This window comes from Synchiropus splendidus, chromosome 15 (genome assembly GCF_027744825.2).
Source record: "Synchiropus splendidus isolate RoL2022-P1 chromosome 15, RoL_Sspl_1.0, whole genome shotgun sequence".
In the NCBI taxonomy this organism is placed as follows: Eukaryota; Metazoa; Chordata; class Actinopteri; order Syngnathiformes; family Callionymidae; genus Synchiropus; species Synchiropus splendidus.
In genome coordinates this window covers 8,172,341-8,294,236 of record NC_071348.1, presented here as the reverse complement: position 1 = coordinate 8,294,236, position 121,896 = coordinate 8,172,341, and the positions used below count along the sequence as shown (strand labels likewise).

The following is a 121,896-nucleotide window of genomic DNA, read 5'->3' as shown; positions in this document are numbered from 1 at the left end:
TAAAGTTACACATATTATTTTTATTTATTTTATTTGTATTTTATTCAAGTCAAGTTCAAATTGTATATAACTCGACTTAAACACTGGCTATACAGTGTATACAAACCATGAATGAGAAGCAGGGCTACAATTCTATGTGAATAAACCATTTTAGTTATTAAAATTACCCAGATGACTGTACTAATATTAAGCTCATAATTCAGTTAGAAGGTGCTCTACTGACATCTGCTGGCAGCTTTGTGTTTGATCTGAAAATGCGTGCCATGTCCACTTCGTCTTTTAATATTTGTATTACTGGTTACTGGTTATGAATCAGTTTGCTTAAATCGATTTTCTTAGCAAAATGTACACAAAGTACAAATACTTCACGATCACTATAAAACTTTAATTATTGAGGTTTTACCTTAGAAGGTTTCCAATGAATGTATTTTTCATTATTATTTATCCTAGAAATGGGTTATTCTCCCATCGCTCTTGTAAAAGTAAACAGTTATTCATGTTCTGTGGGAAAATACTAAGGTATATATCCTCCAGCTGACAAGAAAATTGAAAGTCATACGGACTCACATTACGTGCGACAGAACCTGAGAAGCGTCAGAGAGCAGCTCAACATCAAATATGGAGTTGAAACATTCTCACCACCAGAGAACAGGGTAGTAGCTGACGTCACTTCAGAAATGCCTGGAGGCTTCTGGTGGATTCTAGAGTCTCTGTTCAGCTGCTCCAGTCAGAAGTCACCCACCACTTGGTGGTCCAAAGTGAGGAGGACAGACCTGCTTCTCCCAACTACCAGAGTGGGAACTTTTGATGGATCCTTGATCCACTAGTGTTCCAGAACACAGCTGCCGCCTGCTGTCCATTGAGCTCTTTGCTATCAATGATATTTCAAATGCAAAAATATGGGATGGCTTGGGGTGTTTTTCTTCTGTTTGTTGCTGCATTTAAACATATAAGTGGAGATTTGAAACAGGTAAGCCTCAGGTCAGTCGAGCAGAGAGGTCCGGTTGCTCTGACTCACTAGATGACATGATGGGTCCGCACAGCAGCGTCGTGGTTTCTCTGATATCAGTATCACCGAACTATTGTCTCACACTGTCAGCAGAGAGAAGCGATCCGTCCAGCACTTGGCAGACACGCCCGTCTTCTCCTGGGTGAAGAATGCAGAATTCTTGCCCTCAGGCGTCGGGGAGACGAACATGCTCACATAACACTCACTTCACACCGCTACAACAACACAATGAGTCATCACTACTTCTTTCAGGGACGGACTGATCAGTGATTTGAGAGCTCCTTTTATTTCCATTCATAAATCATAAATCTTCTTTTGAAGTGCATATGCAATTGTAAGTATGGGTGCATCATTTTCTGGAAGATACAGAACGGTATGAAATTTATCATCATCTCTGACTCAAAATATTTCCTCCACAATAAAATACAAAAGTGAACACTTGTCAAACTTATTCTTCTGATGCAGTGTTCCATACTGGCCCTTGAGAGAAGCCTTTGCGGATTTCCATTCATCTCATTTCATGTTGATGCGGCTGTACTCTGACATCTCACAAATATAATAAATAATGCCGTTATAATGCTCATGGAGAGATGAAAAAAGAAGCAGAATGAAGAAAACATTTTGTTCTTTCAGTGTTATCTTTCCCCAAACAGATGCTTCTGCTCCGTTTCTGGGTTGCCCTCCAAACACGGTGCTGAAGATCCATCTTCAGCCTTCAATGTATTAATACCGTCGAGGTCGACCTAATGGCCTGAAAGCCAAATTATTTTTCACTCAATTTCGTCAACCCATTGCAGAATGATTTTTAAGTGTCTTAAAGATTTGTGGTAATAATGAAAGTGCTCTGTTATCGCTCATGAACGTCTCCTGCTTCTTGGAGAGTCATGACCTTCGATACTCGACTCTATTAAAATGTGGCTGTTAGGAATGAAGATGTATTTCAATGGTTCAGCGACGCAGTCAGTCAATTCAAGCTGTTTATTCACACAGTGGACTGGTAAAATAAGCACCTCTTTTTTTTATATGCACAACTTTTTAAAATCACCTAAGTCACTGAGTCATGTCGGTCAGCTTAGTTTGCCTAAATGAAGGGCCTGTCCAGGTAGATTTATATCCTTGTAATTATACTTAATATTTTGAAAAATAATTCTATAATTAATTCTAATTCTATAAAACAACTAACTAAGAATAATAATTATACCGCGGAGTTTTATTTTATTTTCAAACGAGACGTGCTAGTTCTTCCCCAACTAAGTATTCCTCCGCACACGCCCCGGTGTTTACACTGTCTCCGTGTGGTGATGAGTCCAGGGGGCGGCGGCAGGATACTGCCACTTCCCTGCACTTTCTCCCTGACACAGCGCGCGCTGCTCACACGGACTATTTTACTGGCGTTCCACCTGAGCCGCAGCTTTGCTCCCTGTTTAAGTTAATACAGGTACGTCTTTTACACGTCTAGGTTGCTTGTTTGTGTCAGTGGTTGATATTCGACGCTGAAAAAGTCCATTCAAGCTGTGAAGGGCAGTGGTTTGTTTGTGGAACTCTGCTGACTTGAATGACTGACCCTCGACTTGCTATTCACGGCTGCAATTTATGCCCACAACTCCGATTCTGTTCGTTTGGCATCGAAACGATTTACGAACAAGCAGTCCTCAGCCAGGATATTGGACGGAGAAGTAAGTATTGACATTCAATAATACTTTTATTATCTATCAAGCAAGCCCTGTAAACAATCTGGAAAGCACAATAGCCATCTTTTTTTATCTGTTTTGCTCAATGTCCTTCATAAAATGGGTATTTTATTTTGGTGGCTCACCATTTTCAAGTTGCTCTGTTCTTTCACTTTGGTGTAACTGCTTTTGTTTTCTTGAAAAGCAGCCCAGGAGGCGAGTTGTGCTGAGAACAGACAGAGAGTTTACAGTTCCAGATAGTAACTGTTCGCTTATCTTCCGTCAGAATTGGCTGAAGTGGAAAGAATGAGGTGTACTCTCTGCGTTTCCTCCTTTGTATGTGCCATCCGTATTTTGATATTAGCATAGAAGCATAGAATAGTCAATTCAATTGAATTTCAAATGAGCTCAACAGCAGGTGACGGTATTCTGGAGCAACACACAATAACTAGTGGGTTTGTCTTTTTCCACAACAGAGTGACTAATCCATCCGACAATTTCTAGGTGCAGAGATTCACAATTGTACGCAAACAGTTGAGCATCAGCTTTTCAGCATCCAGGATACTGTAATAGTGTGCCGGGGATAGTGACACATTTCCTGTAGCAGTTTGCAGGTCGATGGCTTAAATCCACAGAATCCTGAAAATTGTAACTCACTAAACATTATTTTTCATATAATAACAGTAAAAAAAAAATGTCAAAAAAAGAAGCAAAATAAAATGACAAACTAACCCAGAATTAAATTTATATTTAAAACTTGGAGTCATAAATGATTGGGATTTTCTGGAATGCAAAGGAGTCTCCCTTAAATCCTCTCCCAAGCCTGGAGCTTAACCCAAGTATGTGGGGTTCAAACTCAGGGTATTTAACAGCGAAATCTTGTTAGCAGATATGAGATTATTGATTAATGCTGATCAGAAATGTATTTCTTGTTCATGAGCTCTGCCATGGAGTTTAATCACCTCATTACCTCCTTGAACTTTATTGTGCCAGGTACGAAGCCTGAAGCACATAATTTCATTTTCTATCCCTCTTGTATTGACCTATTGTGTATTTTGCTAGTGATGTTGGTCCTTTGTTTCAAATAGTTTCTGGTCTTATTCTAGAGGTAGATGCTCTGTAACTCTTAAACAGGCCTCATGCCATCCTCCCTAAGAGCCAGTAAACAAGCGTTGATTTCTCTCATTGTGTAAATATTAGCAGAAATCTAAACCAACCAAAAATGTCAGGAAAGTATGTATTGCTATATGTTTTTCTTTTTTTATTGATAGTAAACCTATTTTCTATATTGTAAGGCAAATGCTAAAGAGTAATTTTTATTACAGCATTGTTGCTAAGAAAAATATTTTTGTTATTGATTTTGAAAATGAATTATATTGCTATTCATTTCATTCAATTCTGGCTAGATGGGACTGAAAGGGGGCAGATTCTGACCTTTTACAATGCAAAACACCCTTCTAATCATCACTTAAATTTAATACTGGATTAAGGAAGACTCATTTAACACAGATAAAAGACCAAACGTGAGACGGATGAACTGTCAGTAGCGGGGAGCGAGGAACATCTTTCATCAAGCTTCTTGAAAACACTTGTAAAACAGCCAAAAGGTCGTGCTGCAATCCCCATTAAATTACTTGTCGTCATGGTAACTTTGCTGGGGATTACTCAAGTCTGAGGCCATTCTCAGTAGTCATGTCCCCCCCCAAAAAAAGAAAAAAAAACAGCTTTCATAAGTGTGATATTCTAACAAATTTAGAAGCAGTAAAATGGATGGTGTTAGAGTCAATAGACTTGGAGATCACATTCTCGCTCACGGTCTCACACACCCACAGTTTAGCCCCAAAATAAGACATGAAACTGTGTGTACGTAAACTGAATCACCACCTGCCTCCCTCTCTGCCCGGGGGGTGTGGGGAATCATTTTAAGTGCTTTATGAAAGAGGGGAGCAGGTGTTTGATGGGACTAATTGGGCTACAAGTGGTGCATGCACAAAGTGGTGACACTCAATGAGGACCATCACTAGATTATCATGTCAGATGGGTAGATGATGGCTGCTGAAAAGCGCTGGTGTGGGCAGCTGTCAGATCAGTAGTTGGATTGTGTGTGTGTCGACAATTGTATGCATGAACTGTCTTCTTAGCTCTTTACAAATCCATGAAAAATATTGATAAATATAGTTGCATAAATGACCTGCGGTAGTGTAACAATGCCTTAAAGCATTATACCAATTATTGGTTGCACTGTGTCTTTAAAAACCCATGCTTCTTTGGTGGCCAGAGAAAGGTGGAGATCATTTAAGTACGCATGCACTGTGGGTGTCTTCCCAAGAAAAAGACGTTTTCTGCTCAGTGCCCCAGGACAATGAAGCTTTAGCTTCCAGATGGGTGAGGGACAATGAACTGTTGGTGTCAAACAGGAGGCTCTGTCTCTGCAGAGTTGGAAAATGTGTGTTATTCTTGAGAAACCAGGCAGATTGTTCTCATTTCAACCCCCATTAACACCTCGTACGAAGTTGAGGGATCCACAGTGTGATATAATCTGTAATAGCATCTAGCATTCCTAGTTTTACATGTGTGCCATCATTCATTTGTTGATCATCTGATGGGATCAGCCTCTTGTTGTGGTTGTGAGTCATGTTTCAAAGACCTCTGCCCTGCTTCTTTAGATGCCCTAACATCTAGTGGAGATTTGTTTGCAGACACAAGCAATGGATTAATTTTCCATGTGTGTAAACTCCCACCTCATTGCTGATGCATTCAGTGGCACGCGGGTGAGAACTCTCTTTTACTCTCTGGGCTTTTTCCAGGCCACAAATGACACATTGTCAGCTGGGTAGATGCGTCAGTCACGGAGCAGCAGTGAGTGATTTCTTGCTGAAACAGATCTGGGGATTAGTTAAAGTATTGTTTTAATCTGATTTGTGCTCTGGGTCTCTGGTACAGGAAAGACAGATGGCAGAGTTTGTAGTAAAATCCAGGCGTGTTGAGAGTGTTTGGTCATTATTTTCGTGCGTTGTGTGCAGGGATTGCTTACAGGGGCTAAGGTCCTCCCGCTGGGAAAAATAGCTGCTATGCTGAGAGCAGTCAAGAGGAAAGAAGCCTCCACTAAGGTCTACTTAAAGATGTCTTTTGTATATATTTACTAAATTTGTTGCAGCAGATGGCTTCCAACTGAAACCATCTGGGAGGTTTACAGAGGAAGTTCAGAGAGACCAATTAAATAAACTTAAATCCGAGCACCAAATCATAAACCTTAAAATGACTCACTCAAAAGTGAACCAAGATCAGACTTAACATTTATTTTAACTGTGTCATGTATGTGGTTGATGTTTTGGGCCTAGATGAAGCCCAAAGAGGCCTTGTACATTTACATAAAATGAGTCTGGGGTATAGTCTTGTGCCCCTTCACAGGAACAGGAAACAAAAACGCTAGAACTGCAGGCAGTTTGGCAACGTTCATGGAGCACAGTCTGTATTGGGCTCATCACTAAATGTATTAAACCTTTGCATGTTTGTTTAATAATCTCTGCTTTACAGGACATTTTTTTACTGGCGTTTTAAACTTCACATTTTAAAATAATATGTAATGAATGTATTAATTGCTGTGAACAGTGTAGCTTAAATGGATGTCGTACGATTTCAGTTGATCATTTAGGCATTTAAAATCCAGCTACAGACTGTTGCTTAAGGCACGTAACTTAACATTGGATTTGTTTGTAGTCTTCCGATGCTCACTTCTTTAATCTACATGCATGAATAACCCACATAAACAAAGAATATGCAGCTGTGCATCTGAAGCATGAATCTGATGTGTTGTTTTTACGCGCTGGTTACCTTGTTTGCTTGTTGTCAGATGGAACTTGATGCGTGTTTGATCTTTGAAAGCTGTGGCCTGTGATTTGGGACTTTTGTGGTCACTGAGCTGATCACCTCTTACAGTGGTTATGCTACAGTATTTTTAGCTTTTTTCCTCATTTCATTTTGAATTGTTTCAATTTGATTGGTTCTCTTGAGGGACCCCTGGCTCATTGACAGCCCTTGAGAAGCACGTTTGATGTCTCATGTCAGAGGATTAGAGTCACCTGTAATGATCGATTTTTCTTGACATGTTCACACTTTGGTGATGGAGAAGTCTCCTGGTTGTTGTTGTAGTTGTGTCACTCCAGTCCCATCTGTTTTGCTAATTGAAGCGCAGCACATGTCCAACAGGACGGAACATGTCAGCTAACCCAAGCGTGACACGATGCTCTCATTCAGCTAACCTTAAAAACATTTGTTCAAACGCACAAAGGCTGCTTTCAGTGTTACAATTCCAGCATGCCTGGTGTGATTTGTCCTTTCAGTTTTTGATATTGGAATCAAAATGCACTGCATCGCTCCACACTTTGAAAGACAAAGATATATATGAAGTAGTTGCCTTCACTTTCAGCGACCTGGGTGTGACCTCCTTGTGCACCCGAGGGTAATGTGATTAAAAGACTCCTAGGTGTGTCAGATGTGCGCCTTTCTCAAGCTTGCATCATCAAGAGTCTCGGAATTATTTGCATTTCCTGTCCAGCCCTGTGTGAGAAGTATCTGAGGATGGTGGTGTTTTCAGCTGCTTCTTGTTTCCTATTTTGATGGACACTTTTGGTGATGATGTTTGCAGATGATATTGTGCTTTTCCTTGATACTAAGGACTTTAAGGAATCATTTTAAAGTTAAGCCTTAACAATTGCATGTAACCTCAGATGAACAAAACTGTCCCTTAAAATTCATAGACTATTAGAGAGCAACATATTCACTCTGCTCCACAGCAGATCTTTTTCTTTAGGGCTTCCGGCTTGAACTGCATAAATAGCATGGGTCTGGCATTTCTTGTTTTTCACTTTGAAAAAGTTAGTACAAAGGCCCTGTTGCCTAGCTGCAGTGGAGGAGCCTCAAGCTGGATGCCAGGGCTGTGTGTGCATGCATGAGAGTTTGGTCTGACTGAGCTGGCTCTTCCATAGGCTTCTCTCGGGCAGGGGGAGACTACCCACCTCATTTAATCTTTTTCACTTTTCAGCCAGCAGGAGGGCGTTACTCAAACGTTGCCATAGCGCATTAGAACCCTTAACTATTCAACAGAATCCCCCTCTGCAAGTAGAAGGAATGTTGGCCTTCAGGGTTGTGCAAGCTTTTATCTCTACGTGCATGTGAATGTGGGCCTTGGAGAGGTTACATCTGGTGCTACCTTTGTGACCTAAAAACTGGCTACATGGAATTGGAAAGGAGGACAGTTGCTATTGTTTTGTTCTCGCCATCTTTCACAAGTGTGGGTGAGAGGGGGAGCAGTCCGAGTGAATTTCCTCTCCCCAGAAAAGGCTTGAGCTCCAGGTCTCCCAGTTGGAGTGCCTCCCCAGGAAGGTGTTCATCCTAAAAGGATTCTCAGTACTGTGCGTCTGGCCTCTTATTTCAGCCAGGTTCAGTCTCTACCCACAATTCTTGATTTTAGGAAAGAGTAAGAGGAACATACTGCTTTACCTTGCAGATTAGAGTTGTCTAGAGCAGTGAACCCCAAACCCCGGGCCGGGGTCAATTGGTACTGTGCTGCACATGAAATAATTATTTCCTTTTTGTGTATTATCTGAGTCTGAAGGATCTTTTATTTTGAAAAATGACCAGATCCTCTCGGTTAAGGCTCGGTCACTTGAGAGCCAAAATTGAACCCACAAGCTTGCAAAATGAGTTGGAAAGAGCCTTTTCTCTGCGAAGGTGAAAAGTCAGGAGAGGAGCTTATGACTTCCAAGAAGTGGAAAGTTTTTTGCAAACAATACCAGGAGTCGTCGTAATATAGATTTATCGCAGCCGTCTATCATCACTCCCAGAGGGGACCGTCTTGTTGCAGAGAAACAAGCTCCGGGCTGCCATTGATTTAATGATATGGTGATTTTAAATTTTCGGTTTTGTGGTTCTGTTTGCTATTTTGAAGGCATGTTTTAACGTTACCATAGCGACCAGAGTCAGAGAGCATTAGGGCACTGGTTGAGAGGAGGAGAGTTTGTGAGTCTTAGTGGGCACACAAACATGCAGAGGCCTTCAAAGTAACAACTTCATACCCCGCGGTCCACGTTCCAATTGTCAAGCGTTGACTGGTCCGCGGTGATAAAAAGGTTGGGGACCACTGATCTAGAGTGCCAGAGAAACTATTACATTTATGTTCTGAAAACTTCCTGGACTATCTGAGTTCTGGTGAAATCATGTGTTTCCTGTTCTCTCCACAGCAGCGGGCAGGATGAAGAGGAAACATGCTGCTGGTGTGTAGCATGACTGTTACCGCGCTGCTAATTCCGTGAGCCATCGTGTGAGTACGGCGGCAAAGCTTGCACTGCTTCATGAGCCAGCAGGATGCGGCAGAGGTCCTCGCATTGTCTGAGCGCCTCCTCATAGCTTCATACAAGGGTCAGGCTGACAATGTGGTGCAACTCATCAACAAGGGGGCGAAGGTGGTGGTCACCAAGGTGAGTTTCCTCAGAGGTCTGACCTTATCTGATGGATGGCTAGGGAGGCTAGAACATCATTTTACAAATACCTGAACTAGTTCCAAGTCGAAAGAGAAGTAGAAATTCCACAGACACCTCTAGGACTTGCTAAGTCAGTGTGCAAAAGTTGTCAGGCTTATATGCTTTTTTGTCAGCTTCCTTTTCCTCAACTGTCTCCTTCACTGAAGGTGATCATTGCTCTAGCGTTTGTTGTTTTTAGCTGAGTAGATTAGTGACGGTATGAGAGTGCAGCTGGTGGGTGTGCTCCAAGTTGTTGTCCAGCATAATCCAATGGAAGTTCGATCGGTGGTCGCCCTTCATTGTGCTGTCCCACTGTGCTTAGTCCTATCTGCTCACCTCACCAACAACACAGTGCTGCTGCTCACTCTCAAGATTTAGTCTTTGACCAGCTCCGTTTGTGTGTCTTGGCAGCGAGCCATCCTGTAATCCAGGATAAAGAGGCCAGAGGTAGGCATGAAAAATTCCTGTGCACAAGAATGGCAGTGCAAACCTGGGAAACTCAAGCGAGAGGCTAGACAGATGTGACATGGAAATAATGAATGTGCTGCTGACTCAGCAAACATACTGGGTGTTTGTAAGAAATAAGTAAACAAAAAGAAAAAAAAAACCTGCTGTTGATTCCAAGTTTATTTGAACACCGGAGGTTAGGAAGTAGCGAGAACAAATGTACTGCTCCTGATATTGCTTCAAGAAGTAATTAAAAGCAATGAATTATAAGTTAGCGAATGCAGCTGAAAACAAGCCCTGCTAACAACAGATAAGTCCTTTGTTTGGCCAAACTTTCCGCATGTGGCATCACTCCAGCCCTGTTCCAGTGTAACTTAATCGCTGCGGGACAAGAATGCCAGGGGAGCCTACCTTGCCTCTGGTAAAGGCAGGGCTTCTGAGCAGTGGTCTAATAACATGGCTATGGAGCGTGGATAACTACAGGCAAAATTATGTAGTGTTGTTCCTCAATGGTGTCCTCGATGGGGGACTCAGCTGCTCTGCTTTTAAGTTGGGTTTGGAAATTTTATGTTTTTTTTTACTGTTTTTTTTTTTAGTCTTTTGAGGTGAGGCTTCATGAAACACTGTTCTTATTTTCAGAGCTCAGTAGGTGGCGCTCTCATTTCATGATGCCTCACAAGCCCATCACTGGCCTTTGGTGCCTCAACATCCTTCCCAAAGATGAACTAGAACTACTCCAGTTTGAAGCGACTGGATTTGTAGAAGGTGTCTGCACCTTGAATGTGCGGTTCTGTGCAGTTTGGCTGTGACAAAGTCATAAACCAAGTAACTTAGCTCTGTCCCAGACTCGCCTCATCCCTGTCCCAGCTCCAGCCCACAACAGGACATCAAACCCTGGAGTGCGCGCTCCAGCCTCGGAGGTGTGAGCGAGCACCTCCCCTGTGACGCTCTACCACGGTCCAGTGTGGAGACAGGAAAGGTTTTACACCTCAATATGAAGAAAAAACAGTCAGTAAATGTAGCTAACGGGACACGTCTGCATACGGAGGCTGCGTTATACACAGTAACAAAGCGTGTCGTGGGTCAGCTGATCGGTCCGTGCACGTTATATTTTTTCCGGCGGCGTTGAAGATTTTCGTTCGAAATCCGAAGCAAAAAAATTTTTTGTTCTTCTGACGGCCCTTCTTCTCTGCACTGCACTGAATGTGGTGGTGTGGCGAAAAGACCACCTTCATCTTTGTGGTTGTCTTCCTGTGCTGCACAGTTGTGTAGCTAGTGCTCCTCACTTGGCTCACGTGGTTTATCCTCCGCTAGATCGACATCTGCAGAGTGTTCTCTCTCAGTTTACAGTTTGTTTTTCATTTGCCTTAAGTCTTTGTTGTATCGTGTCACAGATTGTCAGTTGTGTTTAGCTTTGACCCTGCTTACTAGTCGCCAGTGATTCTCGTTTTTATTCTGTCCTTCTCCTCCTTTTTCTGTGTTTGGCTGGTTAATGCAGTACGGCAGGAGTCCTCTGCACCTCGCTTCATACAAAGGCCACATTGATGTTGTCCGCATCCTGCTAAAAGCTGGCTGTGACCTGGATGTCCAAGATGATGTGAGTATTCCTCAGTTCAAACACAACATTCCTCATTAAAGCAACTCTGGTTTCCACACATGCATGTTTCTACCTCGACATTTAAACCACCAAATGGAGCGGTGGCTTGTTTTCTTCCTTTCTTTGCCAGCTGTTATCAGGTGCCTGCAGGCATCTGAACCAAACACCACCCTGACATGACAGCTGGATTGCTCCGCTTTAGCCTGCAAATGAGATTTGCGTACGCCCCAAAATAATGACTGCATTAAGTGCAGCTGCCTTGTTTTGAAAGGCTTTTGAACTAACTTGGTAAATCCAGGTTAATGGGATGCAACATTTGATGATGGCTTTTTTTTTTCTTTGTTTTCGACTGAAACGCTGCTGGATGCTTTTAATGTTTCCACTTCCTTGTTACGACCAGGGGGAGCAGACGGCTTTGCACCGGGCCTCGATGGTTGGAAACTGTGATGTCATCGGCGCCCTCATCCAGGAAGGCTGTGCCCTGGACAGGCAGGACAAGGTACAGAGGGCTGACTGTGACACACCAGCAGACAAAAGAGAGGCTTTACAGTCAAACCGGGAGATTACTATTCGATTAGATGCAGTGGAGAAGGAGCCAATTGGATCTTAAATATTGACTTAAATGGATATGGCGGTGACAAAATGCAATGTCATTCTTCGGCCCCTCAGGACGGAAACACAGCTCTCCATGAGGTGTCCTGGCATGGCTTCAGTCTCTCTGTCAAGCTGCTAGTGAAGGCCGGAGCCAACGTTCACGCCAAAAACAAGGTAGCAGCGTTTCTGTATTCCTTACTTCCTCCTGTATTTGACACTTGGAAGCTTGAGATTTTCCTGTTGTCACCCAAATATTGCACAACCTAACCATCACTTATTCCTCACCACCTTCAGGCTGGGAACACGGCCCTGCATCTTGCGTGTCAAAACAGTCACACTCAGAGCACCAAGGTGCTGCTGCTCGGAGGCTCCAGACCGGATAGCAAGAACCACGTGAGTGAACGGAAATCCATCAAAATCATGCTGGATTTCCTCCATTTAAGTCAGTCTTTTTATGCAATTTATATGTGTTCAAGAGTATGCACAGTAGTGATGTTCATATGAGGCTTCATGAAACACTGTCCTTGTTTTCAGAGCTCAGTAGGGGGCGCTCTTGGTTTAAAAAATGATTATGGCTTATTATTACATGGCTGTTCAAATCCAGAGATTTAAGAGCAGATAGCACCGTCTAGTGGGCTCTGAAAGTGTTTCATGAAGCCTCATGAGCCCATCAGTATTGTACAGTGAGTGGCATGTCAATAGATGGCAGGGCTGCTGATGATGCTACATCCTGCAGCTTCACACTGAGATTTTTCATTTTTGCATAATTGAAAGGCTTTTAAAAACATTTTTACTGCACATGAGACATTTATTTTCACAAAAAGAAGAGCCCAGCCTGGGAAATGAGACCTGTTGTCCCTTGTTGATGAGGTCATGTACAGCCAATAGGGATGTGTTGACGTCTGAAGCTGAATGGATTGGACTCATACCCATCCTTCCTGTGTCATTGGCACCCTCCTCCCTTTCTTCCTGCCTCCTGGTTCTGTCCCCTCCACCCAAATGTGAAGCTGTTAAACAGCGTTTTAGCTATAACAAGCCCAGATTACTGAGGGGATCTGTCAGATTACAATAGTAGACACCATGGTCATCTGCTTCAGCAGGAGAGCACTTTCATCCTCTCAAGTTCTCAGGAGTCTGGAGACTTTCTGCTCTGACTCTGCCTCTTGTGCCCCCCAGGTGGGCGATACATGTCTACACGTTGCAACTCGGTACAATCACGTGGCTGTGGTCCGCATCCTGCTGGGGGCCTTCTGCTCCGTGTCGGAGAAGAACCTGGTGAGTTGTGTTTGCTTCAGTCGGAGCTCAGCTCTTCTGTTTCGCTTGAGCCTGCAAGTTGTTAACATGCATTTGTGTATGTTTACAAATGTTATTGCCGTTTCTTCGTTGCATGCTTTGGGGGAAGGTTGGAGACACTCCGCTCCACGTTGCAGCAGGTCTCAATCACAAGAAGATGGTGCGCCAGCTGCTGGAGGCAGGAGCCGACAGTCAGACCTGCAACAACGTGAGCACTTCACTGCACGTCACATTCAAACTGCGATTTGAGGCGTTGCATTCTGCGGTGAACATGCAGTGCCTCAAACTCCTCTTCACATTGAAAAAATGTTTTCAGGCAGGTCAGACGGCCTTGGAGCTGGCCAGAGAACGCAACTGCCCAGAGGTGGCTCTTCTCCTGACGAAAGCTCGGCAGGTGAACGCACTTGTTTGAAATGTGTTAACCTTGAATAGTAAGTTGTGTCGTGTGAACATGACAATGTTTCTAACGGGTGCCTTGGGTGTTTAGATTCAGAGCTTTGTGCGTGGCAGGAGCGCGAGGAAGAGGAGGGACAAGCTAAAGGCAGAGGGCAGGGCTCAGTCGGTGCCCAGAGAAGAGCTGATGCCTTGCAAGGTACGACTCTTGTCATGACATCACTCATTCAAAGAGTCTTCACGTCATATCCGAGGAACTGAATTTAGATCCCACGCGGATTTTACATGTACAGTTTTGACCCAGGAGTTCACTCATGGACGTAATGCTAATGTTCGTGTGTCAGCAGTGACCATGCAACATGTTGTTCTTCAGAGTCAGGGCAGTGGGCTGCTTCAGTATTGTGTCCAAGAATGTTTGTTTTTTTTTGCTGTCGGGGCTCATTTCATTGGTAGTTAAAATTATGTTGGACCCTAGTGAGGCTCTGCAGTAAGCGTCTTTTAGTAAAGTACTAATACTATAAATGTCAAATCACGTGCGAGACAAAATAGCAGTCTGGGCTCTGGATTTGCGAGGTATCATGACGTTTCTCTCCACTCTGCCAAAACAAGTTGAATGAGAATTAGATCCAAGTCGCCTGGGTTTACTCTTATTTTTATGGCTGTGGAATTGATTTAAAAAAAATGTGTTGAGACCATTTTCCCTTTTTTTTAAACCTGTATTATTCACCTTTATAACATAACTCATCTGTTCCACGTGTTTACAAAACAAAACTTTCACTCCTGGATGTCTATTATTGAGTTTTTTAGCCAGTTGATCAGAGCAATGTCCAGGTGTTTTTAGCCGGTGTGGTTGGAGCAGCCTAGTAGTCTCACTCTCATTGACATTGATATTTGACCCTCAATATGGATGTAGTTGCTGTACATCACTGGAAAGGTCTTGTTTTCTGCTATTTGAATTATATTAATGGTGTGGATTGTTATTGTGGTGAGAAGCCGGCGTAACTGAGTTGTGTCTTGCAGGACAGTGCTGCTGATGACACAGAGAGCAGTGAGCAGGTGCACTGTACACCTCCACATGTGACCCAGCCAACGGAAAGGAAGTCAAGGAGCAGGAAGCAGAGAGAAAAGGTGAGTTGCATGAGGTTTGGCGAAGGCCACGGCTGGACTGACCTCCATGATCATGACGTCACAGCCTCTATCAGAGCCGCTCCGTCGAAGACAAACCAGACTGAACGAGGGTCTTCACAAAAAGAGTGCGGCGCCCCCTCAGGCCTCCACCCCTCCTCACAACTACAAAGCCTATCAGCTCTACACGCTGTACCGAGGAAAGGACGGCAAGATCATGCAGGTGAAGGGCATCAAAGTAGATTGAGATTTTCCATGACATATTGCGAAACATGAGCGTGTAAAAGGAAGCTTTTAGAAACACTTGTAAGTCAGTAATTACGCCAGGAAACGTGGTCGCTGGAGAGAGTGAGTTCCTGCCATGATGCCTGGCCACTGTGGTGCAGGCGCCTCTGAACGGCTGTCGCTGTGAGCCGCTGATCAGCAAACTGGAGAACCAGCTGGAGGCCACCAAGGAGGAGATGAAGACTGAGATCGACACCGTCCAAGACCTGATGAACAACAAGATGGGCCAGCTGGACCGCAAGAACAAACACCAGGTAACTGAGGCCAGCTCGACTCGAAACTTCATTTTGTGACTCATTTTTATGACTCGCTATCAATGGGAAGTGCAGCCGCACTGCTGAGAAGTCATGCTGTTCCCTCTTGTGGCTTGAAAATAGAGAATGGCAAGTTTTAAAATGCTTAGTTTGAGGTTTGTTCCTCTGTGAGGCGCTTTCTTAAAGTTTATTTTTTTGAGTAAAATTAAAACAGTCATTATTGGAGGCACAATCACAATTTTTTTATTTTTTATTGACTCATGTGACATCAGCAGACCCTGACTCTCACCGTTCAAATCACTTAAAAATGGCGACTCGGACATCAATAGTGTCGTAGTTTTTCATGCGCCTGTGGTGTCTGTCAGATCCGGGCTTTGGACAAGCTGACCGCAGAGCGGGTGTCTGCAGAGAGGAGCGAGTGTCTGCACAGGATCCAGCAGATGGTTCAGCAGGAGAAGCTGGAGACAGAAAAAAGACAGGTGAGACTCGTGACCTGGGCCTCCAAGTGTGGGGTGGATAATAGAAATGGCAACTAAAGTGTGTTGTGTTTGCGCAACGGTCTGATGAAACTAGTTAGCTAAGTTAGCACAGAGACATTTCACGTGTCTGGACTGCAACACAAACTCAGTCACTGAAAGGGACGGTGTCCTGAACCATTAAAATACCCTTTAGAGGGAGATGAAGACCTAGTCTGTGTGAATGTCGAGTTGAAGCGTGCGTCAGTAACAGGTGCGTGTCTGTCTCTCTCTGTGGTCAGGCGTCTCTGGTCAGCGAGCTAAAGAGCTGGTGTTTGTCCAAACTGCAGAACTTGGAGGTGCGCTTCAGTGGAGACAAGCTGCAGCGTTGCCCATCTGGAGTCACGGCTCCGGATGAAGGTGAAGCCATCACCGAGCCACCGGAGCTTCAGGGGGAAGATGGCGCCCACGCTCCTGCAGTGCCAGGCTCCTTCCTCTTAGAGAGCAGCGAGGGAGAGTCAGCGCAGCACTACTTTGTGGTTCACATGAAGAACTCTCCAGGTAGAGAACAGCAGTCCGGGAATGTGAACCTCACTCACAGTCATCATGGCTTGTTTTCACAGGGGTGGAAGTGCTTCGCGACGCAGACATCACCAAAAGTCCCCTCACCTCCCCCCTAGTGGTCCGTCCCAAGGAGCGCCCCCAGATCTCAGAAGGCTTCGCCCGGGAGGACGTTATGGAAGTCCAGTCCAGGGGACGCAGAGCGAACAGCCTCTCGCCGGCCACTGGCCGGCGCTGTAGCAGGACAGCCAGGAAGCAGAAGAAGCAGCAGCTTCAGAGCAGGACTAAGTCCGGAGGGACCACGGAGGTGCTGGGCGTGTTTGGGGAGCAGCCCAGCGAGCCCACCTTCCAGCAAGAGAGGGACAACATGCACGCTCTGGAGGTGACCCAGTACTTCTTCGAGGCCGTGTCCACGCAGATGGAGCGCTGGTACGAGAGGAAGGTGCAGGAGGCCCGCTGGCAGGCGGACCAGAGGGCCCAGGCGGACCGTGCGGCGCTGATGGAGAGGATCGCGTACCTGGAGGACGAGCTGCAGGTGCTGAGGGGCGACACGCACCCGCACTGCTGACACACCACCACACTGACTCGGACGGCGGAGTTCGTCCCAAAGGAAGAAGGAGCCATTGGTGTGTCAGCCCTTACACGCGTGTGTCCTCACAGATGGGCAACTGACCATCACGCTGAATTTAGTCTCACACAAATGATGTCACACCTGGGACCTGTAATGTGGGGACTGTGAACTACTGTGATATATGTTGGTCTTAACTTAGATGTGCAGGACTGAGAGGAACAACTGAGCTGGAGCAGAACCCACGAGCAGACTAACACCTCATGACATCCTGAAACATTCCTAGCTTAACTGCACAGTGCATATCTCATCCATCAATCCTAAACTGTCAAGAGTAAATGTGAAATGAGGCAGCTAAAACACTGATACTTTATTTTTATATAAACCCGTCAATATGAAGACATAGACAGTCTTGTCATTTACGAGAGAAACCCTCATGAATTTACCGTGAGCAGGACGCCCGACGTGTTTTCGTCTTGCCACAAACAGAATCCCTGCCGGCTGTAGATCCCATGTAGCGCTCACCACCAGACGTCCTGTTGCATGACTTGGTATTAAACTGTCTTTTTCAGTCCGTTATCGTGAATCCCTGTCTGCCGCTCTGCACACGCAGGTTCCGGGGGTCAGCTGCTCCTGGCCAGTGCAAGGGACTTCTGCAGCTCCTCCAGATGGTTCTTAGCCTGCGTGATCATCATGCGGACGGCGTCCTGGAGGGACAAAAACAGAGGAAGCTGAAACAGATGTGACAAATACTCCAATGTCAGAATCTCTGCAGGTCATCGACTTACGTAAACTCTAAGCGGTTATGTCAAAAGTGACATGTTGGAATACAAGTCCAGACTTGGACTAAACACTGAGTAGTGTTTTAAATAGCAGAAAAGTGGAAAAGAAGTTACTCTTGTGTCTTAATAGCATACAAAGCTTAAAATCCACGTCACTTCTATAAGACACTGCCAGACTTTTATGACACTGAAATTCTTAAAGATTGGCCACGAACATCTCATTTTTTTCTATGCATATTTAATAATGTCCAGACAACAAAATGATGGTCAGGACACCAAGTTTGTGTCACGTTTACAGGAAGGCCACTACACTCTCAAGTTATTCAAATTGTGGCGACAACAGTAACAGCAGCCATTTCTTTGCTCAATTTAGCAGGGTAACGAAAGAAGACCGGAGTCAAGGCTGCACCAAAATGAAACTACGATGCCGCCGATCGAGACTCAGACTAGTAGAGCCCAGGAAGTCACCTACCTGACAAACATTAGTTCAGTGCTACAAGGTTCAGAAGCTAGGAAATGGAGACCGCGTGGAACCGTTCAGTAATTTAACAGAGCAGCTTTGTGTTATTCTGTAGTTCGAGTCCCATTGTTCCTTGTGTGTTGTCGCAGTCGTTGCTGTTGAATGGAGTTTGTAGTGATATGAATGAAGATACATTGATATATTGCTTTCCCCAGCCTATGCCACTTAAGAAGACCGGCGCCTAAACTTTGTAGTATTTAACTAATATTTGGCAGATGGGTGACTTCCTGGGCTCTGCTAGTTCAAGTCAAGAGCAGTGGGATAGTGGTCAACCCAAGGGATTTTTCACTATATATATATATATATATATATATATATATATATATATATATATATATATACACTTTATTTTTATTTTGCGCAGTTGCTTCATATTGCTGTTTCTATAGTTCACTATTGTTATCATAGTATGCATCCTGTGTGCACACTTCTTTTTCTTTTATTGGATGCAGGGACACAAAGAATTTTACCATGCGTTGTACCGCGTACAACTGTATGTGTGACAAATAAACCACTTGAATCTTGAATATATGTATACAGATCCACATTCAGTATCGTTTTCATAAGGCTTTTACTTTGAAGTGACACGAGATTGAGTTCAAGCTTCCTGGCTGACTTCCAGACGCTCTAGTTCAAGTCTAGAGCAGCAGCATAGTGATCAACCTAAGGGCTTCTCCAAAATATTATAAATAAATAGAAATTCATGTTCCATCGCCATAATTTCTTTAAGCTTTCATTTTGAAATACTGCATGAGACTGAGTTCAAACTTGCTGGGCGTCTTCCACGGGACCAATGAGCTTTTTTTAAAAAGCATACGGTCTTTTACTTTGAAATTTGCATCCTTTTGACCGTGATATTCGCATTACACGAGCACTGTGGAATGCAGAGTTTCATTTTGGTGCAGGCTTGACTTCCGTGGAACGAAGCAGGGAACCAATGACACTAGTTTGTTTGGAGGACGAGAGAGGGTGAGACAGCGCACCTGGTCAGTGGCACCACGGTTCCTCTTGAACTCGTCTCTGGCCCAGTCCCTCAGGTACTTCCGGTCTGCCTCCTCCGGTACCTGCTGGATGGCCCTCAACATGCTTCTATAAATACCCAGAACCTTCTGCCTCTGCAGGAACTGAGAGAAACCTGGGTTATAGCCAGGGTTTATCACAGGTCCAAAAGCAGCCTTTTAAAAACGCTTACCTGTTTCAGTGTGAGCGCAGCTGGAGGCAACCTTGCCGCGACCATGTTTGCCCGTCGTCTTCTTCTTCTTCTACCATTGTAAACAGCGTTTTATTGCATTACCGCCACCTACTGTTAAGGAGTGAGAAGCGTTTCTTTTTTTATAATTCACTTGCTCCAGCTCAAATAAAATACAACTATTAAATAAAATCAAGCATAACAGAACAAATAGCTAGGAATTACTGAATTTTCTAAGATATTAAATTAATACTGTGGTAGAGATTTTTCGCTTGAACATGACTAAGTGACGAGCGCCCTCTGCTGGACACAAAACTCACAACCAGTCGAAGCCCATTTCCACAAAGTCAGAGAAGTCGACAGTTTATTTGCGTTCATTCGTCACATTATTGCGTCATGGACTTCCAGTCGACCTGTCACATGACGTCTACAGGGAGGCCCTTCCCTCGGGCCAGGCACTAGCATGATTTGCACACGCATCTGACAATACAAAGAGGAATCACAGCGATATGAAACACGCAGCTCTCCTTTAAAATGACAGTAAAAGTTAAAAGGCACGAGAGCAGCACAGTCTTGACCCTTGCTTCGGTCAGTGGTCGGTGGCGGTGACCAGTTCAAACCACTGTCTGAGCGCGTCGCTCAGCGTCTCGGGCAGCGTGTTTACGTCACGCAGGATGACGTAGAAAGGGAAGGGGAACTCGTCCATGTAGGAGCGGATCTCCGGCATCTCGCCCGGACCTTTGAAGATCGGCACCTTGATGTCGAGGATGGAATCCTGTGGAACCGACAAGAGTCAGACTGGAGCTGTACCACTGATCTTTGGGGTTTCTAGCACGCGTCTCACCCGGGAGTTCGGGTTGTCGAGCACCACGAAGATAATGAAGACGTTGGCGCTGCGTGCCGCTTGCACCGCTGCCGTCACTCGCTCCTTCCCTTCCAGGAACAAACCTCTGCCGTCTGAGATGACCAGCAGCAGCTGAGCCGTTTCTGTGGAGCGAGCAGCCGGAGTCAGCCCGGACCGGACGTGTGACCGAAGGTTCCTACCTGAGTTTGTGACGCCGAAATTCTGCTGTCGAGCTGCCACAAACATTTTAGTGGACGTCTCTAGGAACTGTAAAATCAGACCATTTTTTCAAACAGTTATTTCAAAGTCGGACTTGGAATTTAAAGGTTCTGGCTCAGACCCACCTGAGCGATCCGAGTCTTCTTTTGCTGGAACTGACACAGACGGAGGATCCGAGCGCCGGACTCATCGTTGAACTGCTGCTGGAACGGATGCAGCAGCTGGACCTGCTCGCCGAAGCTAAAGGCAGACTCCAGTTAGAGCGGCAGAAAAAAAGCGCCACCATGTGGACGCTATCGGAAGTACCTGCACACGGAGACCTGGCCCGATTCCAGCAGGGTCAGAGCGTTGATGATCACCGACAGGGACTCGAACGCCAGCTGAGACACACAAGCGTGAGGTCAGACGCCAGCACGGCACACAGGGATGAGGCCAGGCTGCCTCACCTGCTTGGAGTGGTTGTCCACCATGCTGGACGAGTCGTCCACGGCCAGGCAGATCTGGTAGTCCCTCTTGCTGGGCTTGGTCCTCCTCAGCCATATCTTGTCTTTGCGAAACTGACTGGCGATGTAGGGGATGACCTTCCTCATGTTGAGGCGCTTGCCGGTGCGGTAGTCCCCTCTGAGACACACAGACACCTGAGTTCTCGGGTCCCGAGACATGACATCCGGAGTGTGAGTTCTGACTTGAGCTTGGAGGCCTGCGTGGGCTCCAGGATGAGGCGAAGCTGCTCGCACAGCTGCTGGGACAGAGGCGAGGTCAGGCTCTGGTACTGGTGCCACATGGATGCCGCGGCGCTCTCCTGCAGGACACAGAGAAGGTGTCACGGACCTGGCTCCGGCGTTCCACACACTGGTCTCACCTCCTCCGGAGTTCCCGGTGTGAGTCGGTGCCAGGACTCCAGCTGCTGTTCCATCTCCCTCCTCACCTCCTCCGGGTCTCGGCGCACATCCTGCTCTCACACACACACATGGAAGGTTGTCACTCAGACCCTCGGACACACCGGTGTATGTGTGTGTGTCTGTGTGTGTGTGACTAACCGTTGCAGCGTCCACCAGCAGCTCAGGAACCGTGTGGATGGTGGACTCAGTGCTCCTCTCCGCTCGCACCTTTTCTTCCAGAAGATGAGAGTCCTTCACTTGCTCCTCCTCTTCCTCCTCCTGCTGCTGCTGCACCTCCATCTCTCCAGCATCCAGACCTGCTCAGGACCACCAAAGATGAAGTCCACATGACTCCCAGCAGCGAGTAGACCAGCACCTCTCCGGGAGTTCTTGTTGGAGTCCAGCTGCTCTGGCTTCAGCTCCTGGGCCTCAGAGGCTTGCAGCTCCTCTTGCTCCTCAGTTTCCATGGCGACGTCTTTGTCATCTTCCTCCTGGTCCTCCTGATGTCCGGCTGCTGTCTGCTGCTGGGCGCTGGCCACGTCTGGGATCAGCAACACCGGTGAGCTGTGACCCGACATCTGCGGCCGGCGAGTACTGACCGTAGGTCTGCGCGTCATATGTGTTCTCCCCCTGCTTGATGTGCTCGTACAGGTCCGACTCCTGCCGGGCCTCGCTCTGCCTGGGCTCCTGGTCCCGGTCCGAGCTGCTCTCCACCGTCCTCAGGCGCTTGTTGATCCTCTCGTTGTAGTTCCCAGTGGAGCGCTCATTATCGGCCCGACCCGGCTTCCTCTTGAAGCTCTGGAGGCGAGAAGCTCGCGTGAGAAGGTTCCACGGAGGACCACGTCGGCGAGGAGGGGCCTCACCTGAGTCTGCCTCTGAGGCGCAGACTGAACAGACATGCGGGCGGTCAGCTGAGACTGGTGACCCTCAGACTGGTTGGCATCCGCCGCTCCACTGCCGTGCTCCTGAGCAAGGCACAAGCTGATGAAAACTGCACACCACATCCCCCCCCCCCTCCTCGGCACCGTACCTCCTTGGCCTTGTCCTGCTCCGACGCCTCGCCCGCCAGCTCCACTGCAGTATCACTCTGGACGTTCTGCTCTCCCGTCTGTCCGTCCGTCTCCTGCTCCTTCCTCTCAGCAGACTCCAGCTCCTCCTCATCCTCCTCCTCCTTCCACAGCATTGATACTTATTTAGCGTGTGTGAGGAACAACCAGCCGAGTTATCCACCTTCGGTGTGGGTCCAGACTCAGGAGCTGAGACCTCCTTCCCATCCTCTCCTCTTCTCTCCTCCTCAGCTTCCTCTTTCTCAGCAGGCTCCTTGTCCCCCTCACTTTTGTCTCCTTCTCTCTCCTCCTCCTCCTCCATCCCAGGCTCCTGCTCCTCAGTGTTCTCCTCTCCTGGTAGCTCAGACTGCTCCTCCTCCATTTGGTCCGCTCCATCTTCCATCCCCTCCTCCTCCTTCTCCCCCTCTCCTTCTTCCTGTTCTCCACCAGGAAGTGTGACCTTCTCATCGATGTCAAACGGATTCTCGTCTGAAGGAGGGACAAGAGTTGCTCCGTTCACTCTTCTGAAAACACACACACACACACACTAATATAAATGTCACACACCTTCTCTCTCCCCGTCCTCGTCGTTGTCGCCCCCTTCGCCGTCCTGGTCCAGGTTGAGGTCATCGGGCAGGTCCATAGCCTCTGGTTCTGGTCTCTTGTCCTGCTGACCATGGTACCTGTCCACTTCATTCTCATCAAACTCCCTCTGGTGGTTGGACAGAGAACAACACTGTCATGAAAGCCACAGGTTTCTATCCTGACAGCGGCGCGGTACCTCATCCCCTTGTTCATTGATCTCCTTCTTCTCCTCTGTGTCCATCTGCTCGTCTTTCTCCTGGTCTTTGCTGGGATCTGCTGCGTCCAGGTTGTCGTCTTTAGCCACCAACTGTGACTCTCCCTGGGCAGGTGCAGAGCAGCAGGATCAGTGTGGAGCTGGACGCCGCAGCACGTGCACCACAGCTACAGTACCTGATCCATGCCTTGACCTGACTCTTCCTCCTTCTCTGTGCTTTCTTCCTCTTCATCGTCCTCATCGTCGTCCCCCCACATCCTCTCATCCAGAGTGTCGGTCTGCCCCTCGCCCAAGTCACCCATCTTCTTGTCCAGCTCCTCCTGGTTCTCTTTGTCCGAGTCCTTGTCTTCATCTGGATATAGAGTTTCATCGATCTTCACCTTAGTGTGAATGAAGACGAACAGAACCTACCTTCGTCATTCGCGTCTCCATCATGCATTTGTCCATCAAAGTCTTCAGACATCTCGATAGCATTGTCCTCAGCTTTGATGTTCCCCTTCTCCTGTTGCTCTTCCTTCTCTTGGCCCTCCTGGAAGCTGTCCTCCACCTGAAGAACACCCACAGTCAAGCTCCACTGAAGGACATTCAGCTCTCATCTTCTGTCTCAACCTGGTCTTCGTTCTCGATCTTGTCGCTGACGTCTTTGGCTCCCTCGCCCTCTCCGATGCCACCTCCTTCGTAGTCGTGGAACTCGGTGGCTCCCTCGCCGTCTCCTCCGGGCATCAGCTCCTGAGGCAGGCAGAAGCCCTGCAGAGGAGAACAGGGGTCAGGGACCTTCTCCTGACACTGAGCACTGATGTTTTATTACCTCCATGGGTGTCAAACCCATTCACACTGAAGCCATGCTATATCGCTTCCTCTCTGAGGAAACGTGGATGTGTTTTGAGTTTGTAAATTCATTTAGAGAATTTATTTTGTGCCACATGTTTTTTTTGTGATTTTGAAAAAGTGTCTTTTATTTTGTCTAAATTTCCAAAGCATTCAGTGTTTTTTTTTCTTTTGTGTTTTGAAGAAATTTGTTCTAACGTGTACATTTATGTCAATGGTTTCTAATTTTTTTTTTGTTAATTGTGAAACTTCTAAAACTGTTACTCACATATTTGTGTCACAGGCTTGTGAATGTATTTATTTTTTGCTGTAATTTGTTTTGACGGTTGTATTGTTTGTTTGTTTTATTTATTTGTAAATTTGTTCCAGTGTTTCTGCATTTGTGTCGATGGTTTATAAATTGGATTTTTTAATGCATAAAGTCATTTTTCCTTCATAAATTTATAATAAAAAAATCATTTATTTCTTTATTCAAAAAAAAAAAAAATCACATCTCGACTCACACTGAAAACAACATTTGAGATGCGACCTTGTCAGTGTGTGTTTGTGTGTGTGTTTACCTTCTGAGCGAGCTCAGTGAAGATGCTAGCCAGGACCGACAGCAGCTTCCCAGTGCTCCTGTGAGCTCCCAGCAACACAGCCAGGTAGTACCGGACCAGATCAGAGTAGATGGCCAGCAGAGGCTCCAACCGCACCAGCATCCTGCAAGCCCGGTCTACCTCCTGAACACACAGGTCAGAGAGAGACACCATGCATGACATAACTACTACTACTTATTTCTTTCAACACCCAAGAGGATCACCTGTGTGTCGAGTAACTTGAACTTACCTGCAGCTTCTCCGGTGCACACGTGTCTCTGTAAGTCTTGAGGTCTTTCAGGAGCTTCTCCAGTCGGTGGCTGACACCTCCGACACTCAACGCTTCCACCTCAGCGGTCAGCTGCTCCTCCAGGAGGAGAGTCAGGTGACCAGGCTTCAGCAGATCCTCCGCCTGCTCCTCCTCCTCTCTCTCTTCTGCAGGCTCTGAATTGAATAAGAGGCAGTTTTGGTGTTGAGTGGTGTTCCACAAAAGATGCTTTTATAATAAAGGGCAGAATCTTCTTTGGAAAGAGTCGATGTCTCACCTCTGACCTCCTGCTGCTCTCTCTCTTTACGCTTCACTAGTGTCTGGACAACACAAAGAACTGCGTTGATGTTGCTCTCCAGCTGAGCAGAGAAGTCGGAGCAGAAGGTGGACGGCTCATCTGTGCAGTGAGAGAGACTCATTTTCACACTGAAGCAGCCCAGTTTGTCCTTTGCTGCCCACACTTTGAACTCCAGAACCTTAAAGAGGTCCTATCCTGCTCATGTCTAAGGACAAGCACCTTCATTTTAAATGAAAAAATACATATACGTTCCGCATAAACAAGTCAGAAAAGCTTGGTAAAAAGTCCGAAACACACTGAGTTCACCTGAGTTGTCGTGACTCAGTGAGAGCAGCTGAGTCTTCCAGGCGGTGAATTCCATGAAGTCAGCCTCCATCTTTGAGCGGAGGAACTGAAGGCTCTGAGTGATGGCTGGCTGGCTCCCTCCGTCACCCACACAGATGAGCGGAGTGAAGACGCGCTCAACGCTCAGAATCTCGGCTGCCACCGCCGTCATGTGGTCAAAGGCAGAACAGCATGCGCTGAAGTTGCTCCTAAAAAAGCACCAAGATGAGCACGATAGGGATGGCTGAATAGCTGAAGAGGCGACAGACCTGGTGTGGAGAACTCCCTTGGACGTCTGTTGAGAAACTCCATCCAGCTCTTGCACCGCGCTCTGGCTCTGCTTCAACATGATGCACACGCGCTGATTCAGCTGGGTCCAAGCCGCGTCCCCCTTCCTCATCAGACCGCAAGGGGGCAGTCTCTGGCCAGGCAGGGGAGACATGCACCTCTGGTCAGGCAGCGTGTCGGGACAGCACTGCAGGAACCAGGTGAGCTGCTGCAGGAGCGTGGAGCACTGCGCCGCCAGAGCTCGGCCCCGCTCTAACCAGCTGTGAAGCGAGTCCTGTGGGGGCAGTGAGCAGCCCTGGGCCTGGCAGGAGACCTCAGTCTGGATGTCCTGGACGTTGCTGGCTAGTTGCCTACAAATCAAGGAAAGACGAAAGAAGCTTTTTAATCTCAAAACTTCCAACCAGTGGGAGGCGCTGTATGAAGACCTAAAGACATGTGCGGCGTAAGGAATAAGCATGGAGATCACAGCTCACCTGAAATGGACCCACTGCTCAGTGAGCGTGGTCAGACGCTGTCTTTGTCTCAGGAGCAACTTGAACAGGTGCGAGGAGAAACCTCGACAGCGCTCGATGTTCCCCAGGCCCAGCTCCTGCAACACACGCAACAAATTTCATTTCAAATAATCCCCATAAGAATAAAGCATTTACAGCATCAGGTGAAGTTACAGGGGCCGTGTTCACTAGTCTGCCCGCCACTTTTAGTTAGCAAATGATCATGAGCGGGTCTGTTCTCAGGCAGATGTTCAGCACTCGTACTTTGACAGCCTGCTGGAGAGCAGTCTGCAGGGCGGTCCTCCGGGCCCATGAACGGTAGAAGTACTTCTGACATCCATCCCATGCTGTCAACACCTCCGCCATCAACCTGCAGCAGAACTCCATCACAAATCTGTGGCTTCAAAAATACCCTGCTCCACTCAGGTCTGATGCTCACATGTTCTCCGTCTGCTGGCTCCTGACTGCAGACAGAGCAGTGGCCATCTCCAGCGGCTTCAAGCACAAGGTCTTCTCTGGCTGAGCCGTTCTGCACCAAGTTAGACCCTTGCGGTAGGACAGCCCTACAAACAACACACAGTTTCAGCAGGGTTTCTTTTTTTTTTAAGCGTCAGAGACGGAGATTTACCTATATTAGACAGCATCTTAAAGAGATCGGAGAGAGCTCTCTGCTTCTGCTGAAGGATGTGCTTGACCTCTGATTTCTGCTTCTCTTTCTCTGCAGTCATGTCAATGGTCAGAGCCTGGAGGTCCCGCAGGTGACTGATGACCTCCCCTGATGGCAGGAGAGGGGTGAAAGATGAGAACTCTGTCTTTACCTTTCACAGGGATACTGAAGGTGATGCCGTTCACATGACCCATAGTGTACAAAAACTGTTTCTTGACTGGAAATTGAACCTGGCTGACCAAGGTGAAGGTGTCAGAACCCTCATTTGTTGAAGGATCGGAAAGGAGACGGGTGTTTGTGTTCCATAGGAAGAGAATGTATCTTTTTATTTAAAATGAGAGAAGAATTTGAGCTAAAATTAGCCTAAGATTATCAAAAAATAGGCATTATTTGGCCTGGCCTCTGTGGCACCCCTGCACTAGATGTGTTATTAAATACCAGTGAAGTTGTCCAGATCTTCAGTCAGCTCCGGGGCTGGATGTTTCTTCTGCAGAGTGACACACATCGTCCTCATCTTCCTGGTCAGAGCTGCGAGTCGTCCTTGTAGAGACAGAGGGTCCACTCCGTCTTCGGGATCTTCCACCTGAAATCCAGCTCTCTCTCAGTGACTTCCTCATAGTCTTCATGCGGTTTCATCAAGGAAACCATCGTACCTGCAGAACCCGTTCCTTCCCAGGCAGATTGGACTTCAAGGCCTGGTGGACCCGCTGCAGTGGGCTCTGATCCGGGTTGATGTCCACGCTATCCAAGCTGGGTCCATGCTCCACCAGAGCTGGGAGACACGGGCCATTCAGTGCCTCCTCAAACTTCTTGACAAACTTGAACAAAGTCCTGTAAAAAAGACCAGCATGTCATTAAAAAAAAAAAAGTATGAGGGTCAAACACGAGTGACACTCACCGGTGGGTCTTCTCCACCGACTGCTTGATGGACCAGAAACTTACATCGTTCCATTTGGAGATCTTTACAAAGTCCTAACACAACAAACGGCGTCGCATCAGCCATGACACAGGAGCCTCACAGATCTCAGATGCTCACCTTCAGCTCTTTCTCAATTGGCTGTCGCAGCTGGACGACCTTGCTCTGAACAGAGTCGGAGAACTGGCTGTAGTACTTGTGCAGGTTCCAAAGGAGGCTGGACAGAGACTCTATTGGGAGAATGGGCCGTGTGAGCCAGGTAGATGGACACACATCAGGGTAGGAGATTGGTGAGGACTGACCTTGACTAGGGTCCTGGGACTGAAGCAGGAGGTGGCAGTGGAAGCTCAGCAGCATGTTCAGTCGGGTGTGGAACTCCCCGAGGGTGGAGCCTTCCATGAAGGCCTGCAGGGTGGAGGACACGGAGGACAGAGGGGGGGGCTCCTCCTCCTCTCCTGGAGAGCAAGGTCGACTTATTGTCGTCTCAGAAGTAGCGCACAAATTTACGTCACTAAAGTGCCGAACCTGTGGGAGACTCAGTCCTGTGCTTCTGCAGGTAGCCCTCGATAAGTTGGTAGATGGAAAACCAGTGTTTGGTCGACTTCTCAGTGTGTCGTTTCACAGCGTTGTCCAAGCTACAGGACCAACAGCTGCAAGCACACGGCGGAGAAAGCGATGAATGAGGAGGAACTTGAGGCTCCGCAGTCACTGTTTTGGTCTCTTACTTCAGCTCCAGTTTGCGCCACTGGATAATGAGCTGAGTCACAGGCTCCAGGTGTTTCTGCAGCGACACCGTGCGGCTGGCGTTGTTCTCCCAGTCCTAGAGAGAGCAGCGAGAGCCAAGGATACATATGTGTAACTTGCTTTATGTCCGGTTCCATCCGGAGCTCACCTGGGCTTTACTCAGGAGGATCTCTAGTCCGTTGAGGAACCTTGCCAGGGGACTCGCCAGGCTGAAGGCCATGATCCTCTCCATCACCACAATTAGCTGGAAGACAAATAAAAGAAAGAGAAATCTATTTTTAAATGGGTTTGTGCAGCATGTATTATGAGGCGACGTTGGTCAATGAAAATAAAGTTTGTAGGGGGAAAAACAACCCTGACTCTGAGTCACAAAATATCTGACAAAATGGTCCCAAACATTTTCTAATAAAACTTTAAAAATGTAATTCTTTTCTTTCAAAAGACAAGACGAAAATAGTAGAATATAGCGATGTGCCAGTGATGCTTCATGAAAGATCCTAAGCACAGTAGGGGGCGCTCTGGATTTAAAAATGATGTGAGGTTTCATTGAAATGGTTGTTCAAATCGAGAGAGTTAAGAGCAAATAGCGCCATCTAGTGGGCTCTGACAACAAGTAAAATCAAATAAATTACTAACTTTTCTGACACTCTTATCTTAATAGGTCTGTCACAGTCGGACAGTGAAATGGTCCATTCAACCGACCTGCACGAGCGCAGGGTGCTCAGGCCAGTCGTCCAGCCTCTGCTTCACGGCGCTGCTCAGCTGCTCCAGGACAGGCAGACACAAGCGGCTCTGGCTCATGTTGGGCTGCAGGTAGAAGTCGTACGGCCCCTCTGAGGCGACGGTGAGTTCTTGAGAAGCACCTGAGCCCAGCACTGTGTTCTGAAGGAGGGTGGAGAGCAGCAACCCGGTGCCTACTAACTTCTGGTCCAGTTCAGCGTCTGGAGGGAGCCACAGAGGGAGTGACTCGTATGCGTGAGGCATGTTGAGGATGAGACTCGCTCACCTGTCAGGTGATAGAAGCGTGACATCACAGGGACAGCGATCTGGTACGACAAGACCAGAGCTGTGATGTAGTCCGTGCTGCGATTGGCCGGCGCCTTGCTCTGGTACCACAGTGACCGAGCGTATCCCTGGCACAGCCGCTGATGGATGTTGACCACAGCGGTGAGAGACGCGGGTGATAGAGAGGCACCATCGCCAGCGTGATCCAGCGTTTCCTCATCCTCCGGTCCTGAGGGTGCCGGGGCCTCAAGAGAGGGCTCTGATGTGATGTCACCGAAGTCCTGGAGATACCAGAATCTACTTGAATTCAAGCTCCATGATCGGGTTGTTCAGTAAACGCACATGTTGATGAACACATTCATATATTCAACCCGTGACCCTTCAGTACCTTGTTGAAGTGAGGAAACTGACGCCTGAAGTCTCTTTCCTCCTGCTCGTCCTCAGTCAGTCCGGACCCGTGGAGTCTGCTGCGACTGCGGTACAGGCTGGCCTCCTGCTGCTCCTTCTCCCTCTGCTTTCTCTCCTGCTCGTCCCACTCATTCACCAGAGCCTGCCATGGGACACACACGTGCAAACAGTCCAGGCGAACATTGTAACCAGCAGCTTGAAACTCACCTGGCAAATGTGTCTGAAGAGGTCCTGCGCTTGGCCCGTGAACTCCCTGGTGGTGAGGGCATGGCACTGCACGTAGAGCATGGCATTGAGCAGCAGAGTGGAAGTCTGAGGAACCACCTGCTGGAGGTCCGGCTGAGGCAGCAGCTTCGTCAGGCGAAGCAAGACCTCGATACACTCTCGGGAGCACAAGTAGTCCGCCTGGACCAGATGGGACTGCAGGCTGGGGGTCATGGAAGGGAAGGAGAGCAGGCAGGAGAGCAGCTTGGAAAGACCGGGCACTGAAGTGAGAGCCGCAGCCACCTGGGAGGCCACCAGCCTCATGCCGTGCCGCAGCTGTCGAATCCCGCAGTGTATCGGCCCGACAACATCGGGATACATCGGAAACTCCTCCAGCAGACGCTGACAAAACCGCAGCTGAGAGTTCTGCCACACCGACTCCTCCTTCAGAAGTCCCTGGATGGAGGACCTGGCTTTGGAGGCGGAGGAACCCTGCAGGGCCTTGAGAAGGTTGGAGAGCAGGCCTTCCACGGCTGAGGCCTGGCCGATGGTGTTGAGATAGTGCTGCAACTCCTGGTACAGCCGTTCATACTGAGGCGAGCTGGGGCGGCAGGCCTGCTTCCTGGACAGCTCTGAGATCTGCTCCTTCACCTGCTGCACACGTATCCACAGATACCTGCAAACAGGAGCCCCAAGAGTGGAGGACAAAGTGAACTCATGAATGAAGAACTCAAATAATACAGTACAGTTTCAATTGGCTCTTGTTCCACGTTGCAGGTTCAAACTGCTGCTGACCTGATGCGGGGATGCTGGAAGCCATCAGTGGTGCTGCTCTCCTCCAGTTCCGCTCCAGTCATCAGCTGGGAGGACAGGCTCCGTCCCCTCCACTCATCTTCTAGCAGGGCCAGCTGTCAGTGAATACAGATGTTTGTTCCACCTTATCAACCACATAAATTCAACTTCATGAATCGCAGCTCAGTCAGATATAAACTAAACATGATAAAGGGGTATAAAATGCCTGAAACTTTCTCCCCCTTCTGTCATATTGGGTCCCACTTAACCCACAGAGCGGTGACCGACCTCTTGCTGGGCGTAGCGGAGTTTGTAGGCCCGCTTCACGGCCGGGTCAAAGATGGTCTGCGGGGTCCATACTTTCATCTGCAGCAAGCCCATGTTGACCCAGAAGACACCAGAGCGGGTGAGTGTGTTGCTGCCCTGGACCTTGCTCTGGACATACTGCTGAATGCAAGTGACACACGCCTCCACTAAACCGCACGGCAGCAGGTTGGGAGGCAGGAAGTCCCTGAGGACTTTCTGAATCTCCTGCGAGGCGATCTGTGGGTCTGGGGCTTCCAAAAGCCTGTGGCAACTCTCCATGTAGCCTTCCTGCAAGCTCAATGGAAGCAGTTCCGCCATGCTTTGCAACTGCCGTTGCAACACAGCACCCTGGAGTCGCAGGTCTGTTCCCCTGTGGAGAACCGCAGTGATCAGTGAAGACAAAGTTGAGGAGAAGGTTCTCATTCATACCTGAACTCAGCCAGAGCTGGGAACGCCAAGTTCTCCCACAACACAGTGGAGACGTCCTGCAGCTGGTGGACTCTCTCCTTCCACTCCCCCAGGTTCACATGAGAAATGGACAGAAGGGCATCACAGGATGGTTCCCAGTGACCACCACTCTCACTGTTGCTGAGCACTCCCATCATGCAGCGTGTCCACACCGCTTTGCTCAGCAAGGCAGGGCCCTAAAAACACACACATGTATAGACTCGAACACCTGACAGGTCGACTGATCAGGAAAGTCTATGTACCACGTTCTCTGCTCCCCTCTGCGGCTTCATAGCTGGCTTAATGTCAGGATTCAGAGGGTTCCATTGGAGCCAGGAGTCGGGGTCTGAAGTCACACTGCTGGTCCACAGAGCATTCAAGGCTTCTGAGAGAAGATCGCACCACGCAAACTGCAACGCTTCTGCTGGCTGCAACACACAAGTCTCAAACTCAGTTCACCAGCGACTCACAACACGGGAGAAAATGTTTTTCAATTCTCCATATTAATTCTTGACATTTAAATTTTGATCTCCACTGAATGTTTGTAGCACTTGTGGGCCGCACAAAATGACTTGCCAGGCCAGACTTGCCCCCCGGGCCTGGCGTCTGACACATTAAATAGACTTGAGATGGGGGCGCTCTTACAGTGCATGTGCTTTTAAATACAAATCTTGGCCACCAACTGATCCTCACCTGGTCACTGTGTAGCATGAACCAGAGCGACTGCAGTTGGCTGACGTTCATGGTTGTAGACTGCAGGCAGAAGCGGAGATGCCGGGACAGCTCCTGTCTCAGACCCTCTTTAGTCTCGACGCAGCTACAGATCAATGAATAGTCAGGTGAAGAGCTCACACATGCTGAGGGGAGACTGAGAAGATCAAGTCTCACCTGGGAGCCAGCTGTAGCAGGTCGGCGTTGAGTCGCAGGTGGTTGAGAACCGCCACCCCTTCCATCAGAGGCCAGAGCTGGGCCCGGCGGCTGAGCTGCTGCAGCTCCTCTCGGGTCAGCTGAACCCCAGTCTCATCACTATCAACTGAGGGTGGTGTCTGCATGAGCCCCCGCTCTGACATTTGATGCTGCTGCTGCTCCACCAGGGACAACAACCGGTCCAACACTCCTGACGCAGCAAATAAAAAAAAAAAGCAGTCAAAAACAAAAATCTGAAACAGAGTCTCCTGCCAGAGTTTTACCCGTCATGAGTGGATCCAGCTGGTTGTTGGCCAGGAGAACCAGACCGAGCGCCTCCAGCAGACTCTCCTTGATTTCAGGCCCAAGCCCGGCACTCTGCAGACGGACCAGCTCCTGTTTCCAGGAGCGCTCAGTGTGATCCAGCCTCAGTTCCTTCACATCCAGAGCTTTGCTCATGGTTCTGAGTCGAGACGAAGACTCGGCCACCGACATTACCTGCAGGGATTTTTTATTTAAACTCAGAGTCCAAACTGTCGTTGCAGAGAACCAAACCTTAAATGGCAGAGCTTTCCCCAGCGTTTTCTGAATGCCCTTCAGCGCCGTGGCCACACACACAGGCGCCGACAGGACGGTCTGGATGGCCGATGAGACGGCCTGCAGCTCTTGGAAACCTCTGTGGGGGGATTCAGTGTCAGAAGACGTCACACAATGCTGTGAATTTTAAATTCCATCTGTGCGAGACAACAGTGGCTCAGACTATTGCTTGAATATGGCACAGCACCCCCTAGATTCTCCTCATCAGCCACTACTAGTGCCCTTTTCTAGATGACTGATGGAGTCAACAACTATTTAAGATAAATGTAGCCACTGTAATTATGACATTAAATTTGCGAGAGTTTCATACTCAAAGTCGGCAGCAGAGTCGCCCAGGAGCAACTGTGGCAGGCGAAAGATGAGGTGTTTCTGAACCCACTGCCAGTGAAGCGACAACACAGAAACCCCTGCAGAGTCAGCGGACAGGATGCAGCTCACGTCCCAGAAACGGTCGCGCCACTGAAGCAGTGTTAGAATCTGAAAACGAAAAGCAAAAGTGTGAAACCGACTTGCTTGAGCAAACAAAACAAAGTACAAACCTCAAACATGATGTGGTCAGAGATATAAGGCAATCCATTCTCCACTGCCAGCAGCATGAAGCCATCCCATAGGTCGAAAAAAGTGCACAGGTGGATGAGGACCGGGTGGGGAAGGTGACCCACGTCCACCATCCCTGGGAGAGAGCAGACATGTCAGAAGGCCGTTTACCAAGCCGACGTTTGGGACATACCTTTGCTGAAGGCTGTGGCCAGTCTCAAGGCAGAAGTGGGAGCAGACTTGTTGACAGTATAGGAGCAGACCACCGAGTTCAGTTCTCTGTCCATCATCAGAGCAATCCTACACAAGAGCACATCGCCGTTCAGTTGAAACTAACCAAGAATGAGATCATAACTGATGATGATGAATACAGTTGCCGCCCTACCTGTTCGCAAGAGCGTTCAGTGCATCTAAAAACTCCATGTATCGCTCCTCGTCCTCGAAGTTGCACTTGCTAGCAAGAACATCCAGGTACTGCTTGTTCCAGCGCATGTCCATCAGAATCCGGTACTCATCTGCAGGCAAGACGATGATGGTCATTCTTCAGTATTGCTGTGGTAACATTCAAGCAGCTTACCGGTGTGGTGCGGTTGCAGAAGCTGGGCCAGCGACTTGCCCTTGGCTGCCAGTTTGCTGCCGAAAATGGCGTTCAAAGCTTGGTGGCCCGCTTCCACCTGGACCACGGCGGAGTCTGATACAACACAGAACCACTTCTTAGCTGGTGAAATGTTTCACATTATGTGTTTGCACTGACCGGAGGAGTGCTTGTGAGCCTTCCCGAGGTGAGCCAGCCAACTGCAGCGGAGGAACCAGTCAGCGTGAGAAGCTCTTTCTGTCACCAGCCTCACTGCGGTAGGGATCAGCTGAGCGACGGCGTCTCCTCTGAGGTCAGCTGCGGAGCTCAAGAAGACTGAACCGTCATGGCAGCCGCTGCCTTGTAATGCTCTTCGGAGGTCGCTGAGACTCAGGGGGCAACTTCTATAAGGAGACACGCAAGGCATTACTTAACAACTCTTCTCACAGACCTAGTGCTTTTTATATCAATAATACAACACGTGCTTTGATTTCTTCTCACCGTTTTCCCTGCAAACTAAGTGAGTTCAGGCAGTAGCACAGCAACTGTCCATCTCTGAGGACAGCAGAGAAGCACGAGTCCTCCGAGGAGCGCAACGCAGAGGGGATTCCATCGGGCCAAACACCAGCAGACAGCAGACCACTACCCCAGTCCTCTGTGTCCAGGATGGCCAAGTGTTGCTCTATGAGCCTTTGTGCTTCCTACAGCACGAAGTGTTTAAAAACAGCACAGATTTGCACATCACACTCATTGAATGCATTCTGGAGCCATTTTCTCAACAGACAGATAAGCCACGAAACAAAGCTACCTTCTGAGCGCTGGTGGTCCGCTGACTGAGGGAGTAAACCTCTCTGCAGGCGTGCAGCAATGCACTGGGCAGATCAACTCCTCTGTGCAACTGACACGCCAGCAGGGCGGCGGTGTGGAGCAGCGAGGCCACAGATGAGGCGGGAGAGTCTACCAGGAGCAGCACAGGGTGAGAAAAGAACAACTTTAAACTGGACCTCCTCTGACACTCACCCCAGATGGCAGCTTTCACGCCCTGATGAATCTCCACCAGAAGATTGAACACGCACTCCCCAGTCACTCCGACAGCGTGAAGCAGGGTCTTCAGATCCAGGGAGTCCCAGCACACCCCTTCACTCTCTCCAGGGATGAAGACCTCCACACCTCTGTTCCTCATTGCTCTTGAGAGCTCTCCATTCACCGGATCCATGGCCAGGAACAACCTGCACAGCTCCACTGCTCAGTATGTTTTCCTACGATATACAGGGTGAGATCAGTTACCGAAAGTTGGGATGTGGGGAGATTTTAGGGGTCTGTCCGTCTATGACCCCTCGCTCATTGATGGCCAGGGAACCCCCTGGCTCCAGCAAAGCGTTGAGCCGGTCGAGAACAGAAGCACTGAGAAGAGAATTCAAACATTAGGGCTCTTGGAGCAGCACCTGCATAAGCTTTCAATGAAATAACATGTTCCAAATTCAATTATTTTATGACAGATTCGCTCATAAACAGAGATCATAAATTTAGAATGAAAAACAGGTTATTTTTTGTATTATTTTTTTTATTTTCCTCAACAACATGCTTCTTTAGTGTAAAGCGATGGAAACTAATAACAAAGTTAATCAAGTATTCAATGTTAAAATGTTTTTCGGAGGAAAATAGGAAAATATCAAGGGATAGTCGTTGTATATCAGCTCATATTTTATTAATATATTACTATATTATTATATAGTAATAATAAAAAAAAAAGTCAGTGTGATGAATTTAAAAAAAGAAATGAGATGAATTTAAAGAAAGGTTCCTTCATTACACCTGCAAATAAAGAGGCGGCTCACCTGCAGAAGTTGACGTTGTCCATGAGCAGCCAGTCTCCAGCTTGGAGCGCCTGCACCAACATGCCGTCCCGCCACTCAAAGCCCCCGTTGGTCCCGCCCTCATCCAACTGTTGAAGACTCTTCTTTAACAGCGAGAAGTCCAGCTGAAGCTTGGACATGTCTGCAGGGGAAGCAACAGACGCGTGAGACAGGTGGAGAGCTCAGGAGCGGCCGTCGCATTTTACCTGTGAACACTTTGAGTTTGGTGTTGAGCTTCTGCAGGAGGACGATGATGACTTCCAGTTTATTGACAGCCTCACAGTCCAGGCTTCTTCCCAACCCCTCGACTCCGTTTGCTCTCAGCCAGCGGCAGAAAAGGCCCCAGGTCTGCAGCAGGAACTCTGTGTCGTGGATGCTGACATCCAGGGACATGAGCCCACGTCTGATCACCATGGCGATCATGTAGTCGACGCTTTCCAGCACTTGTTGCCATGGCCGCATGATGTCCACCTGGGACGATAGAGAGAGAGAGAGAGGTGGGTGACCACTGGCACTGCAGGTAACAGAGATGTCTTACCTACCTGTTCAAATCCTCCAAGAAGCTCGGTGGTGTCCATGGCACTGTTCATGGGCATGACCCGGAGACGATGGCCCGTCAGCTGAGACAGCAGTCGCACCAAACTTGTCTTGGCGCTGCCAGTCGGCCCCACTAATATAGTCATCCAGCCCATCTCCACGCACTTGATGATGGACTCCAGGGGTCGCAGGGACTGATGAGTGATCGACAGGGGAGGGTCCAGAACCACAGGGGCCCCACCGCTGCGTTGCAGCACAGAGAAGCCCACCTGCATCATCGGAAGACAGCACCGTAAGTAGCATTCCGCAAGAACGGGATCTAGCGGCAACTTACCTGCAGGTTCAGCGGTGTGATGTGGAATTGCCTGGAACCCAGGTAAGGCTCAAAGTCCTCACCGAAAACCTTCCTGAACACAGTCAGGACCTTTGAGGAAGAAGGTAGAATGAAATGAGGTGGCCGAGAAATGATCCAAAACGGAGTTAAAGACAGTGTTGGCGCTATATAGCCGAGGCAGTAAACAAAGTAAAGTGAAAGCACCTTGGCCTTGTCCATCTCAGTCCTCATCCTGTCTTCATACACCAGGGCCACATGCTGTCCAGGGTTGTAGAAGCCAGGCGACTGGTCAGCTTCCATCAGCTGGCACCAGCGGAACATGTCGCGGAGGTTGAACTCCCAGGGGCTTCCCTTTTGGCCCCACTGTCGATCCACACACACCTCCTGGACCAACTGTTTTTGTGGTGAAAGACAACATTTCTCTCATAAACCAACTGGTCTGGATGGCTGAACTCTCAAGTCTTGTTATATAGAGGTTACGATGACATACTAAGGAAATATAAATAGTTATATGCCACACATATAGGAAGGAATCAATAGTCAATTGAGTTGATATTCATGAATTTGTTTTGAACAATAGGGTGAAAACATTTCAACAGACGCACAGCGCTCAAATTCGCGTCTCGGTTGGGAGTTAGCATGATGTCATGTACCAAATGCAGTAATATACATCAGTTTAAGTTTAAGTAAAGTGGCACTTAAGTTGTTTATAGCTAAGTAAGCACTAACATTTAAATTTTTCTTTTGATGTGAAGCTACTATGAAAGCATGGGGGGCTTTTACAGAGGTCTCAAAACACAAATAAAACACAAAGAAAATATACGAAGAAACCCCTTATATAACAAATGTTGTCTAATGGATTATGAAGGACGTATGCAAATTGATCAAAACAAACAAACATTGGAAATAATACAAATTAATGTTAGAAGCAATGAAATTGAAATAAAATAATGTTTATGATTCAAATGTTTGTGTTGTGTAGGTGTGTGTCAAGTATCAAAGCATGAAAATAATACTGAATATTATTTTCAATGGAGGGCTTCTTTACTCACCGTTTGGCTGAATTCCACCATTTTCGCCACAATTTCTTTCTCAATATTTGGAAAGACTGAGTTTCCAATGAACTCCATGTCTTTACTGCTGAGCTTGTCCACAAACACCTGACAGTAATGAACAGAACAGATTACTAACCCAGAGCGATGCACAGTATATAGAAGGTAAAGCCAAACAAGTAACCTGAGTGAATCTGTTGAGGAAAGATTTGGGGAGACCCTTGCGACCACCTCCCTGAGTGAAAGGGTTTTGGCAGCCAAAAATCCTGGTCTTGTCCTGCTGTACTTGGAAGCTCATGCCGAGTTCAGGAATGTAGATCTCGGCTCGGTGGTCGAAGCATGCGTTCAGACCTTCCAGGACCGACTGAGAGGCCAGATTCAGCTGAGAGCAGCAAGAGAGACACTTAAACATCACACAAAAGCAACAAACCTTCCACTTCATCGTTCCCCACCTCATCCAGGACCACCCAATGGCCTGCCTTGAGGGCAGCTAGAAGTGGACCATCCTGCCAGGCGAACTCTCCTCCCTTTCCTCCCTCCACTGGTAGATCCGTCCCAAACAAGTCGGTCACATCCTACCGGCGACACTCGCCGTCAGCACCTCCTTCACATGGAAATTCTCAAGAAGACGAAGCAGTACTCACGGTTTGCTCAGAGAGATTAATCCGCACCAGGTGGTTTCCGGACGCTTTGGCCAACGCTGACACCAGACTGGTTTTCCCCACACCAGGAGAGCCTTCCAGCAGCACGGGCCTCATCAGCTTGAGGGCCCGCAGTAGCCTCTGGGCGTTCAGTGCTGTGGTTCCAGCTGTGATGGCATAGTCCTGGAGATCCTGGCTTTCTGTCTGAGGTCCTGGATGAAGACATTCAATAAGAAATCACAGTTTAGCATCAATGATCTTGCTGTTAAAAGTTAAATTATCACTGACAATGATATTAAATATCATGATAATGATAGTTTTAGTACTTAATTATAGTGATAACATTTAGTACATTTCCACGCTCTTTGTAAAACACATACCTCAGCGAAAGGAGAAATGAAACTGGAGCACGTTTGACTCACATAGAAGGTTTCAAACCTTCTCCTAAACTCACTATCTGATCACAAAAACTGCAACTTTAAATAGATTTTGTTGTTGAGAAATGGTTCATTTGACAGTTAAAGGGAGTCATCTTCCTACCCAGGGTGATGTAGAAGGGGTCAATGCCGAAGGAGTCTTCCCCCCATTGAGGGTTTCGAGGAAAGCTGCTGTCATAGACTTTCAGAGCATCCAGCATCTCCTGACTGAGATCAGTGATGTTGCTCAGCCTCTTCTGCAGGAAGGTCAAGCACTGCATGCGAGCCAGGAGAGCATTATCTGCACTGGACGAGGTGGTTCCTGCAGGGGCACAAACAAGACTTACTCTCCCAGTGGTGACATTGTGAACAGAGGCGAGAGCGGCAGTCGGACCTGAACCGATCCCATCGATGTAGACCAGGCAGGCAGCATGGATGAAGGCGGTGACAGTGTCCAGTCTGGTGTTCTCTTCTGAACTTTGGTCTTCCATGGTTGTGAGGCCATCTTTGTTGTGCTCACAGACAATGTTGAGGAAGTTCACCCAAGACAGGATATCTCTGACGCTCAGGATGCAGCGGCGGCCGAAGTCTTGGTTGGTGAGCCACTCGATGAAGTCCAGCATCATCTCAGCGATGTCCCCACCTGCACATGACTCAGGAATCAATTACGTTTCATCGAGGTCTTGACCTACAAAAGGCAAAGTCTACATCTCAAGCAGTCAACAAGGAAGTGAGGATGAACTTCTCAGCTGTATTTACCGTCCAGTGAGAGGTTCTGGCTGAGGTTGTGTTGGATGATCTGGACCAGGTCAGCGCGACTGTTGCTCTGGGGGCACCAGATCTCAGTGAAACGGTTCCTCAGTGCTGGAGACAGCTGAACACAAGATATGTCCCCAAGTCAGACTGCTTTAAAAAATATATATTTTAATTTTGATTCAATGTTTTACCTCCTTTTTGCCAAAGTCACCTCCAGGGTTCATGGTGGCAACCAAGCGGAATCCCGGGCTTGCTTGGATCAGCTCCACGTCATCGCTGTCACCACTGCCCTTCTCTGCCAGCACCAGCGACTTCTCCGTCTCAAGAACACTAACAACACAAGCATGACACGTGTCACTCTCAGGGCTTGTGAGGCTACCACTGTCTACGTTTATACCTGTTGAGTCTCTCAAGCACAGAGTCATCAGCAAGAGAGATTTCATCCATAAGAAACACTCCTCCCTCTTTCATGGCAAGGACCAGCGGACCATCATACCACTGGAAGAGACGCCCTTCTTCGCCATCGGCCTGTCAGTAAACAGCGTTTTACACGAAGCTCAAATTTCTCTCACATCATGGTGAATATAATGCTCTGGCTTTGGTTTTCTGAAGCATCACCTGGGTAGTGTGTCTAACAGGGCGTAACCCTCCCAGGAAATCTGATGTCTCCATGTGGAGGTGACAGTTGACAGAGAAATACTTCTGTCCCGCAAGGGCAGCAAAGAGTTGACAGATGGTCGTCTTTCCACACCTGAGGAACATAAAGCAAGCTCATCAAACACAAACAACATGGAGAACCTGAGGAGCATAGAGAAACTCACCCGGTGTCTCCCACCAGCAGCACAGACTCTCCAAACCGAAGCGCTCGACCGACCAGCACCGCCAGCCGCCTCATGCCGTACGTCCACACCACGTGACGGAACTCTTCAGGAACTCCAGCGATGCCATCAACCAAGGCGCCTGTCAATGACAGTGTTATTGGAGGAGGTGGAGGGAGGATGTGACTGTGCCAACTTACTGAACTGGCTTGTGACTTGAGTCTTGGAGAAGAGGTTCTCCGGCGTCACCTTCCTCTTGAAGTGCTTCCCAAGGATGGAGAGAATCGTGGCCTCCTCCTCTGGCTTCCTCACACGCCCGGCCAGTAGCATGTATCCTGGAGAGTGGGAAGGCTGCGGGTTATCATTTCAATGGATGGTAAAATCCACAGAGGCTTACCATCATCAGCCAGATGTTGCAGCCAGTCATGGGACGGCTCGTTCTGCTCCTCCAGCCTGTAGCGTTCGGCCCAGCGGAACAGATCTCTCAGGGTGATGAAGCCGTGTTTACCGGCAAAGACTGATGAGCCCCGGCGGAGGGACTGGAGGGTTTAACACAGGACAGAAGACATTGAGCTTTGAAAGACAAAGACTTGTGTTCCTGTAATAGCGTTTCCCCGGAGTCACCTGGAGGTCCTGCATGATCTTGACTAGCTTGGTGCAGTAGGATGGCGGCAGGCTGCACCTCTGGTGGAGGATGGTCTCCAGTTCCTCACTCGGAAGCTCATCAAAATGCAGCTCCACAAAGCGGTTCCGAAAAGCTCGGGAGAGGACCTGGTGGAGCACATTAGCAAAAGACAAATGAAACAGTGTCCTGAAAAATAAAACTGCACTTGCACTTAACTTACAAATAGTGGTGGGACTTTAACAAGTTAATTCCGATGAATGAATTACAACATTATTATGATGCACAAGACACATGGCAGCTAGGATGATAACAACAACAACAAACATGGAGGAATCCCTGAACAAAAGCAAACAAAAGCATCTGTTTGCTTTGGTTCAGGGAGGTTTTTCGCTACACAATGGACAGAGTTTCCACTACTCTGAATGTACTTGAAATTCTTATGCAAATATTTTCAAGACATTGAAAGAGCTTTTGTTTAAATAAGGTGATATAAAAACTTGAATATAGCCACCATCATGATTTATTGTGCTGTTGTCAAACTGATGCAAAATAAACAATATTTTCTTGTTTAAATGTATGTATGGATCCATCATTTGATTCAGGAATACACCACATTCATTCATTCAATGTGGCTTCTTGTGGCAAATATTCTTATACCATTAAACTGTGATTGAGATTAATCATAATTTTTTTTCTCACCCCTACTTTAAAAATAATAGTAATGAAATTGTTCCATTATGTCTGTAACTTGAACTGAACAGAAGGATTGAGGCAGAAAAACTGAGAGTACCTTTCTTCCGCCATAGAGACCAGGAGGGTTCTGAGTGGCGAACAGCATGAATCGAGGGTGAGCCTGGATAACTTCCTGTGTCTCAGCCACAAACAGCTCCCTGTTGTCATCCAGCAATCTGTTGAGTGCCTCCAGAACATCTGTGGGAGCCAAGTTCAGCTCATCCAGGATGATCCAGTAGCCTTTCCTCATGGCGTCGATCAGAACGCCTGTAGCATCATAGAGCGTCACACTTTGTCACTGGCAGACTGAGCAGAACATTCACAGGCAAACAGTGTCGAGTCAGGTGAGTTAGGTGAACGGTTGAACGACTCGTACCCTCCTTGAACACCAGCTTGCCGCGCTCATCTGAGGAGTAGCAGCCGATATATTCCTGGATGTCCGTGTGCTCGTGGTTGTTGATGCGCACGCACTGGTTTCCTGTAGCGGCAGCTAGCCAGCGGACCAGACTGGTCTTCCCTACAGAGGTCTCTCCTTGGATCAGCACCGGGTGAGTTCTGAGAGGACAAAGCAAGCTCCCTAAATGGTGGTTTTAGCATCACACTCCTTACCAACTAGAAATGTAACCATAAAACTGTGTTAAATAACCAGGCGAGTCACTATTAAGAGCTCTCTTTTTCTATACAACAACTTTGAGTCCACCCATTTGCGGGTCGACCAGGACCCTACTGCAGAGTTGTTTGTTCAGAATAACATGATAGATGAAGTCAAAAACTATATTTAAGTACAGTTACGAGATGTAGTACTTTGTTATTCATATAACAAAAAAATGACACCAAAGGAAAGATGTTTTTAAAGACAGCGTTTCCATGTGTGACTCGTGCATTTTGAACCTTCATTTCTACACACAATCGTGAACACATAGAACATGGAGAAAGAACAGGTGTCATTTACAGATGAAGATTCTGGCAGGAATAAAGTCGGGTTCAGTGAGGGAATAGCTTCTTACCCAGCGGACACAACTCTGGCGAGGTCTCGGAGATTGAGCTTGACGGAAGGAGTGAGGATGTAACTTGGGTCCAGAGCGGGTTCCATCTCCCCCTGAGGCACCCAGTAGCCCTCCACATCAACACATGGTTGACCAGAGGGAGCAGGCAGGGGCTGAAAAACATGTCATGATCAACCTAGCAGATCAGAATCATCTGAACATACGTCTTTATCTTTCATTATTGCCTTTAAAATAGCATAACAAGCTGCTGTTTCTGTTCTGCAAAAAATCTATACATTATTACAGCCATTTTTAATTTGAAATAAAGCAAAAATATTTCATCCTAAATATAATGCACTCCATCTTTTGACCTCAGACGACCCCTGACCTGCTTGAGGCATCTGATGTTGCCGGACAAGATGTGCTGGCCCACTAGTTTCTGCACCTGAGGATGAGAGCTCCTGTCCAGCTGAGTGAGAAAGCTGAGGCAGAAACCCTGCACAAAGAAGGACAGAGGCTGAAGACCTTCATACTAATGTTAGCAGACGCACAACATACACAAGATCAACTATAGATTCTCATTTGTATCTGCCATTCCGCACCTCATAGAGGGAACGCTGCAGACTGTGGCACGGGTCAGCTGCCACATACTTGAGGGCTCGGCACAACGTTCGCAGACTGTAGTGGGGTCTGTGTCCGGTTCCGTCCACCAGGTGTGAGACCGCCTCCTTCCGGACTGCAAGGTAGAAACTGCAGCAGAGACATTGAGAGTTTGAGTTAAAAAAAATCCACCAAAAATGAGGCGCAAGAAATTCCAACTTACCTGATGATGCCACTGATGACTTTCTTTGGTGGATTTAAGTATTTGAGGTAGTCTGACACCAGGACCCTCAGGTCCACTTCATTCTCTAGCTCCTCCACGAACAGCTCAGTGAAGCTATGAGAGAAGAAAGGTTTTACACTCTACACTTGTAGGCAAAGGAGGAACCATGTTGCGCTTCTCACCGATTCCGAAGGCCCAGAGGCAGGTTTCTTTTGCCCACGTCAGTGGCTGGATTCATGCAGGCGAAGAGCTGGAAGTCCGGGTGCCGAACCAGAGGCTCTGACAAAAGCAAAATGAAAAACCATCAGATCTGAACATTTGTTTTACAGCATTTGTGGTGTCACATAGTCTTCTCTCTTCTAAACCAAATCCCTCTTGGGTCCTTACCAGTGTCCCCTCGGTCCAGCAGCACTAGAGACCCAGCACTGCCTTCCAAGAGCCCACTCAGGCACTCCAAGGTCTCAGCAGAGGCAAGGTTTATCTCATCCAGCAAGATCCAGTGACCCTTCTTAACAGCTTGGGCCAAGGTTCCCTACAGACACGACAGTTTTAGCACAAGATGAAGGACACTAGGAGGCATCACTAGCATTTGGATTCACCTCCACAAAGGCAAAGACCATCGCTGTCTCACAGGTTCGGATCTGCTGCTGAGTCTGGCTGAGCTTTACAGCCAATGCCTCCCACTGCTCCTTCAGCACGTCAGCTGTAAGCACAAGAGACTGAGTCCACACGCCAACATCGCCTTTCAATTCCGACTGGTTACCATTGGACTTCTCCTGAAGCTCCTTTGTGAGTGCAGACTTGCAAACGTGATCCATGAGTTTGAGGAGGTCCTGCCACCGCTTGCCCCTGAAGCAGGTCTGCACGTGGCCCAGGAAGGTCAGGTTCTGCTTGCGGGAGTAAGTCTGGGAGAACAGGTCCTCGAAAGCCTCACGGAGTGGAAGCAAAATCTGCTTGTGGTCAACCGGTTTGTACCTGCAGGAGCAGGCGTCGACAGTGACTCTGGTGTGGAGCTCACGCTTACTACTACACGGCCAAGAACACCTTATATTGGGAATATCAATCACCATCAAGATTCGTGGTCACTCACCCTCCCAGCAGGTCAGCAGTGTCACTCTGCTGGTTCATGTTGACCACCCGTAACTTGTGTCCTGGAGACGGATTGACGCCATTAGCCCGAGTCTCCTGACTGTGTCTTTGTCTAAACCAAACTGACCTGTGAGTCTGGCGAGGTGCTGCACTGTTGAGGTCTTCCCAGTTCCAGTCTCTCCAACCAGGAGGACCGGCTCCTTCTTAGCCACACACATGGACAGCTGCTCCAGCAGGACAGCAGAAGGTCTGGTGGCTGCAAATGTATCATTCCCCCTAACCACAAAAAAATAAAGACGTAAAAATGCATCTTTGGTTAACTATTTAAAACAAGGTCCCACCAGTCATCATGTAAAATGAGAATATGCTGACCCACTGTTATAACTGTTATATTCTGGGTGCAATGCAGTGCTCAGTCAGACAACAGGGGGCTGCAGCATTAAGGAGGAACAAACGCACTGTCAGCAGCAGCAATTGAGGAAAGAGGAAGCATCAGTAAATCCACATTTTTGTCACCAGCGACTCAAATTTCATTCAATAATCGATTGGTATTGTGTTTGGAAAAGCGTCACTATTTTTGACTTTCAATCTGGACTGGTCATGTGACCGGAAGCTACCAAAATTTAGAACGTTTTTAGAACGTTAATAAACACAAGTGGATTAGGCTGCAATAAATCAAACAATGAAGGTCAATAAGACAAGTGCCGTGTGAAAGCTATGGTTCCCAGCAGCAGAAAATGATACAGACTTGTCGTGTTTCCAAGTAAAATTCATTTAAAAAACATTGAATGATGCAGTTTTTTTTCTTTTACATTCAGTTATATGGGTGATATCATCACTTATTTATTCCATGATGTTGACTACATTGATACGTTCATGACACTTTAAATGATCAAATCATTTCCCAGCAGCAATAACCGTTACGCTGTGTGTCGCTCCTCTCCTTTTTCAAGTAACTGACAACAGCCCCGATCAGCAGGAGGAATAATCAATGGGAATATTAGTGGCGGCCATTAGACAGCCTTGTTTAAGTACTTCACAATCAATTCAATGTTTATTCAATTTACCAACAGCTCTATTCAGTATTTGCTGACTGTTGGCATGGGGGCCAGTGGGGGGGGGCAGGATGTTCCACTTACACACTGAGCTGCACAGCCTCCGTCTGCTTCCTGACCAGGGTCACTCTCCCCACCGTGGCCTGCAGCTCGCTCACCGAGATGCCCGGCTGGTACATGGAGCAGAAGTGCTGCGCCTGCAGGGAAGAACCAACCAGATCTAAAACCCCATCTCTGCAAGGGCTGCACAGGCTAGTCCATCCTAAGCTGCCGCGGCTAAACAATACTGGAGCAGAGAGCCATATCACCCAGTCAAAACATGGTGTGACTTAAGTAAAGTATACCTTCTCCTTGGAAATATTGAGCTTGCTTCCAATGATTTCCGCCATCCGCCGTCGACTTTCCGAACAAGACAGCATGGCAGTGAAGCAGTCCAGAGCCTGGCAGAGGGGGAAACACTGAAGCACGAGGCGCAGCCAGGAGCTGAACCAATATATTTGCCAACCTCTTGGAAGACGTGCTGCGCCACCACCGCAGAGCTGTTGTCAAAGTTGTCGTTGATTCTTTCACACCATTTCAGCAGGTCCCTGGGGGGCCACATGCAAAGAGAAATAATCAACGAACTGAAAAAATACAAAAAAAAATAACATCATAAACATTGTTAAAGTGTTTATTTATTTTATACATGCTTTCTGGGTTTACTACAATTTTAAGGCTGAATTAGAAACATATACATATACCAGGGATTTTTCCTCTTGATCTTGTCTCAACTGATTTTTTTTTCGAATTATCTCAGTTGAACAGCTCTTTCAGAAGTTACTGTACTGCACTGTTAACTTCCCACAGCAGAGTTACCGTCATTTGAAATATGCATTTCAAATCCAGTGGCTGGCCACTTGTGTCTGCAAAAGGTTATGTTCATCGGTGGTTGAAATATAGTCAATTGTTAGTATTATTTTGTTTCGTAATTTCAGTTCTGTTTTGACCACTAATACAGTCTAAAATAAAATTATAACCCTAACCCCCGAGGTGGAGGCGCTTACTCCAGACCTGGGCAAAGTGCGGCCCGGGGCCATATGCGGCCCGATGCCTGTATTTTCATAGCCCATTAGACGTCAGACTAAAACTATAACTGATATGTCCTGATTTTTCTGCCTTTTTTTGTTCTCTTTTTTTAGTCACCACCACCACTTCAGCAGTAAATATAGCATGTTCTTGTTTTAAGAGTGATTTTCTTCTTTTCACTGGCCATTTTTCTGTTTTTCTTGTTCCTTAAAATACATTGACGTAATACTGAAAATATAGTTTGAAATAAATTGCCTTTTTATCCTGAATGTCTAGTCCATAGTTGACTTATATTCAAATTAAGCGCATATAAAATGAGGATTCATGGCATATTAACACTTTACATTTAATCTTGAGTATATATTTTGGATAGTTTTCCATCATGTTTTGTAGTCATCGCTGTCTTTCTTTTGGCATGATGGCCCCTCACAACTGTCACAGTTTCTAATGTTGCCCTTAAGAACATTGCCCACTTATATCTTACTTACTTAGGCCATAAAAAAAAAAATCACTGTCAAAAACACCTGATATTTTCTCTTTACTGGAGGAAGAGATACCCTCTGCTGGTCTCCAGCGGTAGAGCAGTTAATGCACAGCTGATCAGCTGGGGATCCCCGAATCTACCAGTGAAGGGCCACTGTCTAAGCAGATGGGTAGTGAATATTCAGCAGGCTTATGTCCAGGAGAAGCTCAAGGAAGTTCCCTTTTCACTGGCTACAATGTTACATGAGACAACAGTATCATCTGTATGTCTGACGCCAATATTTATTTTCCATGAGTGAGAGTGCATTGCTCTGAATATATGCTGCTCCACAACAGTGTGATGCTCAGGCAGGGCAAATCAGTAGATGACATTGATCTCTCATAGCATTTCTGTCAGCCAGTCAGTCATTGATTCATTGCTAATCTCTGTTCTTCTGCAGCAGAACGCAGGGAATCACCACAGGTGAAAGTTACCGGCGCGGTGGCAGCAGCTTGTGAGCCTGGTTTTTTAAGCCCTGCCCTGGTGTAACCTGAGAACCGTGCAAGTCCAGTCCCCGTCCCCAGGAAAGTACAATCGATATTTGATCGAAGCCAGCCGCCACTAGTGGAAAGCTCATTAAAGTAGTCGAGGTCGGCGGTGCACTCTGGCTGGTGGTTCGACTGTGAGTCGAGTGGGACGCAACACAGAAGGCAGTTATCCCAGAAACACACATCTAAACATAAAGCAGGGCTTGGAATTTAAACACAATCATTTCGACGACTTAACCACAGAAAACCGATGCAAACATGGCTCGCAAATGTGACCAAAACATAACTGTGCACCGGGGATTAGAATGTATAAGAATTATTACATTTATTCAAGCAAAATGCGCTGAAAGTGGGGCGCTGCTTGGCTAAAACTGAGTTGACTCAGCTTCATTGCAAAATTATTTTTGTTGTTTTCTGCTCACCTGAGTGACAGCGCTCGTCCCTCCAGGTTGGCGGTCGTCTCCTCACACTGCTGGCTGTCGTTGGAGTCCAAGCCTGAGTGTCTGTCTCCAGTCAGCTGGCAGTAGATATCTAGGAGACGGTCGGCCACCACGGTCAGGCCGGGGAACCTCTCTGTGAGCACCTACAGCGAGCCAGGGAGTTAACCTTCCGATGGAGCAGGTGGCCGTAATGTTATGGCCGAGTCACCGCTCTACATACCTTCTTTAACTCGACCCGTGTCATGTTGTCCATCTGCAGCCTCCTCCAGTATTTATCCAGCAGAGCAGCGTGTGAGTTCTGAGGTCTGTACCAGCTGCCCCCGCTGTAGTTAACCCTGCAGCAAAGCCCCTATTAACAAGACGTGCGGACGAGGGGGCTATGACAGGTTTTTAACCCAACCTTCTTGTGGCAAAAAACTGGAATCCAGGAGCAATATGGATGTCCTCCCGTCCAGGAATCATCAGCTTCTTGTTCTCCATGAGCGGCAGCAGCACTGATATCTGAGGCAAAAGGAATATGGAGAGTTACAGTCCACTCATGTTGCTCCACCCTGCCCGCACTCTCCTCTTCACTATCTACTCTGCATCACTGACCCCATGTTTGTTTTAAGAGGCAAGATGTATAAACTGACCACATCCAGAGGCGCGTGGTCGATGTCTTCCAACAGGATCCACTGGCCTTTAGACACCGCTTGGGTCAGCGATCCGGGCTGCCACACAAACTTCCCTGGTATGTCGGTGCAGCGGTACATCCCCAGGAGCATCTGTCACAGGCACACAAAACAAGGGTCATGAAGCTACACAAAAACTGGCAAAATAAGTCAGAAATGAGGAGGAACCAGGTGAAGACCATCCGTCTCTACAATGTCAGGGCGACTCCTCGTACCTTACTATCCGTCTGATCTCCAAGCTGAACCTTGAGGATTTGCGCGGCTGTTGTGTGTCCTGTGACCGCAGCCATGAACTCTACCAAGGCGGTCTTCCCACATCCGATCGGCCCCTCCAGGAGCACTGGCTTTTGAGAGGCCACTGCCATCGCCAGCCTTCTCAGATTCCCACAGGTAGAGTCCACCAGCACCATGTGGTCCTGGGTCACCTGCAGGAGGATCCGCCTCGAGACGTAAACAATCATCCGAATCAAAGAGTTCATTCAGAAACGTACCTGCAGTTGAGGGGCGACCCGGGGCAGGACCACCCCACAGACGGCCACGACGTTCTGAGAGAGGTCTTCTGACACCACCTGACCCCGTGTGAACTTGTTAATCTTGTCTCTCTGCCATGTAGCAGAGCCCTGGTTGGCTAAGACCAGAGCTTTCTCCACCTCTAGCTGCTGGAATTCCTCCAGAGCCCTGAAGGGTCAAAGCAACAAATATTTGATGCTCACCAGATACAACAGGGAAAAATACATTTACAGCCATAACACCATCTTTTTCACCAGTGTACTTCCATCCCTTTTATGATTTACTTTGGTAACTTCTTGAGTTTAAAAACTAAAGGAGTCATAGTAAACCCCAGCCGGTGACCCAAAAGAGAGTCTTAATTCCCACCAAAACACTCATATAAACAATGGCATTTCCATTATTCGGGTTTGGCAGCACAAGGTTTAGATAACAGGATTGACCTTATACTTTTATTGTGAAAAGCATCTTCAAGATGCTGAAGAAGAGGTTTCAGTCATCAAAAGGGCCCCACAAACAGTGTTCATGCAGAAACCACTTGTTCAATTGAAGTAAACGTACTTGATCTTTAAGTGCACAATCTCTTCCCTGGTCAGCACCTTCCTCAGGAAGATGGTTTTCTGGTTGTCGGTCATGTGAGAGACCAGAGCTAAGCACTGTGCAGTGTACCTGGAGGAGACATGAAAACACACAGAATGACTTCTCTTCCTCCACAGATCCGCTGCTAACTGCAAATTTAAATGGAGTCTCAAAACTGATAATTTACAGACTAAAGTGGGAATAAAGTGTGAAGCACAACAACTGCAGCGAGAACTAGAAATTCATTTTGCGTTTAGACAAACATTTTTATGATATACTCTACGTATATACACATTGGCAATGCAAAATGAGTTTCATTACTGCTGAAATGGCAGACTATCTAAAACCCCATATCAAGTCCGGCAACACAAACAGCAGGAAAGTGAAACACTCAACGCACCCTCGGACCATGACGTCACTAGTTAGCAGCTGGGACACGCAGGGGCTCCAGTCCCAGAGGGTACGGAACTTTGTGCAATCACTCTGCAGGAAGCTGAGGGTCGCACTCATCAGGTCCCGGAGCTTCATCCTTTTAGGACCATAGTGCACCGCAGACGCCTCTTCACTGGTGAAGAAGAGCCGCTGGAACACTGGTGGGGCGTCGGTGAAGTACTGAGCAGCAAACCTGGAACAGAAGGACGCGATAAATGTGTGATGTAGACAAAGGAAAAGTAGCGAACGGAGAGACGTGTCTCACATGTGGGCATCAGGACTGACGCCGAGCAGCTTGCTGAGAGCCACGCACAGACGCTCGTGGTGGTCATGGTTGATCCTGCCGCCACTTTTTACTCTGGCTGAGTTTCTCTCCAGCAAGTCCAAGATGAGCGGGCGCAGGTGTCGGGCGATCAGCAGCGTATAGTCCTTGTCCAGCAGCAGCTGAGCCAGACAGTCAAGGATGCACTGCCTGTCCTGCATGCTCCAGATCTGACAGGGAATCATAGGAACAGATGGAGAATTAGGTTTCATAACGCTACGGCAAATTCCATGTAGTAACAGAGTTAGATTCCTACCATATATTTTGTCACCACATGCCAAATACTAAACCAGTATTTAAAGACAATACGCACCGCACCATTTGCCATTCCAGATGTGTGTCTTATCTTATAAGAGGTTCGATACTTGTAATTACTCATATGAGTTTGTATTGCAATTTCAGTTGAACCTAAAAATCCACACAGTCGTCAGTAACAAAAAATAAATAAATAAATGTAACTTTTGATAAGTATACGTTTTGATCATTATTAATAATCACATACAAGCAGAAGCTGAAGCTGGCAAAGCCTGTTGTGAGGAGCATGAGGATCTGGACAAGTGAAGCTAGAGAGGAGCTGCAGGCTTGTATGGAGACCACAGACTGGGAGGTGTTCAGGGCTGCGACCAATAATCTGTATATAGAGTAATACAGACACTGTGACTTCATGGATCAGCTACTGTGAAGAGTGCATAGTTCCAACGCGCACCAAGGTGAGTTATGCAAATGACAAACCTTGGTTCACAGCTAAACTCAGCCAGATTAGACGGGAGAAGGAGGCAGCGCGCAAGAGTGGGGACAGGAACTGCTACAAAGAGGAGAAGTATCGATTTCAGGGGGAGCTGAAGAAAGCTAAGGCCGCATACCCTGACAAACTCACTAACTACAAGCCACGTGCCCCCCACACTCTGAACAACCTCGCTCTTGCACAGGACCTGAACAACTTCTATTGTCGCTTTGAGCAGCCATTTTGCACCAACATCTCTGTGGTCTCTCCAGCCCCATGTTCCACTTCACAACAAAGGACTATACTGTCTCTTAGTGACACAACTAAGACCAACGATGTCACTGAGACAGCAAAGTCGATCACCGTCACTATTGATGAGCCACCTCCTTACCTCCCTCCTCTTCCTCTTTCTCTTGACATCATGGAGCAAGACGTGCTCACTCAGTTCAGGAGGCTGAACCTTCGGAAGGATGCGGGTCCGAGTTTCCCCTGCCATCCTGAAGCATTGTGCTGCTGAGCTGGCTCCAGTGTTCACGGACATCTTCAGTTCTTCCTTGGTGTCCTGTCATGTACCTGCCTGCTTTAAGTCCTCCACTATCATTCCTGTTCCCAAGAGAGCCAGGATCACAGGACTGAATGATTACAGACCGGTGGCACTGACGTCTGTGGTCATGAAGTCCTTTGAGCGCCTGGTTCTCTCTCACCTGAAATCTATCACTGCTTCTCACCTGGACTCATTGCAGTTTGCCTACAGAGCCAACAGATCTGTGGACGATGCAGTGAACCAGGCCCTTCATTTCGTTCTGGAGCATCTGGACTGCCCAGGAACCTATGCCAGGATCCTGTTTGTAGACTTCAGCTCTGCTTGAAGACAAGCTTCGCCAGCTCGACGTGCCTGACTCCCTCTGCAGATGGATGACAGACTTCGTCGGAGTCAGCGTGTGCGGCTGGGGACGACTGTCTCCGACACTCAGACTCTCAACATCGGTTCTCCGCAGGGCTGTGTGGGCTCTTCTCTCTGTACACTAACTGCTGCACCTCCAGCCACGAGTCCGTGAAGTTGATCAAGTTTGCGGATGACACCACCATCATCAGGCTCATCTCAGATGGAGATGAGTCAGCATACAGGAGGGAGGTGGAGCGGCTGGTGTCCTGGTGCAGCCACAACAACCTGGAGCTCAACGCCCAGAAGACAGTGGAGATGGTCATAGACTTCAGGAGAGTAACAGTTTCTCTGTCCCCTCTCATGTTGGCTGGTTTACCTATTCCTATTGTAGACTCCTTCTGCTTCCTAGGAACCACCATCACTGAGGACCTCAAATGGGAGCCAACCATCGGGTCCCTCAACAGGAAGGCCCAGCAGAGAATGTTCTTCCTGAGGCAGCTACGAAAACTACGACTGCCGACGAAGTTGCTGGTGGAGTTCTACACGGCCATCATCCAGTCCATCCTCACCTCCTCTATCACTGTCTGGTACAACAGTGCCACCTCCAGGGACAAGAGCAGACTGCAGCGCATCGTACGTTCTGCTGAGAAGGTGATCGGTTGTAACCTGCCACCTGTTCAGGACCTGTATGCCTCTAGGACCCAGAGACGTGCAGGTCGGATCAGAGCCGACCCTTCTCACCCTGGACATGGACTGTTTGTTCCTCTTCCCTCTGGCAGGAGGCTACGGTCCATCCAGACCAGAACCTCCCGTCACAGGAACAGCTTCTTCCCCTCGGCCGTCAGACTGTTGAATTCGTGAACAGCCTTGTTGTTATTCAATTTATTTTATTTTATTTTTTTTGTCAGCACTTTATTCCAAAACACTTTCCTAGTTGGTGGACTCCCCACTGACCATGGCAATAAATTTGATTCTGATTCTGATGATTATAGTTTGTCTTTTATTGTAGATATACGTCTTAAGTAAATGATGCTTAATAGTCTCACTGATATTACCGTTACATGATGCAAACTGGTCTTTTACAGAGCCATTTTTTTGGATTTTTCCCAAACCATTTTGAAATGATTCCAGTAAAATATCATTGTGACTCATAATGTGACAAGTGGATATTATTTCACTCTTTTTGGTTCTGCTACTTGTTGTCCATTTCTGAGGGTCCGACACCCAACAATTTATAATTTATACAGATAGAAAACAAAACCAGAAATATTTGCGGGTGAATTTGACAGTTATAAACTTCACAGGGAGACATCAGATATGCTCACGACGTGTGAACAATAATACATACTTGAGAACACCTTCACAGCAGCAGTGTTAAGGACAGTGTGATATAAACTATGGCATTTACTTCTCTTCATCAGACAGCGCTCACCTGTTTGGACAGATATTTGTTGAGTTCATTGCGACTTTTCTCGACATGTCTGCAGATGATTCCCAAAGATGACAGGTTCAACTCCAGGTTCTCCATCGTCTCACGCGCAGTCGACGATTCCGGCTTTAAAAGACGCGAATCCTTCCAAGCGGAATCATTACGCGTGGAACATAAACACACACGCGTCCGCAGTTCAACTCCGGTCCACATGTGAGCGACGCATAGTTCTTCCGGGTCAGCGTGCGTCATGCCGGTTGTGACGTCATCACCGGGTCGACGGGCGCAGTTGAGGCTCGTCCACCAGGGGAGCAAGTTGGGATCTACTAAACTCGCCTTTCTTCGGCTCCCCCGATGCTTTCGTCGATACGTGTTTACGCGAGCACTTAGTGAGCGCTCGAAGGAGTTATCGAACTGCAAAACAATGCATACCATCTAGGGCTACTATCGTTTTTGTCGGGTTTTTTCAACGCCATCAGCTGGAGAGGCTGTCACAGACCGCGGGAAAATGTCACTTCCTGTGCAATGGAGTCTTGGCGCGACATTCTGGTTGTAAACAACGGGACTCGATCGAACGCCTGAAGTAAGTCAAATAGAAGGAAATCCAGTAAGGTGTAGTGAGTTTTTGCCTCACATTTCAGCTAATAACTCTCGTTCATACCCCGTCCTTCATTCTGAGTTTAAACGGCGAATAAATCTGAACAGTAAAAACCTTTTAAATATACAGTTATTGCTACACAGTGCTCTATTTTGTGTAGTGTTGTTTGGTTGTCGACGGTATGTGACGTGTGCTTTTAGCTTTCTAGCTGGTTGGGAACAAAGAAGCTGAGGTTATTGCAGATTTGTGACAATAACGAAACACTGTGCTGGGAATTGAGGTCCTAGAAAGTAAACAGAACTCCAAATTGAATTCATGTTAGAACCGTTTTGTGCATTGTTGTAATGGAAAGGTTGCGCTGTGGGTGAGAAAACACTATATTCTATACTCACACTTCTGTTTTCGTCCGTATTCCTGGTGTAATTACATGCACTTCTAAACACAGGTATTGATAACAACGCTTAAAATGTAGTATTCAGTAACAGTGATTTCTTTTTTTCCCTGAATTTTGTACTCTATTATCAATAGGTTCTTCTGGAGACATCATCAGTAACTAGTCCTGGATGAATGGAGGACGAAACCATGGCTTCTACCAGTAAGTATTGTGAACACAATGCGCAAATATGCGTGACACAATGAATGTTGTGTCGCGTCTGGCCAGTCTACATGAGTGATTCATCTAAAATATATCTATTTGATAGCTGCAGCTTTCACCCCAGTTCCCAATGAAGATTCTGTGGACATCTACGAGGGTCTGGACGTCAACGATGGCTCCAACACAGGTCAGAATCCAGTGTTATCAGAATTTAAATAAATTCCACGAGCACTCTGCCAGTTATTTTTTCTTTTTTGTTTTTGCAGGACACACATTTTCTGCTCCCTCTAAACTGAAGGAGTCGATGGATTTATACGAGGAAATAGTCCAAGAAGAGCAGCACATCAGGGAGGCCTCCTTCAGTGATGTGAGCTATTTTTATATCAGGATTTTAGACATCAATGTTGTGACGCTTTTATGCAGACCTTCCTGACATGATCAAAAGCTCTTTTTTTCTGCTACTTTTGTTGACTTTTACAGTGATTGTGTGCAATCTGCATTTACTCTTGTACTATGATTTATAATTATATAAATAATAATATTAAATAATATATTTATTATACTGTAATTAAACCCTTTTCCTCACTCAAATGTTTTTTTCTGCCTTGTGCTTTTAGTTACAAGTTCGATTTCAAGCTGCCCAAGGCCAAATTCAAGAGTTACACCGAAGACTGCAGCAAATGGAGATCCAGGTTTGTGTGCTTTTCTCTGATTTCATTTCCTTTAAAGTGCTTTCAAGTGTTCGGAGCGCTGCTCTTGCTGACCAGAATCATATCATCTGTTGGGTTGGTTGTCCTCAGAAGCTAAAGCATCATGTCGAATGCACTGCACAGATGTAAAGAGGTTTTTGTTGTTGACGTCGATGACCATTGTGGAGAGGAAACTAACACTTGGCTTTCATTCCCAACAGAACGACAAACTGAACACAGAGAACTTCAAACTGAAAAAGAACATCTCTGCGCTCCTAAGCACGGCTAGACAGGAGGTGGCACGCAAAGACCAGGAAATCCAGAGGCTTAACAAGTGGTTAGTATCTTTCATTCAGTCCTCTCCTGAATCTAGTCAGTTCTTCAAACCTGAAGTCAATGTTCGCTACATGCGTGATTATAGGTGGGCTTTTTAAACATCTATGAACTTAAGAAGCAAACTCACAGGCAGGTGACTGTAGAAGACATTGTTTCTAGTTTTCATTGCTAGTCAGTCAAGATACGCAAAGATTAAAATCCAGTCATTTAAATTCACCATCGTTTTTGGTTACAGTTTGGAGAAAAATGGTCATCGTTTTCGAGTCAATCACCTCCCGGATCGGATTTCCTCAAGTTCTTCCAGGAGCTTCTCCAGTTGTCCCGCTCCTCCTCCTTCCTTTCATCACCCTCCGCCTCACTCATCTGCTCCTCTTCCGCCTTCACGTCTCCTTCCTCCTCCTCCTCCTCTTCCACCACCCCCTGCTTGTGCACCGCCACCTCTTCCTCCACCCCCTCCTCCTCCTGCACAACCACCTGCTCCTCAACCTCCTAATCTACCTCGGCCACCTCCAACCCAGCATCAACAACCCCCCAGCACTGAAGGCAATGCCTCTGAAATCACAACACCCCAGTCTAGCAGTCACAAGAGCAGCAGTTCTAAATCTTCATATCATGGCCAATCCAGAAGTTCCCCTGAAGATCGGCAAGTTCCAGAGAAGCACACAGGGCTTGCTACTGATATCACTACTAGTCAGTCAAACCGCCATGAGAACGTGGATAAACACAGGTCCAGGCACAGAGAGGAGAAGCACCAAGGACCCAAGCAGCCTGAGTTAACCGAGAAGAGGCACCGAAGAGACCACAATCACATGGCTGGCAGGAGGTCTCACAAGTCGGATTCTGAACGAAGACATCTCTCAAGGTCTGAAAAAAATCGGAGCCACCAAAGTGCCAGTCACAGATCAGACCGGTCCAAAAGCCCCCTGCCTGAAGTCCAGTCCAACTGGAGCACGTCTGAATCTGAGAGGAGAATCCGAGAGAGAAGACGACACAAGACGGGCGCAGCAGAGGGCAGCAAAGAGGGTTTGGACCATCATTCAAGAAAGACAATTGATGGGCTCAAGAGGTTTGACTCAAAGGACAGGAGCAAGTTGTCTCTCTCTGATAGTCACGGTCACTCGTCCAGTGAGAAGGTGTCAGATAGACATTCCAAGGATTTCAAGAGACATAAGAGGACTGCTCCTTCGGAAACGAGGGAGAAGACCAGCGACTCAGCGCATCACGTGACTGATGCAGAGGTTATCGACAGACAGGAGAAATCGAAAGAAGCTTCTGAGAGATCCAGTCAAGGAGCTGCTGAGAAAAGTCCCAACAGCAAACTGTCGTTCATGGAAACCTTGAATCTAACACAGTCACCTGTGAAGAAGCCAACTCCAGCCAATGGAGAGGAGCTTCAGAAGATGACTGATGATGAAGCCGGGCCGCCTGCGTTTGAAGACATGTGCGTCATAGATGAAGTTAGCAGTAGTGAAGTTGACCCGTTTTCTGCTCATGCAGATGATGTGTTCAATGACCTCCAGAGTCAAGAAGGCATGCCGGAAAAAGGTGTGATCGAAGAAGCTGCTGGTAGTGAACCAGCTGAAGAGAATCAAACCGACATGCAGGTGGGAACAGACAGTCCCCAAGCTGAGGAAAGGCCAACAAGCTTTCCTCCATGTGGTTCCACTCACGTGCCTGGTGAAAGATCCCCTCAGACGAAGGAAGTAGGCGCCATAGACAAACATGCTGCTGGATCAGCTCATGATGTTGTTCCTTCAAAGCCTGACTCAAATACTGTTTCCTCAGAAGAAGAGGCTGCTCTTATTCCCAGCTGTGAGCACCAGGATACCTCTATTCCTCCTAAATCACCTCCTCAAGAAGCTGCTTCTCCAGCAGCTCAGCTACTCCAGGACTGTCGTCCATCGTCTGACCCAGCTGCTTTCCACAGTTCCCCACTGAAGGAGGATGCACAGAAAGAATTGTCGGAGAACCTGGACTGTCTACCTCAAGAAGGCATTAGTCTCCCTGAGGCGATCTTGGTGCTGACCCAGACGGAGGCAGAAGAGGTCGCGGCGAACGGCACTATCAAGGGCTGCAGCACAACAAAGGAGGTGGCCTCAATGGAGAAATGCATTGAGCTGAAAACGCCTGAGAAGGTTGTGAGCAAGAGCTACCGTAGCACTGCGGAGTCGCCACTGCTCCATGACGAAGACTCCATGCTGCGCACCCTGAGCAACCTGAGGAAGATTCCAGATGCTATAAGCCCTTTGAGCAGCCCGATACGGTTCACCAAGAGAGGTCTTCTGCATTCCAAGCCTGGATTTGTAAAGAGTCTCCAGAAAGGTCAGTAGTCACTTTTTGTTTTGTGTGTGTGTAGGAGGATTTATGATGCTGTTCACGCTTGGGTCTTCCTTGTTTAAAAATCAGCATTTGTTTTTTTCATGATTTATAACTGAATGTAAAGGCTATTTTTCATCTCATATCACTTTTCTATTAACTTTCTCACGCAGAATTCACAAGCAAAGGCTCAGACCCCAACCTCAATAAATTGGATGTCAACAAAGAAAACAAATATCCAGGTTCTCCTGCCAAACGTGAGCCACAAGACATGGTGGAGAAGTTATCGGACCTGGCGTCAAGTGTTTCCGAGACGGAACTAGAGGAGGGGGAGATTCTGAGTGAGTGTGATGAGGCGGCCATTGTGTCCCCCGCCACCAAGAGGGCCAAGTTGATGCGCTCCGTCAAGACTCGGGGAAGCCCCAAGTCAGTGTTAACCAAGAAAGCTGGCGGAGCTTGTGAGACACCGAAGGAAGAAGTTGAAGGATTCTCTCAGAGCCCTTTGAACAAAAGTCGTTTTAAGATGGTGTGTCCGGCGTCCACCAAGTCCTACTTTTCTACCATAGAAGAAGTTATGGAAACCTTTAAATCGGTTCGCGCCGAGATGAGGAAGAAGTACATGAAACTCCACAAGACATTTCCCAGGAAGAGCTTCTACGGCGTGATGGAGAACTTCCAAGAGTCATTCTCAGAGTTTGTGGACGGAGCCCATTTCGGTAAAATTTGTAGCCAATCCGATGAGCTGAAGACCAAGCTGAAGAAGCACATCTCGACAGTGTTTAGCAAAGTGGCCAACAACGGCATCGTCAAACGCATATTTGACCAGCAAGCTGTGGACCTAAAGCAGAAACTGTGGGACTTTGTTGATAACCAAGTGGATTACTTGTTCAAGGACATCGTTGTTACGCTGAAGGAGCTTTGCAAGCAAACAAATGCTCAACCTGAAGACAAGCGATCCCGTGAACCGAAGGTCTATAAGCCACCGCCTGCATCCCAAACAACCCCTCCACCTCCGGCCGACCTGAATCGGAAAAAGCCATGTCCTTATAAAACAGGCCTCGGGAGCCGGGGGAAAGACATAAAAATCAACCTGGAAGACAGTGACGGCGACAGCCATCACCCCAGACTAAAGCCGCAAACTCCCGTGAAATTCCTTTCCCCTAAAAAACCTTTCACGCCGGACAAAAACAGCATAGTCTCTCTGGGCATCTCCAACAGCTCAATCTTGGATAAAACTGACTTTGAAATACTGACAGAGCAGCAGGCCTCGAGTTTGACCTTTAACTTAGTGAGAGACTCTCAAATGGGAGAAATATTCAAATGCCTCCTGCAGGGCTCTGACCTGCTGGAAGCTGGAGGTGACAGCGCCTCCTGGCCTCTGGGAACCCCAAGGAAAGATGCCGACAGAATTATCACAATAAGCACGCCCACGAAGTTTGACTCTCCGTCCAAACTGCTGACCCCGAGTAAGTTTGATACCCCCTCCAAACTCATAGCGACATGGTCGACCATTTCCCCTCGGAAGATTTCATCTCCGCAGCCCAAAGTCCAACTGAACCCAGCTATATTCGATGAGAGCTGCCTCATGGAAGTGCCCTCAGGGAGCGGTGCAGCCTCACAGAAAACCTATTCTATTCTTGCCGAAGACCTGGCTGTTTCCCTCACCATCCCGTCGCCTCTGAAGTCTGACAGCCACCTTAGTTTTCTGCAGCCTCCCAACAGGAACATCCTGTCCACCCCAGAGAGCGTCCTCAGCGCTCACTTCAGCGAAGATGCCCTCATGGATGGCGAAGACGTGAGTGAGCACGACATCCACCTGGCCCTCGACACCGACAACTCCAGCTGCGACTCCAGCAGCAGTGTGGCTCTGCAGCCGGCCAACGCGTCGTTCGTGTTCAAGCCCAACCTGCCCGTGCAGGCGCTGGTGATGGAGAGGTCCAACGATCATTTCGTGCTGAAGATCCGTCAGGCCAGCACGCACGCAGACGTCACCATTGTCGCAGATGAGAGTTTGAGTCGGACGCTAACAGAAGAGCCACAAATGAAGGACCTTGCTCCAAGTCCTGTGAAAAGTCCCTGCAAAGCACCCAGTGAGGAGACGAGTAGACGTGAAGAATGTAGAGCAGTGTCACCTAAAGGCTTGGATGGTTTGTCTGAAGAACGTGGCGTCGACGTTCAGCACGCTGAGAGAACGCCGCCTCGGGCTGTTGAGGGAACCAACCAGCCGACTTCTCCGTCAACTCACACCAGCAACCTTAATCCGTTGAACACAAGACAGGCATCTGAGAGCTCAGAAAGTAGCCCAAGTTGTGAGGGGTCACAGTACCAGGACTCCTCTTCACCAGCAGAGGAGCATCAAGGGTCAGAGTCTGAGAGAAACCTCATCATCACAGAAGACCTCAGCGGCTCTCCGGAGAAGGAGCGTGAGAAAAGGCGGAAGCGGAAAAAGCACCAAAAAGTGCCCAAAGCAAAGAAGTCCAGGAAGGAAGAGAAGAAGGCAGAAAGAGAGTCGCCATTGCAAACATCTCCTACGTCGAACAGTCTGTCCGCCAAGAACGTGGTGAAGAAGAAGGGCGAGGTAGTCATCGCGTGGACCAGGTCAGTGTGACCTTTTTTTCCCAGGAAATGAGGCTGAAAATACCTTTCCTGGTGTCTGAACTATCAAATATCAATGTACTGTGTAGGAGCTTTAAAATACTCTTTACTTCCTTAGCTATAGTGTAAACTAGTAAAATAAATTGTTGTTGTTTGTGTCACCCTGTCAGGGCTCTCTTTTGTTTACATTTTTCTGAAGCTACTTTTTTACGGTTGCAGAGATGAAGACCGAACAATCCTGATCGAGCTGAAAACTAAAGGCGCATCACGTGAGACATTTGCCTTCCTGTCGGAAAAGCTCCAGAAGCCCACTGAGCAGGTGTTTATCCTGAATCCCCTTGCTTCTTTTACTATATTTTTTCCTAAGAATATCACTAATAATTCATGTGTCCTACTTGCAGATCGCCCAGAGGTTCCACCAACTCATGAAGCTTTTTAAAAAGCAAGGAAAGAGCTGACCTCATCATTTGAACGACTGCCAGCCGCACATCATCAGTACTGTTCTAATGAAGAATCCAAGTTCGGTTTACGATGTTTGTCGATGGAATATTTCAAATATTTATGAGAATAAGAACAGATGTGCACAGTCACTGCTCCCAGACATCATCTGACCTCACTGAGTTTTTACTTCCTGCCTACCTAAAGTAAAAAAAAAAAAGTTCAGATCTGACACTTGTGGGATCCTCAATATTTTTTCTGTTTGTTTGAATCTGTTTTTATCGATCAGATGGTTCTTTAACCAGTTGCACCATGTTGGTTGTTGCTATTTTATATAATTAAAGATAGTTTTAGCAGGTCAGTTCGATCTGCCCTGCTAACCTACTGTGAACAACGTTGTCAAAAATGTACATACTTGTTTGCTAAAATAAAGTTTTATTTATTTATGACCGTGTTCTTTTTATATATATATATATATATATATATATATATATATATATATATATACTTAATATTTACTAGTTTGGAATATCATTAGTTTTCAGTATTTTAGGAGCCCTGTTTAACTTTTAGTCAATGCAGACAGTGACAACTAGTACTCGACCTCCATCTGAGCTGGATAATACTCAGAAAAAGGATCTTTTTGTCATGAAAACGTCATCAATTTACTGTTAGCTATTCACTAAATGGTATTCATTTTGTGGCAAAGCAAGGCTCGGGGGCCACAAGAGGCCCTTTGCCTGTATTTTCCTGGCCCTCTCTCCTGGCCAAAAAAAACAGGATTGCCTCGAGATGTTCGACCACTAAACTAGCGACGTGTTTATGAAGCTTCATGAAACAGTGTCCTCATTTTCATACCCCAGTAGGGCTCCGCTCTTGGTTTGAAAAAGATGTGCGGTTTCATTGAAATGGTTGTTCGAATCGACAGATTTTTAGTATAAATAGCGCCATCTAGTGGCTCTAAAAATGATTTAGTAAGTCTTTAATGAAGTCACTGAATTGTAAACGTCATCAGTGAAATTCTGAAACTGTGTTTGAACAGATGCTCCACCCAGTAGCAAGTTTTTTTAGGGCAGCCAATAGATTCTTTGAGAGAAGTCCAGTATATCAATATATTAAATTGCCCATCCTGATCTACGTGGCACTATTCACTGATCTTTATGGGATTCGACCACCTTCCCCTTCGCCCCAAATGATCCATTTTGTCCTGACATGATGCCTCTTTTCAGTCCAATAACAAACTAACCAGCCATTTCTCTTCAACAGTTTATTTTCCAATATATTATCTAATATAACAATAAATAGTAATGACACCGTCCAGCTGCACGAGTCAAATATTTCAGTGGATCTGTGAATCTGTTTTTAGTCGCCAGGCTGATGGGCCTTCACCGTCAGGTAGGAACCTTTGGTGTGTTCATCATACTGTATGTCAAACTCATGGTCGGGGGGCCAAACCCAGCCATGCAAGTCATTTTATATGGCCTGCCTGAAGAGGGAGGTCTCTCATTGTTGGGTCCAGTCGGGTGCTCTATGTTGATACTGTGTCTATTACAATGCAGCAGATGTTTTTTTTTTGGTTCTCTACTGAATGGATTTCTATATTATCTTTATATTTTCTTTTCAAATTCAAGTGGGCAGCACACAGAGAAGTGAAAGTGTCTCATTGAAAAGGCGACGTTGGACTTATTCCTCTGCTCAGTTTAAACAGATGCACAGTGAGCAGTCTGCATTAGTTTATTGATAGCTCAGTTGGTGCTGATTCCACTGTAGTGTCCTCTTAAAAGTGTTGGGATAAAACTAACCTCGGGGCGTGTCAAGGTCATGCGGCGGATCAATGGCAACAAACCGAGCCCTAGTTCACCACAGCACACAATCATTGTCAGCAGCCGTCCGCGGCAAGGATGCCTCTCTCACAGGGAGGACAAACGAAGGTCCGACGTCTAGAAGATTAAACGTTAACTATGGCTGGTCCCACATGACTGGAGGAGAGTGAGTGAGTAAAATGGCTTCCTCTGTAAAGTTTCCCCGATGAATTTCAAGGTCAAAACTCGTCTGTTCGCAGCGGCTGAGACGTGACAGAAGATGGGGGATTGGAACTTGCTGGGAAGTATTCTGGAAGAGGTCCACATTCATTCCACCATCGTAGGGAAGATCTGGCTCACTATCCTCTTCATCTTCCGCATGCTGGTCCTCGGTGTGGCAGCTGAGGACGTGTGGGATGATGAGCAGAGCGAGTTTGTTTGCAACACGGAGCAGCCCGGCTGCAAAAATGTCTGCTACGATCAGGCCTTCCCCATCTCCCTCATCCGCTACTGGGTCCTCCAGATCATCTTTGTGTCCTCCCCATCTTTGGTCTACATGGGCCACGCTTTGTATCGCCTGAGGACACTGGAGAAGGAGCGCCACCGGAAGAAGGCCTTTTTAAAAGCGGAGCTCGAGGGCACCGACCCGATCCAGGACCATAAGCGAATAGAGCGTGAGCTCCGAAAACTGGACGAGCAGAAGAGAGTAAGGAAGGCGCCCCTCCGAGGATCGCTGCTGCGCACTTACGTTTTCCATATCTTGACTCGATCTGTGGTGGAGGTGGGGTTCATTATCGGCCAGTGTGCGCTGTATGGCATCGGCCTGTCTCCCCTGTACAAATGTGAGCGGACGCCGTGTCCGAACAGCGTGGACTGTTTCGTGTCGCGACCAACCGAAAAGAACATTTTCATGGTGTTCATGCTGGTCATTTCAGGGGTTTCGTTATTCCTCAACCTTCTGGAGATCTTTCACTTGGGGGTGAAGAGAATCAAGTTCATTTTGTATGGGTCCAAGTACGGGGACGAGGACAGCGTGTGCCGGTCGAAGAAGAACTCGGTGGTGCAGCAGGTTTGCATACTGACCAACTCCTCGCCACAGCGGCTGATGCAGCTGACTCAGATGAGCTGCAGCGCTTTGTCAGACACACACAGAGAGACTCACCTGGTGGATTCGGTGCCGCCAAATCAGGAGTGTACGGGCGTGCCGCAGCAGGCGCACCGGCCGAGCCACCCTCACATTCAGTCTCTGGGTGCCGGGGAGCGGCGCCACACCCAGAGGAAGCAGTCATGTAGCAGTGATGGCTCTAATGCACCTCATGGCCCTGGCCCGCTGCTGCATGCCGGGCCTCGCCCTACTCTCATGGCCAGCAATATGGAGATCCCCGCCGCCCTGAGAAATCACCTCAGGAAGCACAGCAGAGTAAGCGCCTGTCGGGACTTCAGCGACTCAAGTGACTCCCCAGAGAGTGGCCACTACCCCACAGCCAGGAAGTGCAGTTTCATGTCTCGAGGTCTCTCCGATGGGAAGGTCGCCTCTTCCTCTGACAGCGCTGATTCTCTGAGAGGAATGGATGTAGAGGCCCAGCACCTCGATGAGGATGAAAGTCCTGTATCAACTCCACCACCCGCCTCCAGTGGGAGAAGGATGTCCATGGTGAGTGGCTTTTTCTCAGCGTGTTTTGCTTCTGCAGCATCTGCAACCACCCGTAGTGCAGGCATTGAGCAACGCTGAAGGTCAGGAAGAACTTCCAGACTGAGCAGACTTCAGGCAAAAAGCGAGGTTGCCAGGACTTAGGCTAGCAGGGAAGGAAAGAGAGAGAAGGAAAGGATGCGTAACAGGCTTGGTTGCTCAAGGAGTTTTATCAGAGAGTTCAGCGTCAGTGAGCAGCAATATGGTTTCACTCTAAGCTCTGAGGATGTTCATATAGAAGTACAGAGAAGGAGTCGTACTGTGGATGAAGGTAAAGAAAAGAAAAACAGCTAACAGAGTCTGAAAAAGTAGGTGGGTTTGTAGGGTATTCATGGAGTCCAAGGTCAGGTCAGTGCTTATATTCTGCTCACTCCTTGCAGTTTCTGAGTCGGGCTTGAAACTCCCTGTCTTTTTCTTTTCAGAGCGTGATTCTCGAGCTCTCCTCTATCATGAAGAAGTAGTCGCAAATATATGCTGCACATGAAAGTCCTGAGTCTGGGACCTGAATGTTGATGGGCCTTCAAAGTTATCAAGACTTTGAGGCGTCTTTGTCTCGCAAGAGGAGAGGAGTGTTTGTGGCATCATTTGCTTCAACGGAACAGCCTTGAGCTCCTGGACAAGAACAAGACTGCAGATCCCCTGACCTGAAATGTTGCGATGGAGAAGTGGAATTTGAGCAAGTTCTGAACATAACTGCTCTGGAGTTCTTGTGGATCTGTGGAGGACCTGCACCTGCATTGCTGCTTTGAATATCTTAGGACATTTGAATGTTCCCGAGGGGGAACATGGAAGCTTGATACTTGAGGATGGTTCTGCTGACAAGACTGGCCTCAAAGTTATGACAACAGATGTTCTGGAGACATAAGTCCAGAAACACCTGATGGAATCGAACGTTGGAGTTAACACCTGGAGCAAATCATTCCCCAAACGCTTACAAGCTCAGAAAAATCCTAAAAAGTTTTGGCCACTTCGGTGCAAAAGCACTTCGTATTCTCCATGTCACAGCGGTTGTCTGGCTGAAATAGTTTTGCTAAAAGCTCATGACACTGCTTATGAAAAATGTGTTTGACCTCCAACCTTGAGCATAAAAGGGGGGTCTCCAAATTCATGTAATGTAATATATTGCACCATAATGATTGTCCAACTCTCACTTATGAAATTAATTCATTCAATGATTCTCAGTTAGTGGCTTATGGGAATTGTATTCGGATAAAAACACAAGTTGATACTGTGTTATGTTCAAGGTTTAAAACTGCAGATTCCATTTGTTAGTGTATATCTTCCGAAATAAAGTGCAATTTTTCAACACTGCGTGAAACGAAGGACGCAACAAGGTGATATGCATGTTTCTTTATTTCATAAAGAGAAATGGTGTCTAGACAAAAAGTCATTTATATAACACTAGCAACTGAAATGAATGAAAATGGGGTTTTGCACAATACAGTATTTACAAAGGTTATTAAGTCATTGAATTCATTAGGGTCGTGAAGCATTTGAAAATGATGAAGGTAAGAAGTTGTAGTACAGAAGAAGCAAATAACAGCTATTTCAAAAATGACAATATTAACACAAAACAGTCTCCTAGGAAAAAAAAAACCCAAAGAAAAAAAAAAATAAAACTGGAACTACAGGCTTAAGAGCTATTACATTAAAATGATGCACCAAAGAAACCTACCAATACAATAATCCATATCATCTGTGTAAAAAGCATGTAGAAAAAACACCTGATGCAGTTTTGCTGATACAGTCATTGACCAGTTATGAGAGGTATGAAGGATTTCACAGGTAGATACGTGTGACAAAGTCCGCACTGGTGGGATGGGGGACCGTGGCCCCTGCATACATACACTTCACTTGAATGTGAACTATGGCCTCTGCAAGTTCTAAGGCAAATATCGGAGGTGCACTTGAATCCTTGTAACACAGAGCCATCCCAAATATCTGTCTGTTACACGACACCAATGTGAGCGGAGCCGTGGCCACACCTGGATCTTCTGCTTGTAAACATTGGATTTTAAATATGTGACTTCTCGATCGCAGCTGTCGGACCAGGATGCACCACCGTTTTTCTTTCTTTTTCTTTTTTTTTGTGTTGAATTGAAGTCTTTGAGAAAGGCGTGTGTTTGTTCAGAGTTTCAGAACAAGCTTTGGAATTGAAAAGCCAGTGTTTGTTTCGGAGAAGCAGCAACGAAAACGATCCAAGCGAGAAAGACACAGAAACGATGTGAGTTTTGATTATCTAACATCTGGATGGAAACTTCAACTTCTTAAGATGGAAGTGTATTTGCCAGGGGTTCCAACAGGCCAATTTCAGTGAAGGCTGAAGTCAAACGCCATGAATAATCGCCACGAATGGCGGCGGATGAGGCTTCATGAAACAGTGTCCTCATTTTCAGAAGTAGGGGGCGCTCTTGGTTTGAAATTGATTTAATGTTCCATTGAAATGGATGTTCAAATCCAAATATTTTAGAGTAGATACCGCCATCTAGTGGGAGCTGAAAATGAGTGAACTGTTTCATGAAGCCTCGTCAGCCCATCACTCATGAGGCCCCGAGTACGTCACCACACAAAGACGACATTTCTAATTTCAAAATGGTGGTCATAAGGGTCCAAAAAATACTGAAGGCTTCATGAAACAATGTCCTCACTAGATGGCGCCCTCAGTTTAAAATGGTTTGCTATTAAGAGATGGTCTGATGAGGCTTCATGAAACCGTGCCAGGGCTCAGTTGGAATGACGTGAGGTTCCATTGTAATGGATGTTAAAATCCAAAGATGTCAGAGCAGACAGAGAGCACCACCTGAAATATTAGGTTTCATGAAGCCTCGGAAAACACCAACTGAACCTTTGAGCAAATGAAATACATGACACAGCTTGTAGTGTGAACGACAGACTCCAGGGAAGTGTGGAACTCCAATCCTGCCAATGTATTTTGCACTACTTAAAGTGGACTTCTATTGGATGAGACAAATGTTTGCCTTCATGATGTGAGGGGAAGTTCCAGGTTTGATTCCCCACACTTGATGGAAAGGACGCGGCTGTTGCTCTGTGAAGTGTGTGACTTTCACTGAAGGTGGAACAATTTGACGTGAACAGTTTGGGCCTGAAGACGTTGTCTTAGTGGTCCACCATGTGTGTTCTGTAAACAGGAAGCTGCGTGACAAGTTTGGCTTGACCTAATAGGGAATTTAGCTCTGAATCAGCAAGTATAGAAACACAATGAGGAAAACGCTTCCAACAGTTGAGACTTGTGCTAGGATCATTTTGTGTTTGTGTGCGTGTTTGGGGCGTGTCAGGCATTTGAGTCTCCGATAAGGCGACCCAACCCTTTCAATACCTACAATACATATCAAGAGTTATTCTGAGAAACAGAAACATGATCTACGTCTAGTCATTTACAATAAAAAATCTGGGCAAATTTTATCAAAACTCTTAAAGCTCCAATCCAAAATCGTGACCTGTCAACTCATTTTTGTGAGTTTGATATGGATCAGAAGTCGCTGATTGTGCAGAAAAATAGCGGACTCAGGAAGTGTATGTCCCGGATTTGAATTTTACACGTTTAAAGAACTGCGGAACTCAAACTACAACTTATCTCAAACATATCCAGTCCAATTTTCTCAGTTCGGAATGTTTCCTGAAGCGTAAACAATGGCTTCCACTTCTAGCATGACTTAGTGATGCGCTTATGAGGCTTCATGAAACAGTGTAGTCGTTTTCAGAGCTCAGTAGGGGGCGCTCATGGTTTAAAAATGACGTGGGGTTTCATTAAAATAGTTGTTAAAAAGCTTTAGAGCAGAGAAATGAGTAAACTGTTTCATGAAGCCTCATGAGTAGTGATGTGCTTATGAGGCTTCTCGAAACAGTGTACTCTTCTTCAGAGCCCAGCAGGAGTGGCTCTTGCTTTAAAAATGATGTGAGGTTTCAGTGAAACAGATTGAAACGGATTTTAGAGCAGGAAAATGAGTGTTTCATGAAGCACATTGCTAGCTATTACTACAACCCGACTTGGATCTTAAACTACAGGAGATATTTGGCTTAAGTCCTGATGTTTGGATTGGAGCTTCAATCGAAAACCTTCGGTGGAACCTCTTCTCTGGGGTCCGGAGGAGATGTTCTCCCCGCACTTTTCAAACATCACCGGACAATATTTTAAAGGCAGACCGCTCTGGAGAGAACTTACGAACAGAAGCGCGACAAACTAACTAGGCTCATAGCGAGAGGCAGCATGCATGCACATCACAGAAGAGGATGCTCAAACAAATGCACGAGAGGGCGAACATCTTACTTTTTTTTTAAGTCATCTGGACAACACATACACCGTCTTAAACGTCACTCTCCATTAGCTTATTTGATTAATTCCTAAAGAAAGAGGAGGGGGAGGAGCCGAGCGTCTCCTTCCTCCCGTGAAGAGACCTGTTTAGGTTTCAGATACGTCTTTAGTCCAATCACGACTCAAGTGCCACTTTAAGTGCTCCAGTGTCAAACAAGATGAAGACCCTTGTTGAAGTGCTAAAAAAGAGAGCCTGGGGCTGGAATCCAAAAGTGCCTTAACTGAATTGATTCTTTAAATAAATGAAAGTATCTGAAACCCAAAGAGAGTAGTACACAATTCCTTAAATACTGAGAAGAAATAAACACAAGGCTTTTTCACATTTAAAGAGGAGTCGAAAGGAGCTAGCCAAAAACGACAAAATTAATAATAAAAAAGAGCTTTTTTTTTTTATACATGCATGGGGTTCAAAGAGTGTATTTATGGTTGGTGAAGCTGGTTTCCTGAGTATCGAGCTCCCGCGCCGCAGGGGAGCGTTGGTTTAGGCAGGACAGAAAACAGCCAGCCGTACAGGTGCAGTAACCCCGGTGAAATCTACACCTCTACCTCGACAACACACTCGTCATGCTCCGAACTATTTACACGTCTGCCAAGTCACATTTACGACATTTAGCCTACCGTGGTATTGCTGATGAGGGGAGGGGGGAGGGGGCGATAGAGAGTCGCCATGCTCGTGTTTCCGTTCTATTCAGTGCTGCTGAAGGCAAAAGTAGGAATGTTTACAGCCTGTACAAAATTACAAACGCCGGACGCTCGAAGACATTTTTTTTTGCATATGAACATTAGACTGCATCGTTGTGTATTTTTTTTTTTTTTTTTTTTACATGAATTCTGTTCAACATTCAGAGGATTTTGTGTCTTTTTCCTGAGTTTGAGTTGATGTGACGAGAAGGGCCACTGTGATACAGAGAAGTCCAGGATGTCCAGAAAGAGATGGAGAGAGGTAGAGCAGATCGACAGACAGAGAGACAGAGACGGGTGCCGTGTAGGTCCGAGGTTTTCATTGGCGGAGGAGAGAGAGCGAGAGAGAGAGAGAGAGAGAGCCCGCCGGAGTGGTCGCTGCCTGGGCGAGTTTAGCACCGTGGGTCGGTGAGAAGTTCCCACTCTGTCGTGGTATGAGGAGAATACCTGGAGATCAGTATTGCTGCTGTTAAGACAACTTTAGTGTCAACGCAAAAGACGTCACAAAAAACACAAAGCTTGTTTTCGGTGAACACTGGCAGAGGCTGACCATCGCAACAACCCTGAGCGAGGGTTTGTCAAAGGAACTTAAATTAAAACATCTACTGAGCACAGTCCTTTCGTGGCTGTTCGTCCGTCGTACACTTGTCAGTCATTTCCTGGCAGAAGTCCACCGTCACCGCCTGGCTCTTCTCCAGAATGGTCTCGTGGTAGGCGCCGGGGTCTTTGCCGTCCATTTCTCTGTCGGCGCCGTTTCTGATTGCCGAGTCGTGCTCGCTCTCCGAGGGCCCTGGTGAGCCGTGGAAGCTGGGCTCTGGCGTGGCGGAGGCGGAGCGCGTGGTGAGGTCGATGCTGGTGGCGGCGGGTCTGGCGGGGGCGGGCTTGGGGTCGGCGGCCGGCCGCAGCACCGGGCAGTAGTGGTGTAACGACTGGACCTGCTCGGGGCTGAGCTGGACGTCCCGGCACACCTCCTGAGACAGACACGAGAAGTTCTCCCACAACTCGCCCATGCAGGCCTTCAGCTGGTTCCTCTCCGTCAGCAGCTTCTCCTTCTCACACACCTGCAAACACGCACACAGCTGGAAGTGAGTGCGACTCACAATTTAACAATTCTTTTTTTTTTTTTTTTTCCCGTCGCTCACCAGTTTTCGGATCTCGCACTCCAGGTTGAGGATGCAGTCCAGCTTCCTCTTGCGACAGCGCTGCGCCGCGATGCGGTTCTTGCTCCGCCGCCGGATGTCGTGGATGAACTCCAGCTGCTCGGACGTCAGTTTGTGCATTTTCACCAACATTTGGAAATCATTGCGTGGAAGATTTGTGATTTGATCTACAGGAAATGGCAACTTCACCTGAAGACGAAAACAATGAGACACAATAACTTCATTGAATTGGTCAGCTCCAAAATGGCAGTAAGATAGTTCTTGTTAATGGATGTGCTTGTGTGACACACTTACTACTGAAGAAATAACATGTGTCCATTGTGTGTATTGCCTACGCACTTTTCTACCTTTGCGTCCGATAAAACCCTTAATCCGTGCGTACTGCAGTTTGTGTATCAAACACACGTAATGAGTTATGGTTTGCTGTTGTAAGTTGAGCTGTTTTGTGCGTTTCACAGTGTGTTTTATTTAAACAATTGCATTTGTTTGTGTTCTCATTTCTGCGTGCTTTTGCGATATTATCGCACACGTATTTTACTCACGTTTTTCCCTGTCAACCGCCCAAAAAGGCGACTCTATTTCACTTTTTCTCATGTTTCATGTTAATAAAAGGACAAACAAAACAGACGCGACCCCTGAGCGGTGAGCTGACCTCTCACCTACTGAGAATTATTAAAGCCGTACAATATTGCAGTAGCTTCATCTGACCACAAGATGGAAGCAGCGTGCTTCCCCTGCTCACTCCACGCAGACCTTCCTCCACTGGATGGGAATGAGATGTTCCAAGAAAAGAGCTGCTTTTGATGCGTCTCCGGGGCGCGTGGAGCTGTGCCAGCGTGACAGATTGTGGGACTCCACTGTGAGAGTGGGTGACTGACTTGTCGCCGTCATCCAGATCCCTGTCAGGGGTCATCTCTGATTGTGTGTGAAGCGTTGACCTGCTGCAGCACAGGATGCTCAGCTAACACGGTGAAACAAAAAAAAAAAAAGTGGTTCTGGCGGCGGATCATAAACAGGATGCTCGGCTGCCATGTGACAAACTACTCACCCCCCACCCACCTCCCGCCCCTCGCCTCTCCACAGCGAGGTTCTCCCCCTCAGGTGGTAGTGAACCTTATGATAAGCACATTAGAGGCTCAACCACCCCAGCGGTATCTGCCTGCACCAGGGAGCCGTAGCTGCCGGCAGCAGCGGGAAACAACAAAGAGCCAGAGGACGAGTCGAACAAAGACTCCACGTGGAAGCAGACAAACTAACTCCCTCACCCGCAAATACAGACGTCACTCTCCTCCCCTTCGAGTCCTCTCATTAGAGCCCTACTTCTCGTCCCAGCTCGACATCTGCATGCAGACGCATGAATTAGTAATGACCCCAGCTTTCAAGGCCGCGACGGCAGCCTCATAGAGGGCGACCATCAGGCGGTGGGACATCTCCGTTTGTGGAGCAGCCTGACAGGAAGACTCTGAAACCAGGTTAGAGGAGGAAAATAAATCGGGAGAGAAGACACAATGACCTTGTAAAGCCAGCCCCCTCCCTCCATCTCCCCCTTCCATCCAACAGTCAGCGGTACACAGGGGAGGGCTAAATTTAGTTCCACCAGAAGAACCAGTTCTTGGTGACAGAGTAGGCTTTCGCCGTGGTCATAAATTCCCATCCAACGGATTCACCTCTCCTTCTTGATTCTCCTCAGGATCCTCCCTTCAGTCTCTGGGTCATTACTCTGTAAATGGGCTACAGAGTGAAAAGTAGGGCTCATCTGTTACCAAGACCAGAGCTGGGCCGCCGCCCCGACACTGCTCCGAATAATTGATGCTCTCTAAACACGGTGAAAGTGGAGCAGGTGCGGAATTTAAACTTCCGCTATTGACTCGATAAACGCCGGCTTCATTGCATGTTCTACTGAAATGGCATCTTGGAAGGGAACAGCTGGAATCACCTCTGAAGGCCTGGAGCCCGTGGTTCGGATCTGGCAAGGGGCAAACTCCTTTCCTTGATGTGCGGAGGTTGTTTTCTCAAAGCAGTTGAGCAAAGGACTGATCTCACTCAGCTTTATTCTGACTTTGATGCACTGCGTACAGCCAGTTTAAAAGAGTTAGAGCAGCTAGTGATGGCGCTCTCTGCTATAAAACCATTGGATCTGAACCATTTTAATGGAGTCTCCAACATTTTCAAACCAAGACCGCCACCTACTGTAGCTTTGAAAATGAGCACACTGTTTCATGAAGTCTTACGAGTCGTGATGGGTTTCATGAAACAGTTTACAAATTTTCTGAGCTCACTGGATGGTGCTATCTACGCTAGTATCTGGATTTCAACAACTATCAAAGGAACCTCACAACAAGAGCGCCACCCACTGAGCCCTGAAAATGTGGACACTGTTTCATGAAGTCTTACGAGTCGTGATGGGTTTCATGAAACAGGTTACAAATTTTCTGAGCTCACTGAATGGTGCTATCTACGCTAGTATCTGGATTTCAACAACTATCAAAGGAACCTCACAACAAGAGCGCCACCCACTGAGCCCTGAAAATGTGGACACTGTTTCATGAAGTCTTACGAGTCGTGATGGGTTTCATGAAACAGGTTACAAATTTTCTGAGCTCACTGAATGGTGCTATCTACGCTAGTATCTGGATTTGAACAACTATTTCAATGGAACCTCACAACAAGAGCGCCACCCACTGAGCCCTGAAAATGTGGACACTGTTTCATGAAGTCTTACGAGTCGTGATGGGTTTCATGAAACAGTTTACAAATTTTCTGAGCTCACTGGATGGTGCTATCTACGCTAGTATCTGGATTTCAACAACTATCAAAGGAACCTCACAACAAGAGCGCCACCCACTGAGCCCTGAAAATGTGGACACTGTTTCATGAAGTCTTACGAGTCGTGATGGGTTTCATGAAACAGGTTACAAATTTTCTGAGCTCACTGAATGGTGCTATCTACGCTAGTATCTGGATTTGAACAACTATTTCAATGGAACCTCACAACAAGAGCGCCACCCACTGAGCCCTGAAAATGTGGACACTGTTTCATGAAGTCTTACGAGTCGTGATGGGTTTCATGAAACAGGTTACAAATTTTCTGAGCTCACTGAATGGTGCTATCTACGCTAGTATCTGGATTTGAACAACTATTTCAATGGAACCTCACAACAAGAGCGCCACCCACTGAGCCCTGAAAATGAGGACACTGTTTCATGAAGTCTTACGAGTCGTGATGGGTTTCATGAAACAGGTTACAAATTTTCTGAGCTCACTGGATGGTGCTATCTACGCTAGTATCTGGATTTCAACAACTATCAAAGGAACCTCACAACAAGAGCGCCACCCACTGAGCCCTGAAAATGTGGACACTGTTTCATGAAGTCTTACGAGTCGTGATGGGTTTCATGAAACAGTTTACAATTTTTCTGAGCTCACTGGATGGTGCTATCTACGCTAGTATCTGGATTTGAACAACTATCAAAGGAACCTCACAACAACAGCGCCACCCACTGAGCCCTGAAAATGAGCACACTGTTTCATGAAGTCTTACGAGTCGTGATGGGTTTCATGAAACAGTTAACAATTTTTCTGAGCTCACTGGATGGTGCTATCTACGCTAGTATCTGGATTTGAACAACTATCAAAGGAACCTCACAACAACAGCGCCACCCACTGAGCCCTGAAAATGAGCACACTGTTTCATGAAGTCTTACGAGTCGTGATGGGTTTCATGAAACAGTTAACAATTTTTCTGAGCTCACTGGATGGTGCTATCTACGCTAGTATCTGGATTTGAACAACTATCAAAGGAACCTCACAACAACAGCGCCACCCGCTGAGCCCTGAAAATGAGCACACTGTTTCATGAAGCCTCATCAAACCAATTGCTTCCCATCTAAAATAACACCAAAAGACGGGTCATTTAATATAAAAACACAGCAAGCTCTCCAATTCTTTTTTATGAGATTTAAAAAAACGACTGCGGCACTGAGGCGACATCAATCTACACACTTAAAAAAGGAGACATAAACAAACAGATTCCTCCTTCATTGATTCTCCACATTTGAGGCTTGTGTCTGTGCCAGTGTGTTTGCTGGAGCTACAACTATCATCATTACACTTTCACGTGCGAAACAGGATAAAACCGTGACTCTTATCTTTCTTATTTTTATCTTATCATCAGGCCCGTCCTGTTTACTGGCGTCATCTGCTCTTAAAGTGTTTCTGAACATGGACCTCAAATCTTTATTTGTTATGTGCATGGCCATGGATGTTTGGATTTTTGTCACTGGTGCAGTCTTAAAGTTTGATCTAATTCACTGCAGTACACTAAAGTATACTAGTTTTACTTCAATAATTTCACTTGCAACTTCAACTATTTACTGGTTTATGAATGTTATAATTTTAGAGGGCAACAATGGACAGCTGGAAATGTCTTTTACGTCTATTTTTATTTATAAAAACTAAAAGGAGAAACACCAGAAAAATGTTTTCTAAAATGGGATATAGATCAGGTGGGGAGGAATGGAAAGACAAAGTTGCAATTTCTAGTTGCCCATGATCCGTTAGAGTGACAGTTGAATCAGAAGTTAAGAGATATTAATGTCAGTGCACTTCCCCCTGTCTCATGTTCGGCTCCACAATACGCTGATGCTTCAGCTTTTGCTTCCTCCTTCCTCCTACTCACTCTTCAGATCAATATTTGCTCCGCCGCTGCCAGACGATGCGCTGTGCTGGGCTGCTCTCGCCCACACTGTGACGGAGCCAGAGCGAGACGAAATGTCTCCAGATTCTGAATCGCTGTTGTGTGCGTCTTCGTCGGTCATATTGATCGAGAACACCTGTGGCGACTCTTCAAGTGGGCTTGAGGCCATTCATCAGCGGCGCCACGCTCTGGCCCAATTCAGGGTAACTAGGACACACTGGACTCTGTCTCAGTCCACCACAGCAAACCAAAACAGGACACCAGCGCCATCACCTTCAAATAACACAATAACTACACAAGCGTAAACAAGACCAAAACCCAATTCAAGCTGTGTAGATCTTTTTGTAAACAAGCTTCCAGCACAGCAGCAAACATCTGAGCATATCAATCATTTACCACCGGATTGTTTAATAGGATGAAGTCCCTGTCAACACAGCAGTGAGTGACTAAGCAAACACTCACTTGCTGAGCACAAAGACTGACGTTTTTAAGGAGTTGTTTCAAATGTCTGGCTGCATCATCAATCTAAAACCGCTGCCCAAAACTGTTCTGCTGATGAGGCTCCTTCGCCTGAAAACCGCTCCGATGACCTTGGTCGGCGGCGGTTAGCTTCGCTGTGCATACTTGGGTCGGACTGGTCTGCGATGGAACGACTTCCTCCATGATCCGGCTTCCGTCAGCCGCCGTGCTTTGCTGCCGCCGCTCTGTTTGTTTGTGCGGCTGAATTGCATTACTGAATAATTACAGCTCAGGAAGCGAATGGGGAGAAGTTCCTCACCACATGCCTGGTCACTCCGCTCTAGAAACAAAAATGCTGTGATTCAGCCGCAACACAGTACGTTTGACTTATAAAGCTCAACAGGGAGCAGCATTGTAGCCATTACAATTGAATCATAATGTGGCAATAAAGTACAAATCTGACTTAAAAGTAATGATAAAATAATAAACATTTTAAAAGTAGTACTCAGGCTAACATTTAGTCACAAAATTATTTTTTTTTTATAAAAGAAAAACACACAGAAACCACAACTATGTTGACCAGATGATTCCTGAAAATTAAAAAGTTTTTTTTTTTCCTTCAGTTAACAAATCTCAAATGTTAATAAAGTAGCTTTGGATTAAAATAAAAGTTTTAATGTTTGTAATTTCAAAGTTATTTCAAGTTAAAGTCAACAAAACCGGAGCATGATAGGTTCCCTCCTTTCACCATGAGTCAGACAGCATTTCCACAATGAAACTATGCTTATATTTGTCAAAAGAAAAGTATGTGTCCAGGGAACATGTATCCCACCAACCTTTATGGTACTTTAGGGGCACTGGAGGGGCATCTGTCATTTCAGTAACACTTCTGAAATACATTATTTTGGGTGAAAAATTATATTCCTTCAATGCGTAGATCATGTTTTTTTTTTTTTTTTTACTGATAGATAACAATAACAAGAAAAAGAAAATAAGAAAGAAAAAAATGATTGGTCTCAGAGGGCCCTCATAATACAAACAACTGCTCTCACAGACTTTTTGCTGTCATGAGGAGAGGTGTTTACGCAATTTCAGCAAGATGTGTCGTAACAACTATCTCGCTCACGTGCTGAACTGCAGAGCAGACGGATCCTACAGGGGTGTATAGCGCCGCTACAGCTGGCAGCAACCAAGATAACCCAGTGTGAGTCAGTGGCAATGTGACAGGATATTGTGCAAAGTAATGGAGCGCCGACAATGAACGGCACACATAAAATCATACCCACACAAGGAAAATGACAAAGGCAGCTGAAATGTCTCGTAGTCATTTTTGGGAAGGCCTACGAGATAATGGCTTGGAGCTGCAAATCAATCCGCCATCGCTTCCCGCCCGCTCTTCAAAGCCTCATAAATCTGACGGGGATGAGTGTTGTGCGGTGCGCGACGGTGGTAATAATTACACATTAGTGCTGAGCCTCTTTATCTCACAGCTCTGTTGGTGCAGCACAACGGAATTCTTTCCATGGAAAAGCACAATCCTCTCATGTCGCTCCAACCCTTGTAACACACCCCTCGCTCTGTGAATCCGATCGCCATGGCAACGTACCACTTTCTCCATCTCTCTCCGCGTGTGCACTTAGCGCAGCCCTCGGTGCCGATGACTTCTCACGCAAGCAAATGCACTATCGCAGGAGTCAACAGTCTCTCCGAACCAAAAGGTCAGAAGTTCACGCTCCACGCTGACACACAGCGTCGCCGTCTCTGGCAAGATTTACAAGATCGCTCCTGACATGTAAAAAGCCCAGAAATACCAGCGCGTGATGTATAATTTACATCCTAGACGCGGCTTCATTCCCGAGGTTTTCCCAGCGAACACAACATGGACCAAACAGAGCAGCAAACAAACATCATTCAATTGATTTGTTGTTCACTTTCCCTCAAGTGTGAACTCTTCTCATATCGCCGGGCGCAGTCTACGAGGCTGATCTCCACCCAATAAACAACAGTGACAAAGACGTCTGCGTCCTGGAGGATGTCTGCTCAGGTGGATTACGGGAGGAAGATTAGAGGATTGGCGATTCATTCTTGTCAGCACTGTCGAGGAGCACTACACTGCACTTCCCATCATGACACCCAATGAATCTCTTAAGCTGTGGGGTGTACTCCAGCAGTCATTTCGTTGTGTGACTCTACACCAGAGCAGACTGCTCTGGGAGGATATTTACATGAACATTATAATGATGACTTCATACTGAACAACACCAGAGGAGCACAATAGTATTTACAGCGTGCATGTGTCAGTGTGGAGCGCGGGATTTCTACATCCCAGTTTTATCAAAGTGTGTGGCATTCACAATTGATAAATGAACATCAAATTCACATTTAAAGTGAAAGTTGTGTCATGCTTTCCCATGCTGTGTCCTATATTTTTCAACTTTGAAATTCGTTCTTACGACAATATTGTATGTTGTCAAACAACGCTCTCCGAAAGTGGGAAGTCACAGGTGGGAATTACACATTCACAGCGTGTTCAACTTAGACAACAGAAACATTTAAATATATGTGCGTCAAATAACTCTATGTATTTAACCGATCTGGAGAAAGAAGCAAACAGAGTGGGATATACACAATATTACAGGAGTTCTGCAGTTGTTTACACTCCGTGCGGCCATCTTGGATTGTGAACTCGGGGCGGTGAGAATTCCCCCACCTTCCGACTACGAAATCCACCTCGGGGACACCATATATGGAAGGAGCTACAAACTCTCCAGTTCTGAGGACAACTGGAATGCCGCTCCTCATTGTACCTCTCGTACCAACACCTCCGTGCCGCACCAACATGCAACACAGAAGGCTAACTTCGGCGTCATGCAAATAGTCGCTACACGGTGCATCAGGAGTGAGAATGCCTGGCATGGACATGTGGTATTTACCTGCAGACGCAAGCTATGTGTACAACTCTATTGAGTACAGAGGAGATTGCGACTCAAGAATTAATGCGGCATTCACTGATTTGAAACAAAAAGGCGTTTCTATTTGACCACAGGCGATGCGTTCGCTTTACATCTCCAGCAGAGCATTGACCAGATTAATAATATCAAAGCTTCTCTGTGCCCCTCGGTGGAGCTGGGAATCTTGCTCCTGCTTCACTGAAATGAAGACGTAATGACTGCTAACGCAGAGCCAGAGAGCAGGACACGGTGGTATAATTAGCCACGCTGGAGTGGAGTGTTGCGCGTGGAGATGTGTTCTACACTCACCTCTGGGCCTCGTTCCTGTACGTTGCACGACTCGCTGTCTCCCTCGGAGAAGGAGCCCGACTCGTCGCTGGAGTTGGTGCCGTACGACTGCTCGCACTTGATCTTGGGTCGCACCTGGTTAAAAAGCGAATCCCCTCCCACGCTCTGCTCGTGCTGGTCCACATTGAGGCAGCGTGCCACATTTGAGCACGGCGAGGAGGAGAACTCAAACTGAGGCAGGCTGCAAGGAGAGCCTCCGCTGCCGTCCTCGGCATAGGAGTACGAGGAGCAGGAGCTTGAAGTCCTAGTGCGCGTCTCACATGGGGACGAGCGCGGGCACACTTTGATTGGCACTGGGCAGCTGGTGTTGGGCCGGGGCCGGCACAGGATTTGGGGCTCTGCTGAGGGTGTGCTGGGAGAAAAGGTCTGGGATGTAGGGAGGGACTGACTAGCTCCGGCCCAGGTGCCCTTTGGCATGTGCTCAGAGAGCTCCATCTCCAAAGAGTTGCCACCAGGGTAGGAATGCGCTGGGGTCCCCAGGCGGTTGCAAGCCCCTGAGGAAAAGATGACACTACGGCGGTCTAGCTCAACATCCTGTTTGCAGAGCCCGTCACAGGAGGCAGACTTGAGGGACAACCCTGCAGGGAAACCGTCCATATCCTTTTGGGTCAGACCCAGCTCTCCAGTGAAAGGCCTTAAGTCTTTTTTATGATCTCCCTGAGCGTTCCCTTTCTCCTGGGGGCAGAAGAGTCTGTTGACGAAAAGCTGCTGTGACGTGTTGGGCAAGGTGGAGTGGTCTGCCTCTTTCTTGAAGAAGGCTCGGAGGCAGGACGGGGACTTGGTTTTCTTGTTTCTCTCCACAGAGGCAGGACTGTCCATCTCCATTGCGATCACACAATCTTTATCTTTGATGTCTTGGTCGTCCCCCGAAAGACACAAAGAGATGGCCTCTTCTTCTGCCTGGGGTTCGACCTTGATCTGCGCCAAACACGGCACAGCCCCGCTAACACTGCTCTCCTTTAATGTGCTTGGAAAACCTGAGGTACTGGTGTGTGAAGATGCGTCATTGTGCTTGTTGCAAGCCAACTGGTATTTCCTGTACTTGGGGCACCGGGGCAAGTCTGAGGATCGGTGTCGATCGAAGTCCAGCCGACCATCCGCAAAGTTACTCGGTATCGCCATCGCAAGCCGATCTTCATCAGGCCGAAGAAATGAGGTGAGGGCGTCGGCGCACAGTCGCGTCCTGGGGGAAGTGGGCATCTCAACCTCAGACTGCATGCTCTCGTCGTCCGAGTGGTTCGCCTCCGCCGCCACCTTGTGGCACTGCAGCAGCCCGTCCTCTTCACTGCGCAGCTGGGCTTCCAGGAAGCGAAAGCACGAGTCCTCAAGGTTGTGCATGCGCAGAAATTCGGCACAGCGGATGACTTCCTGGATGTTTTCTCTGCTGAGTAACAGCTTAGCGGTGTAGGCAAACTGCAACAATGGCGCGAATCCCCTGGCAGTGACCTGCAAAAAGAAGGAAATTGCCAGCGTTACAATCAGCACAACTTTTGTCCGCAGCACTTGGAGTGTGTTGAAACAACCCGACAGCTCAAACAACCATAAAAAAAACACTGTAAAGAACCAGTTAATCTTTTTCATCCAGTCAGCACTAGCATTGGATTCTGCTGTAAAAAGCGGCAGACTTCAAGTGAGTCGCGGTGCTGCCCCTCTTCCTTTGTGACTTGGATACTGATATGACATTTAAACAGTGTATAAACACGGGATTGAAGTTTGAGTCATGAAAAGGTATGTAACTGTAAACACTGTGAGATGATCAACGCTTCTGCCAGTGAGGCACAATAAGCGCTGCACACAGGGCACGACCCTGACACCGCGCCACTCTGTGTCAGCAGCCTGTGTCCATGGGTCAATTGCCTGTAAAGCCTAATGGTTTGTAGGACTGCGGCTTATCCCCGGTGTAGGCATGTGGTGCGGGATGATGGAGGGAAGCCTTCCATCTAGACTTAATGCCAGATAATTAGGTAAACTCCTGAGCCTGCACAAGTCCACTCTGCTTTCAGACAGTTCAAACGGGACAAACTGTTTACTGGTATTCATCGGCTGACACCCTCTCCATCCCTCTTTCACTGATACTATGTCCACAACAGCGCACCAACAAGCGCTACAACAACAATAGCCTCTCTTTGAGACCTCCTCAGTCTGACTCAGAGGTGGAGGCTTGTCGATGTCATGGACTCAAAGCCGTATTTCCACTGAGCTCACTGTGGCTGATTGTTCTTTTGGGAAAATGAATAGCAGTCTGGAGATGCTGCTGCAGCGTTTCAAAGTTGATGAGAAAGTAAACAACAGTTGCTGGAACACAATGAAAACAATCACCGCTGTTCAATCTACCACACACAGAAAAGTGGGCCGGAACCAAAAAGCATAAATATGGTAGCATAAATATTTTTAAAAACTTGTGGCATTTGCTCCATGAAAATAAAAACCTGTTCCCTTTCTTTATAGTATAATGTTCAGCTTCAGAATCCGAATTTTAAAAATGCCATTTCAATAAAAAAAAAAAAAAAATTGAAAATCGAAAAACAGGTAGAATGCAATGCCATGCTATTCTGGCTCGGCTTTCACTCTCCTTAGTTACACCGATGGCAGCACTGTAACATAGCAACAATAGGGTGTTTTTTTAGCACAGGATACTGCCTGCCGCTTTCTATACATCTTGCTTCTACTGTTTTGATGGATATTTTTTGTCATGGGAAAATGGTATTCTGTAAATTCTTATGTTGTCTGCATTTCTTTTCATTAAATAGCACAGCAATGTACGTTTCTAGGTCAAATCTTCATCATAAATATGTGTAATCTATCTTTAAGTGTGAGAGCTGAAGCACTAACCCGTCGCTGAATCTGCATTGAAGCACCTTACTGTGGCGATCACAGCCGCACACGCGTCATTGTTTAAGAGGAAGCTGCTGACTCCATAGATATGAGGGGGGGAGGTGTGTAGTTGTGTGGTGCGAGCATGAGTCTGAGCATGACGGATTGGGGGAGGGAACAGGCCTGACTGGACTATGTGCTCGACTGATGAGTGCTGCATGACAAGGACCCACACACGCGCAGAGTAATAATGAATCCATTTAGTCGCCATCTCATGTTCCCCACCACCTGGATGTGATCCTGATAGACTCAGTTTAACCTTGAAATGCTTCACACACTCCTCCATTCATCTTCCGGGGTCTTAAAGTTTCCCCCCTTGTGTTGAATTTTGTGGTCAGTTAATAAAGATTCCACTTTGAATACTAAAAAAGAGTCAACGGCTTCCCATTTATTCTTTAAATGACCTTATAAATACATAAATATTACCCACCTATACTGCTGAAGTCCTGAGGAGAAGCTGGTCCGCACTGTCATGCAGCTACTGACAACATGTTCGTAAACGGCCAAAAACAATGCTGCTGCTGACTCACTGAATCAGACACCATTATAGGTTCCTGCTCTTCCATTAATGTTTTCCTGATTCATGAAACAGTTACCTCATTCTCACAGCCCACTAGATGGCGCTATTTGCTCTAATTTTAACAAACATTTCAATGAAACCTCACGACATTTTTAAAGCAATGGCACCCTTGATTTAGCCTTGAAAAAGAGGACACTGTTTCATGAAGCCTCGTGAGCATATCACTCGCGTCCAGTCAAGTGCAAGATACTTTTAGGGCCCAAAGCGTCGTGGTAACTTGGTGTCGATTATGGAGTGTGATATGAAAGTTAGCTGATCGGGATACGCTACCAAACAGCTGAGGTCAGCCCTGCAGTTTATCTAAAACACCGCTTGCTTCACTGGTTTAACCGACCATGTCTGGCGAACACAGTTTTTTTCAAACCTGTTGTCGGCGCTATAATAACCACTTGCCTGTTTATACTTGAGCAACCGGTTGGCCCCTAATATTTGCAATTTTCGGGCTGAAAACTGCTTATCTCAGAACTCGCAGATGCTACACACACACTTCAAAAGGATAGTCCAGCTTGCTGATAAACAGGGCTGCAGGAGAAAAGTGCTGAGCGTATAGCAGGGATCTATTTTCAGCTGGTATCAGCAGCTGCTGCCTGCAGGAGTGAATCTTTATGTGTGCCCTGCACCATATGCGATTACTCCACTGTTCCTCCCAGCACAGCAGCCTAATGAAGGTATGGGGGAGCGGACCCAGATCATATCGGAGGAAATGTTCCCCGTCATCAAGGGCATCACGGGGGACGATGGTGGGCTCCACGTAGGGCAGATCTTCCAGTAGCTCATGAGCACATTTTGCATGGTAATAAGAACATAGAATCGCAGTCAAGCGGAACCACTCCACTTCTCTTTTCACCGGCCAAAAACGGTGGCAGTGCCCACCGGTCGTCCACTGCCGAATGACCTGCTGCCACATATCATGGCTGCATGCAGAGCAGCGCGAGGTGAGGAAAGTTTCAGTGACAGCAGAGGCTCAGACGGTCACAAAGCCGAGCTGTGGGTAAGTCGACCTCCCCCTGACTGTGGATTAAATCAGATAGTGTACATCCTAATCCGCTCGCGCTGCAGCTTACAGTCCAGACCAGACACTGAAGAGGACATGACCCTACCTCGACAAGTCAAAAAAAAAAGTCTCCTTGTTGATGTTGTTTCGGACCTAATAATCTATCTTGCCATTTGGTCTATTCTTAGATTAAGGAGGTTAAACACTCAGGGCACAAACATGGAGATCACCCGGCTGCTCAGACAAAGACGGCGCATCTCCTCCGCCGGCTTACAGGACAAGGCGTGGCCTTGACAGAAAAAGAGACCCCCTGCTGGACCACGGGGGGGTAGGGATTAGAGCCAGCGCTCTTTACTCTCCTCCATTTCATCCCTGCATCACCCCATTTTTAAAGCAGACAAGGGTCCACGACTCCCACCATCTGTCTCACAGCACAACCGACCACGTCCTGTCTCTAAGAGACGCGGCTTCATCTGTCTTCCTGCACAGGTCGGCCAAACTTCAGCCATCTGTAGGACGCACTTGGTCGACATGATATTTCGATCTTCCCCCTGGAAATAAGCAGCCTCCTGCACCTCAAATGACGAAATTCCAATCCTGCCAGGAGCTCACAAGGTTGAGCATGATCATAGCAAGCGCCAGATGTTGTTGCTCTGTGGGAGGTTTACCTTTAGTTGATGATTCAAAGCAACAAACGATGAAGTGTCTGTGTTCAAATACGGAGTTAAAAGAGCTGACTGGGGTTGAAAACTGCCATCACATCTAGATACATTTTCCATCCATCAGCTCATGATGTTTTGTTCATTTATTATTATTATATATTTTTTGGAATTAAGAAAAACGAATAGTCTGAATTAAAATATGAGCAGTAATGAAACAAGCATTTAAATATATGGATAAAGAAAGTAATAAAATAAAAATCGATTACATTTTAAAAACAGACGTTCAATGTCCCCCCCCAAAAAAAAAAAAATCATAGAAAGGGTACAAACTGAATGTACAATTCAAAATGTAAAATTAGAATAAACAAGAGATTAATTTCAAAAGTCAGTTGACTTGGAATCAGAATCTTGTAAGTACAGTGTTTTTCTTTAGCACTGCAGGAGTTGAGGCCAATTATCACCTGTCAGCAGCAGGTACTTCTTCAACGTGAGATTAATGTCACCTCCTCAGCTTCAGCAACACCCCTCACTCCTGCTCACCTCCGCACCGTCACTTGACACCACTCCTCGGATGAAAGTTCCCGTCTGACGTATTGATGTCACACACCCACACATGCGCGTACGTACGCGTGCCGATTTGAAAGTGGCACAAAAGCCCACCACCCCCTCTCGGCGCCGCGATACCGCGCCTCCTCTCTGGGGTCCGCCCGAGCAACAGCTGTCAAGGCAGTGGAAAACAAGTCACCATCCGATTGTCTCGTAAGCATCTGGCTTTTGTGTTGGTGCTAACTCAAAGACGGACTTGGAGCGGCTTCCTTTTATTCGCATACTGCAAAATGAATAAGTCATGAGCTGCTGGTGCAGGTGTGCTGCATGGGGATCACTCAAAGACTCTTTAAAGTGATGCTGGCGCTTCCTCTAGCCGAAGATTCTGACCGCACTCCTCCATTTCTCCACGAGAGATTTTCATCTAACTCTTACAGAAGCTTTTCGCTTTTCGTTGTGACCAGCAACTGGTAACACACTAGAAAAGCAACACCAAAAGAGAAAGCATAATGTCACACTGTGAACATGGAAATAAGAACAAAGCTGCACTCTTTTCTCTTTCCTTTTTTAAAACTGCAGACATCCGTTTTTTTTTTTTTTGTTTTGTTTTGTTTTTTACGAAGGTGTCCTGTCATGGGCAGCTTCACGGTCAGTGAATGCATCGCTGCCTTGTGTCTGACAGGCCGTCTGATGATGATGGTGATGATGGGCGAAGGTCTAGGTTAGTAATACTTGACTGAACCTGGTGAGTCTTGCTGCAGTCATGGATCAGATTGCTGTGACAAAGCTGCCTCTGACAGAGGAGCGGGGGGCGGGGCGGGGTGTGGGGGTGTCCACAGATCAACCTCCCCCGCCACCCCGCGCCATAGCTTTGTGACGGCCTCTGGAAGAGCCGGCACTGGCACAGCCCGGTGAAATCATCCGGTTCGATGATGTCATCGCTGTCCTCCTGCAGAGAAGCTTTGTTGTCCTGCACAGTCAAGTCCCACTCACACACCGCTACTATTAAAGACTCGCTATACTGGGTGGATGGATTCCATTTCTGAAGGTCATGCTTATGCTGTTTTTAAATTGAAATAATTTATTTTTTCATCAATTAAAATTGTAAAATCAATAGAAAATCTTTATATACAAAGTATAAATAAATATGTTAAATGCATGTATTTATTTTTTATTTATTAGATTTTTTTTTATAGAATACTGTGTGTTTATTTTTGGAATTGAAGTATTGAACTATTTTTGGGAAATTAACACATTAATTTGGATAAGTTAATTATTTTATTCATATTTTTTAATTATGAAAAAAAAATGATATTTGATGCGAATAACTCAAGATCAATCACAAGTAAACTTGAATTCAATGGGGAATATTTCTCAAAGCACCACTTCAAGGTGCAACATGTGGTGTTCCAACCTAAACATCCATGGCGAAGGTAACAAAACTAAAAAAAATTAGTAAAAAAAATAAAAAAATTGGTTCATCGAAATATTATTCGTTGATATGAAGTCTATGTTTAAGAGTGTTTGCGCTGCTTCTCTCTGGAAAGACCACTTATAGCATCTCAGATTGGACGTACCTCTTCGGGAAGGCTGACCACCAGGCCATTCTCGGCTTGGCCGACCAACACCTGGAGGAAATACTCGCTGCAGGCGGCCAGCACGGACCGGTGCCCGCGGAACTCCTTGCCCTCCACCAGGACGGTCACATCGCACAGGATATCCTGCTTCCGCTGGTCGTTGAGGCAGAGAAGGATATTGGTACAATGAACCGTCGACTCATACACGTACATCGGGGCTTCAGGCTTCTCATCCACGGACATTCCGCTCACGCCCTGGAAATAGAAGCAAAACATAGGGGGGTCAGCTTACAGCCCAGCCCAATGGACACATACCGGAGGGCTGACATCAGCCCCGGCTGGCTGCTGCCGCCGAATCCATGATGCAACTCAAGCTTACTCACTCCTGCACTGAAAGCACAGCGTCATGTCGATGAGCACACATCAATCCCAAATCCTGCAAATGGCCGATAAAAAAACAGACTCTAAAGTTGTTGGTAGGTCCCATATGATAGGTAAAATACGGATAACACACTATGAACAAATGAATTTTTAAATTTCATCTTGACTATGACAAAAGAATGTGTTTGATATTATCATGACACTTTTAATTTCCACAAAACTTCCACCACCATAAAGTTTCCGACAGGACCTTCCAAACATGTTATTTTTTTTCCTACCCAGAATGCTTCAGTCTGTTTAGTTTGGAAGACACAACCGGAGCACAAAGCAACTGTAAGCATATTCGCAAACACACCCACACCACAAACTAGCAGGTTCAGATCAGAAACTGCCGATGAGAGAAAAACAAAAACAAAAAAAAAATCTCTTTCTTTTCCACTCGCAGGGTCATTTGTCGACGGCTGCACTTTCTCTGCCACCGAACTTCTAACACTCTGGCGCACATCAAACGCACAGCGTGGCGGCTACAGCGGAGGAGACTTCATCTCATCGGCTCACTCGCCGATCTGACATTGATGAGGGCTAATGTGGCTGCAGCTCTGTCAGCTCAGTGCCTGCACTGCAGCCGTAATAAAAGAGGGAGTGCACAGCATGGGTCACATCTTGAGCTGACGGCTGCGCCTCTGTCACAGCTGATGTGAGATCAGCTGCACCACCACCACCATAATATAATATAATATAATATAATATAATATAATATAATATAATATAATATAATATAATATAATATAATATAATATAATATAATATAATATAATATAATATAATATAATATAATATAATATATATTATTCTAAAAAATAAATATATTTTTTTATGAGCTAACAACATTTAAAATGGTCCCAAAGAAAACACAGATGTGCTACAGTACATGCGCATGATCTGGACAAAGATAAAGATAAGGAAAATAGATCACAGTGACGGTTATAATGACATGATAATGATAAGATCATTAAAGGCAGCATGAAGATAATTAGAAAATGTGATCATCATCATGATGGTGGTTATGAACGGTCATTTAAGAGGAGGAGGATGAGGATCACGGCGATGGTGACAATGATATAAACTTCTGACGCTTTTGGCTTCAGTTTGTGACAAATAGATGTGACGGTTAAAGGCTTCAAAGATGAGAGGTCGTGACTGACGTTGGTGAGGGGGTGAGGACCGCGACAGGAGCTTTTTCCATCCACTGAAAGGTTTGATGTGACTCAGGGTGACGGTTACCTTCGCAGAGAAAAACCGCTGACCACCTCGCGAGCATCTTCATTATTCATTATGAGCACCTGGAGTGGATTTGACTGCCATGGAAGATGCAGTTGCTTTTGATGAAGACCCAAAATGGCTGCCCTACTACGGCAAAATCTCTGGCGTCCGTCTGGAGTCAACTTGTGCAAAACAATCATCTTACATTCTGTTCATTGGAATTTATCCGTCTACTTTCTCTCACATCTTGCTTCTTGATCTAAAGTGTGAGCAGTGATATTGCTGGCAAATTCAAAGTGTATTCGGAAGGTATGAGGCATTGAATGTAAGTGCATGATTCCAAAGTAAAGCCTATAAGTCACTTATACAGTGCTTTCTATCCATCTCAGTTTGGCACCCAGGGGCGGGCCACAAAACTGGATCCAGAGGGCTGCAAATGGCCCGCGGACCCTAAGTTTGAGACCCCTGCACTAGAGCACCTGAAACTCTCCTGATGTTGTAAAATAAACAGTTTGGGTTTAAGTGGCAGAATTGGCTAGTCCCCAAGTTGGAGACCCCTGTTTCCAATATACATAAAACAATCTGCTTGTGGAAGAAGTGGAGACCACATGAAAAGTTTTGCCCAGACGTTAATATTGTTTAAAGCGATGCTACTTTATAGTTGCTTGCTTGCTGTACTTGCTGTACTCATGGCATTGTGGCCTCTGTGTTTAGCCTTGCCTGAACCCACAATGTATCAATTGAAACACGTGAAAACGCGTGAAAACTCTGGGCCAACTGCAGTGACAAAGGTTTTCCCAGCGCGATCACAGGAAGTTAGCGAATATCCGTGAAAGAGGCTGGAGGCTCTCCTCAGCGCTGAGAAGGTAAACATCCTCTCAGAAGGTCACTGGGTTGTTGCTATTGATCCTGAGATAATAGATGCAGGAGTGTGTGTCACGCTGCTGACCGGCCAGCCTCATTACATGCGCGGGGACAAGACATAATAATGCGATTCTTTGTCTCTGAGAAACATCAAATACTGAGCGGCGTTTATCGTGTCAGGTTGTGTTATTTAGGCGGCCGTGGTCAGTCAAGACGGGACCGCGGGAGGTTCAAGGTAAAGGCTGTCATGGAGCTGGTTCGGCTTAGCTACACTGAAGGCCAGCTGGATCAAATTTTCCCTACGGCGGGAGGAGATCAATAACGTCTCTCCGGCTTCCACCAGGGAACCGAACAAAGACAATGCGGCATCGATATTCCACGCTGGAATGCTGATGTGAAGCACTGGAGGAGATTGTGTGACTCGAGGAGTCTCGCCGAGTGCGACTGCGTCAGCATTCAGCGGGTCAAGTGTGGTCACGTCTCTGCGAAAATGACCATACTGCATCGCAAAAAAAGGCACGAGTCAGGCTGTGTTAGTCGGAGGACAAGTACCCGCCGCTGCTTAAAATCACACCGATGCTGAGAGTAATAAGTATCAGACTGCGAGTCATGATAATGAACAGCAGAGCAGCTCCATCAGGCTTCAATGGAAAGGTCCAGGACAGCGACCTCCACCATGTGAATCAATACTGCAGAGGTTTGGTATTTAAAACAAACAATGAACGTGGAGCGGCTCGGCCAGGAGCAGAAACTCACATCTGCAGGACGCATGAAACCAGGCTCATGGAGGAAGGGCAGGGTCACAAGGATAAGCCGCAGGTGAGCAGACACCATGCAGGGGGCAGAACAGAGCGCGGCCTGGGGGCCACAAACAGCCCTTCGCCTGCACGTAGGTGGCCCTCATGAAGTCTGATCATTGCTATTTGACTTCCAAAATAAAGAATCATAAAATAAACATATAATGTAATATAAATAATTATATTTATTTATACAAACAACATTTAAACAAATATGTTTAAATACGATATTATCGTGTAATTATACATTTTCTTATTTTTTTTCCTTGCTTTACGACACTACAGTCACAAAATTTAATTTCAATTCAAGACTGTTTTCCTTCCGTTCATTTGGCTCGACGGCGCCCCCACAACAACATGTGATCGGGTCCTGTAGGATTTTTAATTGCCCATCCTTGGTGTAGAATCGATTTGACTGACCAAAAACAGGGCTGAAAATGGCAGTTCAAGAATGAGAAAACTAAAAAAAATAAAATAAATCATGGCCGCCGCAAACCCACAAACTGAGGATTTATTTATTTAGCACACCAGAGATTGACACACGTCCATGCCAGCCACGAGTCACTAGGCTGACATGCCGGACAACTGGCGTCCGAGACACGACTCAAATAGATCACAGACATACATCAAAACACAAGCTTTCACAAGACGTTCATTCATCAACAGCCATTCTAACTTTGGTATTGACGCCTCCTTCTCACTAGAATTGCTAAGCTCACTGCAGCGACTTGAAAATGAAAAATCTACCTACAAACCTTTCTCCCAGGTTTGCTACATGAAGCTGCATCTTCTAGTCAAGACGTGGTTGGGTCTTGATAACCTTTGAAGCCTATTGTTTTAGATAAAATTTGATTCTTCAGAGGGATATGTGTCTTCTATTCTTGTGCAGTGACGTGTTATTCACAGCGTCTTGGCGCTCCGTGGGCACAAACTTTTTTAGAGGGACTTGTGTATATGCACACGCACATCTCTGACTCATACTTCAATTCTCTGAGCAACAGAACTTTCAGGTGCAAACTAGCAATTTTAAATCCCATCTGTTTATTGATGTCAAGGAAGGAGCTGTTGTCCTTCACCAGAGCAGCATGAACCTCACATTCCTCTCAAACAAGCTGCATCCAAACAGGACTAAAGCAGAAAGTCAAAGACACCTGCGATCGCACGTTCGCATTACCTCAGAAGGGCATCAGCTCAGATCCAGTCATCTTGTTATTCCAGTCTCTGACGACTGTCTACTTTCTCGCTGTGTGTTACCAACAATCCAATCACTGCCTGTGGGTGGTGGGTATGACTGAGCAACTCAGATATGTGTGTGTGTGTGTGTGTGTGTGTGTGTGTGTGCGTGTGTGTGTGTGTGTTGGCATGCTGGAGTATTTTGGGCTCTGGCTGCTTAAATGCAGCTTGCATGAATCATGACTTCCCACATAGTAGGTCAGTGCGCAGGGTGAGTCAAATTGCCGTCTTATATGGTAACATGCGGCACATGTGATAGAAACACAGTTATCTATAGACGTCAGATGGCTGCTGCGCCGCCAGATCGCTTGCCTTCCCACAGGGATGTTTGACAAGTATTGTCCTGCGGCTATTGGAGCTGCATCAACCACAGTTACAACAATGAAATCAAAAGGCTTCTAAAATTACAATTCACTGATGCGATGCTGACGGCAAATGAAAGAAAAAACTATATTTAAATGCATATGTTAAAATCTGTGTTCAGGGTAAACAGGTTTAGAATTGAGTCAGTCTTGTTACAGTCACTTATGATAATGCCCAACACTGTTTCTATCTATCTATCTATCATTTAGCCATCCATCCATCTGTCCCTCCCTATAGCTATCTATCTATCCATCCATCCATCCCTATAGCTAGCTATATAGCCATCCATCCATCTGTCCCTCCCTATAGCTATCTATCTATCCATCTATCCATCCATCCCTATAGCTAGCTATGTAGCCATCCATCCACCCATCTATCCCTATAGATATCTATCTATCATCCATCATCCATCCATCCATCATCCATCTATCTATCTATCTATCATCCATCCATCCTTCTATCGCAATAGCTTCATCCATCTATGATCCATCCACCCACCCACCCATCTATCCACCCATCAATTGTTCTATCTATCTATCTATCTATCTATCTATCTATCTATCTATCTATCTATCTATCTATCTATCCATCCATCCATCCCTATAGCTAGCTATATAGCCATCCATCCACCCATCTATCCCTATAGATATCTATCTATCATCCATCCATCTATCTATCGATCGTCCATCCATCCATCCTTCTATCGCAATAGCTTTCTATCTATTCATTCATCCGTCTATGATCCATCCACCCACCCATCCATCTATCCACTCATCAATTGTTCTATCTATCTATCTATCTTTCTATCTATCCATCCAAATTTTACCCACCCACCCACCCATCCATCTATCATCTATCATCTATCTATCCACCCATCTATCCATCTGTCTGTCCATCCATAAACACAACCACCCACCCATCCATCCATCCATCCATCCATTAATCCCAATAGCTTTCTAGCTATTCATTCATCCATCTATGATCCATCCACCCACCCACCCATCCATCTATCCAGCCAATTGTTATAGCTATCTATCTATCTAGTTAGTCATCCATCCATTAATCATCCATCCACCCATCTATCTATATAGCTATCTATTCATCCATCCATCCATCCATCCATCCTGTCCATCTTTACATCCTTACATCCATAAACACACCCACCCACCCGTCATCGATCCATCTACCTGATCTATCCCTATAGCTTTCTATCTATTCATCCATCCATCCAAATTCCACCCACTCACCCATCTATCATCAGGCTATCTGTCCATCCATCCATCCATTTATCACCCGTCCATCTATCCATCCATCCATCCTATAGCTATCTATCTATAGATTCATCCACCCATCCACATATCTATCTATCTATGGAATTTTCCACCCAGGTTCTGGTTCATAGCCAACAATAATTCCTCAAAATCCAATTTTGACTGGCGACATTTTAATCTAAACCTCGCATCAGTAATGTCATTGATGAAATTTCATTTGTGATTTGAATAGTAGGAGGAGATGGAGACGCTCAACTCATCACCAGTAAAAAAAATCTAATCACTGATCAGAAGAAAAAAAAAAAAGATTACAGTTATCAGAGTCATGGAAAGTCAGCGAGTGGAAAGTGTGCGCACAGGAAACACTTCTCACCCACATCAACAGCCTGCTCATGCATGTGTGGGTGCACATGTGTGAGCGAGAGGCTGCAGGTTGATGTTGAATCACTGCTTTTTGTTCACACCGTCACCCCGCAGCTCCAATTCACCGAGTCCAGTGTGAGGCTACAATGTGCTCAAGAAGAGCTATCCAGCTGAGATCAGAGCGGTGGAAGCTGAGAGGAGGATGAAAGACGTGCTGCACTGTCTTCGACACTCAACAACAACGTTTGAGCATCCATGCAGGAATCAACACTCTTCGTCTTCTCTCTTTCTCTTTATCAACCATGACTGAACCGAGAGCACAGATGTCTTGGGCAGGAAACTGCGGGAGGTCAGGGGCAACTGGGTGTAAAACAGACGCAGCATAGGCCAGTCATCTGTAGGATGATGTGAGTCACTAACTGGTGGAAGCTGAAGCAGTACGAACGTTGCTCGGAGTTCAGTTAGCTTGAGAATTCCCAGAGGAGTGGGGAAGTACAGTGAAACTGTCGAATAAAAAAAAGTGTGTTATCAGCAAAAATAAGGAAGGGGAAGGTGACTTGGTGGTGGAAGTCAGGAAACGGGGAAAAAATGAGTGAGATAAGCAGAGCAATGATCAGAGCAGACAGAAGGACTGGGGGAGTCGGTGTAGGGCAAAGAGAGGCTTGCCAGGAGTCGTATGATAGATTGGCTAGCAAGGCATGATAGAAATGTTAGTAGCAGGAGACAAAGTGCTTCAAGGAAGGAGAAAGGTGTGAGTTCAAGGTGAGGGATCAGATCTCAGCACCTTCTTGGTGCTGGACAGGCTGAAGGATGAGGGGAGGGAGGAGGCTCGATGGGAAATGATTGTTGCCGATGATGTAGTGATTTGGCGAGCAGGAGGTGGAGGAGGAGTCACAAGCTACGCAAAGGTCATGTAGGTGGTTGTTTTTTCATTTATGATGCCAACCACAAGGTGTGTGGTAATTCTCTGAAGGAAAGTGGCAAAGTGTTCCATGGTTGAAGGCAGAACCAAAGGACCAAAGGAAGTAAAGAGCAGCTTTTAGCTTGCATGTGTCTTGAAACTATTCACAGCGTTATGCAGAATTGTGCTCTCAGAAACATCGGCTAGCGAGAAACAGACTCGTGAAATGAGGACAGTGGTTAGAGAGGCTGCTAATACCTGCTGTGTGTGTAAAACCACTACGTCGGTGGTAAACACCAGATTCATTGACGCTGACGAAGGCACTTCTCATTTATCTCAGCAAACGACTTCCTTGCTACACGCTTAATATGGCTTCCTGTTAGGCATCAGCATGTTGCAACGCCGAGTCAAAGCCGCCTACTTTTAACGCACCAAATAATGCCATCAAACACAGGGAGTGTGGAGAGACAGGATCACCTGGAGGGACAAATGGGAGGGAGATCAAATAGGGCAGAAGCTACTCTTGACAGCAAGAGAACCTCCAGTCAAAGCCAATACGAATGACTTGACAGCATCACAATAAGACACAATAACAAGACCAGTCATTTCTCGACTGCGGTGCGCAATATCAGCGAGTATTCCCAGTGTAACAGTGTCATTTCGTTCATGCTAAAGTCATAATCCTAACATCGGATATGACGGCGTATTCGATATTTTATTGCCGTTTTTCTCTGTCTTTTCATTTCCCCGATATTACTGTACGAACGGCACGAAAGTCCGACCGCAACGAGCGAAGCATGACGCCGCTGAAACAGCTAATGCTGAGTTGTAGGGCGCCACTTGGAGTGCGGTTAAGTGGCTTTGTGAGCTGTTGCTGTCGTGAGTCAACCTGAGAGGAGAGTGTTTCTTATTGACACGTCACAGTGGAAGTCTCTGCTGAGGAATCAAGAGACCAGGTTTGCTTTCGGAGTCGACGAAAGCCTGTGCTTCATTGTATCTCTTAATATACGTATCTGAATAATATATGCAATGATGTATTTTAAAAAAAAAACACGTAATATTCACTCTATTATTGCTTCATTTTAGCAGGGTTCCCAGCGTGATGACTTAGTTTCACTCTTGAAGAATCAATAATTGTCTCCCAGACTATTGATTCCAATTGGATTATAACATGTTCAAGGAGTCAGAGCAACTGTGCGCTCCTCCAGACGCGATAATTTATGCACACTTTTAATGAGAAGATTCTCAGGGAACCACCTCACCAAGCTTTAAGCTCAGGATTTAAATAAGGCAACGCTGCTTGCATAAAAAAAAGGTTCACAAAACTTGGAAAAAAAAAAGGAAATGGAAAATAGATGTGAAAAAAAAATCTAAATTCTGCTGTATAAGCAATGCAGCAGTGACACGCATATGCGTTTCACCCTGCTCTCAATGTATGTACCGGCTACATTAATCTGAGTATGCGATTGATTCTTCCGTCGCCCCTTAAATGACCAATCCAATACACAGCTGAGAGCGACAAATATCAACTGTCAACATGAGCGCATCGATTCTGGTCTGATGTGAGGCAATGATTTCTTACACTTAAATTCTGACTCTTTGAAAAGCCCACGGTGATTCATCGCATCTGTTGAGGAGATCTGCCGCTGCTCAGTCGGAGAGATAAAGTCTTTGTGTCTCTATTTATCCCTCTCTTTAAGCACACGTGGCTGCATTACTACCACGAGTCTGTCTCAGTGCAGTGTTCACCTGCAGGCGGAGAGTGACTTCACTCCCTCTTAAAGATAGTCAGATTGATGCTAATGGCGGAAGCAGAAGTGGGTTAGCTTCTGATCCATTTTTGCAATGAGGAATAGTCACACTGAACTTCTGCTTTTTGAGTCAACATGAATAAGAATGATCTCTCCATCACGTTGTGTTACTCCATTTATTCCTCCAGTTCATTCCTATTGTGCGTCGTCGCATTCTTCCATGTCATCGAGGAAGTGTTTGATCCTCACCCTTTCAAATGTCGGAGCTCATCGTCGCCGCCGTTTTCCCAGGTCATCCTTGTGTGGCAGCGCAAACAACAGCGTGACCAGCTGGCAGACGCAGCCGTTTGTTTAGGGTTCAGGCCGAGGGCTTGTATCGTAAGAAGCTATGACCCTTCGATGGATTCATAATGGCCCAGACTTGATCGGAGGACTGAAATAAACTGCCGGACTGACGCGGAACAGTGGGTTTATGCGTGATCTGTCATTATTTTCAAGCGTTACAATTCCAGTATGGAGGATAAACCTCATGTTTACAAAAAGAATGTATCATTATGCTGCTGAAGGCATCAGAATACAAGCCTGTGGAAACCTACGACTATTTCTGTTTTACTTACTACAAGGGCTTTAGTGTCGGCACACATGAAGGAGGGGTTTAAAAATGGCTAAAAAGGCTTAAAAAGATGGTTAAGAAATAAGGGAATGGGTCACTGAAGGAAAGCAAAACTGAAGAGTTAATGCGAATTAACTTTTGGACAATGACAATGACAATGAAAGTACTGGGGTCAAACACCCTTTTCAGTTCATCCCACTCTGTCGCCTCTCTAGCTAAGAGCCTGTCCCTGAGTGACCAGATTTGAAAATGCTGGATCCGAGTCTCCGTGTTTACAGCTGTTCCCGGCAGTTTTGAAAACAATGACGTCACTATCCCATCTGCGTCATGCAGTGGGAAATTTCATACTCAATTTTGATGTGTTCAAGAACTTGTTTCGATGCACATGACATACCGATTTGACTTGCTTAAGAATGGGCTAATGTTTATGTGTAGGTATGTCTTTGAATGTGTTTTGAAACAGGATGGAAATCTGTAAACAAACATGTAGACGGGATTTGTGATGCAATGTTTTTCTGTTGTCATGGTTATAGCAGATGTCTTACTTCCTGGTGCTAAAGGTTGAGCCTTTGGACTCCACTACTGCTTCTTCATAAACTTAATAACGTCCAAATGCAAACGGGTATATAAGAGAAATCTAAGTTTGGTGTCTTCCATCGAGATTCAACCTTCTTCATTACAAATTTCCAGAACATTCTACCTGAAATTCGCTACTTCACAACAACACAAGCAGGTTAATGTACAACAACTCTTGATCTTACTGTTAATATTAACATATAATCTTGAGTTATTCTGTCACTGTCAATGAGCAGCAAGCCATCATTATAAATACACGCTCGTGTGAAAAGCACACATTCGACAGAGTAGCCAGTTGCAAAACACACGTTTAATATAGCATTTATTTTCACAAGCCATAATAAAATAATTGAACTTATGGAATTTCAATTTCGATTATTCCCTTTGAGAGAGCATGACAGCACCACTACACTCCTGGCATTAGTACGGTTGTTTTCAGTTTTCAGTGTAGAAGGCAGCAACTGCAATGTTTTTAAGAGGCACGGAAAGTGGATGCATCTTGGACGGTATTTCTGGGCTAAAGAAGTGAGATCTATTTTTAAACTCCTGATGTCTAAGCATAAAAAAAAAACAATTCAAAAGCAACTTCCTTTAGAGGACAGCAGACATTTGGAATATGAATAACCTTCATGAGGCTTGACATTGTCAGCAGGATAGGGTTGAACTCTCCATGGGAGACGTGTGTGCAGCGACAGGGAAAGGGACTTAATGGCGTGACAGCTGGTGATTTATGTTCCATGTGTCTGAAGTGAAGTATCAAACCTATAGCTGCCTCATTCATGCTGCCAATGTCCTACTTCGCTATACACAGCCTGGCTCGCTGCTCAATACGCGCTAATGTAAAGGACATCGACTCATGGGGCTCAATAGAACAGCAGCCATGCGATAATGCTGCTGAGGTGTCGCTGCTCTCAATTCCACTGTTGCTTTCCACTTGGAAAAAAAAACCTGATGTCTGCAGTAAATGGATGCAGGGAACGGTTAGATATGGAGAGAAATGATGAGGCGATTGTTCAGGAGGCACAGACAGGTCGAGGTCAAAAACCTTCCAGCAACTTTCAAGACTGATCAAAGGAGTGGTCAGAACATGGACCTGAAGGACCCACCTCCAATGACCTTCGCACACTCCTAACGGCTGACGCGACCATGTGAGCGTTGAAGCGATTTATTCTGAACTCTTTCACATCCCCGCTGTAATCTGATTTCAAACAGTTGCTCCGGCTCGTCATAACAAACTCTCCCCGGGCAAGGTGATGGGTTAGGAGCTGGGGGGGTGGGAAGGAGGGAGGGTGGGGCCATACAGTGAAAGGGCTTCAGAGGAGACTCGTAAACAGCTCGCCCTGAGCCGGGGTTGCCGCAGGACATGCATCCCCTCCCATTCATGCGCACACACAGACACACTAGAGGAGGTGGAGGGGGGGGGCGTTTGGACCCTTTCACTTCCTCATTCCCACAGAAATAGAGCAGCACAGGCCACACACACTCTAGTGCAGCCATGTGAGACCTCCTAGGTGCTGACAGAAAACTCCTCTGTTTACTACGAATTTCGCTAAAGCTGCATCGTGACATTTACGCCTCACACCCAGAATTAGAGAAAATACATCTTAATATTTTTAAATCGATCCCTCATCCACTTAATAATTCAGGCGCAGCTCAACTGGTATGGCTAAGTAGTGTCACATGTCGGGTGTCAGGTTTCCGTACGTGATATTTGAGTTGCTTATGAATGAAGGATGAAGAAATACGGACGTGTGATCGAGTATTTGCGGCCACACGTTGGCGGGTGCTGGTGAGAAAAGAAGCACAGACGTGAGCAGCGCTTACAGGATTGTAAATACTGCTGGGTTACCTCATGGTCTTTATCAAGTGACTCATGTTGACGCTGTGATCCCGATACATTCCACCGCGTTAATAAAACCCAGAGCTTTGTTCCGAGACACACACGGGAACGCACTCCGCTTCAACTCTCTGAGTCATAGCGCGAAGGAAGCAGGCGATGACTCAGAAAATGTTCCAGACGAAAGCTGCAGAATCGTCTCTCACAACAAATGAGTGAAAAACAGTGGCGTGATGGTGGCCTGAAGGGACGAGGCTGTGTCTGCAGACCACCAGCTTCCTTCACTTTTCCACTTCAGGAACGTTTGAATTGAAAGGCGCTGTCATGGCTTCTTCTATAGCTTTGAAATTCCAGTCGCCGCCACACATTAATTGGCTCTGCAGATTAAAGAATGGCGCATTGTTCGCCGCCAAGTGCAGAAGCTATAAGCTGAGAGGAGCCAGTGTCACTTCAAAGCGAAAACTATCATCTCCGCTGCTTCTGTGTGATGGAGGGGCTTTCACCTGCAGGATTGAAGGGGGGTTGAATGTCTCATTCCAATTTCACTGGTGGCAATATGCAACACGCATGACAACAACCATGTGCTGAAGCACGCCAGGCTTGAAAAAGTAAAATAAAAAAGCCACGTAGCAATGGGCTTCCATATTAAATAGGCAAATTCACAAGCCTGATCACAAGATCTGACTTCACAAAGAGAAGCTCAGTGAGTTAATTCTCAGTAATGTATGGTGGGTCAATGCTGAGTATTGAGCTGGGCTGTGTCACAGCGACTCACACTACACTGCCGTGAGGAGCACACGAGCTACGTTGCCCTGAGCTACAATGGCTTTCTGGTTCTAATGAAGAGGCAGTTAGAATAATAGATAAATATCGCCACATAGTTACAGAGAAATGACTCAGATATGATAAAAAAAGTGAGAGGATCATCTGACTCACACATCAAGTTATGACGAAAACTGTAAAAATAACTGGATTTTTTTTTTTCAGTTCCTAATATACAGTGCAAATAAAACTGAGCAGATGAGTCTTGGTCTTTTTTTGTGTTTTTAATGCATTTGTCTAGTATTACAGTGAACCCAAGTGACATATGGAGCCATTTGGTTAACCTAAATAAGGAGCAGCATTTTTGCTTGAAAGCTGCGTAAAACATGAATATATAATATATAACCCAGTATTCCCTTGCAATATTCATTTGAACTATTTAGTCTGACAACTTTTGAACTTTTGAAATATCGTTGATGGCAATGCGCCCAGTCGGACACCAGGTGGGACTAGTGTTACAGAGCTTGCTATCACAACACGCACCGCAGTGTTATCTACTGAAGTTTGGGGGAGAGAGAAATTCTTTAGATTCGTGGATCCAGATGGTGATACAAGACTCTGTCGGTCCAATCCATCCATCGGTTTTTGAGTGGAAAGCAACTAATTTAATGAAAACATAAGCATAAAAATGAGTCTCAGTTCATTCATCAGCGCATCTGTTTACCACGGTGAGTGTGTGAGCCTGACTCCTCCCAGCCATCGGCCTGCTCGTGTTGCATTTCCTCGCCTCTGACATCATCATGCTGTTGCTAACTGAGGCTCGCTCGATCTACAGTTTCACACCAAGCAAGGTGTAGTAGAAGGATAATTGGTTCTGTGATGTCTGGTGGTCACAGTGTCTCTCTGAGCTAAAAATATGTGTGCGTGTAAGTGCACATTCAGAGGGAAGCCCGGGGACAGAGGCATACAACTGCTTTATTTGAGAATGGAAAAACAAATTTGAGCCTCAGAAGAGCTGGAAGGAATAAACCATCCCACATTGGAGTCATTGAAAATAAACACCTGGTAGCCTTGTCACGGCAAACACACACCTGGTTAATGATCAGCCTGCGGGGTCTGCAGCATGTGCACCGGCATGACTTTCAACACTGTATCAAGGTCAGCAACCGACACGTCATGGCAGAAATGTTTCGAAGAATTCGGGGGTGGAAGAGGTCAGAGGAGGGCTGAACGGTTGGTCCTCAGCAGGTTAAGGTGAACAGGGAGGCTAGCGCGACCCGCTGGAAGACACAGATCTGAAAACAGGAACTTGAAAGTTTTCAGCGCGCTTCCTGGAGACGCGGCGCTAACAAACTGCTGCCTCATACTTCACCTCCGTCCGCCTGTGACCTACTTTCAACGCAGTTGTGTGGAGTCCAAACAAAAGGCCAACAAGATGGCATCTTTGGGGAGAGGCGGCTCCTCTCCGTGCTCCATATGGACGCAACCACTTGCTGAAAATATCAATCCAAACCCCAACAATAACAACCTAGCATTCCCACATTGCTGCCAAAACAGGAACTGTGTGTCTTTATAAGTCATAGTTTGTAAGGGCATTCATCTAAAATCCTACAACCATGCAATAATAATTGTCATATTCAGATAGCGGCCATCCATGCAGTGTAATCTTTGTGTAAGATTGTGACCTTTGGCATGATGGAAAAGTAGATGACTTCTTCATTCTGATGTGAGTTACTGATAAGCCGCTCTATTGAATCTTGTTGCTGTTAAAGGGTTTTAGCAAAGCATTTTTTCAAGCCAAAATATAAACACAGGTTCACTTCAATTTCTTCAGCCATGAGTGAACAAGCCAAGGTGTCGAATTACCTTTTCACCTGCACAATAGTGGCGATACACTTGGATGAAACACCTCAGTAAGAAGGCGGAAAAATTGGAGCTATCATCACAGTCGGACAAAAAGTGCTTCTAGAAAAGGTCACTACTTTAATAAGGGGTTTGAAGTGTTCTTGCGAGGGCAAGGGTCGCCTGGTCAGATGAGGATCTGGATGTTCACTGGCGCCCCATCATGACATTTGTTTTATTACTCATCATGAGTTGCCAGCCACGGGGTGAGCAAGGCCAGCGGCGGGGGAGACCAGCGGCCAATGAGTGTCTGAGTTGGGAAGGGAGGGTGAACGGGTCGGTTGAAGGACCAAACAGTGCAGAAGCGGGAGGGAGATGTGGTGGGGTGGAAGTGGCTGACTCATGGAGGGTTCAATGAGTTCAACTAGTAAATAAGTGACTGACTCCTCCGAGTGCATTCCAAGGCTCCACCTCAACCCCCCTCCTCCCTCCCTGCCCAATGCCTTCTCGGGGGATTCCTGGGGTTTCTGGGGCTGTTCTCTCCTCTGTGTGTCAACATTTCCAGACTCTGCAGCCAGGAGAGCCAGAGTGTGTGTGTGCCTCATTTATTCTTTAGTGTTTGCTGCAGATGAAGAGGCCTCAGTCTGCTCCCTATCCCTCCCCCCCCCCCCCCCCCCCCCCCCCCGTCCTCCTCTAACAACAACATCCTCAGGGCCACAGTCAAACAGTTTGCCGCCGTAAATGAGCCAATCCCAGCAGAAACCTCACACGCTGCCGGTGAAAAGACGTTCACACATTTTCAATCAAAAACGGGGGTGAATCGTGGATGAATTTAGTCCTGAAGCAAAATCTGGCCCCCGCCGCCATCTGCAACGGCTTTTGCTAATATCCTCAGCCAGATGGGTGAGCAGATCTTTAGGACGCTTGTTTTCCTGCCCATTAAAAATGTGCCGCATCAGACCATAACACCAGATCGAAATGACTCGGAATGCCTTTGAGGGTTCCCTGCCGACGGGCCGCAGGACTGCTGAGCACTTCATGCATAATATTGGTCGAAAAAAATTCCGCAGGGAACCAGACTGAAGGGCAAAAATGTAATAACTCTCAAAATGGGAAGAAGCCATGTCAAAGGGTACGGCTACAAACACACACACTGGCTTGACAAATGTGTGTGTGTCCTGAAATAGCCGTTTCAGTAGATTTACTCTAAATAAGCTGGTCATGATTTGGTCTTATCAGAACATGCATATGGCAAATAATATGTTTAATGCTGTAGTGGCATCAAAATGAAAGGGAAAGCTCTCGTGGGTCTATAGGTGAGTATCTTATGCTGGTGGTGCCAGAGCTACCAGTGTGGATTTTAATCTCTATCAGAAGTGAGCCTCGTGGTCTCCAACTGGCTGGTAATCCGAGTAAACTTCCCAAAGAACGCACCCTTATCCCAATCCATACCAGGAACGACAGAACTGCAACTAACTTGTGATCCAGACCATACGACTGGGATCTTTCTGCCCCAGTGACCTGCTGCTTGTCTGCATCTTGGACTTCCTGTTTGCTTGCTGAACACCTCCACTTCAGACCTCCCACCTCCCCACATAATATTTCTGTAGTGCTGCTGCGAAAACCTCCCCCATATTGATGTATCTGCCGGAGCAGTTTTGACATTTCAAACTTTCAAAGCTCTGCCCCGCTGAGAACATTCCAGGGCCCTAAGTCCTGAGGAGGAAACTCACCCACAGACAATGAGAGGTTGAAGGTGACGGTCGGGGAGGGGGCTTGAGTGCTTTTTGCACTACTAATGTATTCCAAGGAGATTTCCAAAGTCCTAAGCCACCAATTGCCCCACATAATGGTTGCCATGGAGACAGGTTAGAGCTCTAGAGCTGCAGTCGAGAAATAAACAATGACCCAACTTCTGGAGAAAAGAAAAGGCATCTCATATCGCTGACTTTCCCACCACGGTCCAGGACCACTCCCTCAGTAGTACGAGTCTTAGTCCTACAAGGTTCCTATCAGATGCATGATTTATCATGGAACATTTTTTTGGTATGGTCTCACACCGTGGCTGGAAATCTCCAAAGAATGGCTTAGTCTCAGCTGAACGTCACCCTCCTCAACCTGTTTTTCGGGAGGCAAACATCTTTTGATATCCCAGGCAGAAACCTTGACCAGAACTAGGCTTGGGATGGGATGCACAAGGCTTAGTGAATTTTCCCGAGCTACAGTAGAATGCTTACCCTCCATCTCAGGCATCCTAGCATGAACTTCTCCTCTCAAAAGTAGCCAGATTTTTGCAGAAACATCTTCTGCCTTCTCCGTCGCATCGCATGAGAGGAAGACTAAACTGATAAAAGTCATGATTCACCGTTGGACTTATCATCCGAGGGAGTCTCCCTTAAACTGCAGCTCAACAAAGCATTAAACCACAGGCCATAGTGGATTCTCAATAACTCTTTACAACTCATTCATAAACTCTCCTGTTGCATAGTGGATCAGAGGACTGTGCAACAGAGCTTGAGCTTGACAATATTATAGAAAAAAGGGTTTTTCTTATTTATGTGCAATGGGCACATCACTGCTTCTTTTATTGGCCATAAAAATTATGAAGCCTCTGGACGTCCTCTAAAGAGAGGAGGTCCATCAGCTCGAGTGCGGCCTGTAATCCTGCTGCTTCATCACAGCAACAACTCTCACCTGCTGTGTTTACCATTCACATTTCTATAGCTGGTCACACTGGGAAATGTAGTGACAACAGCTTGCTATTTTTTGGGACACCATCCCTTTTTTAGTATTCCCTTATCAGTCAATTATGTTCTGAGCTCCGTCCAATAGTTACCCTCAGTCTGCTGCAACATTTCCAGGGTGCATTTACACATCGACTCCAGAGAATAAAGATATTTAACATGATGGAAGACAAATAAATGATCCTCTGACAGCGGCCCTTTCAGCAGCTATATTTAGACACTTTTGCAGTGCGATGAAAAGAAAAACCTCTGAAACATAGAAGCTTGTTTGTTTGCATGTCAAGAAAGATAATGTCCTGGGCAGCATTCTGCTGACTACAGTATCACTGCTCCACTAAATACCGAAGCGTGTTGCCAAATCCAGACGTCTGCAGGGCAGACATGAACAAGCTGGGAGGTGACGAGTGCGACGCAAGCCAGGCGGATCATGCAGAGGAAAAGGTCAGAAACAAACTTGCCTCTTTTTGTGTTTTTGCCTGCTGGAGGTTTGTCCACTTAAAAAACCCTGTCTGGTGTTTGGGTGACAGTGCGACAGTGTTCCTGGGATGAGCTGGCAGGATCGGGATGTCGATCCTCCCCCAACTGGCAAGACCATCGGTGTATTAAAATAAATCTCTGCACATGTCCCACCCCAACATTCTCTCAAGACATTACCTTATACAAGGCTAGCTGGACAGTCTGCTGGCAAGTTTCAGCCCCCGCTCCCTCTCCCTGCCGCTCTGACCTCTGCTCTATCTGTGTACATCATCTTATGTGACTCAACGAAACTCGACGACTGCAGTGACATCACCGGGAAACATTAACAGCAAGTCAAACTGATCCGAGTGCTTTAACAACAGTGGTGTGTATGAGACGGCATGTGCGGCAGCCCACACCAAAATTCCCCATTTTCCATGTGTGGAGGGCGGGTCAACAAGGGAAAGTGAGCCAAGCTAGTGGGAATTCCTGCCCCACTCTCAACGCCCTGAGCGCATTCTCCGACTGAAGAGCCTGGTCATTATAGAGCTGGACGTGCAACCACACACATTCACACCATGAAGGCTGGAGTGAAACCAATGTGCAGGGAGGGAGGACACACAAACTCACTGATGAGCTGGATTTGAACCTCAGGGGATGAAGCACTAGATTCCACGGATATTTTATGTAATGCGATACTAAAGCAGCTTCACTTTCTTAAGCCTCACAGCAGTCATTCTTGACGTCCACAACTTCATTGAAGGGACTGTCAGACTGCAAACTGAAGAGCAAGAACAATAATAGTCCATAGCTGGTTCTTTGATATAAGCTTATGCTATATATCTTTTTTTCATTTTTTTGTGTCAAAGAGTTTAGTATATTTTCACCTAGAGCGAATACAGTGTCTATTCACATGTCAAACCTGCAGCCGAGAGCCAAGTCTGGCCCACCAAGTCCTTTAATGTGCCCTGTAAGAGATGCAAAGGCTCAGGAGTAAGTTCAACATTCACTAGACTACCTCCAATAAATGCCTATGCTTTGACCCCATAAAGATACAGCAACTGCATTCAAGCTTCAATGTTCAACAGGAAAATATGAATTCCAAAATGTACCGCAAATTCCGGATTGTAGAGGGCATCGGAATATTAGCCACTAAATTTAAGAAGGAAAATAGACCTTGCAGGTGCAGTGGTGGCGCTGTCTGCAAGGTCAGAGGTGCACCCGGCTAAAAAACACATGAGGATCACTTCTGAACTCGTTTTGAAAATGGGGTCCAGCATCCATCCAGACTCATGAATCAAACTGGGCAATGTTCTGAAGTTGAATCATGAACTCTTCACTATTTACATTAAAGTGCCCAAATGCACTATTTTCGTCCACGTGTCCACAGTTCCGACACCACAGCCGGTCTCAGCTGCTGCTTCATCTCTGGTCCTTCCGCAGATCGGCACCGTGGGCGGAGCTGCAGACACGTGGGTGAAGACAGTGCATTTTGAGAGCTTTAAGGTCAATAAAACACCTGTGATTTCAATATTTTGCCAGCATGATGCTCTTTGGCCTGTAAAAATCCATATATTAGCCTCGTGGTTGCGTAAGCTGCGGGGTTGAGATCGCGAGATAAAAGCAGCTGCTTATAGTCTAGAAAGTACGGTAATGTGTAAACCTCTGAAAAAGTGCAACGAGGAAATTCCCGAAGGGTCACACAGGGGTTTCCGATGCACTGACTTGGCCAAACAAGTGCCGTTTTGCAAATGGGAACGCTGCCGTTTCCCCTTCCGGTATGTTTATCGGGGAAAACAAGTAGTCATTCGATCGGAAGTTACGTTGTTAATAGGCATAATCTGACATCAGCCTTTAATGAATACACCAGTATAAGAAAAAAAAAAAACAGAGATATATAGAATCGATGACAACAACTCTTTTTTTCGCAATTCCAGGAAACATGCCGTGCAGCCAATGAGGCCATGGGAACGGCCATTGATCTGAGGCACAATGCTCCACTAATGAGTCAGAGTTTACTTAAAGATTAAGTGATAATTCTCCAACTTCTGCTCCCTGTGTTTCCATGAGCTGCTTGTGAGGCTCCTTCAAACATTTCCTTTACTATGTGCCACACATGATCCGCATCCGAGGTCTGCTCGGGTGTTCCAGGCCTCCATCTGGACCCCATCAGATGCTGAGAAAGCAGCGTAGGAAGGCCAGCCTAATGAATGAGAGCAGTTCAGTTCCAACACCTGCAACAGGTTAGCAGCAGTCTTGGCCTCCCACAGGAATAACAGAACCAAGATCAGTTGTCGGGAGCGGTTTGACCTGACCTTGTCTCCCAGGCTACCCGAGAGTGTCCCGAAATATCCCTATCTTCCACAAACAAAAGAACAAAATGGTGAGAGGTGATATGTGATACAGCAGAGTTAAAAATAGCCGTGGCGCTGACGGACCGACCCGGGTTTTATTACTTCTGCTGACGGAAAAAGCCAGGCGATTCATGATTCCGACTCCTGAGGTGAATGACTGCAACTTAGCAGAGGTTTTCTGAAAAGCAGAGGGGGGAAAAAAGGATCCTGGAATGGAAACTGGATCAGGAAGTCTTCTTTCTTTAAGCGTTTTATATGGCCTGCAACTTGAGAACAGACCCGGTCCGACATTCTCACGCAGAGCCAAGAAGGTCCCATTTTTGGGATTCAAAGAGCCGCGTGCTAAGTGAGGCGTAAAAGATCGGCCTGCGAGTACAAAGACGTCTACCTTTGTTTCGGAAGGGGGGCTGAGGCTATCGCCTTTTGATTTTACGTCGCCGCAAATGCCTTACTAGACTGGTCCATCAAAACATTACGTCATGTCGGAAACATCCAGGATGTTTTCCCCCTGCTTGTGGTGTGCAGCTTTTCTATCTCGACTTTCATTGAATCACTTATGCCACTCATCCTTAGGAAGCCACGAGACTTAAGTACTAACTACAGTTCCAGTGTGCTGCTAGAATGTAATTATAAATGCATTTGTAATGTCATGTTTCCATGTTGAACTGAACTGACTTTGATGGCTCAAAAATATCATGACCTCCTTGCAGTGCTCACTACTGGGCCTAAGTGACTGGCTAATTATTAATGAAAATATTTGGAGGTTGCTTCACTTCCTCACTGTGGTGAATCACGCGAGTGTTTCTTGAACAGCAGCTAAAATTATGAAGGAAATGTAACCAGCGTTTTACATACCTGACGGAAGGGTAAGTCTCACACCCTTCCGTCAGTGAAAACAGGGCGAAGTAATGCATAGGTTTCTCCATATATACAAACATCACGAGACACAACTGGAACCTGCCTCAAGTATAGCCAGGATTTAGGTTCCAGGAAGCACACGTCTTATGTGAAAATCTCACTTGATCGTTTAGCATTCTTTATAGCTTCAAGAGCCAAAAGCAAGCGCTCCGTTTCCCTCCACACATCTGATTTATCCAGATACATTCCTCGGCTAGAATGGGGATACTTTCCCGGGCTCCATGTCAGAAGTGCATGCTACATGCCTCAGAGTGACAGGAACAATGGGCTCTTTCAGCACCGTCGCCGGGTTGAAGATGAGGGGTGGGGGGTGTATCATGGGAAGCAGATGTACAGTGGATACTTTAGATGGCCTCACACAAACCCGGGCAACAAGCAAAGACACTTCAGCTTCCAGACATGACGGTGTGAATTTTACATTTGGATTACTGCTGCTTTGTCGACCTCACTTAGTGAAGAGCGCAAAGGGAAAGCGTGGTGCCAAAAGTAGAGCGGACCTTAAGCTGCATCTCACTAAACTGTAGCCTGAAACATAAACGTCACGATCCGTATCAGTATCCGTATCACACCAGTATCGCTACGTTTTTGGGTGTTGTGTTTGGTTCAAACTTCTTAAAAGCAACTGACACAAAAAAACAAAAACAACAGTACAGTTTACTGCGTTATGTCAAGTTGAACATAGAGCAACAAACAAATATTTGTGTGAGCGTATACCAACAAACAGAACAACGCACAAAATAGAACATCGACAAGACACAACACACTCATCAACTCATCTCAACATGATTCTAAAAAGATAAAACCAGCTTCCACTGTACTTTCCTTATTAACATCGACTGTATTTATGTATCTGCTGGGTGTGACACACGGATTCCAGGGCCCACGTGGTGGGACTGGAACTCAGCAAGCATCTCCTCCTACGGCAACAACTACTTTCACCAGGCCTTCGACTCAGACCATGAGACGAACAGCACCAGGACAAAGACCCAATTGTGTTTTATTTATCATCATGAAGGAACAAGGGATAAGAGTCGTGACTGTAAACCTGCGTGCTGCTACTGTCCACTTCACTTTCATGACCACAATCACACAACCTGATCACTCCCATGAAGGAAGTACTGGATTGTGTCTGCTTCCTGTAATTTGTTATGTATTTCTGAGCCAAAAACACATCGGTGTCGGAAAATTCTCTGAACAGCGATAGCAGTCGCCGTCATGCCGTTTTGTGGAAACTGAAAAATACAGCTTCTCCGAAAATATTGAATATCAATAGTGTTTCGTCTTCACATGACAAACCACGACAGGAAAAGCATCAGCATCTTCCTGTCAACACAAAATCATGCTGGTTCGACAACAAGAGGAGAAGCGGTTTTACTTACAGACTTGTGCTTCATTTCTTGATTGTGGTTAGTGATCATTTATCCCGAGCAGCCCGTCGCACTGACTACATCACTACGAGTGAGAGAGATGCATGTCAGTGAGGTGGTCGACAGGTGCGTTTAGGAGTGGAAATGACATTTTATACAACACAAAACAGGCAAAGAAGTTACAGCAAAACATGACATAGCGCTTCCAATGGACCCTGAAATACAAGCAGATGGTCGGAAAGTCAGCCAAAACATTACTCACGCAGATTTTATGCTTTATGTGAAATATACATTTGGATTATTAAGATTGTTTCAGTCTGAATATGTCTCTTTTCCTCATCGTGTGTACAAAGAGGACCAAGGACAGAGGGTCAGGTGGCTCCCGGTGCCCCGAAAATTTGAGCGGTGGATCCCATTTTTTAGGCATGACAAGACCCAGATTATTCAGTAGTTTACACATCAACTAAGTAAAACAAGTGCAAAACCGTGTCGTGTCCATTTCTAATACAACATTTTTGTAGCTGCTGTATTTTCTATGTTTCACCTCCAAAATATATTTCAACCCCAGCATTGCTTAGTCATGGTTGAATCCAAGTGAGCAAAGCTATCAGTTAGCTACCTTTATAACACTCCACACAGAAGAGGGTAATTTTTAAAACCAAAATAGCGCATGTTAGACGTCAGTTTTGTCAACAGTTTCAACAGACCACGTCACCTTTATTTATGTTACAGTTAAAGACAACACGCTTTGACAACAAAGTGCTGCACAGTGGGCAAAAAAAAAGAAACAAACAAAACAGGAGCAATAATAAAAATGAAGTTGAGAAAAACGGAACGACTAAAAATGAAGTAGTAAACAATAAATAAGGTGTGCATTTTTTAGATGAAACTAGGATGAAAAAAAATGACAAAAAATACTTTAATAAAGATATTTTCAGGCCTCGAATGAATAGTAAAATATCTTTAAAAATGCCGTTCATATTTATTTATGGAGTCTTGACTTGCACACAAACACATGGATGGAATAGTTCCATTTGGAAAACACAACCTCCTTCTTTGATACTACATTGTATTTATTCTGTCTTCTTTACTTCCTTTCTTCACTCTTTTCCTCGGTCCTTTCATTGGCATGATTTACATTAATCACGGCCTTGAGAGTCACGAGTCTGACGTCCAAGTTACAGGTGTGATGTCTCAAGTCGGGTGTGAACATTAGACAAGCATGTCACTACACAGACACACTGGTCCGTCAACACAGCGGCGCTGATCCTGAGGAGCAGCAGAGAGCTGGTTCCCTGTTGACAGTGACTCTGGTTGGGCAAAGAGCTTTTTTTCATTTTCATTTTTTCAATTTATCATTTTATATTGCACATGAGTGAGAATAATACAAAATAAACGCCTGATCTTATACACGTGTGTCAGATATAATAGATGAAGTGTGTCTATTACAAATATACATTAAAACTTGCATGTATCGTCTGGGCAAAAACAGAAAAGGCACCTCAGACCCCCCGCTGGGATGTGGCAAGATGTCGCTGGCACGGAATCCTGCTGATCTGGTTGTGAACTTAATGGCGTCGGGAGAGGAAGTGGGCACATTCACGCCCACAACCATCGCACCCCTGCCCTCCCACCTACACGCCAACCCTCCTTGCCACCTGCGCTGTCTTACAGGATGCTCCCCCCTACTCCCTTCGAGCTGCACCTTGTAGCAAAACCGCAGACTGTTTCACACTCGACTGACTCAATAACTGTAACACGACTTACAACAATAACAAGCGCTCCTCTATTTAACCCTTTATTCGCTTTGCTATTCACAGAAATACGATGACAAGGAACAGAAGTGGTGGCCTGAGGTGGAGCGGCGGAACCAGGATTGTCTCGAGAATAATAGCAACACTGCTCAAACCGTAAACAAGTCATTGTTATGAACTCAGCTTAAGACCTCCAACATCTCTTTGTATGAACTCGATTGAGACCCCTGGTTTCCACACACAGTGACCCCCGCAGGTCACGATTGCATGATATTCGAAAGCACACAGAGAGTGCAAACCTCCGCCAATAACAAATCTTTTTTTTTAAATACTTGCTGAAGATGGTGATCCGGATGGCTCCCTAAAAGGAATCATCTGTTCGTTGTCCCATTTCCCATTTCATTCAAATCCATCCATAACTTTTGAAATTATTTTGAAAACAGACGGACAAGCCAACGCATCGAGAGAGCAGCTTTCATCTAATGGCTTGTTCCCTGCGGCGCAGTCATGGTGGCACTTCAGAGTAAAGCATGATACAAAGTCTCGAACTCATGTTTGAAAATGTATTGGATCTACTTTGCTTTTGATTGACCGACTTCCTGCCTGTACTCTAGATTGACAGGGATCTAAGTGGTGCGCACAATTGTTTACAAAACTTCTTGATGTCCTTTTAATCTGAAGAGTATTTTGTTGGATTTCTTTTCGCTTTGTTGGTGATAATAACTGGAAAAAACAAAAGAAAGTCAGCATCAGGCTGAACTGTACCATAAATTACACCCAAAGTATTTACACACACTTTATAATATACTCATTATGAATACAATTTATCAGTGTAGTAGCTTGTTTAAGCAGATAGCAGGTGGTAAATGTCTCAGATTTTAACAACTGTTGGGGGTAATCGGTTCCGTGCCGAACTTCATGTGAAGCTTGGCCACTGAAAGGAATGACTTGTAGTTACAGATTTTAAAGTAAAAGGTCTGTTTTTTTTACCGAGTGCGACTGAATGTTACTCACATCTCATGTAGTCTCCACTATTTCCATCGAATTATTATTATTTTTCCCATTGAAAATCTTTCTGAGTGTAGGAAACAGAAAGGCGGAGAAAAGAAGTGTTTGTTCTGTGAGCGCGGGTCAGCAAGAACTTTGTGACTCAGCAGCCGGACTGACACGCAGATAACCAGAGCCGTGATGACACAATTCTCCTACAGAGACACAACAAGCCACTGAACCCCAGAGACGCTGTTCACACCAAGAGGTTCAGACAGCAAAGTGTTCTAATTTGATAAGGTGCATGCTATCATATGGTGGCAGTGGGGAGGGGGGGGGTCTCAGGGGACCACACAGTGTTTACTGAAAGTACCGTGAATCAGGAGAGTCGGCTCGAGTTCTACGCAGAGATAACGCCACTATTACTGTAACCAAGGGGAAGGAAAGTACTTGATGAGGCTCTTAAGTCACTCTGCTCCCATAGGATGAGACAGCAAGAGAGAAAACCCAAGTGTCAGTCACTTCAGGCGGAAAAACACACGTCATGGGAGGTTAGAGACGAACACAGTCTTTGTCTGTATCCACGGTCTACTTCCTTCACATGGAAAAATAACCAAGCATTATTCAAGAGCCCACATACCAGGTGAAAAATAGAACTGAAATGTAGACACAACTTTGCGACATTGTGTTGGAGATTTTTAAAGTCGTGATCCGCTTCGCTGAGCTTCTGGCACGTACTCACACCACGGCAGGTGTGCCTAGCTTAAGCAGTAACCATGTCAAGACCAATATCAACAACTTAAAACGACATTTCGAGAGCAGCTGGAGAGGTTTTTTGGGCAGGTCTGAGACCATCTTCGGAGCCGTGGGTATCAGCGGCAGCTCTGACACAACGCCCCTAGGGGGCTTTCACTTTCTCTGTCAAGGAACGAAGTTAGTTTTGCTCAAAAATCTGATGTGTGAACCCAAAAAAAAACAGCCTGCTGACCCCAGCTGGGTGTGAAAAATGGGGCATCCCAGTGGGCTACCAAAGAAGAGATGTTGAAAAACGTCATAGTCAGCAAAGTCAGGAAAAACGTCGATTATGAGAACTGAGACTAGGACGACTTCCTGCCGGCACACGTGTTGAACGACGTACCTGGAGGCTGAAGGGCAGCCGGAGAATGACGCAACAACAATATGAGTTACATGTTTTGGCAATTTGTCACCGGCAACAACCACAGACACAAACCCAAAACAGAAGAATCAGGAATGCGCCCGTGGCGGCAGGACTGTGAAAGCTACTTGGCAAGTGTGTCAACACTGGAACCGAGTGATGAGCCACTGCCTCTGCAGAGCCACACCACCTGATTTCTTCCAGACAGACACAACACTGCAGCACTTCGCTGCTTGACCAGCGGAGGCCGAGCACTTCTGACACGATGGGGGAGGAAAAGAGATCAAAACACACAAGTGCAAACCGCCGTGTGTGTGAATATGTGCTGCTGCTGCTGCTGCTACACCTCACACTGGCAGAGACCCAGGTACACATACTTGTGTGCTGACGTACATTTCTTTCATCGCACTCTGATACAGCGACTGTAGAGTCCGCCACATTTCAAAAGGCTGAGTTTATTACAAGATTTCAACAGGAGTATGTCAACGTTATAATATCGTGCTGTTCTACCGAGCCTTATCTTCTGTCAGGTCTTTGTCTTGTGTCTAAAAATGTGCATTAGACAGAATGAGTCATACAGAACGGGAAAGTTTCCCTGTGGTATCAACCACATAGCTGCCTCTCACCATAATTGACATTTCAAAACCTCCTTTATGCAGCCAGATATATCGCATATGTAAAGTGATTTTGCTAGAAACCATTACTGCGACAAACGGCGGCTAATTTTAGAGGGAGCTTGAAAAAGCAGTGTTGGAAACGGGACGTGATAAGGTGCCATGACACACATAAAAAATTTGTTTTAAATAAAGTTTTTTAATGTGATATAAAATGTACTAAAAAATAGAAATGAAACTGAACTGAAGGGAGTTGAACCTGCGTAACTGAGGTGAGTGCTACTGCCTGAAGGTTGGGTCAACTCTCAACCCTACAATGGAACGTTTACGTTTTTTTACACTGATAAAAACTTAGGTAAGTAAAAGGTAAGTAAGTTCAGTCCTCACTCACGGTCACATGGGCTGATCCCAGCTCAGATTATAACACGTGTTCAACACACAGAGATCAAAACTGTAGCCCACAGTTTTTTTGTCATCCCGAGGATCCCCTGATGCACCGGTCTTGACATGCATCAAGGTCCTATTATGGGATGCTGTCGGACCACAAGGGTTTGAATCCCAACGGTGCTCATTAAAGTGGGATCCACTCCATCTTCACACTGAAGTTCCCAGGACGATTTCAGGGAGAGGGGTTAGACAAGTCCAGAATCTTTTGACTGCTTATATTTTCAGATCATATTTTGAAAAATGGCTTGTCAATAATCGCATTTTTTATCATGTTTCACTCGTGTTTTCAATGGTGAACCAACTGTTAGCGTGTGTCTGTATGGTTTCAATGATAGTTGTTAATAAATATAGAAATATAAATCTATATTTCTACAGTTATTATCACAAGCAAGCATCAATTATTATTATTACTTATGCATCCTAGCATCCACTGTGACCTCAGCTGGCTGATATATGATTTTAGACGATATTTTGGTGTTGTTTCGATTGAATATCAGCATTACTTCCAGGATAAAACTCATGTTATTGACATTGACATATTTTTTTTAACAAGAAACGGCACTTTTCTTGGTAAAATAATTAATAATTGAGGTTCACTCTAACCATAACACGTAATACATCTATTTCATTATGGAAATATATACTACATTTTACAGCGTTCATTTCTACTTTATTGTGATGCAAACACGAGTTCTAACTTGAAGCACTTCTGCATTTGGTTTGTCCGAATGATGTCGCCGTACAGAGAAGAAGCCGTCGTCATGGAAACAGGCTCCGCTGTTGCACAACCAGAGAGGAATCATCTAGAGGTTTACAGTCTTTGTTCCACATGAACTTGATTCTGGATTTATTTTTACACGGAAATGTGACGGAATCATGAAGTCATCTTCATCATCTTGGCACACAACAGAGGTGGATATACTTGAATATTTGTGACTGTCATATGAAGCCGACAGTGATCCCTAGAAAGCTATCAGAAATAGATTTACTGGACAAAATATTCAGGAATGTGTCATTGGGGATGAGGAAAGAATCGGACAACAAAAACAGTGATGCAACATGGATGCAACCCATCAACACAATTGGCTGCTGTCGGTTCTTTTGTCATGATGAAGATCATTGTTGATCTCAAATCACAATGAAATACGACTTCACTGATGATGTAACTCCTGTCAACTGGAGGATGAGAGACCATGAGGGCACAAAACACATGACATCATCACGTCCTGATCATGACATCATTTCACTTGCAACACATCACATGTTTCTGCTCACGGAAGGACAAAGAGCGCGCGCCGATACAACATTAATATTAACACTGGGGTGATGAACTATGACGTAAACAGAAGCAGGGATGGAATCTAAACTCGGGCGGTGTGCGGATGAAAAGTGGGGAGACCCCAACCCCGACACACTGACATGCACGGGGGGGGATAGAGAAAGGGGTTGTGGGGGTGTACAGTACAGAACAAAAGGCTGGAGACAAATCTGCGCATGCGCACTGGCGCCGCGCACGTGTATGGTTTTGTCCGACAGATAATAAGGTATTTTACGATGAGATCAACGCCTGGTGATATAAAAGAAATGATGTGCGGGTTTTCTCTGAAGTGGTCGCGGATAAAAAAAGGGTTGCGAGGGGTGGAGGGGGGGATGCTGCGAACCCCCATACTCTCCTCCCCTCCACTGCCATGTCGCTGTGCACCATCAGCAGACAAAGAGGCTGCGGTTGATGTCAAAGTGGAGCATCACCATCCGAGCCGCGCTCAAACACGTGGCGAATGGACGCCGAATCACATTATCCGTATCAGTATACTGGAAACCTCCAAACGCGGAGTCGGTTTTTTTATTCCAGTATCTGCGGCGCTTAAAAGGTGCGATCTTTGCTTGTCAGAGCGTGGACAGAAACACCGGGGCGAACAAACAAGTTCCCTAATTCAGTCGCAGCTCACTGTACAATTCGGTGACTCCTGCAGAAAAAAAAAAAAAAGAGTGACAGGGACTGACTCAGGCTCTGCAACAGCCACTCACATGACAATGCAGGAGCGCGCCGAGGGGTGCCGCGGACTCTCGAGACATTTTGGGGGAAAGCATTGAATTCACACACATAGAACGAGACCGTCACAATAAAGCCAGCGCATCATGACATTACAAGGCAGAGACAAAGAGTGGTGAGGAGGTGCGCGCTTTACTACTACTACTACGTCAACAAGGCAAAATCCGAGGGCGATTCATGACCTTGCATTTTGGACCTAATAGCTGATATTTCCCAATAAGGAGCCGCGCGGGGCTCCTCCGCGGAGCGAGGAGCGCACAACAGGATGTGGTCCAGAGTTGTGTTTTTACTCCAGAAGCCACGATCACGCCCAAAACACTTTGAGCGTTGGTCGCGACCGTGACTTTAAAGAAAAGGGCTCGACGGCGCGGACTGTTGGGTTTGCAACTCGTGCAGACGGATAGTGAGAAGCCGCGCACAAACACGGAGCAAAACAAGCAGGAACCGCGTGCTCACCTTTCACTTTCCGCGAGTATCTCCACAGTCCTTTTGTCCGATTCCGACATAAGTTCTCTCACATGGTGACTCGTTCAGTCGCTTCCGGCCTCACTTCTTCTCTCCACTCTTTGACAGAAAAACAACGCGTCTGGGATTCTACGCTCCGTGTGTGTACGTGGGTGCGTGGGCGAGTCTTAGCGCGCGCGCGTGAGTGTGTGTGTGTGCGGCGTGCAGCTCCGTCTCCGTTGTTTGTTCCACTCGACTGGACCGCCCACTATTCGCTGCTACATTGTTGACATTCGGCCGCTGACGTCACTCAATCTGCTCATTCACAACATCGGCGCAGCGGCGTCTCTTTGCGTGGCTGCTGGCGGGAAGCGCGCGCGCACGCATGAGATCATGCGCAGAGGGGTTTGGAGAATCGCACTAGTGGCTATTCACCCCGCCCTTCACCGGGATCTCAGTAAAACATGACACAAGGTTTTTTTTTTTTCTTTTTTTTTTAACTGATTCATTTGAACACTGTCCAAAACGCAGGTAGAGTCGCAATAAAGAAACATCACTAAAAGAAACAAAGTGAAGAATTTGAAAATATAAATAAAAAAATAAAACGTACAAAAGATAATATATGCAATGACAAGAACAAATGATGGCTACTGATTATTATTAAATGCATTTCTGTCTTTGTAATTTTGCTAAGAGAAAAAAAACACTCCTTGACTATAATAATACCTTCACCTTCACCTTCTTCTGCCGCTTATCCGGGGTCGGGTCGCGGAGGCAGCATTCGGAGCAAGGAAGCCCAATCTTTCCAGCGAGTCCTGGGTCTTCCCCGGGGTCAGCTCCCTCTTCACCACAACGGTCCGATACAGCGACTGCATCACTGCTGCTGCTGCACCAACCCATCTATCAATCTCACGCTCCCCTTTTCCCTCACTCGAGAACAAGACCAGCTGTTTATCCAACTGACTGACAGTGTTCTTTTCCCAATATCTATTGTGTCAAACGTTTTTGTTTTTTTTTTAATCCCTGTAGCATGCCATGTGCACTGGTTCTGTTGAAGCCCAATTGCTAGTCATTTTATAGGTGGTTCTTTCCAAAGAAATTACTTCAGTTTTTTTTTTTTTTACCAGAAAACTGGAAAATGTCACTCCTCTTTCAATATATTTGAATTAGTCACATAGACAAAAAAAATATCCTCATTTATACTATATATCAATTCCAGTTTTCTTTAAACAGCCTTCATCTTGGCGCCGACTTTCCTTTGGAGTTAATCCAGTGAGTGTTTTTGAGGTGTGAAGTCAGATTACTTCTAAAACCTCTGATGATGTGAGTAGATTTCCGTGCGACACGTGGCACGTGACATCTTTCGGATACGCATGAGTTGTAATTTCAAAGTCCAATGTGTCACGGTGGAGAGCGGAGAGGATTTAAAATAAGAAGCTAAATGCCAAAAAAGTGCTGAATTTAAGGAGAGCTGTCATGTGTTACGTTTTTCGGGGGGTCCTTAGGCAAGACACTTTTGGTTTCTCCAGCAGCTAATCTTGTAGGTGCTTCTGGAAATGAAGAGTTTTGCTCTGTGTTGAGCGATGGATTCTATTGTCTTGCTTTTTTTCCTGAGTAAACATGTTGCTTCTGAGGAGAATTCAATGAGTGGACGCTCAGACGGACACACAGGCGTTCCTGCACCCGATGACCTTCTCTTTGAGGCCGGGTTGGCGGGAACGGAGAGGGGAAGGTGTGGGGGGATGAATGGGGTGATGGTGTGTGCATGTATGTGTGAGAGTATGAGTGTGAGTTTCGGCCACGGGCCGTCTCTGTGGACAAACACCCTCCTTTCATTTCAGGAAGTCTAACTAAGCCTTAATAAAAGCAGCATGTGAAAAGTCTATGATAGATGGAGGAAACTGAAGGCTGCGTGACTTCTGACAGCTCTAACAAGGACTTTGGTATCTGATAGGAGGTTAGATGAGTCAATTCCCACACAGTAGCATTTGCGTTGCCGCAAAAAAATTGCGCTTGAAGACTTGTTTTATTTTGACAGGTAAATCTAGACATTCCAGGCGGATTGACTCCATTGCAGTAACTTATTGGGAGGGACTGAACCATGGATGTGCTTGTGTTTGTGAGTTTAGAGAGACACAAATAATATGAGGCTTCATGAAACAGTGTCCTTGTTTTCATAGCTCAGTAGGGTTAAATGATGTGAGGTTTCCTTCACGTGGTTGTTGAAATCCAAAGAGTTTAGAGCATATAGCGCCATCTAGGGGGCACTGAGAATGACGAAACTGCTTCACGAAGCCCCAACAGAAATCAAAAGAGACCAAAACAAGTGAAGCAACACTCTCCTAGCGGGTTAGGGGCTGGCGCAGTGGCGCATTGTTTATGTTTTAAATCTAAATATGATTCAAAGACTCAGAATATTGCTTTTTTGTTGACTGTTTCCTGTACCGTCTGGTGCAACACAGCATTAAGGACCTGGGACTGCGCTTCTGACTGAGAAACTGGAGTAAGAAGTTCCAGTTCTAATAGACCCATAGACAGCTGACGTCCGTAGGTTGGTTGTCAGAACCGGGATTCTAACCCTGGACTTTAGATTCAGGAGAGCACTCACTTTTTTCATCCATCCATCCATATTTTTGCATCCAAAATTCACAATCTTTTGTAGGTATCTCTACATTCCAAGCAACTCTACTATGCCATACTTTGGTAGCCAAAACATGGGTGCGCTTGTTTATACCTCATTGCAATGTACAAACTCTGACTGGGTCTATAGCTGCTGTGCAATGGAAGGACCAAGAGCTACTGCACCAGCAGATCCACTAGAAACGGCACCAGAGGAGACGTGTTTTAGATCAGCTCCTGCAGAACTCCGGAAAACAGTGATGTCATTTTAAGCTCGGAAACGCTGCTCCATATAGAGGACATCATCAATCACTCGGCCATCCGTTTCACAGCTGAAGCTCCATTCAACACCCACCACGGCCATCTGTGCTTCGGCCTTCGCTCCACTCGCACCGACTGGCTCCCAGCTATCACACATCCACCGGCAAGACTTCATGACTGCAGCCACTCATGTCCAGCAGATACATCAGTCTGGTCATTCTAACATTTTTTTGTAGCCGTACTGGCCAGGCTGTCAATGGACCAGTTCTCCACTGACCTACCAGGGAAAACAAAGGTTCAATAAATAGATGAAAATATTGCGGGGCACTGACCGATCCTGTAGAACTGAAAGCAACCCTCCCTTAAAAAAGCACATCTAAATGCAGCGCTGTCACCGTGTCTCATTTTATTTAACAATTTCAGCAGGACTGCCATCCAGCATCAGAGCGGTTCACGGTTGAAGGCTGAGCTGCAGCGCCAGCACATGTATCATCCTGCATCTGCTCCAAATAATGACTCATTGGAAAAATGTTCAAAGCAAACTATGAAGAAAAAAAAAAAGTGTGCGCACTGGGCGAGACACACGAGTCATCACTTTGAGAGCAAGGATGAGTCATGGCTCAGTGATTCATGGAAGTTTGCGGTTAAAAAAGACAGTCCAGAAAGACTTCACTGGTGGGTGGGATGATAAGAAAAATGAAATTCTGCTACGTTCAGATTGGCTGGTTGGTGCCCCTGGTGAATAGGCTGGAAACTGCACTCACTTTGCAGGAAAAGGCTCTAAACCTTGTCATCCAACAACAAGGGAGGAGAAATCCTTGTGAAGTGCTAGTTGCTGCCTCAACACTTTTCCTTCCCTGTAGCCATCTTCAGGAACCGACCAGCTGTATTAGCAGCAGCTATTGCTATCACATCATCAGGTTATGAACGCTCTGGCTCCTCAAAGCAACCACATGGCTTCACATCACCCGACATTGTAAAAAGATGTGGCCCATCTTTTATTGTCTTGCAGAGAGAGCGGCTTTCAAACAATAGCGTTAAGCTAGCGCGGCCGACGGCCTCTGTCCCATAAACAGAGCTGACAGTCCGGCAGGTCTGGAGGCTGTTTACGCGGGACATGGACTTGGATCTAACTAAGCAGCTTGTCCTGAGGACTAAACAGGTGAAATCCTTTAAGACGAGCGAATGACTGGCTGACAGTTCCCTGTCTGTCACCACGGCGCTGGCTGCGGCAGGAGACGAGCGGAGTAAACAAACAAGAGTGAGCGCAGAGATGAGTCATGGTTCTGGGCTCCGCTTGCCTCAGTCTGCTCCATATCCGCTCCCCTGAAGGCCTCGGACACCGCAGGCAGACTTCAGCAATTACCTTCTCGCCCACATGCTGTCACTCACAGAGGCGGTAATAACAGGCTGTTGGACCGTCCCACATACACACACACACACACACACACACACACACAACTTGCTGACTATTACGTTTTGTTTTGTCTCTGACTAAACAAGTAACGCGTGAAGTCTAAATAATAGAGACACAAAGGTTTCCTGGGGTGTGAAGATCGAACTCAGGATGTTACCGCCTCTTAGCCGCCAAAAAATGGTGAGGAAAATATGAGGCTTCATGAAACAGTGTCATCATTTTTCAGAGTTAAGTAGGAGGCGCTTCTTGTTCAAAAATGATGCAAGGTTTCATTGAAATGGTTTTTAGCGCCATCTAGTGGGCACTGAAAATGACTGAAGTGTTTCGTGAAGCCTCATCAGTCCATCATCATAAAACAGCTTGATATAAGGTGATATTTAGGCACCTTATTATGCAATTGAAATATCACTGATATAGTGAGCAGACAAATTCACATGAGCTGATAGAGTTAGCAGTGCCCTTGAAACACAATGAACTCTCGAACAATTTTGAAAATATATGGAAAAAAATGTACAGAAATTCTCTGCAGCAGAGCTAAGTATCAACCCAACT

The 121,896-nt window shown here is 46.4% G+C and overlaps 6 protein-coding genes across 15 annotated transcripts; 3 read left to right on the top strand and 3 right to left on the bottom strand.

Moving 5' to 3' along the window:
* Nucleotides 1–2,341: 2,341 nt before the first annotated feature.
* Nucleotides 2,342–18,299, top strand: ankrd6b (ankyrin repeat domain 6b). 4 transcript variants are annotated; one of them, XM_053843929.1, is made up of 17 exons: nucleotides 2,416–2,447; nucleotides 2,656–2,685; nucleotides 8,922–9,158; nucleotides 11,146–11,244; nucleotides 11,645–11,743; nucleotides 11,914–12,012; nucleotides 12,133–12,231; nucleotides 13,015–13,113; nucleotides 13,241–13,339; nucleotides 13,448–13,525; nucleotides 13,619–13,723; nucleotides 14,545–14,652; nucleotides 14,717–14,872; nucleotides 15,036–15,188; nucleotides 15,554–15,667; nucleotides 15,946–16,204; nucleotides 16,267–18,299. In XM_053843929.1, exons 3-17 carry the CDS (start codon nucleotides 9,033–9,035, stop codon nucleotides 16,770–16,772), a joined length of 2,199 nt encoding a protein of 732 aa, XP_053699904.1. In that variant the 5' UTR covers nucleotides 2,416–2,447; nucleotides 2,656–2,685; nucleotides 8,922–9,032; the 3' UTR covers nucleotides 16,773–18,299. The 4 variants fall into 4 exon arrangements, with proteins under 4 accessions (XP_053699903.1, XP_053699905.1, XP_053699902.1 ...); XM_053843928.1 differs by lacking the exon at nucleotides 2,656–2,685 and having other exon boundaries at nucleotides 2,342–2,447; XM_053843930.1 differs by having other exon boundaries at nucleotides 2,378–2,685; nucleotides 15,994–16,204.
* On the bottom strand, nucleotides 15,392–19,407 carry lyrm2 (LYR motif containing 2). Its single transcript, XM_053843931.1, has 4 exons — nucleotides 19,267–19,407; nucleotides 19,058–19,198; nucleotides 17,219–17,479; nucleotides 15,392–15,646 (listed from the first exon to the last, which is right to left on the bottom strand). The coding sequence occupies exons 1-3, from the start codon at nucleotides 19,309–19,311 to the stop codon at nucleotides 17,396–17,398; spliced, it is 270 nt and encodes an 89-aa protein (XP_053699906.1). The 5' UTR covers nucleotides 19,312–19,407; the 3' UTR covers nucleotides 15,392–15,646; nucleotides 17,219–17,395.
* Nucleotides 19,408–19,601: 194 nt separating this feature from the next.
* On the bottom strand, nucleotides 19,602–54,239 carry mdn1 (midasin AAA ATPase 1). Of its 4 annotated transcripts, none has more exons than XM_053887511.1 (102): nucleotides 54,020–54,239; nucleotides 50,921–51,147; nucleotides 50,624–50,848; nucleotides 50,206–50,313; nucleotides 49,629–49,815; nucleotides 49,353–49,562; nucleotides 49,099–49,230; nucleotides 48,867–48,967; nucleotides 48,687–48,801; nucleotides 48,449–48,609; nucleotides 46,456–46,537; nucleotides 46,295–46,390; nucleotides 46,035–46,147; nucleotides 45,023–45,171; nucleotides 44,897–44,957; nucleotides 44,570–44,781; nucleotides 44,406–44,509; nucleotides 44,194–44,338; nucleotides 43,989–44,085; nucleotides 43,807–43,920; nucleotides 43,586–43,733; nucleotides 43,372–43,479; nucleotides 43,005–43,156; nucleotides 42,374–42,552; nucleotides 42,056–42,264; nucleotides 41,265–41,411; nucleotides 41,038–41,179; nucleotides 40,841–40,975; nucleotides 40,644–40,782; nucleotides 40,441–40,573; nucleotides 40,220–40,350; nucleotides 40,014–40,152; nucleotides 39,826–39,940; nucleotides 39,461–39,709; nucleotides 39,191–39,388; nucleotides 38,654–38,862; nucleotides 38,462–38,584; nucleotides 38,194–38,391; nucleotides 38,010–38,117; nucleotides 37,162–37,350; nucleotides 36,958–37,047; nucleotides 36,629–36,892; nucleotides 36,293–36,557; nucleotides 36,069–36,228; nucleotides 35,518–35,634; nucleotides 35,251–35,459; nucleotides 35,039–35,187; nucleotides 34,732–34,931; nucleotides 34,411–34,634; nucleotides 34,234–34,347; nucleotides 34,042–34,171; nucleotides 33,850–33,956; nucleotides 33,659–33,792; nucleotides 33,430–33,596; nucleotides 33,078–33,198; nucleotides 32,807–33,020; nucleotides 32,505–32,733; nucleotides 32,310–32,433; nucleotides 31,880–32,044; nucleotides 31,599–31,813; nucleotides 31,152–31,539; nucleotides 30,867–30,979; nucleotides 30,075–30,747; nucleotides 29,848–30,009; nucleotides 29,461–29,740; nucleotides 29,157–29,395; nucleotides 28,603–28,698; nucleotides 28,436–28,530; nucleotides 28,236–28,360; nucleotides 28,013–28,165; nucleotides 27,831–27,940; nucleotides 27,693–27,766; nucleotides 27,448–27,625; nucleotides 27,233–27,377; nucleotides 26,756–26,902; nucleotides 26,567–26,690; nucleotides 26,392–26,497; nucleotides 26,110–26,225; nucleotides 25,618–25,986; nucleotides 25,331–25,557; nucleotides 25,004–25,123; nucleotides 24,709–24,902; nucleotides 24,441–24,602; nucleotides 23,662–23,799; nucleotides 23,464–23,599; nucleotides 23,229–23,404; nucleotides 23,035–23,157; nucleotides 22,821–22,965; nucleotides 22,438–22,742; nucleotides 22,238–22,378; nucleotides 22,071–22,172; nucleotides 21,807–22,005; nucleotides 21,584–21,748; nucleotides 21,367–21,524; nucleotides 21,189–21,278; nucleotides 21,013–21,128; nucleotides 20,773–20,947; nucleotides 20,633–20,706; nucleotides 20,452–20,566; nucleotides 20,308–20,374; nucleotides 20,108–20,250; nucleotides 19,602–20,038 (listed from the first exon to the last, which is right to left on the bottom strand). In XM_053887511.1, exons 1-102 carry the CDS (start codon nucleotides 54,227–54,229, stop codon nucleotides 19,853–19,855), a joined length of 16,548 nt encoding a protein of 5,515 aa, XP_053743486.1. In that variant the 5' UTR covers nucleotides 54,230–54,239; the 3' UTR covers nucleotides 19,602–19,852. The 4 variants fall into 4 exon arrangements, with proteins under 4 accessions (XP_053743486.1, XP_053743487.1, XP_053743488.1 ...); XM_053887512.1 differs by lacking the exon at nucleotides 54,020–54,239 and adding an exon at nucleotides 52,093–52,583; XM_053887513.1 differs by lacking the exon at nucleotides 54,020–54,239 and adding an exon at nucleotides 51,234–51,326.
* Nucleotides 54,240–54,310: 71 nt separating this feature from the next.
* Nucleotides 54,311–62,029, top strand: casp8ap2 (caspase 8 associated protein 2). Its single transcript, XM_053844066.1, has 10 exons — nucleotides 54,311–54,599; nucleotides 55,143–55,209; nucleotides 55,316–55,396; nucleotides 55,476–55,576; nucleotides 55,827–55,901; nucleotides 56,120–56,235; nucleotides 56,470–58,556; nucleotides 58,724–61,148; nucleotides 61,365–61,464; nucleotides 61,547–62,029. The coding sequence occupies exons 2-10, from the start codon at nucleotides 55,182–55,184 to the stop codon at nucleotides 61,601–61,603; spliced, it is 5,070 nt and encodes a 1,689-aa protein (XP_053700041.1). The 5' UTR covers nucleotides 54,311–54,599; nucleotides 55,143–55,181; the 3' UTR covers nucleotides 61,604–62,029.
* Nucleotides 62,030–63,477: 1,448 nt separating this feature from the next.
* Nucleotides 63,478–66,599, top strand: gja10b (gap junction protein alpha 10 b). Of its 2 annotated transcripts, none has more exons than XM_053843770.1 (3): nucleotides 63,478–63,572; nucleotides 63,646–65,039; nucleotides 65,498–66,599. In XM_053843770.1, the coding sequence occupies exons 2-3, from the start codon at nucleotides 63,666–63,668 to the stop codon at nucleotides 65,534–65,536; spliced, it is 1,413 nt and encodes a 470-aa protein (XP_053699745.1). In that variant the 5' UTR covers nucleotides 63,478–63,572; nucleotides 63,646–63,665; the 3' UTR covers nucleotides 65,537–66,599. The 2 variants fall into 2 exon arrangements, with proteins under 2 accessions (XP_053699745.1, XP_053699744.1); XM_053843769.1 differs by having other exon boundaries at nucleotides 63,478–63,576.
* Nucleotides 66,077–117,365, bottom strand: bach2b (BTB and CNC homology 1, basic leucine zipper transcription factor 2b). Of its 3 annotated transcripts, XM_053843766.1 has the most exons (6): nucleotides 117,060–117,364; nucleotides 109,605–109,677; nucleotides 86,937–87,191; nucleotides 79,665–81,149; nucleotides 71,232–71,438; nucleotides 66,078–71,150 (listed from the first exon to the last, which is right to left on the bottom strand). In XM_053843766.1, exons 2-6 carry the CDS (start codon nucleotides 109,641–109,643, stop codon nucleotides 70,692–70,694), a joined length of 2,445 nt encoding a protein of 814 aa, XP_053699741.1. In that variant the 5' UTR covers nucleotides 109,644–109,677; nucleotides 117,060–117,364; the 3' UTR covers nucleotides 66,078–70,691. The 3 variants fall into 3 exon arrangements, with proteins under 3 accessions (XP_053699743.1, XP_053699741.1, XP_053699742.1); XM_053843768.1 differs by lacking the exons at nucleotides 109,605–109,677; nucleotides 117,060–117,364 and adding an exon at nucleotides 91,416–92,261 and having other exon boundaries at nucleotides 66,077–71,150; XM_053843767.1 differs by lacking the exon at nucleotides 109,605–109,677 and having other exon boundaries at nucleotides 117,060–117,365.
* Nucleotides 117,366–121,896: the final 4,531 nt, after the last annotated feature.

Bases quoted from the DNA above. Each gene is read 5' to 3' on its own strand.
- ankrd6b (XM_053843928.1), top strand. From the start codon at position 9,033: ATGAGCCAGCAGGATGCGGCAGAGGTCCTCGCATTGTCTGAGCGCCTC. The intron at 9,159-11,145 runs GTGAGTTTCCTC...TGGTTAATGCAG, and splicing joins CGAAGGTGGTGGTCACCAAG to TACGGCAGGAGTCCTCTGCA. The intron at 15,668-15,945 runs GTGAGACTCGTG...CTCTGTGGTCAG, and splicing joins TGGAGACAGAAAAAAGACAG to GCGTCTCTGGTCAGCGAGCT.
- lyrm2 (XM_053843931.1), bottom strand. From the start codon at position 19,311: ATGGTCGCGGCAAGGTTGCCTCCAGCTGCGCTCACACTGAAACAG. The intron at 19,199-19,266 runs GTAAGCGTTTTT...GGTTTCTCTCAG, and splicing joins CTGCGCTCACACTGAAACAG to TTCCTGCAGAGGCAGAAGGT. The intron at 17,480-19,057 runs GTGCGCTGTCTC...TTGTCCCTCCAG, and splicing joins ACCGTGGTGCCACTGACCAG to GACGCCGTCCGCATGATGAT.
- mdn1 (XM_053887511.1), bottom strand. From the start codon at position 54,229: ATGTGGACCGGAGTTGAACTGCGGACGCGTGTGTGTTTATGTTCCACG. The intron at 49,816-50,205 runs GTACGTTTACTT...TTGACCCTTCAG, and splicing joins ATTGTGCACTTAAAGATCAA to GGCTCTGGAGGAATTCCAGC. The intron at 37,048-37,161 runs GTGCTTTCACTT...TCTTCCTCAAAG, and splicing joins CTGAGATGGACAAGGCCAAG to GTCCTGACTGTGTTCAGGAA.
- casp8ap2 (XM_053844066.1), top strand. From the start codon at position 55,182: ATGGAGGACGAAACCATGGCTTCTACCA. The intron at 55,397-55,475 runs GTCAGAATCCAG...TTGTTTTTGCAG, and splicing joins CAACGATGGCTCCAACACAG to GACACACATTTTCTGCTCCC. The intron at 58,557-58,723 runs GTCAGTAGTCAC...TTTCTCACGCAG, and splicing joins TGTAAAGAGTCTCCAGAAAG to AATTCACAAGCAAAGGCTCA.
- gja10b (XM_053843770.1), top strand. From the start codon at position 63,666: ATGGGGGATTGGAACTTGCTGGGAAGTATTCTGGAAGAGGTCCACATT. The intron at 65,040-65,497 runs GTGAGTGGCTTT...TTTTCTTTTCAG, and splicing joins GTGGGAGAAGGATGTCCATG to AGCGTGATTCTCGAGCTCTC.
- bach2b (XM_053843766.1), bottom strand. From the start codon at position 109,643: ATGATCACTAACCACAATCAAGAAATGAAGCACAAGTCT. The intron at 87,192-109,604 runs GTAAGTAAAACC...TTCTATTTCCAG, and splicing joins AAGAAATGAAGCACAAGTCT to GGCGTGAGCGGAATGTCCGT. The intron at 81,150-86,936 runs GTACGTCCAATC...TTCTTTTTGCAG, and splicing joins TGGTCAGCCTTCCCGAAGAG to GTCACTGCCAGGGGATTCGC.